At 37.1% G+C, this 107192-nt stretch overlaps 4 protein-coding genes across 5 annotated transcripts in view; all 4 read right to left on the bottom strand.

The window, feature by feature from the left end:
• Positions 1–3017: 3017 nt before the first annotated feature.
• On the bottom strand, positions 3018–51722 carry sptbn5 (spectrin, beta, non-erythrocytic 5). The gene is made up of 71 exons (XM_073869691.1): positions 51586–51722; positions 49838–49985; positions 46492–46659; positions 46154–46264; positions 45893–46050; positions 45577–45805; positions 43943–44577; positions 43681–43819; positions 43331–43554; positions 42997–43150; positions 42431–42631; positions 42115–42321; positions 41830–41974; positions 41583–41719; positions 41281–41484; positions 41040–41192; positions 40719–40849; positions 40383–40634; positions 39875–40162; positions 39550–39793; positions 39292–39431; positions 38815–38914; positions 38483–38653; positions 37765–37929; positions 37416–37642; positions 36653–36839; positions 36371–36571; positions 36180–36293; positions 35945–36102; positions 35715–35847; positions 35424–35569; positions 35162–35276; positions 34973–35083; positions 32218–32397; positions 31799–32002; positions 31380–31529; positions 30317–30421; positions 30051–30242; positions 29358–29513; positions 29087–29278; positions 28895–28990; positions 28684–28802; positions 27841–27955; positions 27648–27761; positions 27289–27410; positions 27009–27171; positions 25545–25733; positions 25387–25464; positions 25146–25318; positions 24970–25060; positions 21941–22087; positions 21720–21857; positions 20279–20535; positions 19925–20111; positions 18765–18977; positions 18422–18618; positions 17958–18162; positions 16328–16504; positions 15278–15433; positions 14875–15092; positions 14595–14784; positions 12534–12710; positions 12283–12390; positions 8560–9291; positions 8425–8490; positions 8197–8280; positions 5138–5229; positions 4943–5056; positions 4690–4793; positions 4491–4598; positions 3018–4293 (listed from the first exon to the last, which is right to left on the bottom strand). The coding sequence occupies exons 2-71, from the start codon at positions 49964–49966 to the stop codon at positions 4148–4150; spliced, it is 12132 nt and encodes a 4043-aa protein (XP_073725792.1). The 5' UTR covers positions 49967–49985; positions 51586–51722; the 3' UTR covers positions 3018–4147.
• A 275-nt stretch (positions 51723–51997) lies between these two features.
• Positions 51998–73462, bottom strand: ehd4 (EH-domain containing 4). Its single transcript, XM_055171333.2, has 6 exons — positions 72907–73462; positions 70626–70802; positions 66044–66141; positions 61109–61521; positions 58277–58441; positions 51998–55594 (listed from the first exon to the last, which is right to left on the bottom strand). Exons 1-6 carry the CDS (start codon positions 73134–73136, stop codon positions 55037–55039), a joined length of 1641 nt encoding a protein of 546 aa, XP_055027308.1. The 5' UTR covers positions 73137–73462; the 3' UTR covers positions 51998–55036.
• A 3246-nt stretch (positions 73463–76708) lies between these two features.
• traf3 (TNF receptor-associated factor 3) lies at positions 76709–92245 on the bottom strand. Of its 2 annotated transcripts, XM_055171807.2 has the most exons (11): positions 91894–92243; positions 85877–86133; positions 84791–84842; positions 84526–84630; positions 84209–84373; positions 83721–83801; positions 83505–83579; positions 81660–81752; positions 81428–81568; positions 81169–81349; positions 76709–78279 (listed from the first exon to the last, which is right to left on the bottom strand). In XM_055171807.2, the coding sequence occupies exons 1-11, from the start codon at positions 91969–91971 to the stop codon at positions 77708–77710; spliced, it is 1800 nt and encodes a 599-aa protein (XP_055027782.2). In that variant the 5' UTR covers positions 91972–92243; the 3' UTR covers positions 76709–77707. The 2 variants fall into 2 exon arrangements, with proteins under 2 accessions (XP_055027782.2, XP_055027783.2); XM_055171808.2 differs by lacking the exon at positions 83721–83801 and having other exon boundaries at positions 91894–92245.
• Positions 92246–95127: 2882 nt separating this feature from the next.
• rcor1 (REST corepressor 1) overlaps positions 95128–107192 on the bottom strand; it is a 22490-nt gene continuing 10425 nt past the window's right edge. Inside the window, exons 9-13 of the mRNA XM_073869690.1 lie at positions 101621–101824; positions 101416–101493; positions 101234–101291; positions 100907–101142; positions 95128–96672 (exon numbers count right to left, since the gene is read on the bottom strand). Coding sequence (XP_073725791.1) covers positions 96631–96672; positions 100907–101142; positions 101234–101291; positions 101416–101493; positions 101621–101824 — 618 coding nt within the window. The 3' untranslated portion in view covers positions 95128–96630. The remainder of the gene's footprint in view (positions 96673–100906; positions 101143–101233; positions 101292–101415; positions 101494–101620; positions 101825–107192) is intronic.

Genomic DNA, 107192 nt, shown 5'->3' with positions numbered 1-107192 from the left:
AAACAAAAAACGTTTATTACTACAGAATAATAATAATATAATAAGAAATAATAATAATAATAATAATAATAACAATAATAATAATACTTGAAGATAATTACTTATATAGGGTCTGTTTATAAACAATAACACATGTTAAGACAACAAATGACAGTGTGTAGAAAGTAGGCCTAAATCATTATGATCAAAAACGTCAAAATAATCACTAAACATAACATCCCATATATTTAGGGGAAGGATCTTCTCTGGTGATTGAAAAAAATAAAACAAGGACACTATAGCACTGATTAAGCCTCATAGTGGTCTTTGTGAAATTCAGATTACACTTGCAATATAAAAAAATAAAAATTTCCTTATGCGGATGCAGAAATGTTGACATCAATCAGGCGCTTTATATTTACGGTTGAAGTTTCTCTGATGGAAGGGGTGATAGGTGTGTATTTGTGCTAGGGAAGTTGCAGGGGGGTTGACTGAACAACAGACACACGCACGGCACACACGCATTCACATGTGCAAACAAATCGTACACACAGACACACGCACAAGCAAACACACATGCAAATAAACAAACAAACAAGTGTACGGGATTCCCATAAGGTTGCATTGTGGTAATAAACTCCGTCCTGCATATAAATATCTTAGCTATGTGCAATACAAAGAAAAATATTCACAGCTAGTGAGCTGATTTGTATGCACAAATGCATGCATTTATAAAATGTATAGTTTCGATACTGTTTTAATACTTTATGCATATGTGCGTGCTTTATGAGTTTGAACTGTTTTATTTTTATTAAATAACATTTTAATATATTTTATAACTATTGAATTTAATTAAAGCACTACCTCAAACTGTCTCTGCGTTATAATCACACCATAAGCACCATGCGATATTATTTCACATTAAATGGGAAACCGAATTGAGACATTTTAGATTATTAAGTGATCGCTGTTGTTGCATATATTAATTCATTTCTGAATCCTACACATTATTATTGCATAAACTACATCAAATTTGGCGTCTAACAAAACGCATACATTTCGAAACACTGTAAACGTGTTATTTGTAGTACTATTAGTTAGTTAAAAATATTTTCAACGCCATTTCAATTAACGTTGCTTACTTTGGCTGCAAGAGTCAAGACCTTCATCAACAAAAAAACAACAACAACAACAAAAAAAACAATTTGACGGGATAATTCTGAGACAGGTTTATTTTAGGATTGTTTTTAATAAAGGTACGTGCAGCAAACCATCAACAAACAAGATGTCTCATGTGAATGTTAATCGATGTCTGCTTGCCGTTGTCGGACTGAAGAAAGACAAACATTTTACTTTAACATTTAGGCAAAAATATATGTTTTTTCCAAATAAACCAAACCAACTAGAGATATGCTAGCGAATAATGACTTCGTTTTATTAATTTTGCTTCCAATTTTTTCCTAAAATAAATGCATATGAGTGATAGGACAAAATATTCCTATTGACGCTTTCTTTTGTATTTCATATCAACCATCGGCCTCCTTCTGTCACTCCAAAGTTTAGTTTAGTTTGCGAAGGTCTATAAAGAAAAATATGGAAACTCCAATAATTACCTCTTTTAAAGTGTTCGAAAAACAAATTTTATTGTTGTTGCGATGAATTAAAGAATGATAAGGTAAGAAAATAAAAAAATGCATTTATAAGCAACATGTTTGTATATTTACGTGCATGTTTAATGTACGGCAAATGCTGATACTTGCATAAATAATAATTAAGAAAGTGTTACATTTCTAAAATAAACACACGAACGGAAACATCGGTTGAATAATATTGTATTACTAAACAGGTTTCCCTTAGATATTCATTTTAGTTCCCTATAACTTCACTTTTTTTACCCTGAGGCAAAGCAGTTGTGTTGACGATACTAGGCAGATTTATTTATTTAAATTGATTTATTTTAGCCCACTAATGTGGATTCTCCCTAAAATGCCCGAAATGCTCACGAGCACGTCGCTTAAATAAACCCTAGTCACTTACCTCAACAAACACACACACACGCCTGTGTTGAGATGTGAAGTGATAAAGAGGGAGATAATCCTGGATAGTCAGTCTGCTTTTGTCTTTATTGGGCTGCCCTCTAGCGACCAGAAAGTCTGGCTTATTTTTGAGCCTAAACTTGAGTATAAGCAAGTATCCCAACAGGTTTGGATTTCTCAATAGAACAGACTTTTTCTGGGAAATTTGTAAATTATATAGACACTTCACCATGGTGGAAATTCCCAGACCAACATTGTCATCAATCACTTAAGTAAAGAAACCGGCCATGTCTTTACTTTTTAAAGTTAAATAAATAAATAAACACAAATATATTTAAACAGTCTTTGAACAGAGTTTACGTTTCATAAGTGCTTCATAACTATCTGCTGCACATAAGAATATCTTGTTATTTCTTTAACCTTGCATTATTGTCTTCTGCCACTACAAACGGCTGATTAAACTGATTAAAAATCGGGGGGGGGGGTTTCGTACCCATATATTAAATCTGAAATACACTTCACGTCAAAGCAAAATCCGTTTAGTTTTATAACACAAGTATTGCTCGTATGCATCTAAAGCAAAGCTATTTTTATTGTGGCAAATTTTTTTAAAAAATATATAAAAATAATTCGAAATATGCAGTGATGTACTTATGGCCTATTGCTTAGCGTTGTTACTATATAAAAGTAAACACAGAAATTAATATTACTAATATTATTAAATTCAATTTCAAAAAGTAATTTCATAATACTTACAATTATTAAAATAAAATAGCCAATATCACAAAAATAATATAATTTAATTCATACAATATTTTTATCCCAATTTGTTGACTTACAATAATTCTACTACCTAACCATATACTAATGTTAAAATGAAAAAGTTTCAGTATAATTTCAACGTAGTATTTTTGTATTTTCCGGTTTGTAAAATAAAAATGATGGTTTACTTATTTTTTATTTAAACACGCATCGAAAATAAATAAATACAACACAGTGGTCTTGCTTTCATATGGGTGCATTTTCTCAATGACTGAGTAACAATCCCCAATTTTTTATAATCTGCAGCGCCATCACGTGGTGAGTAAACAAATATGAGTTGACTGGAATTATTTAATTTAGTCATTAAGAGAATTAGTAACACAATACTGCCAAAGGGCTTGGGATTTAAATGATAACATTTTAATTAGTTATTTAAATAATCTGATCATAACAACATTCACTGGAAAATCTGACACAGAGTGTATAAATATACAAAAAATAAACAAAATCTAATAAATGTGCATATTTAACATTTGCATTTCAACAATTAATATAGTTGTGCCCATTTTTATCTTCAAATATGTAAAAAGCTTAATTACATTTTAAGGTGTATTGATTTGTTTGAAATAACAAAACAGGTTTTTATAATTTAAGAAAATATAAATTGTAATAGTGTATATTAAATATAATAATTACGCATTAGGGTGGTCCTTATAATGGGTAATTTTTTTTAATGTTCAACTCTGACGCCCTAAATGTGTTAGGATATCAATAAAAACACACTGTGCAAAAGATTGAATTGTTCCTACAATATCTAGAAGTTGCTTAAAGCCTCTGAATATTTCCGAAATCACATATTCTTGCAAAAAACTGTATCAATTAAAAACGCACAACACATAAAACTTGCTTCTTGGAGGGTAACTTTGTTTCAGTTATTTCAGTCTCTTCTGATCCGAGTAACCATAATGCGGACTTGCTTCGTGTTGCTTCAGCCATTGTCTCATTGTCTATTGTGCTTCATTCACATTGAAGCTTTTTTGCTTCAAAAGACATATCACAACTAAAACAGGAGTTTTAATTGCATGGAGCATGGTCAAATAAGTCCATTACTGCCATAAGTATATATTATTAAACAATTATACATGCTAGCACAAAGTATCAAATAATACGCAAATGTGTTAAACTTCAAAGGTGTTGAGCAACCTCTAAATATTAATTAATATTGAAAAAAATGTTGGTGGGATGATAGCATGAACTTTTAAAAGTTGAAAAATAAGGACCACCCTATTACGCATATGCTTAAATTCAAATATAAACATTTTCTATGAGGTCAATTTCCATTAGTGCCATAAAAGAAGCTATTATTTTAATCATTTTTTGAAAAATTTCTTGAATACACTCTTGTTTTTGGATCTGTCCTTGGTTCCATTTTCAGTCTGGTACACTGGTGGAGGGGGTGGGGGGAAGGAGGGTGCCTGGTTCCTCTGTAAACTTTTTACATGTTGGCTCTCACTCGCTGAGTGAAAAAAAATCAAATGAAAAGCCTGTTTAAACTGTTTCAGACAAACAGGTGGCTCTCATCAAAATTAATTCAAATGAACATTGAATTAAATATTTAATTTTATGATTTTGTTGCATTTAAAAGTTTCATTTCTAATTCCAAAATATTAGCAAAAATTACAATAATTTGATATTACATCAGCAACACCTCACCTGTGTCTCGGCTCTCACCTCCATCTGGGTACCGGTGTTTGTTGTAATAAGTGTGGGGGGGTTTTGGTGGTGGCTCTTTGTCTGTCTCGCAGTTCTCTGTTGACTCTTCTGTTAATACAAATCCACAGTAAATGTGTTAAGTAGACACATTGGCACATGTTAACGGCCAGAAGTACTTGGGTTCTGTTTGTTCTCTCACCCTTTTCCTGGTTTGACTTCGTGTTTGAGGCTTGAGTGTCAAATGTACCCGTTGGCCCCGAGTCACATGACTCTATGGTTTCGTTACTTGCTTCTGTGCTAGTTCTATGTGGTGAAAAATACAGTAGTGAATATATGAGAAAACTCTCATGCACTTTACTAAAATCTTATTATACTGACATTAGTTACTTTTGTTTCACACAAAGCCCTTGACATATAACTAACACATTATCATATTGTTTGTTTAGTTTTACCCAGGACTGTCTGAAGACGTGGTTTCATTTGTGCAACCCTGAAGCTCCTTCAACCATATTTGCTGTTCCTCTCGAGATGAGGCTGCGAACAGATAGTGACTACCATCGGCCAGTCTGAACCAGAGAGAGAAATGAAATCAGATTATATCAGACACAAGCAATATGAGTCTTTTACAGCGGGAGATGGGAACTCACATCAGTTTGAAGGTGTGCTCTTTTCTTCTGTAAAATGGATTGTCTTTACAAACTGCCCCAACCAGGGTGATGGGTGGCCAACGAGTGCAGTTCTGCAATAAATGACACTAAACTTAAATAGCGTATGAGTATGTGACCCTGCCGGTGAAATCCAGGCTAAAGTCTCATAATCTGATTATGAGATTAGGAGCATCAAAGTTTGATTTCACTCATTGATTTCAATCATTGACATAAACTTTACCCAGTCAATATTAAAGATGTTAAGGTTATATTTCTTCAGGATGATAAAAATTACATAGTGCACATGCTGCCCCAAGAGCAATAACAAACCCAAGAAGTTCAATAATGCCCCAGAAACATGCAGTGTTCATGAACTGCTGTCATCGTGGTTCACTTATGTAAGGTTTGTCTGTAGAAATAATTGCCCTGTTTGTCTGGATATATATTTCATTCAAAATAAAAAGCACTTATTGAGTCCATCATGGTATAATCTGTCTTTCCCTCCTGTATGTGTGTGTCACCAAGTGGGTTGATGACAAAACAAGCTCCTAAAATGTATTAAAAATATATATATTTAAAAAAAATGGATGTAATGCATGTTTTTAGTTTTTTTTATTGAACAACATTTCAGTACATTTAAATGTTTTTCCAACAATATTTTTGATATCCCTATTCAAAAAAGTGATTGTTTGTTTATTTAATAGTTGCATTTAAAATTATAATCCTGAAAAAAGTTTAAAAACTATAAATTTAAGAACAATAATTTTTAAAAGTATGTAATCAATTATAGGATTAAATATAAAGTCAGCACAACAAAGCTCCAAAACATATCAAAAATGTATTTAAAAAATAATATATTTAAAAAACAATTTGGGGATATCTTTGGAGCTTTGTTGTGCTGACTTTTATTTTAATCCTCTTACTTGATTTTTGGTCGAGCACCTATTTGAGCTTGATGTACATGCGTTTGTTTCTTTTTAATAACAATTACAGACAACCTTAGTTTGCATTTATTAAAACAAAAATTATTAGCTAAATTATTAAAATTATTTAGCTTAAAGAGCACCTATTGTCAAAAGTTACAAACCCCAAAGTAAACAATGACGTGAGTTTTCGTCTCGTAAATCTCTTTTCTTGGACTACAACAAACACACGGATTGTAGGCAGCAGTTTACTTCCTGGGATTGGTGATGTAGGCAAGACCGACATTATCAATATCATTAACTCCTGTTAGCAACCTAATCTTTCAAACCTGGTAAGGAGCCTCACATTTCCGGCTGACGTCATGACGTATTCCAGCCAATCAGGGACACAGAGCTTTTCAAATCCGTGCGTTTCAGGAAGAGGGTGATTCTCACGAAACCATTGAAACACCACAGCACTAATGATTTTAGCTTTAAAATGTGTAATATAGTAACATTAAAAGGCATCAGAATTAACACAATACTGTGTTCTACCTTGCACAATGTGTGATTTCAACATAAGAATTTATAATTGTAAATTTTATATCATTTTCTGCTGAAATTCTCATTACCGCAATGTGTCCGGCTGTGTTTGAACATGCGTTATGTTGTAATTTAATCAAATTAACACAAAAATATTAAGAAAAAAAATAAATGGATGTTTTGCTAGACTACTTTAGATGACAGAAAAAATATTTACTGAATATTCATGTATAATAACAATTAAGAAAAATTAGGAAAATGATGTGTCCATGCCTGATGTTCTCATCCTCCGCAACACTTTTTGAGAACAGTTTAAGCACACATACAGAATTTTAATAAAGTTTGATTTTGAGTGACCAAGCACATGGACCAGTTACTTCAAGTTGGCTACCAGGTAAGATCATTTTTTTACAGTTAATATGAAATATTGTCTTGTCAGAATGCTTACACGACATTTTGATTATCATTACCGCAACAGATGCTTATTAAATGTTAATTTAATTAATAGAAGCATAATACTTTGATTTTAAATGCATGTGCAGAATCTCCAAATTATGTTCTTTCAGGTTTGTCATGTCATTTTGAAAATATGTCAGTGTTGATGTTTTCTGACTGTTGCGGTAATTAGATTTTTTAGGACAAATTTTTTAAATTATGTTACAAAAAGTGTTAAATGATAAGTAAAAGTTTTTAAATTAATGTTCCCATTTACTCCAGACTTTGTTTTTCAATGTCTGGTGGGAAAAAAGTAAATGTACATTTTCATGCTTGACATTTTTAAAACCAAGTTTTCGTGAGAATCACCCAAGAGATTGTACGGTATGTGGAAAATAATGTGATTTTTAACCATAAACCACGCAAACACATTATACCAAATACACAAAATAACGTTGTTTTTTAGCAATGAAATAGGTGCTATTTAATGTTTTTTATTTCTTAGGGGCATTCAGAGCTGTTGCACCCTTTGACTTTCTGGTTGCACCAACTGACCTCTGCAATGAATTTACATTTAACAGACGTCTACTTGGATGCTGGTATGAGCTTTTGCTTGTGATATCAAATTCATAAATATACTTTATAAATTAAATTAAATTCAATAATTTTACATTGGTTGCACCACCTGACACAGAAATACCAGCCTACCCATTATAAAAGTAGTTATTTTTCAGTATTTGAGAGAAATCTACAAATGTTTCATTCAGCGATAAAGATCACATAGGGTTCACTCGATGATATATGATATCATGTTTACTGTACTTGTTAACTTCTTAATAAAAAGCCAATAATTGCGGTTGTACTGCTGACATTTGTGAACATCCAAATTGTTGGACAAAAGTTTTTCAATTAACTACTGATATTCGGGAGATTAGTTTATAGGAAACGTTTCAAACATTAAATGATTAAAACTTCAAAATAAGATACTTTTGCATTATTTGTTGCCTCAAATGGCTAATTTATACAGACAGTTGCCCCGCCTGCCATTTTATAAGTTAAAGATACCAAAACAAAAATACTGAAAAATGTATTTAAACTAAATAGGTGAAATGTATGTGTGCCCCCAGACACAAAAATATGCATGTCATGTTATTGACACGTGTCTGTATGTGATCATACCTCATTGGCGGCATCCTGGTCTTTAAACAGATTGAGTGTCTCCTCTTCCAGTACTGCATAGACCGTTTCCCAGTGATCCGAGCCCTTATCCAAATCAACAGATCAATGTTGCACCATTAAGTGCTCTTACAGAAACAAAACCACACTATAAACAAAGAAGTGAATCTAAGGATGTCAGTGAGAGCTTTTTAATCAATATCACAGTTTGGTGTTGGCTGAAAAGCTTACCTTATTTCCTCCTTGTTTCAGTTTAATCTCCAACGTACCCTCCATTTTGGCAAGACTGCTTCTGATCTAGAAAAGCAAAAATGCAAATTATAGACCGAAAGATTATAGACTTGATCAAAGAAGGAAAGTATTTACAGTACCTTGGTGCTTGGCCCTTTTGATAGAAATAGACTCTTCAAGTAATTCTGGCTCTGAGAGAGAAGATGGCGGAGATGATTGAGGGTCTTCTGGTGGGGTTGATGGGGGAAACTTTTTCTCCTCTGAGCTTTGACTCTTGCTAGAAAACATCTCCATGTTGACTTTAGATGGTGGATCAGGGGGTACTGATGTGGGAGGACCCCAAATCTCCACCTCTGAGGGTCTTTTATGCATAGGTAAGGTCTGTGGTTTAGGAATTACATCGGGCTGACCAACTGGATCAGTCTTTATTAGAGTTTCTACCTCTTCTTCAGATGCAGAGGCGTAGTCAATTTTGGAGGTGTTGTGTGGATAATGAGGTTTGTAAACAGCAGTGGTAGTTTCAAAAGATGAATTGGGGCTGTCTTGAACGGAGGTGAATGTTTTGTCAGGAGAGGTTACGTTATCGCTGATGCCTGGTGTCACCGGTGACATCACAGGAGAATCGATTTGATCACTGCTGTTTTTTCTCAGGATGGAGGAACTAAGCGTGGCTCTGGATGAAATGGAGGAATTATCCACACTCCTACTGTTGCTGTTCCTCCTGAAGGCAGGATTGGTCAATGTGGGTCGTGGAGGCAAAGCGGGACGTTCAGAAGCTTTTTTCTTCAAGGAAGTCACACCAACTGGCTTCGTCACGCTACTGCTTGTGTTATAACTTTTATTGTTTTCTTTTCTCTTTTGTTCTCTCTAAGGGACCAAAGAAAGAGCAGAAAAATCATTGATCAAAGCTCAAATAAATACATGACCCTGGATCACAAAAACAGTAGGTACATTTTTTAAACTGAGAGTTGTACATCATCTGAAAGCTGAAATAAGCTTTCCATTGATGTATGGTTTGTTAGGATAGGACAATATTTGGTCGAGATACACTATTTTAAACTGTTAAGTGTCGCCGTCCCGAATACGGGACACCTAAGTTTGCATTAATATTGTTGATGTAAATTTCAATCCATCACTACACACTATATATCGTTGGAAAGCTCTAAACCTCCAGAATAGACATTTCAACAGTGTTTTATAAAATAAATTAAGTAGGGAGAGTAATTGATTTATTTATGAAGAGAGTGATCCTCAAAACATTTATTTTCTGCTAAATGTCACTGTCCCACCAGCAGAACGCCTACATTTACTTCAATGTTTGCATATGAATTCTTAACTAATCATGACAAACTGTATATTATTTGAAAGCTCCAAGAGTGTAGATTTAACTCAAAAGGGTGGGGTGACGCTTAAAAGGTTAAATAGGATGCAAAAAAATTACCCTTTAAAGTTGTCCAACTTTTCCATTTTAGTACCCCGCGGTTTGGTTTGGGTCAGGTCGAGTCAGCTCACCTCACTTTGGCTTGGTTAGCTTTTCCATCGAGTTTAGTAACACTTCAGAGTGGGAGGGATTATGGGCGTGTCGTTATATTTGTGCTGCCTACTGCTGTGACATCATGTGAGAGCGTTGTTGTACATTCCCATACATTCATTTATTTCTCAGTCTGCCACAAAAATAAAATTGACCACCACAAATACATGTTTGCATATCGCGCTTATCACTACCTGTGTCTCACATCACAGTTCCTGTACAAACACCCGTGGCGTCGGTCGATGTGCTCCGCTAAGCCTCATTTAAGTTGCATTTACGCATATATGCGGACGTGCATGTCGCAAATGTGACGCCACAAACTGCAAGTTTGGAAAAAATGTTATGGTGTTCCTGATTCTCAACCTGTGGATGTTTTTCATCTCTAAAAGGGAGTTTGGGAACTTACAGCAAAGCACAGATGACTAATCTTTTACATTATAGCGATGACGCTGGTAGTGACGATTCTTTCAGACCATTCAGTGATCTACAGTGTTTTTGCATCACGTTTTGGTATCAGCTCGGGTCGGTTGGAAACCCGACCGAGGTGGTACTAAAAAAAATGTATCGGGTACTACATACTGCACCCAGTGGAAAAGCTCCCAAAAGTAAGCCGTGGGGTACTATGCAATGGAAAAGCGTCATAAATGAAGTCCTTTGCAACACATATTATTAATGTTAAATATATTTTAGATATATTTATGGTAGGAAACTTACAAAATCTATTTATGGAACACGATCTTTACTTAAAATCCAAATTATTTTGGCATAAAAATCAATAATTTTGACTCATACAATGGCTGTTTCTCAATATGCGTTCTTCAGCAATCTTTCGTACTTGTGTTCTCGCTCTACATCATCATTAACTGTCGAAGTTCAATTCCAATACTCAAGAACGCAAGTACAGAGGACGCATGAAAATATCCAGATGTGTTCTTGATATCGAGGATGCGTCGAGTGCAGACTTGCACGCCCCCGAAGTCATTGCTGCAAAACAATGGCTGAGGTCAGGTGACCAACCGGAAGATTGCACACATCTCAATTCTTACAAGTGTGTTCTAAGTTTGTTCTTCTATGGTCGCCTGGCAAAACCAATCTCCACGAGAACACAAGTCCCTTCTTTGCGTTCTTGGAATTGAGAAACAGCCAATGTATTGTTGGCTATTGTTACAAATATACCTGAGCTACTTATGACTGGTTTTGTGGTCCAGGGTCACAAATGGTTGTTTGCTAAACAGACTTACTTACTTATAAGCAATCATATTAAAGGAATATTCCATTTTCTTAAAAGAAAAATCCAGATAATTTACTCACCACCATGTCATCCAAAATGTTGATGTCTTTCTTTGTTCAGTCCAGAAGAAATTATGTTTTTTGAGGAAAACATTGCAGGATTTTTCTCGTTTTGATGGACTTTAATATGGAGCCCAACATTTGGTACTTGGCTCGACACGTGGCAGTTTTTTTCAGCGGAGTTTCGGGGGACTATGAACGATCCCAAACGAGGCATAAGGGTCTTATCTAGTGAAACGATTGTCATTTTTGACAAGAAAAATGGAAAATATGTACTTTAAACCACAACTTTTGTCTAGGTCCGGTCCAGCGCGAACTAACGTAAATGCGTAGTGACGTAGGGAGGTCAAGTGTAACATATATAAAACGCACATTTGCGAACCATTTTAAACAATAAACTGCCACAAAGACATTAATTAGTATCAGTTGACATACAACAACGTAGGAACGGTCCTCTTTCAACACACTTGTAAACACTGGGGCGGAGTTTCGCGTTCGTCCTCTGTGACCTCTTGACGTCATGACGTATTGCGTGGGGTCAGCTGGCGCATAACGACCGGATCTACATGATGAGAAGTTGTGCTTTAAAAGTATATATTTGTTATTTTTCTTGTCAAAAATGACAATCGTTTTGATAGATAAGACCCTTATGCCTCGTTTGGGATTGTTTATAGTCCTCTGAAACTCCGTTGAAAAAAACTGTTATGTGTTGAGTTAAGTATTAAATGTTGGGCTCTATTAAAGTCCATTAAAATTAGAAAAATCCTGCAATGTTTTCCTCAAAAAACATAATTTCTTCTCGACTGAACAAAGAAACACATCAACATTTTGGATGATATGGTGGTGAGTAAATTATCTGGATTTTTCTTTAAAGAAAATGGACTAATTCTTTAAAATATACTTTTGAGGTGGGAGGTTTGGATGAGGGGTTCAATGAACTTTTGATACAGCATAACCTGCTTAATAAGCATTTACAGAATCTACCTAATGAATAATCAACGCTGGCACTCTAAAATGAAAAGCGTTTCTTATTTTACCTGAGTTTTTCTGGCTTGAAGGGCATTAAATCTCTCACTCTGGGCTTGAATCATGGCCTCCAGATCTTCCTGTTTCTTCATCAACTCCAGAACATCTGAAACAGAATTCTGTCCAAAAAACAAGTAGTTGAAGCAAAAGGGAGTCTCAAGCTGTCTGCAGTAGTACCTTTCCAAAACCCACTGATCTCCGATAGTATAAAAACATCTGCACAAGCAGGACCAGCAGATGTGCAAGTGTGTGACAGTCTCACCCCATACTCTTCTGCTCTGAGTGCAGTCTCATAAGTGGTAAGCCAGTGTTCAGCCTGCTCAAGCTCTTTCTGTAGCTGTTGAAGTTCAAGATCCTCCAGATATTGAGCTCTTCGTTCAGCCCACGTCTGCAGCAGACGCTCCTCCAGCTCCTGCAGCTCCACCAGACGCTCCTCCAGCTACAACAGTAATACCATTAATTTTGGTCTTTAACACAAATCTTCTGTAAAATTCAAAGCATTAACTTTTTGGTTTAAATATAGACTGCTCGAAATTGTGTCCTTTCCTTATGACGATTTGCAACAATAAGCTTACAGTAATGCTTATAATTTCCTGTCTGGTTCAGTTTCTCAGGAAATGTTAGGTTTTTTTTTTTAAATCAACCCACGTCAAACCCAAGTACTTATCCATAAGAAAGAAAAATCATAAAGGATTTTTTTTAATATTGCAATTATTTCTCCTAGACATCATTGAGATCAGGAGAGCAAATAAAAAATCAACAATGTCTTAAAGTGAGCTCAGATTTGCCAAGTATGCAATGAAAAGTAAATGATATTGAAGATTTAAATAGTAACTCTTAACCCTTGTGCATCAATTGAAAAAAAAATCACACTTCGGTTCAAAATGGACAAAAATGTCTATGCCCTAAAATGGTCATAAAATTTAATATATTCATTATTTTTTATACCCACTTTCGTTGACTAAATTTATTTAACAATAATCAGTTCTGATGATAACTACCAAACATTCATTCATTTTCAGAGTTTTAACCATTTAAATGCCTATTTGTTTACATAAGTCCACTGTTGTTCTTAATGAAAAAACTTTTTCAATATACTAAATGTGCAGCTGATTTTTTTTAAATTTTATTTTTACCATCTTACTGTTAATAATTTACAACAGTATTATTATTTTTTTAAGCGGTTTTAGGTTTTGTAAAAAAAATTACACTATGACAAAAATGTTTTTGTCAAAAAAATGACATAAAATATTACATATTCTTTTTTTTTACTTTTACTGACTTCAGTTTTAAGCCAGAATCAGACCTGATCATAGCTATGAAACATTTGTAGATTTTAACCATTTAAATACCAGTTTGTTAACATAATGGCAGAAAATGCATTTTCTTAATGTGAAAATAAAAACAAAGTACTAAGAGGCTTCCGAAATAAAGGAAAATCAATATTTGCTCCATAGGCCAAACATAGAAAAATGGCAACATCAGAGGAAAGACAGTACATTTCAAAACTTTAAGATTTCATTAAATATTATTTTTTTACATTTTAAATGCTTTTAAAAAAAGATTTAAAGCATTATTGTTTATACAAAAATGCATGATTTATGTTTAAATGGCACACAGATTAAAACATGCCGTTTTAATTGGATTCAATGGGGGCATTTTTGTCCTTCCACGCCCAAGTGTAACACAATTTGCAAAACTATAAAAACATTTATAAAAGCAAATTAGAGTAAAATATTAAAATTCAAATAAAAATACACACTTTTAGCAAATGTTATGCTGTTTGCACAGCCAAAATTACAAAAAAAGAAAATTGAAAAGGACAAAAATGTCAATGCGAGTGCACAAGGGTTAAATATACACTTTAAAATATGAAAATTTCTCATTAAATTTATTTAAATTAAGATTATTTTTCCTATACATTCCATATGAATTTAAACTGTTGTTTTATTTGTTTCTATTTATTATCTCCTAAAATATTTCTATTTTCTATTTGTTTCTATTTTATTTCTCTTAATTTTAAAAGAAACATCTGAGCAACCACATTTGTTACAGGAATGTTATCTGAGCAATAACATTTCCTCTGGGGTAAAGTAACCTGCAATTTTATGTTTCAAACAGAGATGGCGGTATTAAAGCATCAATTACAGATTGCCGATTTAATGTAATAAAATTAAAACAATATTTAAAAAAAAAACAAAGCAGTCAAACAAAATTTAATCATTTCAGATTAAAATCAGACTAAAATCTTAGAAAGAAATGTTTTTCTATTAAAATAATAAGCAAATGTTAACAGTAACAAAACAAGTGACTCATGCCATACCTCTTGACTCATGAAGTTCCCCTCTTCCATTAGACACCTCCCTTCATTTTTAACAATTTCTGATTTATCTAGTTGCCTGTCGATCTGTGTGCGGTACTCGTCGTGCCTTTTGATGATCTGTTCCAGGTCTTTAACCTCCCCTCCAATTCCCTCCCCTGCCACTAGAGACAATGTCTCCTTAAGCCAGCCACTAAAACAGTATAGAGACAAATGTAAGTTTGCAGAAAAGTACCTGAAACACCGCCAACAATCCTGAAAGCAGACAAAAAACATTCCCTACATTAGTTCTCTCCATTCAGTCAGAAATCTCTGGACAGCCTCTGCCCGTTGGAGTCTTTGTCTGCGTTGATTGGCTGTCTCCAGCAAGCTACTCCAGGCCTCCTTTATGTCCTGTAGCCTATTATTTAGACTGTCCTTCACCAGTGGATACCTGCGGACCAACGCTTTACCTTCCTCGCTTCGACGAGACACATCCTCTTCTATTACCGCAAGGTCTCTCTGATTAAAAACAGAAAGGATTTCAATCTTTGACATGACCCTATAAGATATTAAGGATATATTCACAGAATGTTCTTTACATTATGTAGGATGACTTTAGCTAAAAAAAACAATAAATCACCAAAAATGACTTCCCAATGAAACAGTATTCTGATAGTACCAGTGCTTATATTAATATTAGGTACCTCCAGGCCTTCATGTTGCCGGATAAGAGCTTGGACACTGAGCAGGTCATTCTCCTGCACCTCAGAGTCCAAAGCCACCTCCTTCTCATTCATCCAGCTCCTGAGCTCATCAAGGTCATGGTTGAACTGATGGACCTCTCGAGCAGAACGCAGTTTCTGTCCAAAACATTCACATATTAGAGCCTGATCTCACTAATGCAGGAATCAGCAATCCTGGCCCTCCAGGACCAGGATTGGTGAACACTCTGCACTAATGGATGGTGACTAGACATGTTTAAGTCAGTAAAAGTGTCTGGATTTAAAGGCATATTAAAGGAATAGTCTACTCATTTTCAATATTAAAATATGTTATTACCTTAACTAAGAACTGTTGATACATCCCTCTATCATCTGTGTGCGTGCACGTAAGCGCTGGAGCGCGCTGCGACGCTTCGATAGCATTTAGCTTAGCCCCATTCATTCAATTGTACCATTTAGAGATAAAGTTAGAAGTGACCAAACACATCAACGTTTTTCCTATTTAAGACGAGTAGTTATACGAGCAAGTTTGGTGGTACAAAATAAAACGTAGCGCTTTTCTAAGCGGATTTAAAAAAGGAACTATATTTTATGGCGTAATAGCACTTTGGGAGTACTTCGACTCGGCGCAGTAACACCCTCCTTCTTCCATTATGAGAGTGAGAAGGGGAGCGGACTTTTCAGGCGAGTCGAATTACTCCCAAAAGTGCTATTACGCCATAAAATATAGTTCCTCTTTTAAATCCGCTTAGAAAAGCGCTACGTTTTATTTTGTACCACCAAACTTGCTCGTATAACTACTTGTCTTAAATAGGAAAAAACGTTGATGTGTTTGGTCACTTCTAACTTTATCTCTAAATGGTACCATTGAATGAATGGGGCTAAGCTAAATGCTATCGAAGCGTCGCAGCGCGCTCCAGCGCTTACGTGCATGCACACAGATGATAGAGGGATGTATCAACAGTTCTTAGTTAAGGTAATAACATATTTTAATATTGAAAATGAGTAGACTATTCCTTTAAACTTTCATACCTCTGCTCTGGTTTTCATAGCATGGTTTAAGTTCTCCCACAGTTTCAGCAGATCGGTCTCCATTTGCTGGGCCTCGGATGAAAGCACCGTCTCCTTTAGTCTCTGGACGTTGCCAAGTTTACTCTGACCGAGGGTGGTGGCCTCTTCTGCAAAATCCTCAAACTTCTTCTGCAATGCCTAATAGGAGCAAGTAAATTGTATTAAAAACGAGTATAACGAGTTAGTGTTTATTTGGCAAAATGGAAAACCACAGCGTTTTAGGGAACTGGGTTTTGCATAAAAATGCAAAGAAAAGCAAAAAGCTCAGAGGTAATAAACACACTTGACTACATTTTTTATCTGTTATTAACATTTGTTGATCCTCTTTTGTGGGAGTATTTTGTGGTCATTGTCCTAGGCTATGTCTTTGTAAACTTTGCACACGTGTTGTGTTTACTTTTTTGACAAACTTTCTTACCGTGTGTTCACACTAGACGCGGTAGACGTGGAAAAAATTAGCTAATTGCACATAGTTGGACACTTGAACATTTTGAGTTTACTTGCTTCATTTGCACGTGAAATTCTAGTCATTCAAGAAATTCACACGGAAATTCGCATCATGGGAGGGGCTTCTGTGACTCTGCTCGCTTCCTGGATTCACGTCACTACTAGAGCAAGCTCTTGATTGGTTAACGCGGCGCGATTTTCCGCCAAAGCTCAGATTTTTCAACTCGCGTGTTTCCTGTGGCATTGCTCAATTCGCGTCAAAACTACATGCGCGAATGAGGATGTCCACTACTGCAGTGGTTCCCAACCTTTTTCACTTTAAGGCCCCCACAATAATATTTGAAGGCCCCCCACTCACTCAATTTTTTCCAAATAAAATTAACTAGAGCATGGAATGACTAGACAGATGTATATTCGCTACTAAAATGACCAAAAAAATAAAAAACATCTTGATTTTTGCTTGTTTTAGTTTATTTTAACTCTTTCACCGCCATTGACGAGATATCTCGTCAATTAAGAGAAAACGCTTCCCAGCCAATGACGAGATTTTCCGTCTTTTCGCAATACCGCTATTATCCACCAGGTGGCGCCCTTCCGCAACTTTTTAAACCCGGAAGTATTGCCCTATGGCAAGCGGCTGCATGTCCGTGTTTGTTTTAAAGATCGCTCTGAATGGGATCTCTTTGAAAAGTCCGTCACAAAAATGGAATTATCTCTGCTTTTTGCTCAAAATGTGGTGTTTTTGCAGAAACCTACCCATATTCAAAAGCTGATTACAAAAGAACCACTGAAGGTAGAATGAAACGGTTTTTTTTGTTTGAAAGCAGAGGGTCTGTTCTTTCATTTGGTATATGGTATGTTTATATATTTAAAGAAGAACATTTTCTGAAAGGCATTCAACTTTGGTGAAAATCATGAAAAACGCTGGCGCTGGCTGGCAACTTTTTTTAAAAACGCTGGCGGTGAAAGAGTTAATGCTTGTTTTGTCCAATTTTTAATAATTTTAAGCCATCTTGAGGCCCCTGTTTCCTTGGGAAACACTGCACTACTGTACTGTATATCAAAAATACATGAACTTTAAAATGTTTAACACTACACTATCATGTTTAAGCACTCTTAGGAAATTTTTTGGATTGATCCTTACCTCGACCCCCTCTAGATCTTGTCCAAAATCATCAGACTCTGCGATGGTCTTACGGGAGAGGAGCCAGTCCTGTAGGTCTCTGGCTTCTCTCTCAAATACATAGAGATTGTACTGATTCTCCAACTGAGTACGACGCTCAGCAGACAGCTGCAGTAGTGCCTCAAACTCAGCATGAGCATCCCGAAGGCTCTTACTTACTAAATGGCTGTAAAGACACATAATAATGTCAACACAAAGTACACCTGTAATACTTTGATGTTTAAAAAAACTTTTTACAGTCAAGTTTTCTTAAATTTAAAGGTCCACTCTCTGTGTAAATTTATTGCGGTATCTAGCAGTCAGATTATGAATAGCTCAGTCCACAGCTAACCCCTCCCTTTCAAAACGCATACGGTAGTCACCACGTAGTGATGAAACGCGCTCTAAAGAACAGTTTGTGAACATATGAACCCTTATGACTGCACCTGTTGGGATGTTTGGACTTCTCTAAATCAGAGCCGGTTTTCAGGAGCGCCTCCACTTTTCCATGCTGGTTCTCCAGTTCAAGGTCAACTGTATCCAGTTTCCTTAAGAAAGCATCAGTGACCTCCTCACTCTTTCCATAGTCTCTGATTTCCAGTGCAGGCCTCTGCTCCTCCATCCACTGTTCAAGCTGGGAGACCTGCGAAGACACAAAATGCAAGAAATGCAATCATAATAAAGCACAGATACCAAACATATGAATATGGAACTATACGTTTTACAGCTGCATATAAATCAGACGTTTCTTAGTATTTGATGTCAAAGGTAACCAAAGTGGTGACAGACCTCTGAGAGGAAAGTTTGGATTTTCAGTGCTTCTTGAAGCAGGTGATATTTCTTCTCCGACTCTTTCCTTAAAGTGTCAAAGTTCTTCTTTAACTCCGCAACCCTCTCACTGATCTCATGGGAAGCGAAGTGTCGTCCCCGCACCAGGTTCTGCCCGGCATCCTGTACAGCCATAATCAAAGGGGTTCGGCTCTCGATTTCCTCCATCACAGCCTGTAGGAAAAGTATTAGCATAAATGCACTGTGTTAAAGATCAACTATTGCTTAAATGGGGGGTCCTAAAGCTATTTTATGCATTTTGACTTATTAACACTGTTAGAGATGTTGCTAAACATAGGCAAAATGTCAAAAAAGCAGTTGGACCACTATTTCTGTGCTTAATGCACTTTGCCAGGGTTTGTACAAGTTTTGGAAAGTTTTATGGAAGGTTCATATGTAACAATTTTGCTTTATTTCTTTAATGGGCAATTTCAGTGCAGGAAATACAGTGGAATTCCTTATATGGGCATTGTAACCGGAATAGCACACATACACACAAACCGGAAGAGCTGGCACAAAATCAATGTCACCAAAGAAGTGTGTTGCTGTTTGTGAGGAAAATTCAAGGTTGTTCAGAAAGAACCCAGCATTATGGGAATAATGTATATATATATTTTTTCCGGGGTGGCAGAGGAGTTGTGTGTGTGTTTTTGTTTAACAATGGATTTCATTGAAATGGGGCGGTCCCAACCGGGTCATGAGTCGCAGGCGGTAAGTAAAACTGCATAAAAATGTCTGTTTGGTTGGCAATGTAAGTGCAAATAATGTAAACAACACGAACATGTAGTAAGTCATAAGTTATCCAAAGATAGTTTGATAATGTTTTATGTGTGTTGCTTGCTTGTGACTCGCTCCGCCTGTGGAATGCCTTAAGGGGGTCGTGTTTATTCTGAAAGAATCTGTAAAGCTGATCTTTCTTTTATGAATTTGATAAAACTTAAGACTCTTTGGAAAGATGAAGGATGTAATACTAACTCCATTGGTACTCAAGATTAAAATGAGATAAGCAGAAACAGTGTGTGTTATGTAAGCTTTAAGGAATAATGGTTACAGCTAATATTGCTAACATTTCATTTCAATAGTTTAGCATTAAAAAGCAGAGATTTCCCCACTGGACTAACCAGATGTTTTTTGAATGTGGTTTGTGTACTCTGAAGGGAAGTCCCCAAGTCTTTTGTAGCTGTGGTTTGCAGTTTGTCCTGAATCCATGCCAGCTCATCCTCTAAGTCCCTGTAAAACTGAAACAAGAGCTGCCAAGACTCCAGAGTTTCCCTGCGGGCCTGCAGTGGCTCAGCCAGGCCATTATACCTGAGAGAAATAATGTGTTTTTTGTACATCTTGTATAAAAACAAATAAACAAATGCAATCATACAACCACATAACTGTTGTATGATGTGATACTTACATGCAGTTCAAGTCTGATTGTTATCTGAAACTAATAAGAGTGTGTTTTCCCATATAAAATAAAAGCCAACCTGTTGACAACTTCCCAGACACTCTGCTGGATGTTTTCTGCAAGGAAGTTGCCTTCCGAGCTGAAGTCTTTGGCTGTGTCAACTAGCCCCTGAACTTTCTCCATGTGCGCATCAACCATCTCTTCTAATCCCTGCAGGGTTTTAAGCAGCCTGTTGACTGAGGTCAGATCTCTGCCGTAGTCTTCATTGGCCACCTCTACCTCTACTGAACCAAGCCACTCCTCGATGTCGTCCAAAGACCGCTGAAACTGCAACGCCTGGAGCACCAGACACAAAACATGATACTTTAGATTCGGATTTGGAAAAAAATGTAGTCTAAAAGTTCTGAAAATACAAAGGTGCATCTATTATAATATTATTAATTAATTAATTATTAATTAGTCTAGCAGAATCAAGAAACAGAAAATATGGTAAAACTTTACAATAAGGTTGTATTTGTTCTCATTGAAAAATGCATTGGCTTACATGAACAAACATTGAACAATACTTTTTATTAAACACCATTTATTATTCTTTGTTCATGTTAATTTCAGCAATTACTAATCATTTTTTAAAATAAAATTTCTAATTGTAAACACTGGTTAATGCACAATGAACTAACACAAAACTGTATTGCTGTATTAACAAACATAAACAAAAATGCCGAAAAAAATGTATTACTTATTGTTAGCTAATGCATTTTCTAATGTTAACAAATACAACCTTATTGTAAACTGTACCAAAAATAGTTTTTAGTGCACTTTATTGCAAAAAAGTGGATTTCTTACTTAGTAGTCGTGTTTTTTTCTGTACAAATATCTAAAAATTATTAAATGAAGATTAATTTACTTGAAAAGCAAATTGACCTAAAGAATTAAGTATTGTTTTCTGAAATATATATCAAAATTAATTGTGTCTATGTTTATGTCTAAAACAAGAAAAAAAATGCCAATGGGGTAAGAAAATAAACTTGAATTAAGTACAATCTTAATGGGGTGGTTTCCCAAGCAGGGTTTTTATTAATACAGGACTAGGCCTTAGTTACATTAGGACATTTAAGTAGCTTTAACAAACAAACCTTCCAGAAAAAAACTGGTGTGCATCTTGAGAAACATTGACACTGATGTGTTAAGATATGTCAGTGTAAATTTCAGTTAAGACCGCTCCAACATGCATTTTATTCTGGGACTAGATTTAAGCCCTATACGGGAAACTGACCCAAAAATAATAAAAAAAAAACGTAAAGTTACGTTTATTTTTTGTACCCCACTGGCAGATTTCTTATTTTCTTCCACATTAACGGATTTAATATTGATAATTTTGTTCAGAAAATAAGACTTAATATATTAGGTCATATTGCTCCTCAAGTAAATGTATTTCAATTTAAGAAGTTTTAGATAAAACTATTTAATTTTTGCAGGTTACGCATTGAGCATGAAAAGTTTACTAGAAGAAGTTGTACCTGATACGCTTGTTGTAGGCGTGATTTCTTAACCATGCAGTTGCTTAAAAGCTGCTCCCAGCTGTCACTGACATCCTTTATTCGTGGTTTAATCTTGCTTTTAGCAGGATGACTGGAGGTCAGCATCTTTTCTCCCTCCTGTGGAAAAAATTCCAGTTTTAGACCAAACTCTGTTGGTGCTAATGCGAGTCTCTTTGAACTTTAAAAGTCTGATGACATACTTTTATCAGGACCTCTACTCGATTGCGATTCGCCAGTATCTCTGCCTCAAAGCTCTGGTGTTTGTGTAGCTTTGCCTGCAGGTTGATAGGATCTCTCCAGCTTTCATCAAGAGCCACTGAGTTCTTCTCGTTCAACCACGAAGAAACCTTTACAAATGAGAGATAATTTTGCATTAAAGGACAAAAGTATTGATGTGTAAAATAAATCCTGTTCTGTTAAGGCTGGCCACACACTTGAAGATTTTAAACCCATAGTTTGGGCAAAAATGAAAATTACCCCATGAATTACTCATCCTCAAGCCATCCGAGTTACAGATGTCCGTCCATTTTCATACCAACACATATTCAGATATTTTGAAAATGTCAGCACTTTTCGTAGTGACGGATGACGAATGCGGAGGGTGGAGGCGCTGAGCAGGCCAGAAGCGTTTGTAAATGTTTTGTAAAGCAGACCCAAATTTATCCATTATAAAGATTGGAAGAGCTAGGAAATTTTCAAAAATATCTGAATATGTGTTCGTATGAAAAGGGATGGACATACAGTATATAACTCGGATGGCTTGAGGGTGAGTAAATCATGGGGTAATTTTGGCTGAACTATCGCTTTAAGCGCAATTTGCACCCTCTGCGATCGAAATGGGGGGTGTGGCCTGAGTAAGAAGAAACTTTACAAAAAAAGAAAAAAACTTGATTATTTTGCCGGTCGCTTTGGAGCCTCCCCGATCCCAAACTCGTAAATATCAAACATTTTTAAAATGTACGACTTGATCGGGCTTCCTTCAACATGACAGCTGCAATAGTCAATGGCCCTGTCCCAAATGGCGCACTTCATGTGGACTTGCGGTCTAGTGGCCTTAAATTGCGTGTGCTAGCTTAGTCTTCGAGTCCATAGGGTGTCCCATCTGTAATTTTTACGCTCCGAAGTTTGCTCATCAGCGCCCCCTTTGCACCCTTGATGCAATCTTCAGCAAAGCCCGAACTGCTGCAGGCTCCATTCACTTTACCTACCCAGAAGTCCTTGCGAAATAGCAGACGACGAATGGGAGAAGTTCACACTGGCCCTGTCCCAAATGGCACACTCTAGACTTGTGGATTTCCTCAGAGTCCACACTGTAAAGACATCATGTGGTGCAGACCTTAGGGACCCTTGATGCGAGTCCACGAGGGCGCACTAGAGTCGTATTTTGGGATAGACTCGAGCGTCATGCCAGAAATAGGAAGAGAATCCAATCAGTGTGAACTCCTCCCTTCCTTCATCTGATTGCTCTTTCGCAAGGTCCTCTGGGTTGGTAAAGTGTGCAAAGCCTGATGCAGCGCGGGCTTCGCCGAAGGCCGCATCAAGGATGCAAAGGGGGTGATCATGAGCACACTTCAGAGCGTAAAAATTATAGATGAAACGTCCTACGGCCTTGTAGACTAAGCGAGCACACGCAATTTAAGGCCACAAGACCAAAAGTCCACATGAAGTGCGACATTTGGGACAGGGCAACTTGATTGGCAACTTCTTTTCCTATTTCCGGTGTGACGCTTAAGTCTGTCCCAAAATATGACTCTGATGCGCCCTCGTGGACTCACGTCAAGGGTCCCTAAGGTCTGCACTACATGATGTCATCAAAGTGTGGACTCTGAGGAAGTCCACAAGTCCGGAGTGTGCCATTTGGGACAAGACCAATAAGAGTGTACAAGCTTTTTTGGCTGAAACAAGTCACCCACGAACATTATAAGTGCGTTCTGAAGATTATGTTGTTATGTTGTGGTTGCTCATCATGGACTTAAGACTGGTTAAGATTAAAAAATCATCAAGTGTGTCCCAGGCTAAAAGGGCACAGATTACCCACAAATAAAAGATGTATCATTATTTACTGACCGTCATTAGCCTGACGTTGCCATACTCAATTCTAGTCAGAATTTGAGTCTGATACCGCTCCATTGACCTAAAATTATGAGGCGTGTCTCAACCGAAAAATGCCTCTGCACTCAATTGGATAGACATACGACCAATCAGAGCAACGGAGTGTGTGACTTATGTTGAAATGGCGTCTTTAGCAGCCTGACCGAACTGCTAGTAATTTCACTACAATGATACTAACATCATTGTAATTATACTAAGTCTGAGTTAGCGAAGGTACATCAACACCTACTATGTTTACAACATTTCATTTATATCACAACATGAAGTATTTACTAAGTTATAGAGTAAGACTATCTCTTACCATTTGTACGTTAGGTGAACTTCATCCACGACGATAGCTACCCATTACGTTGGCTTGAAAAATATCGGAGCCTAGCATGTCCCTCCACTTATTCAGCAGTCACGATTCCAGGCTTCCGAAAAGAAGCTGGCAACGACCGCTAATTATATCCATCTCGTCGTGCACGCCGAGTTGCATCGCCGTGATACCCATTTCAGTTGCTTCTTTAACTTTGTCCTCCATAGGAAGGACGGCGAAAACATAAACAAATGCCTTGATCGTGTTTCTCTGTTCCGCTTTTTAAATCAATGCTCTGTCGATATCTTTTAGAACAGACTCAATGTCAGAATCCACACATCTGAATTCACCAGCGGCAGCCATTTCATTGTAAACAGATTGAACACACGCGCTCTTTGGTGACGTGGTTGATACGTTACTGTTGATCATCTGTCCATCATCGTATAAAGCCCGCCCTCATAATTTGATTCGTCGGCCGGTTTTGGTATTCGCATAGTAGCTCCTCAACGGTGAATCCCCAGACCGATCTTCCCCGATTTTCAAATAGTGGTGGGCGGGGCTAAGATCGGCTGGCACCCAGGCTAGACCGTCATGGCATTCTGAATACATTTTACTTTTTATTTATTTATTTTGAAGAATGTTGTAGGTATTTTTGTTTTATATAATAAAAGTGAAACTTTTGCTTTTACTGTATAGAAGTAAACGCCCAGACATTTTTCAAAATGAATAAATGAAAATGCATGACATGAATAAATGATGATTGATTTTTTTGTGAACTATCACTTTAAATATAAATCCAGTTTGTAAAATTCCACACACCTCATAGCCCGACTCTAGGAATTTCTGCAGCTGTAGAGATTCTTCCAAAGCTTTTCGTCTAGCATTGCTCATTTCCAGTAGCTTGCCCTTCCTTTAAGAAAGCAATTTCAGTTAAGCAGTCCTGTTCAGTTTTTCATCTATGTTGTGGGTTTAGTCATCTTCTATTAAAACAATACCTGAGCAGAATGGCTTTAATCTTCTTCTTGATGTTGTCAGCGTCATAATGATGTGTCTGCATGAGCTCCTGAGCGTATCTCTCAACCTCTGCAACTTGTTCGATCCGAGCATCCAGAGAGCTCTCAAACAGAGCATGCTTCCTCTGTAAAGCCTCCACCTCGGACAATGAACCCTGGAAAGCATCATCATTCAACATTCGTTTCCAAAGCTCCATCATTTACAATCAAATATTAATCTTACCCCAAGATCTTCAACAAGCATTAACGCCTCCCCGTTACTCATCCACTTCTCACACTGCTCCGCATAGTTCAGGAATATCTGCAACCAGCCAAAGTCCCAAGTTGTTTCTTCCAAACAAACATTATAGTCTTGAAATGTGGCCTTTTATCTGATGTTACCTGAAGCTTCAGGGCTTGATCAAGTGTTTCCTTTCTGTCCACCCAAGTTTCAGCAAGCTTTAATTTGGCATCCTCCAACCTGCGCAGAGCTTCTTTAATCTCAGCAGAATCACCGTGTCCGGACTTGACAAGGTTCTGTCCGAAACTCTTAACCGAATCTATACGCTCACCACGAGCATCGATCTCAGCCTGAAATCATTGGAGCGATAATGTAACACAATTCTGAAATGATCTTAAGAGTGTATTTAGATGTGTATTTCATGACTGGAAAAAATAAACTTTTCTCTGCTAGCTGATCTGATTTAAATGGCACCTATTTCATTGCTAAAAACAATGTTATATTGTGTATTTGGTATATACACCAAATATACAATGTGTTCACGTGGTTAATGGTTAAAAAACATATTATTTTTCACATACCATACTTTTTTGTAGCTCCAGATTTCACTCTTTTCCTGAAGCGCACGAATTTGAAAAGCGCTCTGTGTCCCTGATTGGCCAGCTAATCTGTACGTAGTGATTGCTCTGAATACCTCAGACGTCAGCCAGAAACGTGACGCTCCTTACCATGTTTGAAAGATTCACTCACAATGCAATGCTAACAGAAGTTAACTTACAGGCTGTGAGTCTGAAGCGGAAGGAATTATGATAATGTCGGTCTTCTCTACATCACCAATCCCAGTAACTCATCCGTTTAAATTATATTTAGCCTTAAAGTTCTGCCTAATTAAAGGCGTGGCCACATGAGTGACGGTTGAACAGCCACTGTTGTCACTAGAATCGAGCTAAGTGGGCATGGTTTAAGCAACCAGCCACCTCAGCTTCACCCACGTCCCACCTCTTTGCCCATTTTCAGTTATCCGGCAATGCGCGGCCAAGATGGCGACAACAGGCATCGCCTACTTTAAAGGCTCTCTAAGCGAATAATGTGCGACATCACTTCCTGTTGATGTTTGAACTGTTTTCAAACAAACGGAGCGTAGCTAACGCCTCCCCCTCCCTCTCCCGCCGTGCTTTCATGAACGCGCCCAACCCCCACCCCCAAATCCTTCTTGTCGTTTATTGGCTGAAACACTTTGTTATGTTTTGTTGTGCTAGGTTTGGCCACTATGTTGATATTGCCGTTTGTCGAGCCTGAGCTGTCTACAGAGATCGCGTTTTTTTACAGTTTGATCAGCGGACAGGCAGCAAGCAGATAGTGAGGAGATGTTTGCTGTATGTAACAAAAAATGTTTATGGTCTAAAACGCGTCAATTCGCTTAGAGCGCCTTCAAGCTTGAAAAATGCTCTTCACAAACCAATGGGTGACGTCACGGACACTACGTCCATATTTTTTTACAGTCTATGGTTCACACACTGCCAATACACATTTATGTCCGAACACCTTGTAAAATGGATTTTGCATAATAGGTGCCCTTTAATATGAAATATAACATTATTAAGATTTTTTTTAATATACTGAACCTTCCAGTCCTGGTGCTCTACTATGAAGCTCTCCGCTTCTGTCTTATTCTTCGGTAGACCCTTCTTCACCATCTCATCATTTTGCTTGAGGGTCCAGTCCAGCAGGAGGCGCTGGTTAGCTTTAAACAGCTGCAGCTGGTGAGACTCCTGCAACCGTTCTTTCCTGCCACAACATACAGATATTAATTTTAACCCATTTATCCATCCTCATTGCGGCTATTGTCACGTTACATCCCATTATTTTTATAATTCTTAAAATTAATATAATCTTCCAACACACCTTCGTTTGACTTCCTTGTCCAGCTTGGCTAAAGCGATGTTAACCTCTTCCTGTTTCTTCCTAAGCTTGTCAGACAGATCACAATGCCTCCTCAACCGATCTTTAGTTTCTTTCTCCAGGGCCTGGTTGTATAGATTGGAGCAATTTGTAATGCTTTCTTTAAGCAAAGTAGCTTAAGTGAGTCCCTCAGAAAGACACAATGCATCATGAATGGTTTATTCAAAGGCTTAAGAGGCTATATACAATAGTTACACTCCACTAAAATGTTTCTCACAAAGCCTTTAAATTCAAAGCCCACACATTGGGCACTAAATGAGGATGAATGTGTTCATTGTACAACAGCTGTGTCATTTACTCACAGTGCCCCTCTCCTGGATAACACGGGCCTCCCTCTCCATCTCCTCATGTCTGCGAATGAGGTTCTCCACACTGTCCACATCCACGCCACAGTCTTTGCCTTGCAGCAACAGCATCTGCGAAGACCAATAAAGCTTTAACTTTAAGCAGACTATTGAATTTGTATATGTAATAAATTTGTTTCTATAAACTCACTTTCTCTCCAGCTCTGTCCCTGACTTCTTCTAGCTCTCGGATCAAAGCGTGGACCTCCAGCGCTGCCTCTAGCTTTCGCTTATAGCTGGTGAGATTGCCATGAAAATCGCTCCATCTGTTATGAAGGTGACAAGAAAGTCACAATTTGCTAGACAACAGTGAATAAGTATATCGTCTTAAAGAGCACCTATTTCATTGCTAAAAAACTACGTTATTATGTGTATTTGGCATAATACAATGTGTTTGGCGTGGTTTTGTAGCTCCTCTCTCTTTCTGAGACGCACAGATTTAAAAAGCTCTGTGTCCCTGATTGGTCAGCTAATCTGTACGTTGTGATTGGCCTGAATATGTCTGAAGTCAGCCGGAAATGTGATGCTCCTTACCATGTTATAAGATTCGGTTACAGGCTGTGAGTCTGAATCGGGAGGAATTATGATAATATTGGTCTTGTCTACATCACCAATCCCAGAAAGTAAACTGTTGCCTTTCTGTGTGTTTGTTGTAGTACAAGAAAAGAGATTTACATTGGAGATGATAAGTCGCGTCATTGTTTACTTTGGGGTTTGTACCTTTTGCATATCGAAATGTTTTGGTCCTACGCATTTCACAGATGACATCAATTTCTACAAATACATTTAAACAACTTAACATAGTGATTGCTATCAGGATATGAGGAGACTTTTAACCAGCATAACTAAAAATGTTTCTGGATCAAATGAGATACCCTGCCTTTAAACATGTACAAATACACATTACACACCAAAGGAAATTTGAATCGAAAAAAAACGGGAATCGGACAATAGGTGCTCTTTAAAATCTCAGGTTAAATATAAGAGGACAAACCTCTCATTGAGCTGCTGTCTACGCTTTCTCACGGTCACCAGCTCATCGCTGTTCTGTTTCTCCAGCCGGGCAGCTAGCGTGTTGATCGTCTTGATGTGAGCATCGTCCACAGTCACATCCTAAGAGAAGAAAACAACGGATTCAGTGAATCTGAATGTGTATTTGTTGTTTGTTTCTTAGTCATTGAACATTTTCGAGGCATGAGACTTACTCCAGAGCCTGAGCCTCTGAATTCACTGAGCTTCTTTAGCAGCTGCTGACCATGTTCATAATCCTCCCCAACATCACCGACATTTATCATCACCTCCTACGACCAAAATAAAAGAAGAGGCGTATGAAACCAAACTCAGTAATGTATATCAAGCAATGGTAATGTTTTTTTATTTTATTTTAGTTTCTTTACCTTTTGCCTTATCCAAATCTCCACCTGTTCCACTTTCTGCAAGAATTCGAGAAAATCTCGGTTGTCCTCCAAAACTTTTCCACGGGCCGCAACTGCTTGCTTCAAAGCCTCCCAGTGCGAGATCAGATCAGAAACGGTCTGCCGTACAGCCTTCGATTTTGGATGCCGCATGTTCACTAGCTCATTTCCAGCCTGCTGACCACAAGATGAGTATTACACTAACATCTCTGATGGTTTTTCATCACTTTGTGATGTCAGTACGGTGGCTCACCTGCTGAACCGATTCAATGATCTTTCCATGGGCCAAAATCTCTGCCTCGAACACCTGATGCTTCTGCAATATCTTCATTTTGGTCTGAAGGTTGCTCAAGTCCATCTTTGAGTCATCTTCTGTCTTATTCATACGGTCTGTGATCCATTCCTCTGCCTAAAATATAAACCAGAGACAAACAAATGAATTACTGATACATCCTAAAGGTGACATAGAATGGTTGAACAGAGTATTTATCCTTGTTCTGTGATGTGACATGTAAACAAATTTTTTTTTGTTTGGGTCTGTTATGCCTTAGAAGCTTCCTAAAAACCTCTCTCAGATAGCTCTATTAGGGTGGGGGATTTCAAACAAGTGGTTTTGCACCTATTTGGCTCCCCCTACTGGCTTAACTTGCAATCTCATTACTGATTGGCTGACTTTGCTGCCACTCAAAAAATGTAGCCAATTATTTTAAAGTGGATGGGCAGTTAGATGCCTGTGATGTCATAAGCATCAGTTTTTCAGATTGGGCTGTTTTCTGGCTGACATTTCTAAAAGAGGAATTTCTATGAGACTGAGATGTTTAGCATGTTTAGCACTTTTTGTATGTTTGTGAATGTGGGTAGACTACCAAGGTAAAGGTAAAAATGGTTTTTCATTCTCTGTCCCCTTTAAATTCACCTGGTTACAAGAATCAGAAATGACATGTACCTCAGATGCATCTCGGTTGAAGATGCAGAGGAGCCTAGAGATTTCAAGATCCTCCCTGCGTTGGGCTGAAAGATCCTTGATCCGCATTCTTCTCTCCTGGAGAGCTTTCAGTTTATTCTTAATGTTGCTGCTTTTTTCGAGCTTCAAACCTTCTGTCCTTAAATGCTCTGCTGACTCCTGAAGAGCCACCATCTGAGACATATTCATTTCATTAGTCTAAGTTTAATACTTAAAGTCATTCCACAAGCTAAGGAAGATCAATTCACCTTGTCTTCCTGAGAGTTAAGAAGTTTTTCGAAGGCTTCATGGCGTTTGATCAAAGTTTCTACATCATCCACTGTTGTTCCCAAGTCACTGTTCTTCAAATGGATCTGCAAAATAACATGAGAAAATATAACAGAATCAGCTTGTGAATCTTTAATCCTTCTCAAGATACCAGCCTGGGTTTACTCCAGGTACTCGGGTTTCCTCCCACAACCCAAATACTTCCTCAACATGTGTAGGATTAATTTATGTATAGATTAACTGGTTTTCAACATGAATATAGCCTTAGATGTTGGAATGGGGTTAAAGGCAGGGTGCATGACTTTTGAAAAACACTTTGGAAAAGGTAGAGGTTGGAAAACCTTTGACAAAAAAAGTTTGAAAACCTCATAAACTTTATGTAAGGGATAATGTATAGGCAGCAGGTTATTATCGCAGAAACAAACCCCGACAGTGTGATCGGGACCAGACGTAAAGCATTTTTTTAATATAAACTAATCTCTGTTGGGCTTGCCATCCTATTTCTTACAATTTACTAACTATCTAATAAAAGAGATATTCAACACATTAAAGGGGACATATCACAAAAAAACTGACTTTTCCATGTTTAAGTGCTATTATTGGGTCACCAGTGCTTCTATTAACCTAGAAAATGTGAAAAAGAACAAACCAATGGTAAACCATTCTCTGCAAGCATGTGAAAAAATAGGTCATTAAAATTTGGCTGCCCCTGTGATGTCAGAATGGGATAATACTGCCCCTTAATCTGCACTATCCAACCACTGCACTGCCATTCAGTGCAGAGATCAGCTCATTTGCATATTAAAGGACACACCCATTTTTCAAACCTACAAAGTGGCAATTTTAACATGCTACAATAAATTATCTATATAGTATTTTGAGCTAAAACTTCACACATATGTACTCTGGGGAAAAAATAACTTATTTGACATCTTAAAAAAGTATTGTGAAATGTCCCCTTTAAAGTTTCAGAACCAGACACGTTTTAGATGATGCATAATGTCAAAAAAAGTCATGCCTATTTCTTTTTACAAGAACACTGACCTCTTGTGAGTTAGCGATCTTTTCCATGTGTTCAGTGTCTCTATAAAACACCTGCTCCAGGTAAGTGTTCTCCAGCCACTTCTGCTTGGACTGCCAGTTATCAGTCAGTTTCTGTCTTTCTTCTTGCAAAGCCATCAATTTCTCCTGGATCTGATGGCCACACAAAATGTTTAAAATTAAATATTTTACTTTACACAATATTTTCCACTGTGACAGCATCTTAAAGTCTTTAAGGTCCATGATCTTAAAGTCTATGATTACGCTATTACTATTTTAAGATGCTGCATTTTGCAACACAATTTATTGTAAATTTTGTAGTTTGCAAAGATGTAGTTTATGCATGATCAAAAGCAGAATTCTAGTGTAAATAACACTTAATCGACAATTCACAAAATGGAAAGGATGACCACATTCCTCACCTCCTTAGCGTTACGTTTGTCTTGCTCCAGCAGGCCCTGTCCCATGGCCACAGCCTGAGCGTACGTCTCCTCACGTGCCACTATCTCAGCCCACAGCTGCTGGTGCTGGAACAACTGCAGATCACAGGTGGCAACATCTCGAATGGACTCTTCGGCCTTCATCCCACTCAACACCTGAGAGCACCAAAGGTAGTAATCCTGTGCCTGGAGAACAGGGAAATATGACACAGAGGTTAAACATGGCAATAAAAACAGTACTGTCTGTCTTGAATTGCTTTCATGGTAAGTCTACAACCCTGGGCGAGCATTGTGTGTGTGTGTGTGTGTGTGTGTGTGTGTGTGTGTGTGTGTGTGTGTGTGTGTGTGTGTGTGTGTGTGTGTGTGTGTGTGTGTGTGTGTGTGTGTGTGTTGATGTGTACCGTGTTGAGGAACATGTATCTGTCTTTAGCCAACCGCAGCTCCTCCTCTCTGAGTTCCATGTGCATACGAAGGCTGTCCCAGCTCTCAACCACCTCCTGCTGCTGCTCCTGCAACCCCACTCGCAGCTCAGGAGAGCACATGTCCAGAATGTCATCAGCTCCGTCCAACAGATCCTGAAGCTAGAAATAATCATAACAGTAGGAGACCAAGCTTTTAACCAAAAAGCTGACAAGAATAGATACTACATATTTGGTACTAGAAAATAAGATAGTAGATACCAGAAAGTAAGTACTAAAACTTAAAAACTATAGACTAAAAAGATATCATATACTAAAAACACATAGGCTACTAAAAAGTGTGTTGCCCACATGCAAAAAAAAGTATTTACTGTAGTAAATTGTAGTATACTGTAATTAAACATACAGCTGTAACTACAAACCCTTAGTTTTTATACAATGATTAATGAAAACATTTGTTCAAGTACACTTCAATCCTACATGGTAAAACACTTCTTGGTAAGGTTAAAAAATATATATAGTATCTAGGAATTTTACTACATTTCTGTACTAAATACTGCAGTATATTTTTTTACAAATCCTTATGCTCAAACAAAAGATTAAAAATAAAATGTAGCTTTAGCTATCAAATTTAGCTATCATTCTTCCCACAGACTTTTTGAAAAAATCATTACCATATATGGTCATTTGAAATATTGCCGTTCTTACAATCAACTGATGTCGACCAATCAGAAGGCAGCGCGAGTAATGATACTGCGCGCAGACAGTACAGAGCAGATAACTTTAATAATAGTTTGGTGCTAAACTTGACATTTGTAAGTTAGTTGGGTAATATGTTGTATATGGGAGAGATCCATCACAAAATAAGGTAAGTTGCTAATACAATTTATACAAATGCTGTTAAAAATAAATGCACCATCCTTACGAAAATTAACCATTGTTTTATTGTGGTAAAAGTGTAGTGATCATGCTTTTTAGGTGTATTGATTTCTATCAGCAAAACCATGGTGTTACCACACACTAACCATGGTTTAACTATGGTTTTTGAAAATAACCATGTTTTTTTTGTGGTTACAATGGTTTTACTACAATAACCATTTTTTTATTACTGAAGTAAAACCATGGTTAATTTTCGTAATTTGCACCTAAGTTATTTACAGTACAACGAAGACTTTATTTTGAAGAATACATGGTGGCAGAAACCACGAGTTAAGAAAAATAACGAGGCAATTTATTCCTGTACACCGTTAGTTAAAGATTCTGACGCGTAAACTATCGCACATTTGTCTGCTTTAGATTCAATGTGGTATTTTAGCTGTACTGCGCAGCCCGTTCGGTTTATGACATCAGAGCACCGCGAGAACACAGCTACCAAATCACTCTCGCTGTACTGCGATGTCATAGCACGATCTATCCACGCAGCTCCGCATGAAGTCGATTTAATGGTTGCCTTCCTTTTCTACTTTATACTTTTTATTGTCTTCCTTCATTACCTATATTATTTATCCTGCCATTCATGATATTACTGAAAATATTCAAGCTACTAGTTTATACTTAAAGGGGAATTCCAATCTAGACATTTTAGCCTGTTATCACGGGTAATTTATGTCCATTTTGCATTTTACATGAGGAAAAAAAGAGAAATTTTCACGATTTTACTTATAAGATTGATAGTGTGTCGAAGCGGAATTTTCGTAACGGTCTTTAATGGACTCAATTAACCAGAATGCACTGCGCGAAACTGAATCATTAGCTCCACCCACCAACCACTGTTCGATGCAGTCTTCAGGTTTGTTTGACTACATGCGGCGCCGCAGGAACCGACAGCCAGATGACGTCGAGGTTCCGCGAGAGCGATTTAAAAGCAAACTCCTCCATATGATTTCGCGAATCGCTCTCGCGGTACTTTGACGTCATCCGGCTGTCGACTCTTGCAACGCCACATGAAGTTTAACAAGCCTAATAAAACCTTTTACAGCTCAACTTGCTCTCAAGTCAACTTGAAGTTAGCCGGCAGACGAACCCATCCAAAGAGTAACTCCGCTTTAACCGTCTCTGAAGGGGAAATCACCAAAACCCTTGATAAAAGATTACTAGAAAGAACCTGTGCAGTAGGCTATGTGGATGTAAGGACAACAAATTCAGGCCACCGGGAGTTTTATTGTTGACATCAACGCGACCCTCAGCTGACAAACCACTCGAAATTTTGAATATGCAGCCAGCACTTTCGTCAGGAAGATTTTGAGTACTGTTTTTCAGCCCAGTTTTTCTGCGGACTCAGGTAATGTAAAATTGTAAAACTATCTAAACATCATTTGGCTTAGTTGTTGCTTGTTTTGTGTAACTATGGTAAACATACTACGTAGAAAGTTATTATCATGTTGTTGTTATTATGAACACGAGCAAAGCAAGCTCCTGTGCAGCTGTCAATCAAAGAACGTTATCATCTTCTGTCAATCATCTCGCCTCAAGACCCGCCCCCATTTAGAACGTTCAGAATTATGTAGTCGTGCATTTTTCTTCCGGTGATTTGATGACGCGTCAAATCACCATTACTGTAGCAGTTAAAAGCTTTAATTTATAAAATGGAGTTAGTACATTTGATGGCAGCACAATCAAGTACATGTATGTCATGAAATATAGTGTTGGAGCATAATGTTGTTTTAGGCTGGACTTCTGCTTTAAATAATAAAAAAGCAGCATGAAGTCGAACACAGCAGATGAATGTTCGCAGTACCTGTTGCTCTGTTCCAGCCAGTTCATGTACAAGAGCTTCATGTTTCCGTATCTGCAACAGCACCCCCTTCAGGTCTTTGGCTATATCATCAGGAATGCTTTTATACCTCTCCTGTCAGATAGGTGGCGTGTGAGCACCACGGCAGGTATGTTCATTATGATACAATTTTACGTGATGTTGAGCACATACCTTTATTTGTCCCAATGCCTCAGAGAGATCTTTACCGAATTTGTGACATGTCTCCGATTTTCTGAGCATCTCTTTTCGATCTTTGGATAAATTCTCCAGCTTTTCCCATGACTCTCTGTCATAAAGCAGAGGTATGAGCTATACACCTTAAAACTTTCTAACTGCATGTAGACGGGAATCTGACAAATAATTTACATAATACATAAATCCTTGCCATTGAATTGTAATTACACAACTATCAAATTACAGTTTTTATTGGTACCTGAGTAGATTCTGTGTTTCTCGAATAAAGCGGCTCTCAGGGTGACTAGTTTGGATGAGTCGGTCAGCCAGCTCTTCACAGATGTGCATCCTTTTCAGACCCCCCTCTAGCTGCTTCAGAAACACCTCAAATTTCATGCGCAGTTGCTATGAAAGCAAAAGTTTTGATAAAAAGTTACAAATTAACTCTGCTCAGTGTTTCTTATCTGTCTTTGTGATTGCAATGATGTACACTGTATAGTAATTTATGGGGGTAAAGATATGAGGAAGAGACACATATCCGCAGTCTTACCAGAACTTGATCATAATCACTCCCAAGGTCATTCGAGGAGACCGTCTGTGTCTGCTGAGCAATCCATTCCTCCAAATCCGTAGACTCGCGTTTAAATTCATGCAGGTGTAGCATCTCTTGAAGCCTTTGCTCTCTGTTGTATGGAGATTGCAAACAAACATGTGGGTGTGTAGCCTATTTTGAATCCTTTATTGGTGTGGTGCTATTTTATAGGCTGATTTTTATTTTACCTGACTGTTGCTGAGTGTTGAATCTCACTTAGCTTGGATTTAACATGGTTGAAGGGCCTATTTAACTCCTCTAAACCCCACACACGTACAGCCTGCTTTACGTTGGAGTTGAGATCGTCTACTTGGGCAGCGATTACCTCAATCTGCCCCTCCACCGCCTGGAGAAACACAACACGTATTGACAAGTTGACCCCTTTAGTTTATGCATCGATACAGCCGGTTAAAGATTACGCACCTGGTGCTGCTTTATCAGACTTTGAGTGGCTAATTCAGTTTTGCCGTAGTCGGTGCTGACCAAAGCAGATGATTCTGACAGTAGGGTCTCCAACTCAGTGCAGTCGAGTAAAATCTAACAGTCAAAAATGAAACGTTAACATTCATGGATTGCATAATTACTTTTTATTTGTAACACACAAATTATGTTACCTGCTCTCGCGTAACTGCCTTATTAAGTTCGGCTAAACGTTTCTCACATGACTCCTCTAGCTCCTCCCACTCCGACTTAAGTCGCTCACACCTCTGCTTTACCTCCTGACCATTCCACTCATTGGACCGGGCCATGGCTCGTCCTCTGTCCAGTACACATTGCAGATGTTGACTGTGGGCATTCACCTGTGCTTGCAGGTCCTGAAGAAGGATTTAAACAGTTTGTTATAGTGCATACAATGTTATTCATAAATGTTAAAAGAAATTTACAGACCCAGATACCTTTTGTTTTTGAAGCAGGCTAACTGCCCCAGCCAGAGATCTTTCATAGTTTCGAGTATCAGCTACAGCGTGATGTTCTGATATCCAATTTAGTTCCAAGTCCACATCATGATAAAAGCTATACAACGCCACATCTGCCTCTAACTGGCTTCTGCGATGATCCAGAGGTTTTTGCAGAGACTTGAATCTGTCAAACAGAAAATGTAAAGGCTCCTTTAAACATGCAAAGATGCAGCACTTGATGATAATATTGGTTGTTTTTCCTTAAGAAGAGGTTTTTCGCTGTCATTTTTGTATGAAAAACTTAAAGGAAACGACACTGTCTATGTTCTTACCTCAACTTAGACAAATTAATACATACCTATCTTTTTTCAATGCGTGCACTTTATCTTTGCACAGCATGTTGCGAATGTGTTCTAGGCTATCATTTAGCCTAGCACCATTCATTCCTAAGGATCCAAACAGGGATGAATTTAGAAGCCACCAAACACTTCCATGTTTTCCCTATTTAAAGACTGTTACATGAGTAGTTACACAAGTAAGTATGGAATTGTTTGGTGGCTTCTAAATTCATCCCTGTTTGGATCCTAAGGAATGAATGGGGCAAGGCTAAATGCTAACACATTCACAACGCGCTGTACAAAGATTAAGTGCACGCATTAAATAAAGATAGATATGTATTAATTAGTCTAAGTTGAGGTAAGAACATAGTAAAATATTGAAAAACAATTGCATTTCGTGACAGAATATGAATACTGCTAACAGTTTCAGGTAAGTGTCGGTCTCTCTGTGAATGCGCTGAGAATCAAAATGGTTTGTGGCCAGGCGTTTAGCACGGGTCACAATGGAGTTGATTTTTTCAGCGAGCTCTTGTGCGTCCTCTTCCAGTTGCTTGTGTTCTTTCAGAAGTTGTCGGCTTGAGCGGAGATCATGACCCCTGATGGCATTCTGCAACATTCTCTCAATTGCCTCAATCTTTAATTTTGCATCCTGAAATGAGCATATTAAGATATTACAGCATTCATATTTTCTTATTTGTTGTGTAAGCAACAGAAAGAAGTATGTAAAGTTATTGTTCCCTTATACAAGAGTTGATTTATGAAGAAAAGTACCTGAAGCAACTCCATGAGTTGTTCCTGCTGCCCAGCCTGACGTAGCTTATCCCCTCTTTCTGCCATCTTCTTCTGAAGTTCAGTCCACCTTTTGCGTACATCTTGAGTCTTTCTATGGATGTTCTGGCTGTTGTAGTGATTCTCCGCTATCATTTCCTCTCCAGTCTAACCATGTGAAATTCAATAAATAAAACTGACAGTATCACAGATGAACATCCATTTTAGCTTATCTTAGCCCACCCTTGCCCACCATGCAAAATCCAGTAACTATTTTAGCTAGCTTATTCCACTGTAGTATACTGTATAATATTCTTAAGCCTAGAGATTCACAGATATATCTGCGAATAATCGATCGATATGCTGATTGTTTAAAAACGCAAGGAATTTGAGCTCGGTGTAAATGTAAAGAAACATCACTAGTTTAATGGTTAAAATTAATGGTCGTTATATGAATGAATAACATTTAGAAAATGTAACTTTCAGAATTTAGTTAAAGCAACGTAATATAACGACCACCAAACTATCAGTATCGGCAGATATCAGTCTTAATAATTGGCTATCGTGTCGGTGGAAAAATTTAAAATCGGTGCATGCATCTCTACTTAAGACAGTCGGTGAGTGTGCACCCAAAAATGTCTGAACTAAGAGGACTAAGCGTGGTCTAAGAATATATTCCAAAACAAAACTGCCAAACAGTACATGTGATGTGCCGCTCTACCTCGAGCAGTTTGTCTATGCGGACTTTATTGGCCTGCATCTCTTTTTCTGCTGCTTCATGTTTTTTGAGCTTGCGGAGGATGTTGGTCGGATCTCTGTATGATTCATCCTCGGCAATCTCAAACTTCTCCTCCATCCACAGGAGCATCTCATCAGCGTCTCGCAAATATTCCTAAAAGAAAAATTGCATATTTAAAATCTGCTGTTTATAGAAATTTCTAAGCATTGTGGCCTGATTGTTTAGATCTTCCATCAGTATTTGATGTTGCACTACACAGAATAAGTACCACACAGAAGTTAACCATTCATCAAAATATAAAAAGGCAAGCCTACCTGGTACTTTTTGGAAGCAAATAACTCGAGTCGCCTTAATTTACAACTTTCTTTTAGCCTCCTAAATGCACCTTGAATGACCTTTAATCGTTGCTGAATCCTAGAAAACAGATGTAGATAACACAAAGTAATAAGATACATTATTAGAAGTATTCTGTAGTAATACAAAAAGAATAATTATTTAAAGTGAAGTGACGTGATTGTCAAGTACAGTAGCTCATGCTCAAAATATGAACTCTGCATTTAACCCATCCCAGTGAGTAGTGAACACACGCCCAGAGCAGTGGATCATGTGGGGATAAGGTGATTGGGGATAAGGTGCCTTGCTCAAGGGCACCTCAGTTGCAACCTGACGGCTGTGAGAATCGAACCAGCAACACTCGGGTTATGAGCCAGACTATTTAACCATTAGGCCACAACTGCCATTTTTGATTATAGTATGGAAAATCAGTCACAGTACTTAATTACTATACTCACTCTTTGGTGGCAAAGTTATTATTTCCAATGAGTTCCTGACTCTTGTCTTGAAAGAAGCTGATGGATCGCTCTAGAGCCACAAGCAAAGCCTCAAGCTCTTCTTGTCGACCCAGTAAACTGTGAACACTGTCCACAGAATCCTGCGCAGAAAACTCTCTTTAGATACCTTAAGCTCACATATGTCTCAGAGGAAAGCAAAAGAGAAATAGGTAAAGGTAAGTAATAAAAGAAATTAAATGTAAAATCTCTAAAATTTACCCCCAAGTCTTTGACTTTCAGCCTGGCTTCATGACCAGAAATTTTAGCTTCTATTCTATCTGCTTCCCTATTCAGCTTTTGGAACTCCAGTTCTTGCTCAAGTCTCCTGTTACGACTAGACCACAGTTTATCCAACTGATGCCACTCAAGATTCAGCTTCGTGAGCGTCTGCTGAACATCTTTAGCTCCTTTCTCCCCAGATGCTGTCTTCAGAGACTTACCCAGCTTCTCCATATCTTTCAATCTGAAATAGTGTTACTATCAGTCATATGAACAAACTAAATTTGTATCACAAGCCAGAAAGATTAAACACTAACAAACTAACTTTTCCCTCTGCAATTCAATCTCCAGCTTCAGATCCTGGTTTTCTTCCAGCAAGGCTTGAGCAGATGCAACATCAGACCCGCTCTCATCTTCCAGAAGATGTTCCTGTGTAGCCTGTGCCCACAAAAACAGGTCTCTGGTCTCCTTCTGAAAAAGCTGGAGACGCCGCGCTTCCTCCAACATCTGTTGTCTCTGAGTGGCTTGGGCCTTCACCTGCCGCAAGAGTTCTTCCAGAGCGTGCACTTCTTTCATTATCGCGGCACTTTCTGCAGGACTGCAGTCCTGTTTCCTGTGTCATTGCAAACATGCTAATTAATAAGGATTGTAGAATTACTGTACTAAGTACAGTCAGACTGATCTAACATCAGACATTCTCCTTAATTTTCTGTAACTTACTGTACTGTTTGTGATAGAAGGTCATATTTTGGAGATGTGGCATGGTTAGGAATATAGAGTCCTAACTGCCAATAAATGTAGATCATTATAGAAAAGTGGGCTAACAAACTTACATTTTGGCCACACTTTTAAGGTACTTTATTTTCCTTTCAAGGGCTTCTATGTCCCTCTCAGCTTGGGCTTGTCTGTGTTCCTCTGCTTGCAGAGCAGATGATGAGCTGCCCACATCAGGTGTGTCAAGTTGAGCAAGCCTGTCCTGGAGCTGAGCATGGACGTCCTGGCAGGTCTGCAGAAAGGACTTCACATCAGCAGAGCTAAGGAGCTCATCAGCTCTCTCATCCTTCAATTTCTGAATGTGTTCCCACCTGATGATGCAAAGTAGGACCTCAATACTTGCTGGCATAACAGGTTCATTTGTTATTGAGAAATTAAGATTTTGACTGCTATACCTGCGTGTTATGATCCCAAGTCTGAGCTGAATCTCTTTCTTCTTGCTGTGCTGTTTTCTCACAAGCTCCTCTCCAAGCTTGGTGATGTCATCAAGCTGTTTTTTACCACTGGCCAGCTCGGTAAGAAAGTTCTGTGTACCAAATTGAAGGAGAAATACTGAACTCTTTGAATGCAAATACCACTGTGTGAGCACATTTACTCCACTATACAATTTTGTAATATAGCCTGCAGGGTATAAATGTTTTATGCTGTCTTTGAACATAAACATTGTGCAGACTTTTGTTGCTCTTTTCAGCATGTTCTCAGAAGGGAAAGCTGACCTCATATTTGGCTTGCACAACTTCCAAGTTATCAGAGTTGGAGCTGAAAGTGTTGAGGACATTTTCCTTGTCCCCCATCCAAGACTCAAATTCCTCACAGGCATTGTAGAACTTGTGTAGTCGTGCAGTCTCATCCAGGATCTTGTGTTTTGACTGGTAGGAAAAAGCAAAAATGAAACAACAAATGGATTCCTCTTTGCACATTTCTGGAACAATACTTGGGAAATGCTTGAATGTTTACCTGGGCTAGATGATAAAGGCTGTTAAAGTCCTGTTCTAGACTATTCTGTGTGCTTTCTATTGTTTCTTTTTGGAAGTGTGGGTCAGGCAGTGATGAGGTAGAGATTTCAGCCGTGCCACGGCGCATGCAACGAGTGCGGCGAGGACGATTCACTTTCCTTCTTGGGCTTTCAGGTGCTCCGTTTGTGGTTACAGGTGGTGCTTCCTGCATTTGGTCACATGTTAACCCAAGAAGTGGAGATTAAAAAAAGAATTGGATCTCTTAAGTTCGATCTTTTATTGTCTCATGATGAAGAAACTTACAGAAGATGGCAACTCTCTGATGTATGTGGAAGATACCAGTTGTTCATTTCCTTTACTATCTTTAAGAAGCATTTTATCACCCATTTCTCTTCTGACAATCGTCAATATTTCTCCCCGATCCCAGGTTAATTTATCACCTGAAGCACATTCAGAATAATGAACTCAACAGAGAAACTGATTCATAAATGGCACCAAACCAGATCGGTAGTGTTTTATTCAATTTTAGCAGTAGGGGATGCTTGCAAACCTCTGTATTTAAACCTTATCGTTGCTTGTTCTTGGGGTAAAGCTTTGGTAATGACTTTGCCCTCTTTGTTGGCTCTTTTCTTTGTCTCATCTTCACCATCAGATGAATCACTGTACTGTACCATTTTGCTTTGCTGCGCTTCAGTCTTAAATTTAATACAATAGTTTAAGTGCCATTTGAAGTGATTCCAATGATTCATACAGACTAGACCTTTAATTATATATTGCAAAAATAATTGGTCTTGCTTTTGCCCTACATAATGGGTTGTTTTGGTGGTGACTCAGCACTAAGAGGAGCAAGTTGGGCAGCACCCTTGGCCTGCTCTCCCAGTCGGTTCACTTCTGAAGCGTAGGTTTCCATTTCCTTCTCCAGTCTCTGGTGACGCTGGAGCAGAGCACTAGTGCTGGCCTCATCCTTTCCATAGTCCTCGTCAATGAGAAGTGGCTTGCGGTCTGCAAGCCATGAACTGGCTTCGGTAACATCAGCAAAATACTGAGAGAAAGGAGGAATGCTGTTTAAAACACATTTTCTTAACAGTTTCTGCTGGAGTTACTGAAGCCTTTTCATACAAAAATTTGGTGTTTGGGTTGTGATATTGTACCTGTTTGATGATATTGGCTGCATCTAGTCGGTTCTTTCGAATGATAACTTGGTCCTTAAGTTGCTGCCATTGTTTCTGAAGAGTGCGAGTCCATTTTTGGATGTCTTGCTCATTGGGGTGCCTCACCCGGCATAGCTCTTGGCCTTTGGAGAGAACCCTGGAGCACAGAGATTCCTGTGACTGTATTTCTGCATCCAAAGCCTGCAACACACAGAAAATTTTTTAGTTAGCAGCTCCAGTCTGATGAAATTAAGACAAGATTATGTGCTTAACTACTGTATACATTAAATTAAATATTCTTTTTAAATAAATAATTTCAGGCTTTGTTGCTGATTGGTCAATACCCATGTTTTATTAAAACATAAGCTAAAGATAAAACATGGCTTTAGTCATTTACCCCTTTACAAAGCTACTATCTGTATCACTGCGTAGCATATAGTTGACATGTCAGAGCCAATAAAAGATAAATGTATTGTAAATGTAAACTTTTTTTTCTTACATTTATTTGGTCATATTGTAGGTTTGAATTGCAATATATTGTATCTGATATTATTTGATAGTTATACCTTGTGTTTCTGAATAGCTTGCTGAATTTGACTGAGGTCTCTGCCCAGTGATGCTGCCTGCAGGAGAAACCATTTTTCATATACCCATGCTTCGACTTCTTCACAGTCATGGAAAAACTCATACAGCTTTAGCTGGCCTTCAAGGATTCTCCTCCTTTTGTGATAAAACGCAAGCAAATGTTTTCATTGTATATGGATATAATGATTATTTTACCCTCTCTTTACCTAGTACAAAAATTGCACACACATTTAAAACAAAGGTAAATACTTATAAGAGATTGAAGCACACAATTTGATCATTGAAACATTTTTAAAAAATTGCTTGCACGTTTACCTGTTTTTGCTGAGAGCCAGTAGGGAGTTGTACTGGGCATTGATGTCTTTAACTTCTCTTTGGACTTTTGAGCCATCTTTATGTTTACCCTTTAGAACACCATTGTTAATCGTGTTTAGGGCTTCCCCAAGTGAAATGATCTGGGTGTCTAGCAGGTCCTGCTTTTGCAGTAGAGCAACCACATCTGGCAGTTGTTTGCCTATATCAGAGGAATCTATCTGGGCCTAAGAGCAGGAACATTCGATTATGTTAACATTGGTATTTATAAACCTGTTGCCTTTTGGGTGGCAACTACTGTAGTATTGGGTTCTTTACAAGCTACTACTTTCTGTGAAATTGGACATGTTCACCTTTAATTCCTTGAGGTCCAGAGAAATTAGCTCAACGTCTCTGAGGACTGCAAGGGTATTCACGACATCTCCCAGAAGCTCTTTCTGCTGTTGCAGCTGCTGAAGCAAAGCTTTCCATTGCTTAATGATTTCTGTCTGCCTGTCATGCACAAGATAACGAGATAGTACAGATAACTAAATACTAACACACCTTTAAATGGACACTTTGCTAAATATTTTGCTGTGAGAAATGTAACTTTTTTTACTTCATGCAACCCCTCACCTCCGAATCACTTGCGCCTTGCTGTAGTAGTTCTCCCTCTCAATGACAGCAGCCATTTCACTTAAAGCATTAAAACGTGGCTCGTGAGCCAACACATCCGCCCAGAGTGCCTCTAGTCTGCGAGCTGCTGTCTCAGCCTCCTCTATACTCTGCAACCCTCCCACTTTTTGCTGCTGGATGAGGTCCAAAGTGTCTTTGAGATAGCTCTCTCTCAGTGTAGCTTTACGGCCAAACTTCTGGGCGAGCTGCTCCAGGTGCTCCAGCCTCAATAGCTCACTCTGCAAGTCCCGCTCTCGCTGATGTTCCGCTCGCTCCAGCAACGTCCAGTTCCTTTCGATGTCCCCTACCGCCTTACCTTCCGGAGGAATATAGTCCCACTGGTTGTTTCCCCTCAGCTTTGTTCGCAAGTTGAAGAGGTGGGCCTCAATGGCTCCCCTTTGCTGGTACTTGGGAGGCTTCTCTACAGTGCGGTACGTCTTGAAGGCGGCCACTAGACGCTGCATGTCTTGCAGGGAGTTGGGGAAAGAGCGGTTGTTCAGCTCCACCACCTTGGTCTTGATCCAGTGTAGCAAGTCAGACACCATGCTCTCATACTGGTCCTTCATTTCATCCAGCTCTTTCAGAAGGTCTACAATCTGCCGGCAGATAAGTTAGTTTTTTCGCATAAGCCATGTTAGTTGAAGGTAACCCTAGATAAACAGTATTTTTTCCAAAGTAGATTCATGGGGCAGCACAAATACCGAATAGTTTAACATTATACTAAAATGCACCAGCATGATTGAATACTTTATGAAACTACAAACACCATGTGTTCAACTACACTGAAATCTGTCTACTCAATACACACCTTTCTTATAGCAGGCACACTCCTATGTGCCACAATAATTGTGTGTCTCATGTTCTGCCATCGTATCCACTGACTGCTGAAATGACCACTATAGGACATTGTCATTTGACTTGGGAGTCCTAACAAAACCAAGCATAGAATCTAGCCATCTCACAGCCTAGCTCCATTTATCTCCACTCCATTCATCCGCAGATCCCAATGAGATCTGTCTGTCATTATTTATACACGTTTGTGACGGCTAAGACGGCTCCACAGCTACGACCCAGTCCATGCATACCAACATTGCAGCAAGTAAAAGTTTTGCATTGCACAGACAGGACACACTTCACACCCTTGTTTCTCTCCATATGTATTCTGCCGCTACGTCAATGGCGTTGCCTGACCTCTGAGCTCAAGTGTGACATCTTCATCCATAGTGTTAACATCTTTTAAAAGCTAGTTCCTTTACTATTCAGTGCAGTCGAGAAAAACAAACAGAAACGATTGTTTAGCAGCCTTCACTGCAGAGAGTTAACACTGATCTGATTAAAGCCAATGCTCCTCCTTCCCCTAATCTGAAAGGTTCAACTATCAGATTAGTGTTTACATTCAACATTACAGCAGTGGCAGTTCATACTTTTACAAACAGATGGCGCCAATGCTTCACATGACCTAAATAAGGTGAAATTGTCCACAGAATTGTCTATGTCCACAGAAAGAACAGTGCGGAGCAAGAGTGTAGAATTTGAACAGACAATAATTATGCTTTCCTAAGCATGTTACATAAACTATGTGTTGGCCAACTGACCTTGGCTATTCGCTTCTGGATGGTTTGGCCCTGCTTCATTTTGGAGAAGTAGTGGTAGTACAGCGAGACATAAGTCATGATGGATTTCTCATCAGGATGGGGCACCATTATATCTTCCACATCCAGGAGCTGCATTATACCAAATTCATCCTCTGCCAGACTGAAAGCATGGGTCAGATTCCTTTTTGCATCATCCTGGCGTAATCGGTTGTAGTCGAACAGATCAGGCCTGTTACAGTGTTATGAGACATGAGATAAGTGCAAAAGTAACATTAAACGTACAATTGTTATTAAAATATTTTTAAAAAATTACTACCGATGAGCATGAATTAGTGCGTTAAATGCCAGTCCATCTCTCCAGCTGCCGGAGAAGTCTTGCACATTTACATTGGTGTAACCAGCAGTCTTACGCTGACACCAGATCAGTAGAGCTTCTTTTGCAGAACGCTGAGCTCCAGTGGGACCTCCGTCAACCTGAAATTAAAGCAGTGACTGTTAACACCTGGAGGCATAGTTGGGCTTTGTTGTTTCTTATTACAATGTTCACCATAAAGATCAATGGCAAACTAAAAATGACCTCAACAATCGATCCAATCTGAAATCGGAGAATGATGATCCAAATGAGGCCCAGGATCAGGGTTTTGTCTCCATCAACAATATTTTCTGGACCAATCAGATCTACCCGGACCTAGACAGAGAAAATAAATAGAACATATTCTTATAAATGTCCTTAAAAAGTATAACAATTATTTAGTTGTAGTTTTTATTTACAGGTTACATTTATCCAAAGCGACAAAAAAGGGAGAATTCTACATTTTGTATGAAATTATGGATAAGGTTACTTTAATGTTGTTGCAACAAAGTTTTTTGCTTTTCACTTCTTTACTTCTCTTAATTTGATTGTTTGAAGTATACCTTGGTTTTAAGAAAGTTGATGGCAATGCTGTTGTTTTCCAGACAGTGAACTCGTAGGGTGCGTCGACTGGGACTGGGCAATTTAATCTTAGAGATGAGTTCCAAAAGTCGCACGAGATGCACACCAGTTTTGAGCTCGGTATATACATCAGTCAACTCAACCTTTTCCTTGAATGCACATTAAAACAGTATTGAAACAGCTTCCTCTATAAAATAGTTGATTATTCAGTAAATATTCATCCAAGGCATTTAATAGTTGTCGTTCTTTATCATTTATATGTTTTCTCAAAAAACATTTTAGCCGTGAAGGTTTCCAGACAGTCTATGATCAGGTGGCAGTTATAAATGTGAAACCCAGCTAAAGTAATTTTTTGTAAGTTACTGTTTGCTACAAAAAATGTGCATGATGTAAAGAACATTTTGTGGAAATATAACCTTGATATCTTTAATATTAACTAGTAAGGTTATGTCAAAGTTTGAAATCCTTGATTGAAATCAAACTTTGATGCTCCAAATCCCAAAATGAGATTTTAGCTTGGTTTTCGAAGTTTTTTTAACTTTCACTAAATCCATTTACATTTTAGCATTTTCCAGACACTTTTATCCAAAGCTACACTGCACAAAATAACCTTCTTACTTAGTATTTTTGTCTTATTTTAAGTATAAATATCTAAGAATTCTTAAATCAAGATAAATAAGTAGTAGTTTTTAAACAAACAATATCAAATTTAAGTGAATTTGTGTATAAAACAAGAAAAAAATCTGCCAATGGGGTAAGGAAAATATATTGAACTTTTTTCTTAAACACTTAATTCAAGAAAAACATTTTTTTGCTTGTTTTATGCACAAATTTACTTAAAATTGATATTTAAAAAAAAAAACTTGACTACTTTTCTTAAGTCTTGTTGCTTATCAAGAAAATGCATCTTAATTTAAGAATTTGTAGACATTTGTACAAAAAACAAGACAAAAATACTAAGTAAGAAAGTCATTTTTGCAGTGCACTGCAAAAAAAAATTCAAGAAAAAATTCTTAGTATTTTTGTCTTGTTTTCAGTAAAAATTCTTAAATTAAGATACGTTTTCTTGATAAGCAAAACGCCCCAAGAAAAAAAAATCTTGAACATTTTTCTTAAACACAAAATTCAAGAAAAATTCAAGAAAAATTAGCTTACCCCATTGGCAGATTTTTTTGCTTGTTTTATGCACAAAATCACTTAATTTTGATATTTTTGGTCTAAAAACTAGACTTATTTTCTTGGGTCGTTTTCCTCATTAAGAATAGCATCTTAATTTAAGAATTTTGAGATATTTTTACTGAAAACAAGACAAAAATACTAAGAATTTTTTTCTTGAAAATCATTTTTTGCAGTGTGTAGTTTTAAGACATTTTAAGCATGTGCATTACTTGGGATCAAACCTACCACACTGGCAGTGCCTTGCTTTACCAGTTGAGCTACAGGATGGTTTTTAAAATAGTTGCACTGTTTTTCTGCATTATATGCACGTTTTAACATGTTCAGACAGAAACCATAAGCTGGCTGTGGTTGAACAGTTTTGCCTAATTACATCTGTATTCCACTATGGAGTGACTCACAATCCATGTGTCTGGCTCTCAGTTTTCAAGCAGCCACTCCCTAATTCATGTGTTGTGGGAATCTAATGTCTCTAAGCAGATCTGCTTACAGTCTCCAATAGGCTCTGCTTATCCAGGGAATAAACCAAGGGAGTTTAGATCACACCCTCCTTTATAGGGTCTTCAAGTACTCTCTCTCACATTCATCATTTAATATTTTATAACCATTTAGTCTCCAAGCTTTCATTATTATCATTATTGATAATTGCAAGAATTATGATCTGCCGTTGGCCCGTTAACAGTACACTTTTAAAAAATGTTGTTTCAACTTAAAAAAGTAATTTATCTGGTTGCCTTAAAATTTTGAGTGAATTCAACTTAAAAAAAGTTGGGTAAAAATATTTACAACATATAAAAGTCAATATTTTTGAGTTAACTAATAAAGTTGAATTAACTCTAGATTTTAAGGCAACAAGGTAACTTACTTTTTTAAGTTGAACCAACAAATCTGTTTTACAGTGTACCAACATAAAACTCAATCATTTATAAAATCACACACAGATCGTAGAGCAAGTATCTGAGAAACTCAATATTTTGCTATTGTTAAGTATCAGTGGCCTTTTATAATAAACATGTTATGAACAATGTTGTTTAATGCAGAACAATACACAGGAGCAACTACGGAAGAGGAAAAGGAAATGGGAAACATTTCAACGCATGTCATTCTTTTAGACAGCTGCCGGCGCACAGCTATTAATATACTTCTGTCTTAACAAGGCAGGGAAAGTCATTGCAGAACCACTTGTTTAAACATCTTCCTGTTGTATCGAGGAATGTAATGTCATCTTATGTAAGTTCTCTTAATAGTAATGTCATCGAGTTTCTCTTGAAAGGAGAATTGTAATGTCTGGGACTTGATGTGATGTAGCACAGTGCATTGTGTGGTAAATCTTCTACACTTTACTCTTCCTTCTCCTGTCCAAAAGGTTTCCATAACTGTGACTAAAAATTAACTATCGACTTTTCCTTCCTGTGTGCCTGCCAACACAGCTCTTGTCCATTATTTTTAAACTCAGTCTGATAGTGTTCCTGAAAAGCAGCAAGCTGAATTCCTTAAAAAACAAACTACAGTAACTCTTTCCATGTCATGAGACATCTAAGATGGTTGGTTATCGGCAATAATAAAAATAATCATGACTGGGTTCGAAGGTTTATAAGATGTAATCGTGTTGGAATGAGCATTTCACATAGTAAATCAAAGTACCTCACAAGACCGTTTCAGGCTCAGTAACTTTATATTACACATATGTTATGTGTGTTATTAAAGAGGACATATCATGAAAATCTGACTTTTTTCATGTTTAAGTGCTATAATTGGGTCCCCAGTGCTTCTATCAACCTATAAAATGTGTAAAAGATTAACTCAGTAACTTAGTTTTGGTAAACCATTCTCTGCAAGCATGTGAAAATATAGCTCATTAAAATTTGGCTCCCCTTGTGATGTCAGAAGGGGATAATACCGTCGCTTAATCTGCACTATCCGGCACTGGTATTTAGTGCAGAGATCAGCTCATTTGAATTTTAAAGGACACACCCAAAAATGGCACATTTCTCACACCTGCAAAGTGGCAATTTTAACATGCTATCTATGTGGCATTTTGAGCTAAAACCTCACATACGCACTCTAGTGACACTGAAGATTTATTTGACATCTTAAAAAAGTCAAATGTCCCCTTTAAATTTTGTATTATTTGAAAATGCTTGCTCATACCCCGTTCTTTGAGAAAACACTATTCATCCATTTAGTGTAAGTCTTCTTCTGCACCATCATCCGCTGTTCTTGAAGCTCTCGGAATCGCCCATCCGATTCCTCGCCATCTACATGTCCATGTCGAGACATCTCTGGACTGTGTTTGCGTCTGATTAAGACACATGTAAAAATAGATGCAAAAGACAGAAACATGTCTTATTTGTTCCCAAAATCTTGTTCATGTTATATACTCGGCCCTAACATTAAGCCTCACACGATTGATTATGCCTTAGATTTTGGATCTTTAAGATTTAGGATTTTGTGAAAGTTCTAAAAATGATAATAGAACTAGCTTATACTGTAAATATGATGAAGAGAACAGAAATTAGGGTAATCACACCTTACATACTAATTATTTATGTACTTGAAGTCTGACTTTATGGACACATTTTACAGCACTGTAAAAATACCTAACATTTCCAGTTCTGTAATGGTTTGAAACAAATTTGAATAGCCTATTACACTGAAAAAAATGATTCATTTAATTTACTCAATTTTTTAAGGTAAGTGGTTGCAATCAATTTATTTAAGCTACATTTAAACAAAAGTTTTTAACTTGATTTTACTTTACTAATCTTTTTTGTTTAAATGTACCTTAAATAAATTGATTGCAACCACTTACCTTAAAAAATTTAGTAAATTGAATGAATCATTTTAGTCATCAAATCACTACACTTAAAAAAATATTCATTCAATTTACTCAATTTTTTTAAGGTAAGTGGTCGCAATCAATTTATTTAAGTTACATTTAAACAATTTTTTTTAAGAAAAACAACAAAAAACTTTGTTTAAATGTAGCTTAAATAAATTGATTGCAACCACTTACCTTAAGAAAATTTAGTAAATTGAATGAATCATTTTTTTGTATACTCTCAAATATTTTTGTGATCAAGCATTACATATGCAGTGGTGATCTAAGGCCTTAATGCTTTCAAGGTTAAACAATGTAAGTAATAATAATTTTACATCTTAAAAGTGTCCATAGGTATTGGATAAAATAGTATATAAATCAAATGAAATAGACAATTTGTGCAATGTCGTTTTAAATACAGTCTAAGAATCAATATTTCAATTTTGAATATATGTATACAAATCATTCAAAGAAATAAAACATCAGAAAAATGCTAATTTCTTGTTGCATTTAAATTTTTACGTCTAATTAGTGTGAAATTACAATTTATTTCAACTTTTTTGACTAGTGAGGAGTTGCTCTATAAATATTAAAAAATAAAGTTAAAAGAAAATGCTAATTTCTTGTTGCATTTAAATTTTTACGTCTAATTAGTGTGAAATTACAATTTATTTCAACTTTCTTGACTAGTGAGGAGTTGCTCTATAAATATTAAAAAATAAAGTTAAAATAACTTAAGCTAGTTCAAAATAATTTTTATAATTTATCGCAACTCCTCAAGAAAGTTGAAATTAATGGTAAATTCAAGTTAATAAAATTTAAAAAACAGGGAATATTTAGTGTATAAACTTTCTTGATGTATTGTATTTCATAAACATCAGATTTTCATGTCCCACACAACTAGGCCTATTAAAAAGGAAATACAAGGAAGTGTTGCGTATCATAAAATAGATGATGTTGTATAGATCATAAATATAGATTGTCAAATTTGCTTACATTTATTTCGATGAAGTTACGTTTGGATTAAGGCACAACACATACAAGTGAACAACATAACGTAAACTCGAAATTCACTTACCCTTCCCAAACCTTGCTTTCAGTGCTAATCAGACTTTCATCATACCAAGAAATGTATTATTTTCGAGAGTAATCCTCTTTGAGACTGATCAGTGTTGAGAAGTGAACTGAACTTTGAAGCTGGTATGGGTAATGTAGTTAAAGGGAGGGTAATTCACTCACCTGACATTCTCCTGCTTGGGGGGTAAAGGTTGCAGTTATATTCATTATATTTTATGCAGTTCAGCAGAACACACCTCTCACCAGCCTCATCCAGGTATAGTCGTGCCATCACGATGCATGGAATGTTAAATTGATTTACGGTTAAACTGCTGAAGTATTTGTCATTAAAAAACCTGTCTACATAAAAATCGATCTTGTTTGCTTAGTGTGATAACATTAAGAACAAAGTGTTAGAAACAAATATTTGTCACTTTTTGTGCTATTTATTGCATTCCCTTATTTCATATAAAAGGGTGTATAAAATTGTCATCTTTTTTACAATGCATTACACATTAACAGGTGGCTGAACGTCACCACATATTTTCAAAAAACTCATTAAACCATATGTAGAAAACACATTTCGAAGCAAAGAGTAAAGTCAAAAATATAAACAGACACAAGCGCCAAAACAACAGTATGGCTACTTTTTTACAGTTATCTTATTTTTACTATTTTCTTGCACAGACTCACTAATCATTTACTGTATGTTGAGGAGAGATGTTTTGACCAACAGATCTGACCTCATTTCACATAGTCACACAGTCCAGTTAATGTATTCCACCTCTGATCTCTAATAGTTAAAATATACATATGGTTATAGTGTCACTGTGATTAACATACACAATTACATTTATCAACATTAATGTATTTACAGCATAATAAAAAACAATCTTTTTTACCACTTTAACACCACTCTAACTGTGTGTTCACACCAGACGCGGAGGAGGCAGCAAGCACGAGTGATTTACATGTTAAGTCAATGCAAAGACGCGAATAGGAATCCGCACCAATCCAGGCTGATCCAGGAACGGTCCACTCAAATTAAGCATTGCCGCGGGAAACACGCAAGTAAAAAAATCTGAATTTTGCCGGATATTCGTGCCGCGTTAACCAATCAGGAGCTTTAATATTTAATGAAAATATTAAATCAAATAAAAAAGTTAATTTAACCCAGTGGGTGGGCTCGTCCCTTTTTGACCCAAAGCTGGGTTAAAAGTAACCAAGCATTTTTATAGTGCATGTAACTAAACTTGCTAGTTTTAATGTTCTCAAAATTAAAATTGTAAGGAATAATTGACGACAGGCCGTTGAATTATTCAAAAATAATGCACACCTAAGGTGGTAATGCGGTTTGATGTGAAGCAGTGTGGGCATCATTTTCAAATCATTTAAAAGACAGGAGTCAATTATTCAGCTTATACCACAGTAAGCACAAACATTGCCCTGGTAGTTATTTTAGACATTTGACAGGTTAGGTGTGCGTTTACGGAAAAATAATCAACACCCGTGGAACATTTATTAACCAATCAGAATAAAGCATTCAACAGCCCCGTGGTATATATGCTAATTGATGGTTGTTAAAAATATCTTTGAAAACATAAAATAATGGTTTTTAAAGGTTAATCACAAATATATAATGAAGTACATTAAGGCAGATATAAACAGTTTGGATTAATAAGCTTTTTTGTTGGACTTTCATGAAATATTAATTAAACTAAAAAATTATTGTCTTGACTTCAGTAGAGTAATTAACTTTAGTATAATGCTGCGTTCACACCAGCCACATTAGAGGCGTCAAGCGCCAGTAATTTCAATGTCAAGTCAATGTTGATGGGCATCTGGAGGTCTCGTGGCGCGAATGAGGCATTAAGCGCGGCGCAGTAGATGTGATTCTGCCTCGTTCTTGCGAATGGCCGTGTGAAGCGCGCGCAAGTTGAAAAATCTTAACTTTGGCCGAAAAACGTGCTGTGTTAACCAATCAGCAGCTTGCTCTAGTAGTGACGTGATTATAGGAAGCGAGCAGAGTCGCTGAAGCCCCTCCCATTTCAACCTGCTAAAGTAGCAAGTGTAGCATGCTAATGCTCAGTGCTTCCCATCTAAATTATGACTAATAGTTTGAAATGTCACAAAACCATGCTGTTACGCATCCTCACGCTAATTTTAGTGGGTATACGGAAATCCTTGACAATTCCTAGTGGGTATATGGCGTATACCTGCGTATCACGTAGACTACATCATTGCATGACGCAAATTTACGCGCAAATGTCTTGATGACTAGGATTTCACGCGCAGCTTTCACGCACAAATGAAGCGAGTACACTCAAAATGTTTAAACGTCCAACTACGCGCAGTAGACGCGAATTTGATACCTCAAACGCATCTGGTGTGAACCCACAGTAAGAGACACTGTAAAAGAGGATTTGTTTGTTCAAGTAAGTTAACTGGTTGCCTTAAAATTTTGAGTAGATTTGACTTAAAAATATTAGTTGACTCTTTGTGTAAAAATATTGTGTCAATTGTGTCAGTTGAATTAACTTAAAACTTTAATGCAACCAGGTTACTTATTTTTTATTGAACCAACAATTTTTCACAGTGCAGGAATATACAATGAAATTAGCCTTTTTTATCCACGTTTATCACTGAAAAAAATGAAAAGTTGGATCAACTTATAAAATTACTTTAATTGGTAACACCTAAAAAATTAAGTTGTTTCAACTTATATATTTAAGTGAAAAAAAAATTGTTGAAAAAACTTTAGATGTTTGAACCATGTTGATCCAACTTTTTACGTTTTACAGTGCATACACGATGACAAATGAACATCTAAATTGAATCAATGTCATTAAATTAAGAACTTAAAACCCATTGTGAAAAATGATTGAATATAGTACTTATCCAAACACAAAACAAATCTAAAATATTTGAGAATTATGGGTATAGATTTAAATTCACCATAAAAACAAAATACTGTCTGCATTACAAAATGCATCTAATTCAGGATGCAGTAAATATTTTCCAGTTCATCTATCAACCATCAAGGAAAAAATCCATATAAAAAAACTATAAAACAAACTAACTGTTTTATAGTTTTGTTTCTTTAAAACAATTATAGAAAACTAAATAACATCTGTGGGCTTTTTGTATGTCAGAAATAAAACAAGTTTATTTTGTCAGTGCCATCTAATGGTGCTTCATATATACAGTAAGGTTATGACAAAGATTTTGCTGAAATGTAGGTAGTTTAAAGTTATTCCCCAACACTGAGTTTACAAACATATTTAACATGATTCATTTCTGTGGCTAGCTATACATATTTGGCATAATTCTTCTTGAGTGAAGGCTAAATTATGACAGTCAGCGTGTTGTTGAATACAAGATAAAACTTCAATAAAATCTCACATTCAACAGTTTTTATTTGTATTTCTTAGTTTTTTAAACTTTTTTGTGCTACCAATAGGGTGATAAAGCGATCAATCCTCCTGGTGGTTGTATAAGATATCCGCAGTGGGATTCTTCCTGTGCGACGGAGGCACGAGGTGAACCGGTAGCTCTGTGGGGAGCTCATATCCCTCCAGTTTGATCTTAATAAGATGCTGGGCCAATGCAAATTCTTCATCATCCAGCATCCCATCTTTATCACAGTCTGCAAGCTTCCAGATCTTTCCAAGTACAGTATTGGGCAAGCGAGAACTCATCATCTCTTTCTTGGCGTTGATTCCGGTCACCTTACCGTTAATAGGCATCAAGGTGAAGAAGATTTCGTCATAGCGATGCTTGTCGCGACTCACAATCCAATCGTCAGTGTCGGCACCCGCGCTGATACCCTCCCCGTAGCCATGGCCGAAAGGCCCATCGCTTGAGACCTCAAAGGCTCCGCCCGTTACCTTCTGAGGTGGCTGTTTTCCTTCCTCTTCTCGGATCATGTTCATCAGGCCGGAGATCCTGGTGGACAGCATTCTGTCCACAGATTCAATCAACTTTACCTTCAAAGAAGGGAATTTGCTGAAGTCGTAGTGTTGGAGTAGCTCCTGCATTGATAGATGTGAGTAAAAGGCATTTTAATGTCAAACTAAAATAATTTATAACAATGCATCATGTAATTTAGATATCAAAGGAATAGAATGCCGTCCTAGGTGTATATAACACATTAACAACAATTTGCAGAACTTTTTTTTTAAGAACAATTTTCAGAACTAAATGTCTTCTTCAGCCATTGTTCAGTATTAAGTGTGACCTCTCTTGGCACTTAACACATCTTGAGCTTTTTTTAAATGAAACCGAAGTCTTGAAATCATTCGATTAGAATTAGAAATTAGGATTTAATTTTATTTATGTTAAAGAGCGCACAAGTGGAAGGGGAGTAAAGCTTATACATTTATACTTAGGGTGACCATACGTGCCATTCTTCCCGGACGCATCCCGTCCAGGATTTCGGTGCGTCTTTCGGAAGTCGTATTTGTTGTCCGCATACGCCATTCAGTTAAAAACATAAGATATACAATCGTAGTTTCATTCTTACCTTAAAATGTAACGGTTGCTTTTCTGTAATAATAATAATAATCCTCTATGACGTATGCGGTCAACAAATACGACTTCCGGAAGACGAACACAAAATACTGGACGGGATGCGTCCGGGATGGTCACCCTATTTATACTATATTTTTTAAATACCAATTTCCTATATTTTCTGGTTGTATTTTAATAAAGAGACTGTGAAATAATTATATATGATCACTTTACTATTGCAAAAACAACAAATCTAATGATGGCCTAAGACTTTTGTACAGTACTGTATGTTCCGATGTGGAGCCGGGGTGCTGCCATTTTAGATCAACCACAATTTGCAGTGTTGTTTACATTTTCTTTTTGGCCATTTTACCTTTTTTTTGACGGCAAGTAAGGAGAGGACAGAAAAGTACAGGGAGGAAAGAGGGGTACGACCGCGAGCCGTGAATCGAACTCGGGTCGGCGAAAGTGCGAAAGCACCAGGAGTGCTGTTTACATTTAAACGCAGCTTATCAATCTATAAAAAAGCTCAAAATATAAATCAATTACTTACAAACTTATATTTTGAAGTGAAACAATACATTTGTGAGAAAAATATTTTTCTGATTATCAAACACAAAAGAGCCAGGATATTGTTTAGTAATATAATGAATTTCTATGTTTGGCTGAAGAAACAAAGTCATATACACCTATAGGATGGCATTAAGGCGAGTAAATTATAGGCTAATTTTAATTTTATGATTATTAATTATTAACTGATTATTAATTATTAACTATTTCTTTAACAGAATTGCAATCACTGAAATATGTCAGGTTACAGAATTTGTTATACAATAATAACTTCATTCATTATTCATTACTCATTATGTTTGTTTATCATTAATGGCGTGGCATTGATTCACAAAAAATTAAGACTAAAATAAAGGCATCAAAGTCCAAAAGGGGATATTTTGGTGATGATGTCTAACGCTGGATTTATGTTGTCATTTGAGGCCACATCCTATTTAGAGCATGCTTCCAGGAACCAGTTGGATTTGTTTTATGGTTAGTGTGGTCTGCCCGTTCTACTGCATTATAATCCATCGTGTAAATTTGCAGTAGCTAGACAAAATGAATCACTACTATAATGTGAAACAGCATTACAGTGCTTGATGTCTTTTAAGGCAATGCAGTTTCTGATCTACAGTATTGTTACTGTCAGTTATGCTGGGTAAACATCCCCAGGCAAGACCTGCAGAAAGCGAAAGTACTGCCTCTTTCTTTACTACAGACAATAGCAACGCTGGGATTCAACCAATTCCCTCTGGGACTAATGCTAAGACACAATGAAAAACAAACATTCCTTAAACCTGCAGCTAATGAAGCGGTCATAAATCATCTAATAAGCAGCAGTTGCTTTAGGTTGTGAATACGACAGTGATTATACTTAAATAGTACAGATTTCCTTTGCGTTTATATTACCCATTACCTTGGGTGCAGTAATATTGACGGAAGTTTGTTACGATGTTACTGCGCGCCGAGGTCAAAATGCTGCAAACTAAGTGCTCTTCCACCATACAATATAGTTCTCATTTTTATCCGCTTAAAAAAATTGCCAGGTTCTATTTGTGCCACCATACTTACTCCTGTAACTACTCATGTATCGGTCTTTAAATAGGGAAAACGTGGAGGTGTTTGGTGGCTTCCAAACTCATCCCTGCCTGGATCCCAACCAATGAATGGGGCTAGGCTAAATGCTAACACATTCACAACGCACTGCACAAAGACTAAGTGCACGCATCGAAAAAAGACAGGTATGTATTCATTTGTCTAAGTTGAGGTAAGAACATAGTAAAATATTGAAAAACAGTGGTGTTTTGAGCACCACAAACACAATCCAGTAGGCCACCATTGTTGTTATGATTGTCAAGTATTCATGCATGTCTGTATACTAAAAACTTAATCACCCTTTTCACATATTTTGTCGTTTACAGGGAAGTGACGTTTTCAAAAACTTTGAAAGCTGTTTTTAAAAGTTTATAGGACTGCAAAACGCTGCTGACGTGTAAAAGAACAGCGAAATAAAAAAACAGTTGCCCCTATCTGGATGAAAATGTTGTTGTGTAAACGTGGCTTTATATTCATGCGACAGCTGCTACTGTGTATGACCAAGCCCATACTGCAGCATTATATTGTTAACCAAACAAAGACAGTACAGACATTACCTGCATTTTAATAACATTAGGGAAATCCCCAGGTGAGATGTGATGCTCCCTCTGCAGCACCTGATAGATCTCAGGGAGGTGTGCGATCAGCTCCTCTTTCTTTTTCTCTTTGCCAAACAAGGTCGGCATTTCCTTCTTCAAGTAACTGATGATGTAAGCATGCACCTACAAGACACATGGCTAGAATTAGAAAGTCCCTGATGGGATACATGAATCAATGTATATATGTATTAATGAACAAGCCTTTTGAAAATACTTTCTTATAATGTTTTAGTGTTTTGTTCAGTTTTAGTGCAACTATGCATGAAGAAACTGTGGCCTAAAAAGTTATTATGCAAATGGATGATTCTCTTATGAGGTGTCATGAAACATTTTCATAAAAAAAGTAAATGCAAAGTAAGAGTATCAAAATAAGAAGCATACAGTTACAAACATCTCTTCATGTACTATTTTGCACATGATTTCAAATGACATCATACAAACCAATTTTGTTGTTTTTTCCACATTTAAGGGGGACATTTTCATTACCGCAATGTGTCCATAACTGGATTTGGGTGCTTTGACATGGAAATATTTATAATTAAAAAATCAAAAAAATAAAAAGCTTCAGTGCATGTTATACTATAAACATTTACAGTAAAGAAACATGTGATGTTTGGTAATCATTGGTAAATGTAGAAACAATAATAAGGAATATAAATGTGTCCAAGAAAAATTTTCTCATCCGCCACAACAATTTTCAATCATTGTTTAAGCCCTCAAAGAACTAACATTTTCAAAAAAAAAATATGTTGGAAGGGACATAATTGACTGTGACACTCAAGACGGCTACCAGGTAAGCAGTTCTTATTTTTTCTCTCCAGATAAAAGGTAAAATTTAGTTTGTCATTTTAGTTCTCATTACCGAAAAATGAGTTTGTAAATGCATATATTTAATGTAATATTACCGAGCCCCTAAAGTGGAGTAAAAAATCCAAAGTTTAGTTTCATATGAGAACATGAAACTATCGCGCGCACGTGAGCACGCAAAACTAAACTTAAAAAAAATTCTGCACATGAAGCTTTTGCGTGAGCACATGAAACTAAACTTTATTTAATTTTTCCTCCATGTCCCCTAGGGGCTCCGTATAATATCATGTTGCGGTAATGATAATTTTTATAATGATAATCTAAAAGATTTAAATAATTCTATAGGAAATATTTTTTAAATCCCCTAAAAAATGGTTGTCGTAAGTTCAGACCTTAATCTTATATATGTGGAAAAAAATTGGCTTCAAGGGCTTTTAGAAAAAAATCTGATGCTGGACACCTTCTAAGTCTGGATTTCGTGAGAATCACCCAAGTACAGCCTAAAAACAAGATCATTTTTAACAACACTGCTTTAAAACTAAAACTAAGTCATGACACTAAATGTATGTTAAAGCATTCTGTGATAAAATGTGGAGAATGGCTACGTGTTTAAACAATTTAATATCAACTGATGTTAAAATACAGGATTAATCTCACTGTTTAATGTTGACAATTTCTCTTCGATTTGCAAACCACCTCCCGCTTCTCCACCTGGTTACATAACCAAACACCACGACTGAATACCTTGAAAACGCCCTTGCTAAAGGGAACACTCGAAAAGTGTCAGTGTTTACACAAACATTTTCCTCAATATTAAGGAAGTGCACAGCAGGAGATCCAAAACAAGGCTTGGCTTTTTCCTTCCATGCCGTGTTTATTCCTCTTTTGGTCGACTGGCAGGCAGAATGTGAGGGGGGAAGGCAATGACGAGTGGCAAGACGAGTGGGGTGGAGAGGTTAGGAAAAATAAGGGCCGGGCTCTCCTACGGCACATTACACGCATTCCTTTGTACCACGGAAAGGGACTTTTTTGGGCCTTTCCAGGAGATGGAGCATGTACTTAACTGCCTCGCATGGCTCTACCGTCGCAGGAAGATGTAGGATTCCTGTTTGCTGGACGTCTTTTGAAAATATTGCGGAAGAGATAAGACACACTTTCGGTCGTGGTCCCGTAAAGGGATTGTTAATAGCGGCCAGGTTTAAGAGAAAGAGGCAACCATGCATGTGTTGATGGAGGTTAATAGGGCACAGTGTGTGAGTTTGTGGAGTGCGGCCAGCCAAAAACAATAGTGGTTGACCTGAGGTCAAGTTCAAGACAAAACAGACAATGGGCAGTGATGTTGGAAAGTCTTGGGGTTGAAGGCGTAGGTCAGTCTATTATAATAACATAATTATATTGTAAAATCAAAGGTGATACAACATTTTAAAGGTCCCGTTTTTCCTGATCCCATTTTTCAAACTTTAGTTACTGTGTAATGTTGCTGTTAGAGCATAAATAATACCTGCAAAATGATAAAGCTTTAATGCCAAGCAATATATTTTCTTTAATAGACGTCCTAACAGCGAACTGTCGGTTTGGACTACAGTCCTCTATACTTCCCAGTGGAATTACGTCAAAATAAGAGTTTTTGACTAAGCGCCGCCCACAGGAAAATGTCAGTCGCCAGCTAAGCTCAAACAGCTCTGCTAAGCTAAGCTAAGCTAAGCTGTCGAATCACAACACACTTAACAAACTACCCAATCAGAAATCAAACCTTGATGCTCCTAATCTCTTATGCTACGTACACACCAAATGCGGGGCATCGCTCGAGTTGAATATTTTCAACTTGGGCGAAGACCTGTTTCAGGCACAATTCGCATTGCCCCACACGAGGACACGTCTGATCGCGTCTTTACATTGACTTTATATGTAATCTAATCGTGGAAATCATTGAATTCGTGTCTGGTGTGAACCCACAGTTAGATCATAATACGAATATCTTACCTTAGCAAGACGGGCTCTTTTGATGAGGTCATTCAGCTTACGTAGGGCAGCGTTATGAGGCAGACTTTGAATGTCCCTGAAGAGATCTTGCGTTTCAGCTTCAAACAGTCGACGGTTTTCTGAGTTTTGAAGAGGCTTGGCCCAGAAGGAGCCCAGATAGACCCTCACAACCTCTGGCGTGTTGATTACCTTTCCCAGTGACCACATCAGGGCACCGTAAACCCGCATTAGCTGCTGAGTGTCCACCTGGTCGGCCTTGTTCAGCACCACGCGGATTTTGTCATCCTGTCCGCGGAAAGCTTTGATGGCTTCGGAAAACTCGTCAGATATGTCCAGTTTGTGGGCATCAAAGAGGAGGATGATGCGGTCCACTCGTTCTCCGAACCAACGCAGAACTTCAGTGAAATCATAGCCTGTAGTAAGAAAATGACACTGTTAGAGAACATGTTTGGTGGACAACCGATATGGGATTTTTAAATGAAGTTTATTTAAAGGTGCAGTGTGTACTTTTTAGAAGTATCTCTTGACAGAAATGCAAAATAATATACAAAACTTTATAAAAAGGTCTTCATACACCTCTGATAATAATGAACTTTTATGTTTTTATTACCTTAAAATGAGACGTTTTTATCTACATACACAGAGGGTCCCCTTACATGGAAGTCGCCATTTTGTGCCTCCATGTTTCTACAAAAGACCTTAACGGACAAACTTTTTTATTAAGTTGTGTCCGACGATTACATGTTTTTCCCGTGGCAGATACCGTAGCTTCTCTATGCGTTTCAAAACAAGGGGTGAGCAGTGGACCGAGCAGTTGGTTGCAATTCACAACCTCATCACTAGATGCCACTAAAATTTACACACTGCACCTTTAACTAAGTTCGGGAGGAGCATGGTCATGTAATCCAACCAATTAGCGCAAAGAGGTCTCTATAGACGGTTTCATGTGACGAACGTGCGTTGTCGCGGTTACGCATTTGGACGAAACTTAAATTCTGGTCTTTGTTTGTTTAATGGTCTGGCTAGTGGCTAAACTTAACTCTGGAACAAATAGCTTGTCGAAAGCCCCAAATGTTTTGGTTTCCAAAGACAAGGGGAGATGGCAATCACGGATCACCGCTATGTGAAGGGAGGTTTGGCAGCGATCTGTAGTTAACATTGTATACATTATAGTACACATTTCACACAGTAACGTAAGCTAAGTATAGTTTTGTTTATTTTGCTTGTTATCAGAAATAAACTACTCTAAAAGGACTTTGTTGTAATTGATTCTTTGCGAAGTTTACCTGAAGTTACGTTTCTTCCACGAAAGCCATTTGTTTATATTGTTACTGCTGAAACCGCCTATATATGGCTGTCCCTCACCTCTGTCATTTAACAAATCTGTCAAATATTTTCATTTAAAATGAATTAATCCTTTTTTACATTTTATGTGTTGTTTGGTTCGGAAACCACAACATTGGCACTATAGTGCCATACTCAGGGTTCCCACACCGTAGTTAACTTCAAATTCAAAAGACCTTTCAAGAACTTTCCAGGTCCAATACCCTCAAATTCAAGGACTAAATATGGGGATTTTTGCTTATTTTTAAGTGAGAGCAAGGTTACATTGTGTTACCTTTTAAGATACATTGTTACAGTTCCCTTTCGAGGGAACATGCGCTGCGTCACTGCGGTGACACTTTGGGGACGCCTCCAGGGGTAAGTGCGTCTGAATGTGTACATCAAATTCAACCAATGGTGAGACTTAATGACAAAGACAGGGCGACGTGGGAGCCAGGAAGTATATCGCTATCTGAAATATTACTGAAAAATTGTTATGTAATGACAAAATGTGTTATTAAACTCTACAATTGTCACATTCTTTCCCTTATGCATTAATAACAACTGTTTACACCTTACTTTTAATAGCTCGGAAGACAGAGTCGGATGTAAAGATCAGTTTTCAAGCTCTGTATCCGTGCACAGATAACTAACCCAGTGTGACCATGGTAACCTCATAGAGAAAGATCCGGTACATCAGTCCTCACAGACTGAGCCATACATGTATCTCATTATAAACTCATAACGAAATTATTGGCTGTCTGCGTTTCATTGCATTAGTTGATAAATTCAGGTTTTTACGGGATGACTTGCTTATCCAAAAAAATCCTAATAGAGCAAATCGTGCTGTTCCAATAATAACAATGGCACGGATTACATACTGCTACAAAAAATTTATGAAAACCACTGCCAAGATTTTACCAGGGCGGAGCTCGGTGCTTACTGTGTGAGAACTGTGTCTTGTTCAATGTAAGTCAATGTAGTCTATCAGAAGGCTTTCGGTTGTTGAATATTACATTCATTTTAACTAGCAGACTCAAAATAAAATACAAATATTCCCATGCCTCGTTTAGGACATCTGCACAATTCATAATTTTTAACGGCACAATTTCAAACAGGTCATTTTTTTAAATAGTGCACTGCACAAATGTCCAAATTTCACAATTTAAACTAATGAAATATCATATTTGGCTGACGCACAAGCACAATAGTGTTTAATGAAAAAGAGAAATCGAAACTCAAGTGAGTGGATCTAAAGCAGGAACAGATGTGCAACGCCTATCTGTCTTATCCCTCACGCCTAAACCAGCACCCGTTCGTGAGCTCCGCCACCAGGCCTAATCTGCAGCCTGCAGCAGTATCTCCGCAGCCTTGTGTTTTCAAAGATAACATGACTTTCACAGCATAAACAAACACAACTTGAAATTAGTTGTAAATTGCCTGGCAGTGTCCTGCCATTTCATTTCAAAATAAAAGAATGTGATAAAAGCATGCTGGGATTACAAGCATGTTTTGCTAATCGTTGAACCTGTGACACATAAAAACTAGATACATACTGAGGTTCCACAACGCTGATGTAACTGTTAAAGCATATTTGGCAAGCTAAACCCGAGCTCCAGACGCGAGGAAAATGAAAGTGAGAAATGCTGACTTCATAACACCACGCACGCTCATCAGGGTTTCCAGCGTGTCTGCTGTTGGCGTGTAACGGGACGGGCATGGAAACGATAGAGGAAGTTTACGAAGAAATGTGCTGACTGAAATGAAAACTAATGACTGAAGTGTTATGATTGTTCCTCACACTGGAAACAGTCCCCAGGTCCTGCGGGAGTACTTGCTTTCAATGTAGTCATGTGTGCAGTAATGCATCACTGCAAATTTATTTGCAAGCCACAGAGACTCTGAAATTTAAAAATCTGTCATGTGACATTTCTTACGCTCCACTGAGCCAATCCATGACTATTCAAAAAGCAGATATTCTGAACTATATGAAACTAAATTCTGGTCCTCAAATCTGATTGGACGAGAGGCGTGCCAAAAGAGCTGATACGGAAGCAAAGTGTGACCCTGTCTGTAAAATCAACGCTGTTATGGATGTATATCAGCACGCTGTGATCAGCACGCTTGTGCTAATTTATGTGACCCTGGACCACAAAACATAAGGGTAATTTTTTTAATTGAGATAACATCACCTGACTTTTAATTGATATATGGTATATGGTTAGGATAGGACAATATTTGGTCGAGATACAACTATTTGAAAAAAAAAATCTGAGGGTGTTGAAAAGTTGTTAAAGTTTTCCAAATGAAGTACTTAGCAACACATATTACTAATGATATTTTTTATATATTTACGGATACAAAATATCTTCGTGGAACATGATTTTTACGTAATATCCTAATGATTTTTGGCATTTTTTGACCAATACATACAAAGTATTTTTGACTATTGCTACAAATATATCCATGCTACCAATGACTCTAACAGACACTTATTCAATGTTTTAACATTAAAGGGATAGTTCACACAAAAATGAAAATAATGTAATTAATGACTCACCCTCATGTCTTTCCAACCTCCGTTCATCTTCGGAACAGAGTTTAAGATGTTTTAGATTTAGTCCGAGAGCTTGTTGACCCTTCATTGAAAATCTGTGTGCGGTATACTGTCCATGTCTAGAAAGGTGTTAAAAACATCATCAAAGTAGTCCTTGTGACATCAGTGGGTCAGTTAGAATCTGTTGAAGCATTTTGGTCCAAAAAAAAAAAATTACGACTTTATTCAGCATTGTCTTTTCTTCTGCGTCTGTTGTAAAGCGCATGCGCGAGACTAAAGTCACGTCACTGCAGTGACACGGCAGACGTGTTATCCTCAGACATGTTTGCAAAGTTTGTTTTTCCAAACTTACAGCGTGCGTCTCCCTCGGACCGTAAATGAAGCCCGGGTGCACAAAAAACAAAACAAACAAAAAAAACAGCTGGGGCGCACCAGATAACACGTCATCCATGTCACTGCAGTCACATGACTTTAGTCTCGTGTATGCGCTTCACAACAGACACGAAAGTAAAGACAATGCTGAATAAAATTTTTGTTATTTTTGGACCAAAATGTATTTTCGATGCTTCAACACATTCTAACTGACCCACTGATGACACGTGGACTACTTTGATGATGTATTTATTAATTTGAACAGTATACCGTACGTAGATTTTCAATGAAAGAACAACAAGCTCTTAGACTAAATATAAAACTTCTTAAACTGTGTTTCCGAAGATGAACGGAGGTTGGAACGACTTGAGGGGGAGTCATTAATGACATTATTTTTATTTTTGGGTGAACTATCCCTTTATTATTTTAAGGGGAAGTATTGAAGAATAATGTGGTCTGTTTGAAGATGTCCGTCTTGTTATTACTATCAAATGTTGTTTTGTATTCTCTCTCTGGTGCAGCATGTGTGTGGCCATGTGACAATGCGTATCTCCCTGTCTTTGTTTAGCATACAATACAAGACAGACTAGCTCCTGAACATCTTAAGATATGACCAGATGAGCCAAAATAACACAAGAATTAATATCTTCCTGTAGGGTAAATAATGCACTGCAGTCACTGACCTCTGCTTATACGCTGCTTCTCCCCAGAAAGGATTCCCGGTGTGTCGATGATACTAATGCTCTGCAGAACCTGGTTGGGCATCTGTGAGCAGATGAACCTGATGAAATAGACAGAGATTGCATTACCATATGTTAGCACAGCAAACACTGGTGGTGATACGTTTGCTTGTTGACACAACGCAACGCGTCATGCTGTGAGACTTGTCATGTCTTTTTTGGCCTACAGGTTTTGAGATTTTAAAGTGCACCTTTTTCATTGCTAAAAACAACATTATTTTGTGTATTTGGTATAATACAATGTGTTTGCGTTACATACATTTGGTACATACATAGCTCCAGATTTCAGATTTCAAAAGCGCTGTGATCCTGATTGGTCAGCTAATCTGTACATTGTGAGTGGTCTGAATACCTCTGACGTCAGCCGGAAATGTGACGCTCCTTACCATGTTTGAAAGATTTGGTTGCTATCAGGAGCATGATTAGTCCATTTTCTTAAAAGAAAATCCAGATAATTTACTCACCACCATGTCATCCAAAATGTTAATGTCTTTCTTTGTTCAGTCGAGAAGCAATTATGTTTTTTGAGGAAAAAACTGCATTATAACTGTTATGTGTTGGGGTCCATTAAAGTCCATTAAAATGAGAAAAATCCTGGAATGTTTTCCTCAAAAAACATAATTTTTTCTTGACTAACAAAAAAAGACATCAACATTTTGAATGACATGGTGGTGAGTAAATTATTTAATTTAATCGACTAATCCTTTAACTTACAGGCCGTGAGTCCGAAGCGGGAGGAATTATGATAATGTCAGTCTTGTCGTCATCACCAATCCTAGGAAGTAAACTGTTGCCTACAATCCGTGTGTTTGTTGTAGTCCAAGAAAAGAGATTTACGTTGGAGATGATAACTCATGCCATCGTTTAATTTGGGGTTTGTACCTTTAACATATCATTAACATGTACTAAAACACACTTACACACCAAAGGAAATGTAAAAACGTGAATCAGAAAATAGGTGCTCTTTAAACTTTAAGTATTTCTCGATTTATACATGAAGCATACATTAAGATTACTATAAAAGTTATTTTCTTGTAGGAATCCATGTTAAGATTAGCCAGAATGTCAAGTTAAAATATGTATTGCACCACTGATTCAAGCGAATTTAAAAATTCATATTTTTTTAATAAAACCTAAAAGGAAATTGCAACATCTGTCAGCTGCAAAGCAGAAGGAGACATTGTGAAATACGGGAAGAGGCATTAAACCAAGTTTCGTTTTAAAGAAAATTAGATATATATACCTTCTTTATTCATAAAAAGACCGAAGATGAAAGAACGAGAGGTTGAGAAAAAGAAACCCATGCCCAAAAGTGCCATCACATGACGCACAACGAGATCCACAGGAAACAAAGTGCATTGTTTCTGGGTTCCTTTGGAGGAGAGGAGATGCTCTCTGTCAAGTGTGTCTTTGACCTTTATAGTGGTCACTGTCAAAGAAGTACTTACCCATTTCCACTCCACATAAATATCCAGCAAACAGGAAAAAGACCTTTGTCCAACTGTCTACATGCTAAAATTAAACATTAAAAACTATAGTTACATAGACCTACATGAGAAAATACTTCTAAGTAAAAGATATCACACCGAGTGCGTGGGATGAAAGGAAGATTTGAATGGGCGTCAGAATGAGTTGTTTTCCTCTTTAAAATGATGACGGGTTAACCTACTGCGGTAGAATTGACACAAAGCACTGTGTCAATGTGTATTTACCATGACTTCATAGTTTCTTTTGTCCTTAGCATTACTGTAAATTTTAAACAGGCACTGGAAGAACCTGTACTGAATGACAGGATAATGGAAAATCATAGTTTTGGGAATGGTTAGATACTGTATCTAGTTGATAAGAATGTCTGCATCATACATTTCCCTGCCTGCATGATATTATGTTTAGCAAGCATTGTTTCAAGTTTCATTGTAATATGGTGATATAGGGGTCAATGTATTACAGGTTAATCCAGAAATATTTTTACCCTCAGGCATGGGCTGTCTCTCAATCTGCTTCCTTGCTCCCAAGGTCGTGAATCAGTCTATCGTGTATGCAGGTGCCCGCACTAGTAAGGACCCTAGCTTACTTCACATTGGGACACTGTTTACTTATTTTTCTGTGATGTGGCTGCTTAAGCACATTACAGGTTAATCCAGAAATATTTTTACGCTCAAGCATGAGCTGTGTCTTAATCCGCTCCCTAGCTTCACTTTTGGGTCCTTTAAGGGGGGTCTGAAATCACTTGGGGCCTCATGTATAAAGCATGCGTATGCACAAAACAGGGCTGGAAACGTGCGTATGCCAGTTCCCACGCAAAGGTTGTGATTTATAAAAAAACAAACTTGAATGGGCTTGCAGGGTGGGATATTAGGATGATTCATGTATGCACACTTGCAGGTGATCTGTGATTTATAAAGGGAACATTGCTTTGTTTTATAAGTCTTCATAATTGTTGGTGTATGCCATTTTTGGCTTTTGTGCGTACTTTTAGTAAGAATCCTACGCACAGTTTTATACATGAGGCCCTTGGTTTGTTCACATATACACCTTGAACTGCTCCGAGATCATTTGGAGGGTTCAAACGAACTAGGTGTGAAAGTAGTTTGTGGTCTCTTCCTGTCTAGCGATGTGTGTTTATATTAAAACTGAATCAAACGTTTGTCTGAATCAAAAGTTCTGTCGCATTTCAAGTTTATTGAGTTGGCTTGAGAGCGATTTCCGGTTGGAGAGCTTTAGAAAAGGTCACCTGATTTCCGGTAAGGGAACACAGGAAAAATCAATGCCCACTGGTTTTTGCGTTTCATTGTGGGAATTTTTAGGACACACTGGAAGGATTTCGCGATTGAGACAGAGCCATGGCTAACTGGTGCGACCAGTACATGCAAACAGCCTGTGTGTTTTAGATATTTAAATTGAAATACTACAACACCACAAAATATAAAAATACACCACAAATAAAAAAAAGAAATACCATAAAGTTGGAATATCATTAAAACGTCAAGATTTGAAGCAAGTTGGGATGCACCGGTGTATCTGCCTTATCAGTAAAGGCAGATAAAAGAAATGGGTCTCATTCACTAAGCATGCGTACGCACAGATTTGTGCGTACGGGCGTTTTAACTTACAAATCATGATTCAAGACTCATTTAACAAAAACTTGCATTCTAAAATTTCTTTTAAATGTATGCAAAAACGCAAGAACAACTCAGACCACACGTATGCAACAATCATGAACAAGGAAAAAGAACCCTATAAAATATATAATATATTTATACCTTGTTCTTGATTATTTCGTACGTGTGGTCTAAGTGGGTGATTCTCACGAAACCATTGAAACACCACAGCACTAATGATTTTAGCTTTAAAATGTGTAATATAGTAACATTAAAAAGCATCAGAATTAACACAATACTGTGTTCTACCTTGCACAATGTGTGATTTCAACATAAGAATTTATCATTTTCTGCTGAAATTCTCATTACCGCAATGTGTCCGGCTGTGTTTGAACATGCGTTATGTTGTAATTTAATCAAATTAACACAAAAATATTAAGAAAAAAAATAAATGGTTGTTTTGCTAGACTACTTTAGATGACAGAAAAATATTTACTGAATATTCATGTATAATAATAATGAAGAAAAATTAGGAAAATTATGTGTCCATGCCTGATGTTCTCATCCTCCGCAACATTTTTTGAGAACAGTTTAAGCACACATACAGAATTTTAATAAAGTTTGATTTTGGGTGACCAAGCACATGGACCAGTTACTTCAAGATGGCTACGAGGTAAGATCATTTTTTACAGTTAATTTGAAATATTGTCTTGTCAGAATGCTTACACAATATTTTGATCATAATTACCGCAACAGATGCTTATTAAATGTTAATTTAATTAATAGAAGCATAATACTTTGATTTTAAATGCATGTGCAGAATCTCCAAATTATGTTCTTTCAGGTTTGTCATGTTATTTTGAAAATATGTCAGTGTTGATGTTTTCTGACTGTTGCGGTAATGAGATTTTTTAGGACTAATTTTTTAATTTATGTTACAAAAAGTGTTAAATGATAAATAAAAGTTTTTAAATTAATGTTCCCATTTACTCCAGACTTTGTTTTTCAATGTCTGGTGGAATAAAAAGTAAATTTAAGCAATTTTTACATTTTCATGCTTGACATTTTTAAAAGTTTTCGTGAGAATCACCCAAGTTGTTCCTAAGTTCCTGCATACATCCAAAACACATTTCAGTTTGAAAGCTTTTGCTAAAATCATGACGTACGCATGCTTAGTGAATGAAACCCATTATTTCCCACTATCAAAAGGGGGGGTGCCTCAGATCTCATGCTGTGTGTTATTTTTATTTTTTTTAAATGAGTGACAGTGACAACAGAAATCCAGCTTGTGTGCTCTGTACTTTAAGTACTTTTTACAAGGAGTAAAATAAAAATCTTTCACTATCGGTAGATGTCATTCTACACAAATGAATTCAGTATCGGCACTGAAATTCTGTAACTGTCCGTGCATCCCTAATAATTACCTGTTTAAGAAGGCGTTTCCAAATGCATTCAGCTTGCGAAAAGGTTTCTTGGGGTCAACAACCAAGGCGTTGCCAGGGACGACCCCCTCATTCTCATTATACATCACAGCAATGAATCCATCTGTCGTTGGTTCAGGGCCAATTCGCATCCCTGGAAAATCCTGCTCCAGAAGATACCTGCAGCAGGTGAGAGAGAGGTTAACCACTACTTTTAAAATGCTACTTATTAGAGAGACACAATCATGTGATTTGTGTGTTAGTTTATCAAACCTAAACAATTGACCAATATAACTGGCACCCCAAAATGTGGGCGAATATGAAAACAGACCAAGTCATCAGTCTTGCTTTCCTGTAACTCCCTAACTAAATAGATCCTTAACACATCCTGTGAGAGGATGACAGAGTGTCAAAGGTTTCCAAGCAAAGAAACACACATGGCGTGTCGCTAGATGTAACATAAACATAAGGGAAGTATAAATCAGACTGCATTCGTAGTAAAAATACAACTGAATGTTGTCTCCGTGCATAATATGTCTGATAAAAGAGATATTGAAATTTTGGGAAGCAGTGATTTAAATCTCTAATGCTGAGAATTAACCTTTCCAGGATTAACTCATTTATTCACGATACTACTGATGAGACTCAACACAGACATTAAAGTACTACTGCACTGACCAACAGTGAAAGTCAATATGAAAAATTATAGCTTTTATGATTTATTTGCTTACTCTGCAGCTTTCTGAATCACTTTACAGATGAATGGACTGTGTGAGCTGGCACAGGCTTTTTTAACACACTCCAATGTGAGGCTTTGCAGTAACCACAAAGAGCTGACTGTACTCAATGCTACATGTGACTGAAGAACTGTAATATGAAAAGCAGGCCTTTATATACAATACTGTTCAAAAGTTAAAGGAATAGTCAGTTTTCTTAAAAGAAAAATCCAGATAATTTACTTACCATCATGTCATCCAAAATGTTGATGTCTTTCTTTGTTCAGTCCAGAAGAAATTATGTTTTTTGAGGAAAACATTGCAGGATTTTATTCATTTTAATGGACTTTAATGGACACCAACACTTAACCCTTAACTCAACACGTAACAGTTTTTTTCAACGGAGTTTCAAAGGACTATTAACATTTCCAAACGAGGCATTAGGGTCTTATCTAGCGAAACGATTGTCATTTTGACAATAAAAATAACAAATATACACTTTTAAAGCACAATTTCTTGTCTAGGTCCGGTCCTGAAAGCGTCTGCGTAACCTCACGCAATACGTCATGACGTCAAGAGGACGAACGAGAAATTCCACCCCAGTGTTTACAAGTGTGTTGAAAGAGGACCGTTCCGACGTTGTTGTATGTGAACTGATACTAATTAATGTCTTTGTGTCAGTTTATTGTTTACAATGGTCCGCAAATGTGCGTTTTATATATGTAACACGTGACCTCCCTACGTCACTACGCATTTACACTAGGTCGCGCTGGACCGGACCTAGACGAAAAGCTGTGATCTAAAAGTGAATATTTTTTATTTTTCTTGTCAAAACTGACAATCGTTTTGCTAGATAAGACCCTTATGCCTCGTTTGGGATCGTTTATAGTTCTTTGAAACTCTGTTGAAAAAAACTGTTACGTGTTGAGTTAAGTGTTAAGTGTTGGTGTCCATTAAAGTCCATTAAAATGAGAAAAATCTATGTTTTCCTCAAAAAACATAATTTCTTCTCAACTGAACAAAGAAAGTCATCAACATTTTGGATGACATGGTGGTGAGTAAATTATCTGGATTTTTCTTTCAAGAAAATGTACTATTCCTTTAAGTGTGACCTGTTTTTTTATATTTTCCACCTTTTAGAGTAGTAGTAAACTCATTAAAACTATGGAATAACATTAGGTGTAACCCTAAGATGCTTTTTTTAATGTATTAAAAGAGTTTATATCAAATCTGTACTCTAATTGGCTGCTCTATCCTTTTTTTAAGCTATCCATTTCTAAAATAAAATAAAATAAAACATCTGTTAAGTGTAGTCACATTAAACATTTGCATGCTAGTGTATATTTATGCTTATACCACGGGTCTGTTGAATGCTTTATTCTGATTGGTTGAGAAATCTTCCATGGGTATGCATTATTTTTTGATAAACGCACACCTGGCCTGTCAAATGTCTTAAAATATTCTATAAATAATTTATATATACACATTACAATGAATTTTCTTGAAAGAATACTGCGTCATTTGCACGCTTGACTTATATCATAATGCGTGTAAAAGCAATGAATTACCTTATGAAGGTGGTTTTCCCTGTTGAATACTGTCCGACCAGCAACACCATAGGCTTGCTTTGGAAGTCCGCATCTTCCAGTGCCGGCGAGTGAAAATCATGGAAAAGATACGTTTCCTCTAAAGGCAACAGTTTCTTAGTATAAAGACTTTGGAGTCCTTCTGTAACTGTTTGAAACATATCGCCCTCCTTGTTCCTACCACCCTGTTCCTTATTGACCCAAGTGAACATGCTCTCGTTCCTCTTCGGTCTGTTTTATCCGTGATGCAGCGTCAGTTCCCTTTTTATATTCGAGGAACATAAAACTGTGTCCAATCTTTCCCTGACTAGACTTGTTTTCAGGACGTGACAGACCGAAGCTCGTTGGCTTGTACTGTCCAGCTGTGACGCCGTGACCTCACCTGTGTTGCTTTATGTGACGCTGCGTCGCATGACTCTTCATGAATATGCATAATAAACAATGACGCACGTGTTTTCTCATTGGAGCGAGCACTGGTGAGGGCGGGTATCTAGGGTGGAGCTGCTGGGGCTGATAAATAGCTGAAAATCTGAAATTTGGGAAACGAAACTTATTACTGTTGTCTCGAAGTATATTGCATTATTTAAAAGGAATTAACAGACAACTGGATATTTCAAAACAACTTCCCTTACGAAAATTAAGCGTGTTATTTTTTAGTAAAAGTGCAGTGTTTTTGGCGTATTGATTCGGTGTTTTTTTTAGACATAATTAAATGATGGTTACTGTAGCAAAACAAATGGTTTATTTAACTATACTACGTTTATTTGTAGTAAAACCATGGATAATTTTTAAGAGATGACGTTATAAAAAAGCAGATTAAATATCCACAAATTTATCCAACCCATTTATGTATTTTGTATAAATTCTTGTTATATATTAGCACACAACGTTTGCAGTTTTTAATTGTGACTTTTTTCCCTGCTTCACTCTGCCCCTACAGAACCGTTTCTCAATCCAAAGGCTGCAGCCTGCGGAGGTCGCATTTGCAGGCCGCATACGTCATCAAGCCAGGTTTATTTTAGTTAACTGAACCTTACTTTCGCAAGCCTTGAGCATTTTACAACAATTTAATTACAACTTACAATAATAGTCAACGTTATAATTGTTAATATTTTGAATTAAGATAGTCTTGATGACGTAAGCAGCCTGGATATGCGACCTCCGCAGGCTGCAGCCTTCAGATTGAGCAACGGACAGACTGAACAGGCAGGGCTGTACATTTACGCCACCTAGCGGTCCGTATAAACGCTGTGACACTAGAAACATTAAACAGATGGCTACGGATATCATGGAAACAACAGCATAAAGGTAAAGTTTTATAATAAACTCTAATGTTAGCTTAAGAAATTACAACCAAAATGTTTAAAATAACTAACTGACATACAAAACAAATCAGGTTAGTCAAAATCATCTAGAAAAGACGCCGAAATGTTGTCATCCTAATAGTAAACAAATAACGGATTTATCAATACCTCTAGCAATACATTTGAATTAAATTAATACTGACGCCTTATCATAATGTCCAGTTTTCAACTTTAGAAATGATTACAACATTTACTGTAAATCCTTTAATCATTGCTAAACTTTCTTTCTGACTCAGCTGTCGTCATATAAGTCTCCACACAGTGAGCGAAAAAGTATAAACATTATTAATGTACATTTAATCATAGAGTATACTTACTAAAGTAAACTATTTCTTAAATACTATTGTGCTTTTGAATCATACCACAGTCAATATTAAAGTATACTATTAACAGTATGTACAGCTTTACACTATTAAATAATACACCACATCACTATAGTATTATACATTAACAAGGTGTAGTCATTACTATAGCAAATTGTAGTATACTGTAGTAATATTATAGTAAAGACTTTAGCATACTCATGTAGAAAAGTTAAGTGTTAGTAAATTGGTGTCAATTATAGTAAACTATACTAAAATTCTAATATACTATATAGTGCCTTTAAAGTTTGAATCTTACTATAGTAAAATTAGAGTATACTACAACTATCAGTTCCCTAGAGTAAATACTACAAATCACTATAGTATTATACATTAACACGGTGTATTGATTACCATAATATACTACAGTATAATACTACAGTATACTACAATGTACTATAGTAAAGACTATACGTTAATATTTTATTATGTGGGAAAGTTAAGTGTCAATAAATTGGTAGTAAGCTATTTCTTAGATACAATAGTGCTTTTGAACCATACCATAGTCAATATTAAAGTATACTACAGTATTTACAGCTTTACACTATAATTAATACTAAACATCACTATAGTATTATACATTAACAAGGTGTAGTCATTACTATAATATTATTACAGTATACTACAATTTGATATAGTAAAGACTTAAGCATACTACAGTAGTTTATCATGTAGAAAAGTTAAGTGTCAGTAAATTGGTGTCAATTACAGTAAACTATACTAAAATTCTTATATACTATATAGTGCCTTTAAAGTTTGATTCTTACTATAGTAATTATTAGAGTATACTACAGGATTTAACACAGCTTATCAGTTCCCTAGAGTAGACACTACACATCACTAAAGTATTATACATTAACAAGGTGTAGTGATTATTACTATAATATACTACAGTATACTACAATTTGATATAGTAAAGACTAAAGCATACTACAGTAGTTTATGTAAAAAAGATAAGCGTCAGTAAATTGGTGTCAATTACAGTAAACTATACTAAAATTCTTATATACTATAGGTTTGTTAAAGTTTGATTCTTACTATAGTAAATATTAAAGTATACTACAGAATTTACCACAGCTTATCAGTTCCCTAGAGTAAATACTACACATCACTAAAGTATTATACAGTAACAAGGTGTAGTCATTACTATAATATTATTACAGTATACTACAATTTGATATAGTAAAGACTAAAGCATACTACAGTAGTTTATGTAATAAAGATAAGTGTCAGTAAATTAGTGTCAATTACAGTAAACTATACTAAAATTCTTATATACTATAGTTTTGTTAAAGTTTGATTCTTACTATAGTAAATATTAAAAGTATACTACAGGATTTACCACAGCTTATCAGTTCCCTAGAGTAAATACTTCACATCACTAAAGTATTATACATTAACAAGGTGTAGTGATTACTATAATATACTACAGTATACTACAATGTACTAAAGTAAAGACTATACTACAGTATTTTATCATGTGGGAAAGTTAAGTGTCAATAAATTGGTAGTAAACTATTTCTTAGATACTATAGTGCTTTCGAACCACACCATAGTCAATATTAAAGTATACTACAGCTTATCAGTTCACTATTGTTAATACTCAAAGTGCGATTTGTAAAAAAAAAAAAAAATTATGAACCACAGGCTTATATTGATTATTCAGGGTATTAAGCTATTTCTTGAGTAAATATTAAAAAGTATACTACAGGATTTACTACAGCTTACCAGTTCCCTAGAGTTAATACTACAAATCATGATAGTGTTATAAATTAACAGGGTACCACAGTATACTACAATTTACTATATTAAAGTAAAGTATACAATAGTATTTTATCAAGTGGGAAAGTTAAGTGTCAATTATAGTTAACTATACTAAAATTCTTCTTAACTATACTATAGCGCCTTTGAAGTTTAAACCTTTCAATATTAAAAGACTTGCATATACTACAGTATTTTATGATGTGGAAAAGCTCAGTTTTTTTTTAATTATTATTATTTTTTTATTTGTATACCCTAAAATTGAAATCCTTCAACAACACTTCACAACAGGACATGTTGTTTTTCATCATTTTTATATATTGATATATTTATACATATATTACACATTCAAACAATATTTGTGCAAAAACATCCCTACCATGAAATATGATCTGGATTACTGTATGTGTCTCTGGCAGCATGGCTGGAGGCATAAAGGCATTATTTCAAACAGTTTTACAAAATAAAATACTACAAAAACAAAAGGACAATAGATTCCGATGCATAGCATCCATTAATTACAACATTACATCAAATAATGTGTCAAAGTGGTAAACACAGGGAAGGTTAAGTCATGTAAGAAAAAGTTTTACATGCATAAAAACTGAGGTTTTGCTTTTTGACAGTGGAACCCTTGCAAGGGTCCCTGTTTAGTGCCGATACAGTCCTTCATGAATGCTCCATAGTCAGATCCTTTACAGCTACTACACCGAACAGAAACATGTCCACCTTTGCCCACACAAACGAGACTTTCAAGACACAAAACTCCTCGTCAACTGTTCGCGACACCACCACAACACTTACAACAGATGTTAGCTCAAGTACTTATTTGCATATTGTACAAAACCACCAGATACAACCAAATACACAACTGATCAGGGTTACTAAACACAAAGGGTTACCTTACAGACTAACAACCTATGCGAGAGATGTGAAGATGGGCGTAAACGGGTTCCTCTCACTTAGGACTAGCCAATGAACACTCCGATTTCTCTTTTCTATGACATTCACTTGCTTTATTAGAGTTTAAGTATTTTTAACTGCACCTTAGATTTGGCTGGAATTGGGAGATGTCTACTCAAACCTCCTTGTTTTTAAGGCTACAGCAACCTATCCCAGCAAGGCACTGTTGTTTCTCATTTCAATAGCAAAAGCTTAACAGCTCTGACTGTTATTTTTGCTCGTTGTAAACCCAAACTGGGCGCCTCCTCTCTAAGCCTCGCTCTTTGAAGCCCAACAACCTCGGCCCGGGAGCGCCATGTGACTTTACTGTGGTCGGACCCAGTGAAGTTGAAATCACGGATCAGGCAGGTCGGAGGTGTCGACGTTCACCTTGATGTAGATGGTGTCGTCTTTGATATACGTCCCGTTCTCCAGGACGGTTTGAGCCACAAAAAGCGGGCAACCCGAGGCGATGTTCATTTCGCCGGTGGGTCGGCGAAAGCTACTGCTGTTGGGGTCCGGCTTAAAGGCATCGCTTAAATGTTTTCTCGCCGGCCCTTGGTCCATCAGCATCAACGTCACTTTCTGTTTGAACGGCCACGGCAGCAAAGGATCGTATTCCCCGCGCATGACCACAAAGAAAAGGGAGAGATGCGTGCCTTTACCCATTCCGTCCCCGTTTAAATAGACGCGGGCGCACATCTTATACCCGAAGTATCCCGTGTAAAAGGGCTGGCTGTAGAGCGACAGCGTTTTGGAGGCCACGGCTTCCTGTTTCCGCCTTTTGTAGTCGCGGATCTTCCAGATGAGCGTACCGTTGAAACTGGCTGTCTCCAACACCTGGAGCTTCAGGTCCATCTCTGCCAATCGGATGTCATGGACGCTCAACATGTCGTCGTGGCGTGTCAGTCGCTGCTCGAAAGACCCTGGTGAGTGAAAAGCATTGACAATAAGTTACCTACCAGGCATTTTAATACATAAAAAATTGCTCGGTTAGATGTTTGCACAAAGACGCAATAGTTGTATAGGGTAAGAGTAAATTTCAGGGTTCCCACACCTTAGTTAACTTCAAATTCAAGGACCTTTCAAGGACTTTCCAGGTCCAATACCCTCAAATTCAAGGACTAAATGTGGGGACACATTTTAAGTGAGAGCAAGGTTACATTGTGTTACCTTTAAAGATACATTGTTACAGTTCCCTTTCGAGGGAACTCACGCTGCGTCACAGCGGTGACACTTTGGAGACGCCTCCAAGGGTAAGTGCGTCTGAATGTGTATATCAAATTCAACCAATGGTGAGGCTTAACGAGAAAGACAGGGTGACGCGGGAGCCAGGAAGTATATCGCTATCTGAAATATTGCCAAAGACAGCGTTACGGGGATGCAGGAAGTATGGCAAGGGAGACGCAGCGTCTCGTTCACGTCTCAGGGAACAACAGTAACATACGTAACCCGAGACGTTTTCATGTGTCAAACACAACTATGCAAAAAAGCATTTTGGAATGAATCAACATTTGCATACAGAAGATGTAAGCATTTAAAGCGAACAGTCGTGTGCTTAAAACGTCTATAAATTGTATGATATTATCCTACACTACACAGGGAATTATATGAATTTTTTTGCCAGAAAACTTCTTGCATAAAATAGATTCAAGCACTTTCAATGACCTGTATGTATGTATGCATATTTTCAAAAACTTCCCTCAGCACCTTGAATTTTTCCCCCAGATTCACAAACTTTCAAGGATCCGTGGGAACCCTGAATGTAAACACACAGCCAAGTGATCTTGAGCAAATACAGGGGCGGTTTCCCAGATAGGGACTATGATTTAGTTATATCAGGACATTTAAATAGCTTTTACAAAATTACAATAGTGGTGTGCATCTTCAGACAAAACAATGGTACTAATATATGTTAAGACATGTCAACGCAAGAGGCTTTTAAATTAAGGCAGGTCAAACATGCATTTTAGTCTGGGACTAGGATGAGCCCTGTCCGGAAAACCACCCCATAGTTCTTTAAGGCAACTGTATACCTAAAATTAAAAATAGTAAATTTACATTTATGCATTTGGCAGACGCTTTTATCCAAAGCAACTTATGCTACGTACACACCAAACGCGGAGCATTGCGTTACTCGCTCTAGATCAGTGGTTCCCAACCTGGGGTCCGCGCCCCCCTCAGGGGTGCGCCAGAGTTCACAGGGGGGGGGGCGCGGGGGCAGATTTTGCTTTAAGGTGAATAAAATGCATAAAATGTTCCATTAATAGTTTTATATAAAAATATATATATTTTTAAAGTTTTTCAAAAATCATATGCTTACAATGCCAAGATAGTCAAAAAATATCTCTTATATCAAATAATTATTTAAATTTTGCGCGCACACATCACTTGTTCAATCTTGTGAGTGTTGTCATCGTAACAGCAAAATCAAAAGGAAACATTCAGTATTCTATGTTCATACACAAAATTCCGAAAAAAGATAAACAACTGCGTTTTACTAGTTGTGTAAAAATGCAAATATTAGGCTAAAAGTTGAAAGGAACATTTCCTGTGTATTCATGTAATAAAATGTCATTAAATACATAAAACAAAATTTTGTTACTATATATAGTGTTAGGGATGCTCCGAAAAATGCCGATCTCCACTTATAATACGTGGCCGATCACTATTCTGAATCAGACAGCCGATCTTATTACAGCTATTTCATGTACTACGGCTTTTGATCAGTAAGTCCTTATCGATCTAAAATCACTGTTAGTTTGAGCCGTTTATAACATGCATTTGAAAAAGCAACACTCGTCAAACATAATCACTATACATATTCTTTATTATCATGAAAATACCTGAAAAGGTTTGAAGAACAGAAATATATATATATATAATATAAATATATCCTTCAGCCATTTCCAGGAGATGCATGTCATCACAGCTGCGTGTGTATTGTTCTTCGTCTACAGCGCATTTTGAGTTTCTGCACGAGAGCGCCCCCTGGCTTTTGGATGTAGGGACATTTCACCGTAATTCATTGAGAAACATAGCAAGCATTATTCAGTTTTTTTAATTTTTCAGAAATCTTATTTTTTGGTTCAACTGCAGTTTGTTTTCATTTAAACCTTCATAACTTAAAAAATACAGCTAAGTAGCTCCATAAAACACAATAATAACATGATAACATAATAATAAACATGTTTTGACAAAAATGTTAAAAATGGAGTTATCTCGTTTTGCAACGAAACTCTTCACACACATATATATATATATATATATATATATATATATATATATATATATATATATATACATATATATATATATATATATATGGGGGGTCTCGGATTGTTAAATATGTACATAGGGGGGGCCCCAAGAGAAAAAGGTTGGGAACCACTGCTCTAGATTACTCGCGGGATTTAATTTCGTGTCATGCAAATTTTTCGCTTCAGTTGAATATTTTCAACTTGGGCGAAGACACGTTTGAGGCGAATAGTGCGTGTTTTCGTGGCAAACGCACCGGCCATATCGCGTCATTCGCATCTCCCCACGCGAGGACGCGTCTTTGCATTGACTTTGTATGTTATCTACTTGCGCAAATCGTTGAAATCGCGTCTAGTGTGAACCCACAGTTACAGTTTAAAACGTATACATTTTATCACTGTGGGTGTTTATCCCATTGTGGGATTGAACCCACAACCTTTTGTAGCTAACTAATGCGATGCTCTTTACAGTAGCTATTCTACAATTCTATAGGTTGCATGAAGAAATATCAGTTAGGTGTATTTAAAACTGAGAGGTTTATAAAGATATTAGCTTACCCAGCGCCGGACCAGAACTGGATCCAACACGACCCGAGTCTAGAGAAGATATGATTGAACGCATGCTCTCCACTGAGCCTCTCAAAGCATCCACCTCCTCCCTTAAAGCTCGCAGTGGACGAAGCTCTCGCAGCTCCATCTCAACCTCGAGCAGTTTCTCTGAGTGAGTGCTCATCAATTTCTACACACAAATACATACGTGTTCATATCTAAGACCTTATATGTCATATAGTTACTGTGTTTTCTTAATCTCTCTTACCTGCATGCTGGCTATCTTCTGCTCCAGCTGTCTGAGCTTTTCTCTTATCTCCTCGTACTGTGTTTCAACCTCCGCCAGACGACTGCTGAGACTGGGCAGAACTTTATATCGCTCCATCAGCTCGCTCTTAACGTCCTCTACCTATACACACATACGCAGATGAATCAGTACGTTATGTATGATGTTAATATAAATGTAAATATTGGAGTGAAGTCTGGGTTGACGGTTGGACCTTAGCTTCCAGTGTGGTGTTCCTGACCGCCATCATTCTCAGGTGCTCGGATGCAAAATTAGACTCGTGTTCCCTCATCTCCTGATTTAGCCCCTAAAAATTATCAGGAACATATTAATTTAGAAGAGAGATGGTTAACATGATTATGTAAATGTATTTATTATTTAAGGAAATGCGTTATTTATTAAAGGGGTGCCCAAATTTTTTTCCTATCAAGGGCCAAAAATCAAACCTGACTGAGGGCTGTGGGTCGAAAGATAATGTTGGTGTGTTACAGTAAAATTAAAGTTGCCCTGATTCTCCTAATTTATAATTTTCTAATTTTTAAAAAAGAATTAAGCAAACATTACTCTGTTTATGTGTAACTAAAATAAAACTTTGCAGTTTTATTTTCAAAGTTAACTTTTGTAAAAAAAAAATTTAATTTGGCAATCATTTTTACATTTCTGCCTCGACCTCTCCATTATTAGCCTACCGTACCAGAGTTCGTTGACTTTCGTGAAACATACTCTATACACCTTCGAGTATGCATGTACATTAAAGAAAAATATTCACTCATATTTCATTTCAATTTCAATTTTTGTAATGTACAAATAAAATAAATAATAATTAGAAATTAAACTAGAAATTTAATTAGAAACATCTGCGTCAATGACGTTTATACTTTTTCTTATCTTACGTGGCACGACGTGCCAAATTAAAGGTCATTGCGGTCCAGCTTTGGATTACTACCAGCTGCGTTTCCATTAAAGATTTGCGCAAAACTTTAGTGTTATTATAAATGTCGTAAAAAAAAACTTGCGATTGGCTTTTTCATTATCCGATTTTTTGCAACTAAAATGTAATGTCGACTACATGAAGTCAACCACACTTCTGTCTTGTCCTCTAATCAAACATACCTCACCAAGAATGATCATGTGACTTTTACGCACATCAGGTTTCCATTGCAGCTTTGCGATATATTCCTTTATCGAATCACCTAAAAAAAAAAAAAAACGCCTCACCCGAGCGTAAAAAAACATTTTTGCGATATATGGGAGTTTATGCAAATTGACGTGTTTCCATTTTTTTAATCACCATTTTAATTTGCGCAATTTAAAGGGTAATGGAAATGCAGCTATAAAAAAAAATATACTATGGAAGTAGGGCTGCACGATTATAACCAAAAAATCTAAATTGTTGATTGTTCACCTTGATGTTGTAATTGCAATTATTCTTAATAAATAATAGATTTTTTTTTTTTGAAGTTTTGAAATGTTTTATAACTTTCTGTGAAGCAGCTGCATGGTTCTGAACATTCAAAACTATATCATATAATGCAAGTAACAAATACTTCGTTAAACGAATGGCTAAAGGACACATCAACTTTGCAATTTTAAAATCTCTGATTCACCACCGAAACATACTGCCGAAACTCACAGAAGTTAGCACAAACGGACAGCTTTAATTTAGGGTTTTGCCGATTATGTAATTGTTTCACCCGTAATTGTAATCCGTTTTTTCGATTAATCACCCTTTATGGAAGTGAATGGTGCTCCAAAACTCTTTAGTTACAAAATATCATTGTGTTGTTTAGCAGAACAAAGAAATATAGGGGCGGTTTCGCGGACAGGGATTAGACTAAAATAAATATAAAGAGCTGTCCAAACTGAAAACAACTTGCACTTATCTTAAAATACATCAGTCCCCTTTGTTTAACCTCAAAATGATCGCCAGTAATGTTTTTAGTAACGCGGTTTGTTAAAACTTGTTATATTTCTTAATTAAACTAAGGCCTAGTCCTGGTTTAAAAGCTAATCCCTGTCTAGGAAACCACCCCTTAAAGTCACTGAAGCTAAAAGTCACCTTGTAGGAGCATCCATAGCGAATGAATGAGCAGGTGACCTGGGCCTTTGGGCAGTCGTTCTGGTGACTGGATAGCTACAGGAAGCAATCAGTTCATCTCATAAGTACATGACAAACGACACTCATTTGCATCTCAAATAATCTTTCATGCTTAAAAACAAGCAATGAACAGATGTTAGTAAAACAAAACCAATAGTTTGTACACGCCAAGCCTACCTCGCTTCTCAAAATAGATGCAAACGAGCAGTGATTAGGACATGCTACAGGAAAAGCTGGACAAACGGTTTCTTTGTGTTTCTGTAAAGAGAGATCAATGTTAGACTAAAATGCACTCAGAGACAAACTCTATACAGACACCCTGATGGTTTAAGACGATCAATGGTTAAAAAATGGTTAGTTACTGAGCGGAAAGACGAAGCATTCTTGAAGTGAAAACGTACATAAATCATTCTCAAAATGACAGTAAACATAACGGGAGATTCCCCCAAGTTCCCTGTACAAATGTGAAACCAAATGTCATGGGACACTGATGACAGCGTATAAGGGGAATACTTCTTATAGAGGAACTGAGAGGTCCACTAATTTCAAACAAGGAAAAAGACTCAATCATTAAATCTTTTATGACTATGGTTTTTTCAAGTACTTTCCAATAGATTTCAGGTCCCTTTTTTGGGAACTGGGCGGTTTTGCGTGACAAGCGTTACCTGTAACTCTGTGAGGGCCATCTTGTGATTGCAGAATTCACAGGTGATCTCTCGGTGTTTGCATTTACGGCTCAGATGCTCGGGCATGTCTTTTCTCATCATCTTCTCTTTGCACTTTCCCAATGGACATGGCACCTCGAAGTAAGGACAAACTTCCAAGTGATCCTGTTTCAAAGACGAATGACAAATTGACTACATTTAACCAACTTCATGTGTAAAAATAAGTTGTGAAAGGCATCACACATTATGGACAAGTTCCAGTCAGGTGGAATTGTAAATATATGTAGACTATTGTGTTTAAGAATCATATGACTTACCATGACCTGCTGTAAACTCATCTGTTCTTTACATCCATTTTTCTCACTTCGGCAGTAGACCTTTAAAGCCATAATTTCCCTATTGCAGCAAACATCCCGGAATATCTGACACAAAACAAAAAACACCCGTTATATGGGCCTGTTGAATAAACAAAGACATGTTGTGCTGCCTGTTATATAGCCCACAGTACTTTCACTTGGAACTAGGCAAGTGAGCATTTATACTAAGTGGGTGTGGTCTCATGTTTTGGCTTCACTTTCTTACCTTATCTTCAAAGAGTGGTTCTCGATCAGCTGGACACACTGGGGTAGACTTACTATAAATGAAAAATAAGACTGGACTATAAGCAAATGACCTATATTCTGAAATGAATAAAAAAAATAGTACTGTGCTAAGGTCTTAGGTCACCATAAGATTTGTTGTTTTTGCTATGGTATAGTGAGCATATATAATTTTTAAAGGGACACTTTTTTTAAATAGGCTCATTTTCCAGCTCCCCCAGAGTTAAACGTCCGATTTCAACCGCTTCTGAATCCATTCAGCCAATCTCCGGGTCTGGCGGTACCAGTTTTAGCATAGCTTAGCATTATCCATTGAATTTGATTAGACCACTAGCATCGCGCTCAAAAATAACCAAGGAGCTTCAACACTTCTCCTACTCAAACTTGACTCTTCTGTAGTTACAATGTGTACCTAAAATAGTCCCCTGCTATTGAAAGTAACCAATGGGACTATTTTCGGACACTGTGTAATATCATTGCGCCTGCTGCAGCCATGTTACGGCAGCAAAGTCCTTGACTATTACGCCAGAATGAGAGTATAGTTCCTAACCATATCGGCCTAGAAAATCGCAACTTTTAATTTTCCGTCAGTCTTAGTACATGATGTTACTACAGAAGAGTCAAGCTCCAAATAGGAAAAATATTGAAACTCTTTGGTTATTTTTTAGCGCGATGCTAATGGTCTAATCACATTCAATGCATTGTGTTAAGCTATGCTAAAAGTGGCACCGCCAGACCCGGAGACTGGCCGAATGGATCCCAAAAAAGTAAAAATCAAATGTTTCACTCTAGGGCAGTTGAAAATTGAGCCTATTTTCTAAAAAAGTGGAGTGTCCCTTTAAGTTTCAATACAATATGCGGCTAAAAAGAAAAGGAAGTGATCAACTAAAGTGTCAAGTATTTAGTATGAGCTCCCTTGAGAAATAGCAGAAACCTGCAGGATCTCTTAAACCTAAATGAAATGAAATCCTAATTTTGTTTATTTTTGTAGATCTTACAAAAGTTTTTCGGCTCATTTCTGGGCTTGTCATCGCTTTCCTTATTATAATTTCTACAGTATGGAACCCACCTGAGCAGCTCCGCAATGCAGCTCTCGCAGAAGCGATGTCCGCACTCAGTTTGCCGAGGGTTGCACAGCACTAGCCTGCAGGACTCGCAGCAGTATTTGGGCTCGGGTGTCGTGACAAAGCGATCCCTGAAGCCACCGTGTATGGGCTGGAATCCCGGCTCGTGCCTGGACCGCGTGGCCATGGAGGGCATTCCGAGAGATGGAGGACGCTGCTGCAGTGCAATCTGCTGTTCCACATTACGCCCTGCGGACATGACCTGGAGAAACACGAAAACAGATTAGGAGCTCCGCTCTGGAAATACTGAAAATGGAGATGCTAAAAGTTTTGCACCAAAAATTCCAAAAATGCTTAATGAATATTTACCATGTATTCTTAACAAGTGAACAATTGACGGATTTACACTGACATACACAAGGGACAAAACTTGGGATAACACATTGAAAACAGAGGACGCGGAGGACGCTTTACGACACTTTCAATTTTACTCCTCGTACGGATTGAAGCCGTTGTGAATTCTGTGCTGTCTGGGAACAAAACTGAAACTAAAATGAAATGGGCTGTTGTCTGATTGGGTCCAGATTCACTTGGCAGAAAAAAGTTAGTGTAACACAGACTGGATCCCATTTTTCAAGAAAATAATACAGGCGGAAGACTTGGATGGATTTAAAGTTGCATTTACACCATGCATAGATTTAAGGTACAGCAGCTATCTATAGTACAGTATCCCCAAAAAGTACTTGGACAGTTAAACATGTAAACACAACGTCTAGAAAAGGGTTTAGATATATACTTGAATAGTATCACTCCATGATCCCTATACAGCTTTGATGAATTTACTATTACAAAAATGGAAAACAATACTAATATATATACTAGTATAGAGAGAGAGAGAGAGGGAGAGAGATAGATATAGATAGATATATAGCCTGAGTATTGAAGATGCCAGATTAAATGTGAAATCCTTCAATATTCTTTAAAATTCATCCTAAGGTAAAACTTCAAGAAGCTTTTTCATAAAATGACACAAGTACGGTTTTGCAATGCAAAAACTAGTTTTGAATAACTCACTTCAATAATACTTAGAATAATAATAAAATCATACAAACTATGGCATAGCACAAATGTAACTATGGGAATTATGTTGTGACTAAAGGCACCCAAAATGAATCAAAATGCTGTTATATTTTATCATCTGAAGTGCAGTCACCCTTTGCATTTTACCATACACTTTTAGATTAAATTATTTTTAAGATGTATTTTAAAAACTTTTGACCGGTAGTGTATATGTATGTATGTATGTATATAATATGTACGCACGTACACGTGCATACTATATGCGTACGCACGTACACGTGCATACTATATGCGTACGCACGTACACGTGCATACTATATGCGTACGCACGTACACGTGCATACTATATGCGTACGCACGTACACGTGCATACTATATGCGTACGCACGTACACGTGCATACTATATGCGTACGCACGTACACGTGCATACTATATACGTACGCACGTACACGTGCAGATTATATACGTACGCACGTACACGTGCATATATTATATACGTACGCACGTACACGTGCATATATTATATACGTACGCACGTACACGTGCATATATTATATACGTACGCACGTACACGTGCATATATTATATACGTACGCACATACACATGCATATTATATACGTACGCACATACACATGCATATTATATACGTACGCACAAACACATGCATATTATATACGTACACACATACACATGCATATATTATATACGTACGCACATACACATAGATATTATATACATACGTAGATACTACCGGTCAAAAGATTTAAAATATATGACATGAAATGTTAACATCTATATAAGGCACTACAAGACTAACCTAAGCATATATCACCACTCCACTGCAGAATATAAAAAAATTATGCAATTGTCAGCATTTCTGTATTGACCATGACAGAATTTTGTCTTCATTCATCTCTAGACTGTCGTCACAAGAACGTCAGACCTTTTAATACTCCCAAGTTAATCTTACATGATGAACTTAGCTCTACTTTTGCATTTCTGTCCATCTCCCATTTCAACCCAAGGTTAGATGGTGCACCATAGTCATCTTTTTTTACATTTTCATATGCTAATGTCTAGCACAAAGGCGACGCTTTAACGCTGTGCTTTCATTGCCACATCAACAGCTCCTGACCGGCAGCTCTCAGACTGGGAAATCCCTTCATAACAAGCATAGCTCTCGAGCGCTAATAATATCTCCCCTATGAGCCAACTACACGCTAACTGTGCATGCAGGAAGGTCCCGGATCTACCACTGTTAGAATTCCTTAAAGCTGAAGATTCCACAGATATTCCACAAGAGTGACTGGCGCACACCGCAGATGCCAACTCTCCGGTACTCAGACTTTTAAACATTAAAGCAAACTTAAATTATAACCATTTATGGTGCAATGTTATGACTGTAGGTAAACCTCGTAAAGAAATGGGTTTTAAATGGTAGATCGGGATGTTGTCCGAAGTGAATCAAAGGAGGGACTATAAAGAACCAAACTATGCGGTCTTGAGAGTGGGTTTGTTTCATATGGGCAAGTATCCAACCACAACACCCAAAAACCCAAATCAAAACAATTCAGCATACAAAAATCCCCAAAAATTTAAATCCTCAAAAGGTTTGATGTCTCAGATAATGACAGTCACGTTTGGATAGCCACGTGGGATGCGCACATACAGTCACACCCATCCAATTATTTTCACACTCTGCAAGAAAAGCTAAATCCCATCTGACATATAAAAGATGTTAAAGCCTTAGCGAGGGGCGTTTCACAAACACTCAACAGCTCAATACGCCTTACATAAAATTACAATAACTTTTCCGAAATTTCCGAAACTGTAAAAACCACTTATTGTATGGTTGCACAAGAGCAAATATTCCCCACATAACAAAATTGGAAAAGCTCCAAAATATCCAATCTAAGGTACTTTCTTCTTACCTTGCAATACACTGAGATCAAAAATGAAACCACATACACGTGAAGATAAAACTGCCCATAAAATAATACATCCAAACTGTCAGAATGCAAACAAACACAAGACACATTCCCTTACAACCGTGTGCAAATATGAAACTAATTTATACTGGTGGCTGACCAGTATGTGCAGTTATCAAGGGATTTCCAGGAATATTTAAGGGGCTTTTCCATTTGCTGCCTCATCCCTCTCGTCATTGCTGACAATACACATACACACCCACAGTCACACACACACACACACAGGCACATAAACACCCATTTTGGAAAAACAAGTCGGTAGGCTGCTAGTAAATATGTGAAAATTAAAATAATTGCATTGTGTTGGTTACACTTGCCCTTGATTGAGCCATCGAAATACTAGTTAGATCAAAAGAAAAACGTCTCATAATATCATTCCGTTAATTAAAACGTGAAAAATAAAACCCGCTACTCGAGGAGAGAAAAACAAGAAATGTTAACATGAACCAAGCATGCATGTCATATAGAACATAATACCAGAGAAAGCTGCAGGTGAAAAGCGTAACACAATACGTTTCAGACTGCAAGTTTAGAGGTGAGAAGCGCGAAGGTAATACATATTCTTTGACTGTATTTGCACTGCAGATCTCATAGCAAAAATGAAAGAGAAGTAAGAAGGGGAATATCACCTCATTCTGGCCTGACCTTTTACTGGAGGAAGACATATGTGACTGCTATACAGCAAGGTCACTTACAGGAATAAAACAGCATTTCGTGACGATGAACAGAAAGTGCAATACTTAGAAAGTATCGCTGATGGGTTGCTTCGTGGTAAAATGAGATGCTGGACTACTTTTTTAAAACATAGGGGTACTTTAAAAAAAATCAATTCCCCAGATGTGTATTCCCTGTAGGGTATCACCGCACTTCACCATGTTATTCTGAGAGTGAAACCGAGCCGGATTCAAGCGGTCTTAGATCTCGGCAGCACCTGTACTAGTTTACATTTCAGACTACTTTTTCCACTGACTGTTAAGTGAATCAACTATTAGTGTGTTAAAAACTCACAGGCTGATAGGTAATCGTTTCGGATAAATAAAGATGGCAACACGCTCTTGGATCTTTGTGAACTGCATCCAGCAGTGAAGTACATAATGTGCCATCATGGTTTTTTCCATCATCGCTCTACAAGCCTAAATCATGCAAGAATTTTGCAAGTTAGGTATTGCCCCCGAGGAATAAGACCACAGAAGATTAAAGGGCAGAAAAAAATTAAAGATCACACTGTAGAAAGTTTATCTTAGTTGATAGACCATCATTATCTAAAACAAAGACTACAAAGTGAAGATACACCTTTCTATAAGATAAAGACTATAAAGCCCAAATAGTTGCAATTTAGAGACCGTTCTATAAGAAAAACTAGCCTATAGCCTGGATAAGTGGAAAAATAAATACATTTCTATTAGCAAAAAACCTACAACCTGAATAAGTGAAATATAAATACCTTTCTATAAGCAAAATACCATATAGCCCCAAATAAGTGAAATATAAAAGACCTTTCTCAAGAAAGAATATATATAGTCCAAATAAGTGAAATATAAAGACCTGTCTATAGGAAAGACTAGCCTATTATATAGGCTACAAGTGACAGATAAGGACCTTTCTATAAGCAAAATTCTATATAGCCGATATAGGTTAAATATAAAGATCTTTCTATGGGAAATACTAGCGTATATAGCCCAAAATAAGTCTAAAATAAAGACCTTTCTATTAGCAAAATTCTATATAGCCCATATAGATGAGATATAAAGTCTTTTCTATAGGATAAACTAGCCTACATAGTGCGAATAAGTGACACATAAAGACCTTTCTATAAGCAAATTTCTATATAGCCCATATAGGTCAAATAAAAAGCCCTTTCTATAGGAAAGACTAGCATATAAAGCCCATATAGGTGAAATATAAAGACCTTTCTATAGGCAAAATTCTATAAAGCCCATATAGGTGAAATATAAAGCCCTTTCTATAGGAAAGACTAGCATATATAGCACAAATAAGTGACAAATATAGACCTTTCTATAAACTAAATTCTATATAGCCCATATAGGTGAAATATAAAGACCTCCCTAAAGGAAAGACTAGCATATATAGTCCAAAATAAAGACCTTTCTATAAAAATAATTCTACACAGCCCATATAGGTGAAATATAAAGACATTTCTATAGGAAAGACTAGCCTATATAGCGAAAATAAGTAACAAATAAAGACCTTTCTATATGCAAAATTCTATACAGACCATATAGGTGAAAGATAAAGACCGTTCTATAGGAACGACTAGCATATATAGTCCAAAATAAAGACCTTTCTATAAGAATAATTCTATACAGCCCATATAAGTGAAATATAAAGACCTTTCTATAGGAAAGACTAGGCTATATAGCGCAAATAAGTGACAAATAAAGACCTTTCTATATGCAAAATTCTATATAGAACATATAGGTGAAAGATAAAGACCTTTCTACAGGAAAGACTAGCATATATAGTCCAAAAGAAGTGACAAATAAAGACACTTCTATAAGCAAAAGTCTATTAGCCCATATTGGTACCTTTGTAAAATATGACCACAATGATCATTAATAAACTAAAAAATCAAAGTAAAGTAGAAGACAACACACAAAAGACAAAGGTTAGAGCCTACTTAAATGTGTTCTGAAGGTCTTTGAGGGGATCTGTGAAGAATTGTTTAGGTTTATAAACCTGTTAACATGTTGATAGCTATATATTTCGCAGCTTGAAGAATCCGAGATAATAAGATCCACTTTTGCTCTGGAGAGAGCAGGTGAACATCTCAGATGTAAGCAGGATCCACATTAGTCTGGAGACAGATGCCACTTTGATCAATGTGGGTGAATTCAGCTCAAAGTGCTTCGGGTTCGCCTAATCTTACCTTTTAAACTGCCACGAGCTGTGCGTTATTTTTCACGCGTCTTTTTAAAACAGCCATCCACTTACATGAATCAGTTGTTCAACGGTGTCGTCCGATGATCCAACCCCGTTTCTCTGAAGAATTTCACGAATGGAGCCACTCATATGACAGACTCATCGAGACAACAACGTCCAAAATTACGCGGCCACGGCTCCGTCCTCGCTTCTCAAACGGGCGACAACAGCCGTATGATCAAATCGGTTCATTTTCAGATCTAAATGATGGAAAAACGACTCGTTAAAAGTAAACGAAAAGGTAGAGGAGCCGCCGCCGAGGCACCGTGCTGTTGATATCACGTCTAGCTAACACTGGAAAGCCCCCTTGGTCTGACTTCCTCAGGAAATCCCCGTCGTGAAAAAACTACATATTGTAAATGACCGATGCTGATTCGGACCACTGGGTGACGCCAGAGCTCTCGTGTAAGAATCGCTTTCATTTCAGCCGTTGCGACTCTCTTCCACGTGTTTCTCATAGGTGACGGATTGTTTTGTGAGAATAGTGAGAAACGTTTGATGCAAATAAGGACAAAGACGATAACTTTATATTTATATATCATTATAGATTACAGGTACAAGTAAAAACGCGATTGTTGCGATCACGTTTTACACCCATAAATACATAAGATTAGCAACACAATAACAATATAATAATACAAATATAATAAGAGTACAAATATAATAAGCTTGGTGCAAGCTTACGATAAAACATTGAAGGGAGTACAGCTTTTCTGTTTTTAATGAAAGAAAATCGATTTGAATAAAAATTAAGATCCATTTCATATACAAATAAAAGAAAACGTGGTTTTGTACAAGAAAATTTACATTTGTGTATATAAAAAAATCCTCTAAAAGAATAAGATTTATTTTATAAACACGACTATATTTATTTCTATGATTTTACAAACACTTAATAGTTTTACTGCGATCACGTTCAGAGCGATTTTCCAGCTGATATTTGAATAAACGTTGACAGCCAATCAAAATCAATTCCTCATTTAAAGGGCCCGCGCATTAAATACACGTGAATTTGTTGACAGAACCGATGAATGGAAAAAGTCGATTTAAGAGTTGTTCTACCACTAAAATAATTTTAGAGACATTATTTTAAGGTCGAAATGTTGCTATAAATCTTTTTGTATGTTTATTTTTGACTTCTGTTTACCTGTATGTTTTTATTTGGTTGGCGTTTGTGATGCAATTTCCCTCATTACAACACATAAATGTCGATCATCGGCCCACACATTTAGGATCATTCAATGTCATGTGTGATTCACACTGCATTCTCATATCTAAAGTGACACTGTAAAAGTCATAAAATGTTTCTTGAATTGTCTGTTCGTTGCGATGTCCAGAAATCCCTGTTTGGACACGTTTTTCTTTTAATAAAATCAAATACATTTTTAATCATTTTTCAACACTAAATCTAATAACACAAATACTGTATTTTACTATAGTATTATAAATGGGTATTTTTAATTATTTTGAATTTGACATTATTAAATGTCCTAAGACAATAACGGATATTGTTGAAAGTTTTAAGTCAATTGTTAAAATACTGAAAACTTTTGATCCACTTCAAATGCTGACTAGTATAGTTTATTTTAACTAATTTTTTAACACGGTTTCTTAAAGGAAACGCCTTTTATAAGGACTGAAAGTAACAGGACTTTTTTGTATAGATCTAGCAAATACATATAACTCTGTGGAATATGTTTTTATAGCACAAAGACCCTGTGCAAATTCTAGTGGTCTTCAGAAAATATATTATTTTTTAAAATAAACAGACAATATCAAAGAAATAATATAGATAACAGGATCATACATTAAGATTGACCCTCAAAGTCTACAATAGTTAAAATATACAAAAAAGCGAAAGTTTATGTTGCAACTTCATGTTATAAAGCGTCTTGTGAAATATTCCTAGTTTTTCAGAGAGGGGAACGTGCTGGAGTAACAGGACTGAGTGAAATCCTTGGGATGCGACTAAAATATTACGATTGTTTTAATGCTAAAAAATATATAAAGCAAAGATGGGATATAAAGCCAAACAAAAAAGAAAAAAATCTAAAGGATTTTATGCTTTATATTTAAATGTCAATTAGAGATAGAGAGCAAGGACATATACCGTAATACATGGTATTTTTTCAGTGTTCTAGGTAGTTTTTTACTAGGCCTACTTATTAATAACTTAAAGGGACACTTCACCCATTTGCATTGAGCTTTGTATAATTAGAAACCCAGTCATGTTTTTAAATGGTCGTGCATCATTTCCTCAGTTTCCGCTGAGACAGGAGAAATACAGATTTCAGTGTTGCACTTCCTTCTTTCAATGATGTAAAAATCATCATTTTGCATCACTGAAAGCAGGAAGTCCAATATCTTTGTTAAGGGGGGAGACTACAAACACCCCTTTCTCTGTCAAATAGGCACCAAATTCAAAATGTGTGTTACATTTTGACTACAAATATGACACACTTTCAATAAAGATGAATGTTTCTACGGGTGAGATGCTCCTTTAAATGTACACTGTAAAAACTGTACCATGAAGTTAAAACAACTTGGTTTTGCAAGTCAATTCAACCCACTATTTTAAATTTTGACTTTAAAAAGTTGACATAACTTATAAGAACAAGTTGAAATTGTTCAATTTGTTAAGTTAAAGTAACATAAAAATATGTGATTTGACAAAAATGGAGCCTTTTTACAGCGAACTGTTAAATTAATGTAGACACTTTTTACACAATGTTCTGAGAACAGAAATGTTACCCATTCGGTGTAAGGGCAGCATTTGCAGTCATAATTTTTCCCTACAGTTTTGACAAATACAATTTCTTTTTGGTATTTAAAGTATAGATGAAAAAGTAACATTGTAGCTCAATTAGTAAAGCAAGAGTTTAACTGTGGGTTCAAGTCCCAGGTAATGCACATACAGATGCATATGCATACCTTAAAGGCGGGGTGCATGATTTTTGAAAAAACACTTTGGAAAAGGGAGTCAGGCCGAGTACCAAAACACACTTGTAGCCAATCAGCAGTAAGGGGCGTGTCTACTAACCAATATCATTGCCTGGGTTGCGTATGTGTGGGGCGGGTCTATTAAAAGAAGGTCCAGATTCTATTGGGGTAGGGGTGTGTTTCTTTAGGTGATTTCAAATATCAACATTGGCTTTCAGAGATCATGCACCCTGCCTTTAAACGTACTCACAGTCACTTTGGATAAAAGCATATGCCAAATGTGTATAAGTAAAATGTCACAATGCAAACCTTAAAGTGGCCTTTTTATTTAAGGGTAAATTTCAAGCATCTCATTTCAAATCATAAGCTGTTATTTATGATTAATAGACAGAATATAATAAAATGTGATGCATACAGATAAAAAAACAATGCATTTGACAGTATAAATCCCTTAAGTTTATTATGACTAATGTGGCGTAAACCTATTACATATACAGGTGAAGTCTACAGCCACATTAAATCACACCCACACACGCAGACACACGATTTAACCCCAAGCATTCACGTTATCAGCACACGTAATAAGTTCAAAAGGAGTTCACACATGTATGGTACCATTACAGTTATAGAGGGAAAAAAATTGGTCGAAACAGGCGAGATGTGCATGTAATTTAAATAACTTATTCGATTTAAAATGACATACAATAGATAAGCAACAGGAACCTTTCATCTCCAAACACCATAATAACTTAAGATGTATGGATCGCTACAAGCATGGAATAGTAGAAAATCAGATGTGCTCCCATACCTTTACATTTCTACCTACATATGGCAATCCCTATATTTTAGACACCCCTTAAAGGGGGGAACAGCTTGACCTTGGCACAAGAAATGTCAATGCATGCAAAATAGTTTAAAATAAATTCGTAAAATTCCAAGCAAAAATATATATATAAAAAAGCTATTTTCACTTCGGTACTACTACTTGTCTCTGGTGTCAAGAAACCTTTTGAGATAAGATGTAATTCAACAACTAAAGGGTTCATGATAAAACATAATAATAATATATTATGACCTAGTACTAAACCAACAATATAAGAGCTGCAAACCATTATATTTACTTGAGAATAATATTAAAATTGATATAAAATTACAATCTACACTGACATTTCAATTCATTTTGATACAATGCAGCTCTCATAATTCATAATTCAATTTTTATGTAAATAAATAGTTTAACATAATCGAAGAGTTCACCTAAAATGCCCCCTCCCACCCATTCTACTGTATAGAACAAACCAGGTTATACACTATAGTAACAAAAAGGTAACTGGAAAGAGATGCTTGACTAAAGCCAAGTCCTATGGAAATAGAAAGAAAAATACAATGATAATCAAGTGACACCATCAAATAAGCTCCTTCAGATCAAAACCACAATTCTGAGTCTCTAAACTTTGGGATAGGTGTAAAGGGGTTGTTGTTCCCCAGTGACAGACCAATTACCATATGTGGAGAACATGATTGTTGGAGTACCAGACTGGTAAAGACCAGACAGCGTCTCTTCTTGTGTGGCAGTGACCGTAAACGAACAAGACGGTCCCGGTATCTTAATAGTAGAAGTGAAGTTTGCGCTCCTGTGCGGGGACACCCGTGATAGTCCTGGGGTTCAGCGGGGTGGAGGAAGTTGATAGAGAAAGGAGGAATATCCGTTATCAAGAGGCTACACTTGAAGCTTTTGAAGCCTTAATGCCTCTTATATGCGAAGCTGCACTCAACAGAACGTAGCTCATCTCAATGCTGCTTATAAACTCAGGAAGCTGAAGGGGTTTGTGTCTCCATCGACGTTGGTTCCTGAACAAAACAATGAGAAGATTTTTTTTAAAACATAGACATTTTACTTCGTATGTGATTCATAAAACTAAATGATGTAATATATGAAGAGTTTGGTTCCAAAATGCAATAAACGCTATTTTAAAATAAATAAAAAAATCAGGTTGTATCAGGTCAGTATTCAAAACTCAATTCTACATTTTACGCAAAATCCGATATTCTATTTTTTCCAAACTGCGACAAACGCCAGTCCTCCTCCTTTACAGAATGCAATAAATCCACTCAACCAATCGCAGCGCACCATTCCAAGCGTTGTAAACAACAATGGCCGCGCTTTGAATACACACAGAAACCTAGTTTTCTTCATCTACTTTGTACTTCATGATCAACAAACAAACAACATTTTTGATGGCATTGATAAACCAGTGGTGGCTTTCTGTGGCGGGGAAGAAACGTAAGCCATCAAAATCTAATAATTAACGCAATAGAGTCACTCGGACAAAGGAAAAATGTCGGCTGTTGCTTGTTCTCACACGACAGCATCAAGCTTCTGTCATGCTAACACATTGACCCCAGGGGATCTTATGAAAAACGTTCCATTATTTGACACGAAGTCAACGAAAACTGAGCAGGACCAAAACATTTTACAGCTGATCGCTTTCAAAAAAGTTTAGCGACGACGTCCCAAGTATGACAGTAGCAATGACAGTGTTGTTAATATGACAAAGTAAGTGTTTTGATTAATGCCATTAATGTTTATTATATTTAGAAGAGTCAAGTTTTAAATAGGAAAAATATCCAAACTCTTTGGTTATTTTTAGTGCTATGCTAATGGTCTAATCAGATTCAATGGATTGTGCTAAGTATGCTAAAAGTGGTAGCGCCAGACCCAGAGATCAGCTGAATGGATTCCAAAACAGTAAGAATCAAATGTTTAACCCTAGGGAAGCTGGAAAATGAGCATATTTAAAAAAAAGTGGAATGTCCCTTTAAAGGTCATTTTCTCAATAGGGAGTTTTTTTGCACCCTCAGATTACAGATTTTTAAATAGTTGCCAAATATGATCTTATCCTAACAAGCCATACATCAATGGAAAGTTTTATTATTCTAATTATGTATAAATATCAATTAAAAAAAATGGCCCTTATAACCCTTATGTTTTGTGGTCCAGGGTCACATATTTAGTAATTTCCCCTTTTTTATGTAAAGCTGCTTTGAAGCTAACTCAATCCAAAAAATTCCTCGAGGCAGAATTTAGCATCGTTAAATTCCTATGACGCGCACTACACGCGCCGAGATCTGATTCACACGGACTGTTGTTCAATGTTCAGGAAGCACATTATAGAGACAGAGCGCAGCGCGTCATAACCTGAAAACCACGCCCACCGGGGGGAAAGCAATCCAACCGTCTCCTTTGACTTTGTATTGCAAGAAGCCGCCTCCTTGTCATTTCTGGCTTATAACAAAAAACTGAATAATGCCTAAAAGCTGCTGTGTGACAATATGTACAGCCAACAAGCCAAAGAACCCAGAAATAAGTTTTTATAAGCTGTCGAGCCGTAAAACCCAGCCTTTAAGGAGAATAAAGTGGATCGCTGACTACGTTTCCCCCTATTGGACGCAGTTTACTAATAGAAGTACTATGAAAAGTTGCCCGTTTCCATTTCCGTGTCCAAACGCTCCTACTTTGAAGTCGACAGCTTACAAAAACGTATTTTTTTTTTTTTTTTGGCGTGTTAGATGTACACCTTGTCACAAAGCAGCTTTTAGGTATTATTCTGTTTTTAAGTTTAATCTGTAAATACGTTTTTATAAGCTGTAGACCCCAAAAAACGAGCGTTTAAAGACACAAAAATGGATACAGGCAACTTTTCATAGTACTCATATTAGTAGAACTGCGTCCACTAGGGGGAAACGTAGTCGGCGATCCACTTTATTCTCCTTAAAGACTGGGTTTTACGGCTCGACAGCTTATAAAAACTTATTTCTGGGTTCTTTGGCTTGTTAGCTGTACATATTGTCACACAGCAGCTTTTAGGCATTATTCAGTTTTTTGTTATAAGCCAGAAATGACAAGGAGGCGGCTTCTCGCAATACAAAGTCAATGGAAACGGTTGGATTGCTTTCCCCCCGGTGGGTGTGGTTTTCAAATTTGCATAACTGCGCTCTGTCTCTATAGCGCGTGATACATTTTAAATATAGTTGGCGCGGTGGCGGAGATGTCCATAAACGGCAGAGAATGTCTAAAGGTTGGGATCATTACATTCTTATCATAACATTACATTCAGCACCTGAACCGAAAACATCCACTGCTGTTTCACCAAGCGTCGATGAAACAAGGTAACATAGCTTTCGCTGATTTTAATCCCATACTGTATTTGTAGCGATGTCGTTATGCGGTTTGACTAGATATGATGTTTAGCTTTGATGTTTTAAGTAGCAAACGTATTCACGTTCAATTGCAAGAGAGTATAGCTTAAAAAATAACCCCTTCACACACACACATGCACCCTCGTCTCTCTCACGCGAGTCAGACCGATCGCGCAATGCATCACATATGCTTAAACTTTTATGTAGCCATGCAACAATAATTTCAGCTGCATGTATTCACTGTATAAAGCAGGCGTGATGTTGTGATTTTTCGAACGGATTCTTAACCTAAAATGCACCGCAATGCAAGTGATGCAAACCATGTATTTCTGCCGTACCAAAATGCAATGAAGCAGCTGAATGTCTGACTGGGGTGTCACTCTTCCTCATGCACAGAACGCGTGCACACACACACAAACACAGGTGCACGTGCGCAAACACACACAGGTTGTTACCATAGTAAACCCAGAAATGATATATTATTTGTTAGTAGCGTAATGGTAAATGCTGCAGGTGTAGAAATGTACATAAACCAGATATTTACTTTGATGTCAGGACTAGATTACAGCATGAAACCTGTTGTGCATATTAATAAATTAAAGTGCTTAATTGTTGGCACTGGCACTTATAAACACTTAATGGGTAAAAATTGAAATAAATAGGCTTATTTTTTGGAGCCAAATGCCAATACCTCTGTTTTTTTTAGAAATAAAAGCCAAATGCTTGAACACTTTACAGCCACGTCATTTTCGTTATGCATTATTTGTTTTGGTTGTTTAAAAACACACAAAATTTTTATCCGATAACTCGATTAAAGGAATAGTCTACTCATTTTCAATATTAAAATGTGTTGTTGCCTTAACTAAGAATTGTTGATACATCCCTCTATCATCTGTGTGCGTGCACGTAAGCGCTGGAGCGCGCTGCGACGCTTCGATAGCATTTAGCTTAGCCCCATTCATTCAATGGTACCAATCAGAGATAAAGTTAGAAGTGACCAAACACATCAACGTTTTTCCTATTTAAGACGAGTAGTTATACGAGCAAGTTTGGTGGTACAAAATAAAACGTAACGCTTTTCTAAGCGGATTTAAAAGAGGAACTATATTTTATGGCGTAATAGCACTTTTGAGAGTACTTCGACTCGGCGTGGTAACACCCTCCCTCTCCCATTATGAGAGTGAGAAGGGGAGCGGACTTCGACTCGGCGTGGTAACACCCTCCCTCTCCCATTATGAGAGGGAGAAGGGGAGCGGACTTTTCAGGCGAGTCGAAGTACTCCCAAAAGTGCTATTACGCCATAAAATATAGTTCCTCTTTTAAATCCGCTTAGAAAAGCGTTACGTTTTATTTTGTACCACCAAACTTGCTCGTATAACTACTCGTCTTAAATAGGAAAAACGTTGATGTGTTTGGTCACTTCTAACTTTATCTCTGATTGGTACCATTGAATGAATGGGGCTAAGCTAAATGCTATCGAAGTGTCGCAGCGCGCTCCAGTGCTTACGTGCACGCACACAGATGATAGAGGGATGATTCAACAGTTCTTAGTTAAGGTAATAACATATTTTAATATTGAAAATGAGTAGACTATTCCTTTAACCGATCGATTCAGTGCTAGATTAATCGATTACAAAAAGAATCGATAGCTGCAGCCCTAAATTCAACCAAAACCAAGTAGATTCAAAATATAAAATGCAAGAAATAAAACGGTACAATAATATCATAAAAATATTCAAGCTATGTTTCCAGACTTTCAAACAAAAAAAATACAAGAGAGATAATTTACCAATAATATTGTTATTATTATAACAATAGCTTTTTGACATATTTAATCCAGCCCTAGTAACAGTCCGTTAACAAAATGACTTCCAAAGCTACTGACCTCTGTCTGGTTTTCTGTAGATCCAGGTGTGGTGCCCTCCTCAGATGACACCTCCATCTTCTCCTCATCCAGCCCCTTTTGCTCCTCCACTCCGTGCTCAGCCTCCCACTCCTGCAGCACCTCATCCAGGTTGAAACGACGGCGATAATTCACAAAGAAGTTTTTCACCTGAACTACAGACTTGTTCCCGATCACGTCGGAAATGGCTTGGAAGTCTCGCCCATACTTCCTTATGGCTGAGAAAGGCAACGTAAAATTGTACCGAATTAATTGATTATCAAAGTTACAGGTAAAGTACTACTTTTATTTTTTTTATATAAAAAATACCTTGTACTGCAAGGAGCTGTTCTTCTGTGGTCCAGCGGGTATTAAACTTCTGGTTAACCTGTGGGGTATCAAAGCATGTTTGTATGCCTTTGCAATTAATCAGGGCACAAAAAATGATGATCATCTCTAAAATGTGTTTGGTAGAAAGGAATTCTGATAATGTGAATATTTTTTTTTTTTACCTCAGATGGCTTATATTCATCCACACCTGTATCCAGTTTATCTCGGAGGGCACTATTGTGCTGTTTAATGCTCTGAATCTATAATAAAAAATAAAAAAGTTAGGGTTATGTACTTCTCAATTGCATTGCTTTCTGTCAGATTTATATATTCAAGTACTCAAGTTTAACTCGGAGACAAAAGCTGATAAGTAATCTAAATGCCTACCTGTCGTTTTATGGTAACAAGCTCCATATCAAGCTGTCTGAGAAGGCTAACTGCAGTAGGACCGCTGCTGGACATCGCAGTCACATCACCAGAATGTAAGTGCATGCCTTTGGGAGGTTTCTTTTTCGCCCTGTGAAGGTTTCTGCCAGCTGGTCCCTGTGGCTCCTTCTTAACATGGATTGATTTTTCTGCAGGGTTTGCTGGCTGAAACAGTGGAAACAGACAGGGAGTAAACATTGATGCCACTTTTTTTGAAAGTATGCTCATTTTCCGGCTCCTCCGGAGTTAAACATTTGATTTTTGCCGTTTTGGGATCCATTCGGCTGATCTCCGGGTCTGGTGGTACCACTTTTAGCATAGCTTAGCACAATCCATTGAATCTGATTAGACCATTAGCATCTCACTCAAAAATAACCAAAGAGTTTCGATATTTTTCCTATTTAAAACTTGACTCTTCTGTAGTTACATCGTGTACTAAGACCTACAGAAAATTTAAAGTTGCAATCTTCTAAGCCGATATGGCTAGGAACTATACTCTCACTTCGGCGTAACAATCAAGGACTTTGGCTGCAGCAGGCATAGTGATATTACGCAGTGCACGAAAATAGTCCCCTGATATTAAAAGTTACCAAGGGGGCTATTTTGGGCCACTGCGTAATATATCGAAACTCATTTTTAAGCGCGATGCTAATGGTCTAATCAGATTTAATGGATTATGCCAAGCGATGCTAAAGTTGTTACCGCCAGACCCAGGAATCGGCCGAATGGATTCCAAAAAGGTAAAAATCAGTTGTTTAACTAGGGGAGCTGGAAAATGAGCTTATTTTCCACGCACCACAAGATTTCTGTAACCATGCGTACTTTGTATGCATAAGTTGCGCATGCATGTACAAGAAAATGTAGTTTGTAGCCCAGCAGATGCATTGCATTTTGTCGCAATGCACATTCGTCAAATGTCTGTGTAGACGTACGATTCAAATAAACTATAATAGGGGTGACTTCTTATAGTCGAGGATTCAACGATTCGATTCGGAAAGGTCTGATTCGACTACGAATTTCGATGAATTTTTAAATTTCTTTTAGACACTGCTTTGTTCTGTATTTAAATTCCTTCACCGACAGCCGTAGCTGCTATCTAAAAAAAAAAAAAGGTTTGAATATTAATCGACTAGGGATGCATATCAATTAATCGCGATTAATCTATAGCAGAATAAAAGTTTTTGTTTACATCATATATGTGTGTGTACTGTGTATAATAACTTTGTATAGTTAAATGCACACACATGCATGTATATATTTAAGCAATGTTTACATGTGTATATACATTTGTATATTTATGTATAATTTATATTATATATAAATATAAATACTTAATATATAAATATATTTTTTTCTTAAAATTATACATGCATGTGTGCATATTTATATATACATAATTATTATACACAGTTCACACACATATATGATGTAAACAAAAACTTTTATTCTGCTATAGATTAATCGCGATTAATTGATATGCATCCCTATAATCGACTATGGCAAAATCTAATGAATCAGATTTGACTTTGAAAATCCTTAGTCGAAAACAGCCCTAAACTATAAACTAAGACTATGCGCATACGTTTACTTACACATAAAAAAGGACAATACTCCAGGTTTATAGGGCCAAAGATGTCAAGGTTATATTTTCACAGAATGTGTTTTACATTATATAGGATAACTGTATAAAATCCCCAAAAATTACTTTAGCTGGGTTTTCATTGGCAAGGTCACAAATGTGAAGTACACAGGGTTCAAACTCTAAAGCTGGGTACACACCACAAGATAACCGGGCTGAATTTGGGCCAATTTCCCCCTTTACGTCAATCCTAGGTAAAGTCCCGATTATCTAACAGTTTTTCTGTGGTGCCCGGTGTGTTAAGAGCGCCTGTCTCTGTTCGGAAGCACGTCAGGGCCGCTCCGACCGCAAATCATGTTGAATATTTACGATCAGAAATCTTGTTGTGTGGGGGAATCCCCAAGGACAAACACGCACACACACACGCTATGAATTGTCACGTGAAACGAAACGACACCCAATCAGAAAGTGAGCTGATGAAAGATAAAACCATAACAACTACATGGCGCACCAGGCACAGTCCAAAATGAGATGGACATAAGAGATGTAAAATAGCAGTTCATTACATTATTCCTATTTCATTATGTCTAGGGCTGTTACGGATCACAAAACTCATGGTTCGGATCACATTACGGTTTTTGAGGCACGGATCGGATCATTTTTCGGATCAGCAAAAAAAGGGTCGAAAAATCTAATAACAAATAAAGAAATTACAAACATCCATAAAAAACCAAAGTTACACATTAAGTAAGGTCTCAAATTAGCATTAGGTACAGAAATTGAATTAAATGAATAATAACACTGTCTTTATTGTACGAATTAAATATGATTATTTATTTTTAGAGCCACAGAAGTGATTTTCTCTTTGTCTTGGGTTGTTTGATTAACATTAATGACACAGACTTAAGTAGGTTAATTGAGGTTACTGTCTCTTTAAGAGAAGCACAGACTGGTTTCTGCTTCTAATCTATACAAACACTTTACACATAAACAAATGTTTTTATTAGAAAAAGAATACTGTGAAGATCATTTGGTGTGTATGTGCCCTGTCAAGAATAGGAAGATTTATGTTGGCTTACTTTGTGAAACGCGTCTCTCCCTATTTGCACTACTGAGAGCACTTAAACGTGTGCACACACACAGGCGGAGGTCGAATTCCAAACAGCGCTTCAGGAAGAAGATGCAGCATAAACATTCGCTACACATAAAAACTTCACTCTATTCAGCAAATGTATGATAATGGACTACAGTAAGAGACACAGCGTGACTCTCTCTAAAGTTTACACATCAAGAGTTCTGATCTTTGAAGGGAATTACGTCTGACTGGTGCTGGACCGGACACATTTAACCGCATGTGCGTACAGAAATCTGCTCACTTTAGCGCATTTGGGGTTTAATTTTTTTAAATCACTTGAATGTTTATATTTGCCTTAGAAACACCTGCAAATGATAAACTTTCCCCATTTAAATTTGCATATTAATCCGCAAATCGCATGCGAGGCATACAGCGGGTCGTGATCCGTAAAGATCACGGATCAACTGCGATCCGTCACAGCACTAATTATGTCTGTTGTTCACCATGTTTGTTTACAGTGAAGTCATGTTTGGCGAGATCTTCAGAGACTTCCTGTGTTCTCAGCTGAGACTCATGTTGTTTGTGAAGTTAATCTGATGGTGCGTGGTGTGCTGTCATGACCACATAGCGGCACTCCACATACTATAGCAACAAACGCGTTAAATGCTCGATTTTTTTATCATGTTTGTGGTCTCTCACATTTAGAGGTCGACCGATATGGCTTTTTCTCTGGCCGATGCCGATATTTAGCAATCAGGGCAGCCGATGGCCGATGTGTTTGGCCGATTTTCTATATGTACATAATAATCAAAATGTTCCCATCATTAGCAGATATTTTAAATGTAAAAATGTTACTATTTAAGTCAAAGTATTTAAAAAAATTATGACTGGTCTTTCTGAAGAGTTTTACAACCTGCTCTGCACCATGCGTTTATCAGACACAGATATTACCTGACACTCTGCTGTCATCATCTTTGATCAGTTTTTTACCATGGCTTTTATTGCTTTGGTAGACCTGATAAATTATTTATTCATCATAAAGTTAACATAGTTATTTAGGGCAAATCTTTCTAAACACATTTACATTCTAATTTCTGAGGCTCTATAAGTGACTGATTGTGCTGACAGTGACGTCTTGTGAGTTTAGTGTTGGGACAGATCTGTTGTTTCAACCGTTCATTCAAACGAATCCTTTCAAAGGAGTCAGTTCGCGAATCGGACGCCCTGTGTTGTAATCCAGGCTGAGCAGTGCAAAACTGTAAACAAAGTGTTACTGTAACAACATGAAAAACATTTCCAGTTTTGTTTTGAGTAATAAAAGAAGGGAGACAGTTTAAAGACAGAAAGCGTGCGCGCGGCTCTGCTCTCTCTGTCACGGAAACAAAGATCGTCATCACTCATTAAGCTCTCTCTGTCACGCAAACAAAGATCGTCATCACTCATTAAACACATGAAATGAGCCTAATCTTTGCATCAACGCTTAGGTGCCCGCAGATGCGCCTGCCTATTAATCAGCCTAATTTTGCAGCAAAATCGGCCAAAGCCGTTTTTTAAATATGCCAAAAATCTGCCAATTAATCGGCCGGCCGATAAATCGGTCGACCTCTACTCGCATTTTGAAAATCTGATATGTGGCCCTAGCTTAAGCCAAATTTCCTGACCTTTACTGACTAAAAAGCTGAATTTTCATGACCTATGTCTGAGATGCAATGAGCTTGATAATATAGTGTACACCACGAGTTTATAAATTATTTTGCTTAAAGGTGCAGTGTGTAAACTTTAGCGGCATCTAGTGGTGAGGTTGCAAATTGCAACTAATGGCTCAGCCCACTGCTCACCCCTCGCTTCTGAAATGCATAGAGAAGCTACAGTAGCCGCTACCGGAAAAAAACACGTCATCGTCAGAGACAAAAAATTTTGTCTGTTAAAGGGCTTCTGTAGAAACGTGGTGGCACAAAATGGCGACTTCCACGTAAGGGGACCCTCGTGCATGTAGACAAAAACGTCTCATTCTAAGGTAATAAAAACATAACGATTCATTATAAAAAGGTCTTTATACACCCATGAAAATGTTGTTTTGTATATTACATTGCATTTCTGTCAAGAGATCCTTCTAAAAATTACACACTCCACCTTTAAATGAATTAAATTAATAAACAATGCCAATAAATTGTTGTCTCACTTGAAATCAGTGGAGGCTTGGACCTGGAAATGGCATTCCTTGTCACAACTTAAAGGAAAACACCACCGTTTTTCAATATTTGAATATGTTCCTACCTCAACTTAGACAAATTAATCCATACCTATCTTTTTTCAATGCGTGCACTTTTAATCTTTGTACAGCACTTCTTGAATATGTTAGCATTTAGCCTAGCCCTATTCATTCCTATGGCTCCAAACAAAAGTTTTATTTTGTGCCACTATACTTACTCGTGTCACTACTCGTGTAACAGTCTTTAAATAGGAAAAACATGGAAGTGTTTGGTGGCTTCTAAATTCATTCCTGTTTGGAGCCATAGGAATGAATGGAGCTAGGCTAAATGCTAACACATTCACAACGCGCTGTACAAAGAATAAAAGTACACGCATTGAAAAAAGATAGGCATGTATTAATTTGTCCGAGCTGAGGTAAGAACATGGTAAAATATTGAAAAATGGTGGTGTTTTCCTTTAACAAGCGAATTACATTTAGGTAAATGCAAATTAAAATTTTAAGCGACAAACAAAATCCCTGATATTTCATGACTTGGACAAAAAATTCCCTGACTTTCAATGTCTGGAATAGGCCTTTCAAAATTCTGTGATATTCCAGAAATTCCATGACCCCTAGGAACCAGGGGGGAATGTTTGTACGGTTATACAATTCACATAACTACTGT

The sequence above is a fragment of the Misgurnus anguillicaudatus genome, chromosome 7 (genome assembly GCF_027580225.2).
Source record: "Misgurnus anguillicaudatus chromosome 7, ASM2758022v2, whole genome shotgun sequence".
NCBI lineage: Eukaryota > Metazoa > Chordata > Actinopteri > Cypriniformes > Cobitidae > Misgurnus > Misgurnus anguillicaudatus.
The sequence above is the reverse complement of the archived record's forward strand: the minus strand, read 5'-3'. Positions and strand labels throughout refer to the sequence as shown.

Excerpts from the sequence above, each read along its gene's own strand:
- sptbn5 (XM_073869691.1), bottom strand. The coding sequence starts at position 49,966 with ATGTCTCGACATGGACATGTAGATGGCGAGGAATCGGATGGGCGATTC. Across the intron at positions 41,720-41,829 it reads GATAAGGTTTAAATACAGAG|GTGATAAATTAACCTGGGAT; the intron begins GTTTGCAAGCAT and ends AATGTGCTTCAG. Across the intron at positions 36,840-37,415 it reads ACCGACACTTACCTGAAACT|ATTCAAGTCTCTGCAAAAAC; the intron begins GTTAGCAGTATT and ends TCTGTTTGACAG.
- ehd4 (XM_055171333.2), bottom strand. The coding sequence starts at position 73,136 with ATGTTCACTTGGGTCAATAAGGAACAGGGTGGTAGGAACAAGGAGGGC. Across the intron at positions 70,803-72,906 it reads GGGAAAACCACCTTCATAAG|GTATCTTCTGGAGCAGGATT; the intron begins GTAATTCATTGC and ends CACCTGCTGCAG. Across the intron at positions 58,442-61,108 it reads AAAGAGCCCGTCTTGCTAAG|GTGCATGCTTACATCATCAG; the intron begins GTAAGATATTCG and ends TGTGTCTTGTAG.
- traf3 (XM_055171807.2), bottom strand. The coding sequence starts at position 91,971 with ATGAGTGGCTCCATTCGTGAAATTCTTCAGAGAAACGGGGTTGGATCA. Across the intron at positions 84,843-85,876 it reads TGCATTGCGGAGCTGCTCAG|TAAGTCTACCCCAGTGTGTC; the intron begins GTGGGTTCCATA and ends TTTCATTTATAG. Across the intron at positions 78,280-81,168 it reads CAGTTCTGGTCCGGCGCTGG|GGTCTTTCGAGCAGCGACTG; the intron begins GTAAGCTAATAT and ends TTCACTCACCAG.